The sequence below is a fragment of the Diprion similis genome, chromosome 6 (genome assembly GCF_021155765.1).
Source record: "Diprion similis isolate iyDipSimi1 chromosome 6, iyDipSimi1.1, whole genome shotgun sequence".
NCBI classification, from domain to species: Eukaryota; Metazoa; Arthropoda; class Insecta; order Hymenoptera; family Diprionidae; genus Diprion; species Diprion similis.
This window is the reverse complement of record NC_060110.1, coordinates 7,220,541-7,342,844: the sequence shown is the minus strand read 5'-3', so window position 1 is coordinate 7,342,844 and position 122,304 is coordinate 7,220,541. Positions and strand designations below refer to the sequence as shown.

The following is a 122,304-nucleotide window of genomic DNA, read 5'->3' as shown; positions in this document are numbered from 1 at the left end:
TTTTCGTCGTCATTTCTCTGCTGTTGGTCCTACGCTATTTTGCATGTGTTTTTTGAGTTCCCGGTGGTCGAATTACTCTAGGAAGGGTCATACCAACCGATTCGTAGACGCGAAATTTTCACCCCCAAAAATCGAGAAAAAACTAAGGCTAACCCCTTTGGATTTTTGTTGAAAATTTCGACGATTTCGAAAAAGGCTGCAATTAATTTCTTAAGGCACTATTCCGACGTAATTTTGCGAGAGAAATCGATTGAGCGCAGTCCCAATACCCTGCGAGCAGCGCCTGGAAAGTGACAGCCGAAAAACTGCAGATTTTCGTCGTCATTTCTCTGCTGTTGGTCCTACGCTATTTTGCATGTGTTTTTCGAGTTCCTGGTGGTCGAATTACTCTAGGAAGAGTCATACCAACCGATTCGAAGACGCGAAATTTTCAGCCCCAAAAATCGAGAAAAAACTAAGGCTAACCCCTTTGGATTTTTGACGAAAATTTCGACGATTTCGAAAAAGGCTGCAATTCATTTCTTAAGGCACTATTCCGACGTAATTTTGCGAGAGAAATCGATTGAGCGCAGTCCCAATACCCTGCGAGCAGCGCCTGGAAAGTTACAGCCGAAAAACTGCAGATTTTCGTCGTCATTTCTCTGCTGTTGGTCCTACGCTATTTTGCATGTGTTTTTTGAGTTCCCGGTGGTCGAATTACTCTAGGAAGGGTCATACCAACCGATTCGAAGACGCGAAATTTTCAGCCCCAAAAATCGAGGAAAAACTAAGGCTAACCCCTTTGGATTTTTGACGAAAATTTCGACGATTTCGAAAAAGGCTGCAATTAATTTCTTAAGGCACTATTCCGACGTAATTTTGCGAGAGAAATCGATTGAGCGCAGTCCCAATACCCTGCGAGCAGCGCCTGGAAAGTTACAGCCGAAAAACTGCAGATTTTCGTCGTCATTTCTCTGCTGTTGGTCCTACGCTATTTTGCATGTGTTTTTTGAGTTCCCGGTGGTCGAATTACTCTAGGAAGGGTCATACCAACCGATTCGAAGACGCAAAATTTTCACCCCCAAAAATCGAGAAAAAACTAAGGCTAACCCCTTTGGATTTTTGACGAAAATTTCGACGATTTCGAAAAAGGCTGCAATTAATTTCTTAAGGCACTATTCCGACGTAATTTTGCGAGAGAAATCGATTGAGCGCAGTCCCAATACCCTGCGAGCAGCGCCTGGAAAGTTACAGCCGAAAAACTGCAGATTTTCGTCGTCATTTCTCTGCTGTTGGTCCTACGCTATTTTGCATGTGTTTTTCGAGTTCCTGGTGGTCGAATTACTCTAGGAAGGGTCATACCAACCGATTCGAAGACGCGAAATTTTCAGCCCCAAAAATCGAGAAAAAACTAAGGCTAACCCCTTTGGATTTTTGACGAAAATTTCGACGATTTCGAAAAAGGCTGCAATTAATTTCTTAAGGCACTATTCCGACGTAATTTTGCGAGAGAAATCGATTGAGCGCAGTCCCAATACCCTGCGAGCAGCGCCTGGAAAGTTACAGCCAAAAAACTGCAGATTTTCGTCGTCATTTCTCTGCTGTTGGTCCTACGCTCTTTTGCATGTGTTTTTTGAGTTCCTGGTGGTCGAATTACTCTAGGAAGGGTCATACCGACCGATTCGAAGACGCGAAATTTTCACCCCCAAAAATCGAGAAAAAACTAAGGCTAACCCCTTTGGATTTTTGACGAAAATTTCGACGATTTCGAAAAAGGCTGCAATTAATTTCTTGAGGCACTATTCCGACGTAATTTTGCGAGAGAAATCGATTGAGCGCAGTCCCAATACCCTGCGAGCAGCGCCTGGAAAGTTACAGCCGAAAAACTGCAGATTTTCGTCGTCATTTCTCTGCTGTTGGTCCTACGCTATTTTGCATGTGTTTTTTGAGTTCCCGGTGGTCGAATTACTCTAGGAAGGGTCATACCAACCGATTCGTAGACGCGAAATTTTCACCCCCAAAAATCGAGAAAAAACTAAGGCTAACCCCTTTGGATTTTTGTTGAAAATTTCGACGATTTCGAAAAAGGCTGCAATTAATTTCTTAAGGCACTATTCCGACGTAATTTTGCGAGAGAAATCGATTGAGCGCAGTCCCAATACCCTGCGAGCAGCGCCTGGAAAGTGACAGCCGAAAAACTGCAGATTTTCGTCGTCATTTCTCTGCTGTTGGTCCTACGCTATTTTGCATGTGTTTTTCGAGTTCCTGGTGGTCGAATTACTCTAGGAAGAGTCATACCAACCGATTCGAAGACGCGAAATTTTCAGCCCCAAAAATCGAGAAAAAACTAAGGCTAACCCCTTTGGATTTTTGACGAAAATTTCGACGATTTCGAAAAAGGCTGCAATTCATTTCTTAAGGCACTATTCCGACGTAATTTTGCGAGAGAAATCGATTGAGCGCAGTCCCAATACCCTGCGAGCAGCGCCTGGAAAGTTACAGCCGAAAAACTGCAGATTTTCGTCGTCATTTCTCTGCTGTTGGTCCTACGCTATTTTGCATGTGTTTTTTGAGTTCCCGGTGGTCGAATTACTCTAGGAAGGGTCATACCAACCGATTCGAAGACGCGAAATTTTCAGCCCCAAAAATCGAGGAAAAACTAAGGCTAACCCCTTTGGATTTTTGACGAAAATTTCGACGATTTCGAAAAAGGCTGCAATTAATTTCTTAAGGCACTATTCCGACGTAATTTTGCGAGAGAAATCGATTGAGCGCAGTCCCAATACCCTGCGAGCAGCGCCTGGAAAGTTACAGCCGAAAAACTGCAGATTTTCGTCGTCATTTCTCTGCTGTTGGTCCTACGCTATTTTGCATGTGTTTTTCGAGTTCCTGGTGGTCGAATTACTCTAGGAAGGGTCATACCAACCGATTCGAAGACGCGAATTTTTCAGCCCCAAAAATCGAGAAAAAACTAAGGCTAACCCCTTTGGATTTTTGACGAAAATTTCGACGATTTCGGAAGAGGCTGCAATTCATTTCTTGAGGCACTATTCCGACGTAATTTTGCGAGAGAAATCGATTGAGCGCAGTCCCAATACCCTGCGAGCAGCGCCTGGAAAGTTACAGCCGAAAAACTGCAGATTTTCGTCGTCATTTCTCTGCTGTTGGTCCTACGCTATTTTGCATGTGTTTTTCGAGTTCCTGGTGGTCGAATTACTCTAGGAAGGGTCATACCAACCGATTCGAAGACGCGAAATTTTCACCCCCAAAAATCGAGAAAAAACTAAGGCTAACCCCTTTGGATTTTTGACGAAAATTTCGACGATTAAGAAAAAGGCTGCAAATAATTTCTTAAGGCACCATTCCGACGTAATTTTGCGAGAGAAATCGATTGAGCGCAGTCCCAATACCCTGCGAGCAGCGCCTGGAAAGTTACAGCCGAAAAACTGCAGATTTTCGTCGTCATTTCTCTGCTGTTGGTCCTACGCTATTTTGCATGTGTTTTTTGAGTTCCTGGTGGTCGAATTACTCTAGGAAGGGTCATACCAACCGATTCGAAGACGCGAAATTTTCACCCCCAAAAATCGAGAAAAAACTAAGGCTAACCCCTTTGGATTTTTGACGAAAATTTCGACGATTTCGAAAAAGGCTGCAATTAATTTCTTGAGGCACTATTCCGACGTAATTTTGCGAGAGAAATCGATTGAGCGCAGTCCCAATACCCTGCGAGCAGCGCCTGGAAAGTTACAGCCGAAAAACTGCAGATTTTCGTCGTCATTTCTCTGCTGTTGGTCCTACGCTATTTTGCATGTGTTTTTCGAGTTCCTGGTGGTCGAATTACTCTAGGAAGGGTCATACCAACCGATTCGAAGACGCGAATTTTTCAGCCCCAAAAATCGAGAAAAAACTAAGGCTAACCCCTTTGGATTTTTGACGAAAATTTCGACGATTTCGGAAGAGGCTGCAATTCATTTCTTAAGGCACTATTCCGACGTAATTTTGCGAGAGAAATCGATTGAGCGCAGTCCCAATACCCTGCGAGCAGCGCCTGGAAAGTTACAGCCGAAAAACTGCAGATTTTCGTCGTCATTTCTCTGCTGTTGGTCCTACGCTATTTTGCATGTGTTTTTCGAGTTCCTGGTGGTCGAATTACTCTAGGAAGGGTCATACCAACCGATTCGAAGACGCGAAATTTTCACCCCCAAAAATCGAGAAAAAACTAAGGCTAACCCCTTTGGATTTTTGACGAAAATTTCGACGATTAAGAAAAAGGCTGCAAATAATTTCTTAAGGCACCATTCCGACGTAATTTTGCGAGAGAAATCGATTGAGCGCAGTCCCAATACCCTGCGAGCAGCGCCTGGAAAGTTACAGCCGAAAAACTGCAGATTTTCGTCGTCATTTCTCTGCTGTTGGTCCTACGCTATTTTGCATGTGTTTTTTGAGTTCCTGGTGGTCGAATTACTCTAGGAAGGGTCATACCAACCGATTCGAAGACGCGAAATTTTCACCCCCAAAAATCGAGAAAAAACTAAGGCTAACCCCTTTGGATTTTTGACGAAAATTTCGACGATTTCGAAAAAGGCTGCAATTAATTTCTTAAGGCACTATTTCGACGTAATTTTGCGAGAGAAATCGATTGAGCGCAGTCCCAATACCCTGCGAGCAGCGCCTGGAAAGTTACAGCCGAAAAACTGCAGATTTTCGTCGTCATTTCTCTGCTGTTGGTCCTACGCTATTTTGCATGTGTTTTTCGAGTTCCTGGTGGTCGAATTACTCTAGGAAGGGTCATACCAACCGATTCGAAGACGCGAAATTTTCACCCTCAAAAATCGAGAAAAAACTAAGGCTAACCCCTTTGGATTTTTGACGAAAATTTCGACGATTTCGAAAAAGGCTGCAATTAATTTCTTAAGGCACTATTCCGACGTAATTTTGCGAGAGAAATCGATTGAGCGCAGTCCCAATACCCTGCGAGCAGCGCCTGGAAAGTTACAGCCGAAAAACTGCAGATTTTCGTCGTCATTTCTCTGCTGTTGGTCCTACGCTATTTTGCATGTGTTTTTCGAGTTCCTGGTGGTCGAATTACTCTAGGAAGGGTCATACCAACCGATTGGAAGACGCGAAATTTTCAGCCCCAAAAATCGAGAAAAAACTGAGGCTAACCCCTTTGGATTTTTGACGGAAATTTCGACGATTTCGAAAAAGGCTGCAATTCATTTCTTAAGGCACTATTCCGACGTAATTTTGCGAGAGAAATCGATTGAGCGCAGTCCCAATACCCTGCGAGCAGCGCCTGGAAAGTTACAGCCGAAAAACTGCAGATTTTCGTCGTCATTTCTCTGCTGTTGGTCCTACGCTATTTTGCATGTGTTTTTCGAGTTCCTGGTGGTCGAATTACTCTAGGAAGGGTCATACCAACCGATTCGAAGACGCGAAATTTTCAGCCCCAAAAATCGAGAAAAAACTAAGGCTAACCCCTTTGGATTTTTGACGAAAATTTCGACGATTTCGAAAAAGGCTGCAATTCATTTCTTGAGGCACTATTCCGACGTAATTTTGCGAGAGAAATCGATTGAGCGCAGTCCCAATACCCTGCGAGCAGCGCCTGGAAAGTTACAGCCGAAAAACTGCAGATTTTCGTCGTCATTTCTCTGCTGTTGGTCCTACGCTATTTTGCATGTGTTTTTCGAGTTCCTGGTGGTCGAATTACTCTAGGAAGGGTCATACCAACCGATTCAAAGACGCGAAATTTTCAGCCCCAAAAATCGAGAAAAAACTAAGGCTAACCCCTTTGGATTTTTGACAAAAATTTCGACGATTTCGAAAAAGGCTGCAATTCATTTCTTGAGGCACTATTCCGACGTAATTTTGCGAGAGAAATCGATTGAGCGCAGTCCCAATACCCTGCGAGCAGCGCCTGGAAAGTTACAGCCGAAAAACTGCAGATTTTCGTCGTCATTTCTCTGCTGTTGGTCCTACGCTATTTTGCATGTGTTTTTCGAGTTCCTGGTGGTCGAATTACTCTAGGAAGGGTCATACCAACCGATTCGAAGACGCGAAATTTTCAGCCCCAAAAATCGAGAAAAAACTAAGGCTAACCCCTTTGGATTTTTGACGAAAATTTCGACGATTTCGAAAAAGGCTGCAATTCATTTCTTAAGGCACTATTCCGACGTAATTTTGCGAGAGAAATCGATTGAGCGCAGTCCCAATACCCTGCGAGCAGCGCCTGGAAAGTTACAGCCGAAAAACTGCAGATTTTCGTCGTCATTTCTCTGCTGTTGGTCCTACGCTATTTTGCATGTGTTTTTCGAGTTCCTGGTGGTCGAATTACTCTAGGAAGGGTCATACCAACCGATTCGAAGACGCGAAATTTTCAGCCCCAAAAATCGAGAAAAAACTAAGGCTAACCCCTTTGGATTTTTGACGAAAATTTTGACGATTTCGAAAAAGGCTATAATTCATTTCTTAAGGCACTATTCCGACGTAATTTTGCGAGAGAAATCGATTGAGCGCAGTCCCAATACCCTGCGAGCAGCGCCTGGAAAGTTACAGCCGAAAAACTGCAGATTTTCGTCGTCATTTCTCTGCTGTTGGTCCTACGCTATTTTGCATGTGTTTTTCGAGTTCCTGGTGGTCGAATTACTCTAGGAAGGGTCATAACAACCGATTCGAAGACGCGAAATTTTCAGCCCCAAAAATCGAGGAAAAACTAAGGCTAACCCCTTTGGATTTTTGACGAAAATTTCGACGATTTCGAAAAAGGCTGCAATTCATTTCTTAAGGCACTATTCCGACGTAATTTTGCGAGAGAAATCGATTGAGCGCAGTCCCAATACCCTGCGAGCAGCGCCTGGAAAGTTACAGCCGAAAAACTGCAGATTTTCGTCGTCATTTCTCTGCTGTTGGTCCTACGCTATTTTGCATGTGTTTTTCGAGTTCCTGGTGGTCGAATTACTCTAGGAAGGGTCATACCAACCGATTCGAAGACGCGAAATTTTCAGCCCCAAAAATCGAGAAAAAACTAAGGCTAACCCCTTTGGATTTTTGACGAAAATTTCGACGATTTCGAAAAAGGCTGCAATTCATTTCTTGAGGCACTATTCCGACGTAATTTTGCGAGAGAAATCGATTGAGCGCAGTCCCAATACCCTGCGAGCAGCGCCTGGAAAGTTACAGCCGAAAAACTGCAGATTTTCGTCGTCATTTCTCTGCTGTTGGTCCTACGCTATTTTGCATGTGTTTTTCGAGTTCCTAGTGGTCGAATTACTCTAGGAAGGGTCATACCAACCGATTCGAAGACGCGAAATTTTCAGCCCCAAAAATCGAGAAAAAACTAAGGCTAACCCCTTTGGATTTTTGACGAAAATTTCGACGATTTCGAAAAAGGCTGCAATTCATTTCTTAAGGCACTATTCCGACGTAATTTTGCGAGAGAAATCGATTGAGCGCAGTCCCAATACCCTGCGAGCAGCGCCTGGAAAGTTACAGCCGAAAAACTGCAGATTTTCGTCGTCATTTCTCTGCTGTTGGTCCTACGCTATTTTGCATGTGTTTTTTGAGTTCCCGGTGGTCGAATTACTCTAGGAAGGGTCATACCAACCGATTCGAAGACGCGAAATTTTCAGCCCCAAAAATCGAGAAAAAACTAAGGCTAACCCCTTTGGATTTTTGACGAAAATTTCGACGATTTCGAAAAAGGCTGCAATTAATTTCTTAAGGCACTATTCCGACGTAATTTTGCGAGAGAAATCGATTGAGCGCAGTCCCAATACCCTGCGAGCAGCGCCTGGAAAGTTACAGCCGAAAAACTGCAGATTTTCGTCGTCATTTCTCTGCTGTTGGTCCTACGCTATTTTGCATGTGTTTTTCGAGTTCCTGGTGGTCGAATTACTCTAGGAAGGGTCATACCAACCGATTCGAAGACGCGAAATTTTCAGCCCCAAAAATCGAGAAAAAACTAAGGCTAACCCCTTTGGATTTTTGACGAAAATTTCGACGATTTCGAAAAAGGCTGCAATTCATTTCTTAAGGCACTATTTCGACGTAATTTTGCGAGAGAAATCGATTGAGCGCAGTCCCAATACCCTGCGAGCAGCGCCTGGAAAGTTACAGCCGAAAAACTGCAGATTTTCGTCGTCATTTCTCTGCTGTTGGTCCTACGCTATTTTGCATGTGTTTTTCGAGTTCCTGGTGGTCGAATTACTCTAGGAAGGGTCATACCAACCGATTCGAAGACGCGAAATTTTCAGCCCCAAAAATCGAGAAAAAACTAAGGCTAACCCCTTTGGATTTTTGACGAAAATTTCGACGATTTCGAAAAAGGCTGCAATTCATTTCTTAAGGCACTATTCTGACGTAATTTTGCGAGAGAAATCGATTGAGCGCAGTCCCAATACCCTGCGAGCAGCGCCTGGAAAGTTACAGCCGAAAAACTGCAGATTTTCGTCGTCATTTCTCTGCTGTTGTTCCTACGCTATTTTGCATGTGTTTTTTGAGTTCCTGGTGGTCGAATTACTCTAGGAAGGGTCATACCAGCCGATTCGAAGACGCGAAATTTTCACCCCCAAAAATCGAGAAAAAACTAAGGCTAACCCCTTTGGATTTTTGACAAAAATTTCGACGATTTCGAAAAAGGCTGCAATTAATTTCTTAAGGCACTATTCCGACGTAATTTTGCGAGAGAAATCGATTGAGCGCAGTCCCAATACCCTGCGAGCAGCGCCTGGAAAGTTACAGCCGAAAAACTGCAGATTTTCGTCGTCATTTCTCTGCTGTTGGTCCTACGCTCTTTTGCATGTGTTTTTCGAGTTCCTGGTGGTCGAATTACTCTAGGAAGGGTCATACCGACCGATTCGAAGACGCGAAATTTTCACCCCCAAAAATCGAGAAAAAACTAAGGCTAACCCCTTTGGATTTTTGACGAAAATTTCGACGATTTCGAAAAAGGCTGCAATTAATTTCTTGAGGCACTATTCCGACGTAATTTTGCGAGAGAAATCGATTGAGCGCAGTCCCAATACCCTGCGAGCAGCGCCTGGAAAGTTACAGCCGAAAAACTGCAGATTTTCGTCGTCATTTCTCTGCTGTTGGTCCCACGCTATTTTGCATGTGTTTTTTGAGTTCCCGGTGGTCGAATTACTCTAGGAAGGGTCATACCAACCGATTCGTAGACGCGAAATTTTCACCCCCAAAAATCGAGAAAAAACTAAGGCTAACCCCTTTGGATTTTTGACGAAAATTTCGACGATTTCGAAAAAGGCTGCAATTAATTTCTTAAGGCACTATTCCGACGTAATTTTGCGAGAGAAATCGATTGAGCGCAGTCCCAATACCCTGCGAGCAGCGCCTGGAAAGTGACAGCCGAAAAACTGCAGATTTTCGTCGTCATTTCTCTGCTGTTGGTCCTACGCTATTTTGCATGTGTTTTTCGAGTTCCTGGTGGTCGAATTACTCTAGGAAGGGTCATACCAACCGATTCGAAGACGCGAAATTTTCAGCCCCAAAAATCGAGAAAAAACTAAGGCTAACCCCTTTGGATTTTTGACGAAAATTTCGACGATTTCGAAAAAGGCTGCAATTCATTTCTTAAGGCACTATTCCGACGTAATTTTGCGAGAGAAATCGATTGAGCGCAGTCCCAATACCCTGCGAGCAGCGCCTGGAAAGTTACAGCCGAAAAACTGCAGATTTTCGTCGTCATTTCTCTGCTGTTGGTCCTACGCTATTTTGCATGTGTTTTTTGAGTTCCCGGTGGTCGAATTACTCTAGGAAGGGTCATACCAACCGATTCGAAGACGCGAAATTTTCAGCCCCAAAAATCGAGAAAAAACTAAGGCTAACCCCTTTGGATTTTTGACGAAAATTTCGACGATTTCGAAAAAGGCTGCAATTAATTTCTTAAGGCACTATTCCGACGTAATTTTGCGAGAGAAATCGATTGAGCGCAGTCCCAATACCCTGCGAGCAGCGCCTGGAAAATTACAGCCGAAAAACTGCAGATTTTCGTCGTCATTTCTCTGCTGTTGGTCCTACGCTATTTTGCATGTGTTTTTCGAGTTCCTGGTGGTCGAATTACTCTAGGAAGGGTCATACCAACCGATTCGAAGACGCGAAATTTTCAGCCCCAAAAATCGAGAAAAAACTAAGGCTAACCCCTTTGGATTTTTGACGAAAATTTCGATGATTTCGAAAAAGGCTGCAATTCATTTCTTAAGGCACTATTCCGACGTAATTTTGCGAGAGAAATCGATTGAGCGCAGTCCCAATACCCTGCGAGCAGCGCCTGGAAAGTTACAGCCGAAAAACTGCAGATTTTCGTCGTCATTTCTCTGCTGTTGGTCCTACGCTATTTTGCATGTGTTTTTTGAGTTCCTGGTGGTCGAATTACTCTAGGAAGGGTCATACCAGCCGATTCGAAGACGCGAAATTTTCACCCCCAAAAATCGAGAAAAAACTAAGGCTAACCCCTTTGGATTTTTGACAAAAATTTCGACGATTTCGAAAAAGGCTGCAATTAATTTCTTAAGGCACTATTCCGACGTAATTTTGCGAGAGAAATCGATTGAGCGCAGTCCCAATACCCTGCGAGCAGCGCCTGGAAAGTTACAGCCGAAAAACTGCAGATTTTCGTCGTCATTTCTCTGCTGTTGGTCCTACGCTATTTTGCATGTGTTTTTCGAGTTCCTGGTGGTCGAATTACTCTAGGAAGGGTCATACCAACCGATTCGAAGACGCGAAATTTTCAGCCCCAAAAATCGAGAAAAAACTAAGGCTAACCCCTTTGGATTTTTGACGAAAATTTCGACGATTTCGAAAAAGGCTGCAATTCATTTCTTAAGGCACTATTTCGACGTAATTTTGCGAGAGAAATCGATTGAGCGCAGTCCCAATACCCTGCGAGCAGCGCCTGGAAAGTTACAGCCGAAAAACTGCAGATTTTCGTCGTCATTTCTCTGCTGTTGGTCCTACGCTATTTTGCATGTGTTTTTCAAGTTCCTGGTGGTCGAATTACTCTAGGAAGGGTCATACCAACCGATTCGAAGACGCGAAATTTTCAGCCCCAAAAATCGAGAAAAAACTAAGGCTAACCCCTTTGGATTTTTGACGAAAATTTCGACGATTTCGAAAAAGGCTGCAATTCATTTCTTAAGGCACTATTCCGACGTAATTTTGCGAGAGAAATCGATTGAGCGCAGTCCCAATACCTTGCGAGCAGCGCCTGGAAAGTTACAGCCGAAAAACTGCAGATTTTCGTCGTCATTTCTCTGCTGTTGGTCCTACGCTATTTTGCATGTGTTTTTTGAGTTCCTGGTGGTCGAATTACTCTAGGAAGGGTCATACCAGCCGATTCGAAGACGCGAAATTTTCACCCCCAAAAATCGAGAAAAAACTAAGGCTAACCCCTTTGGATTTTTGACAAAAATTTCGACGATTTCGAAAAAGGCTGCAATTAATTTCTTAAGGCACTATTCCGACGTAATTTTGCGAGAGAAATCGATTGAGCGCAGTCCCAATACCCTGCGAGCAGCGCCTGGAAAGTTACAGCCGAAAAACTGCAGATTTTCGTCGTCATTTCTCTGCTGTTGGTCCTACGCTCTTTTGCATGTGTTTTTTGAGTTCCTGGTGGTCGAATTACTCTAGGAAGGGTCATACCGACCGATTCGAAGACGCGAAATTTTCACCCCCAAAAATCGAGAAAAAACTAAGGCTAACCCCTTTGGATTTTTGACGAAAATTTCGACGATTTCGAAAAAGGCTGCAATTAATTTCTTGAGGCACTATTCCGACGTAATTTTGCGAGAGAAATCGATTGAGCGCAGTCCCAATACCCTGCGAGCAGCGCCTGGAAAGTTACAGCCGAAAAACTGCAGATTTTCGTCGTCATTTCTCTGCTGTTGGTCCTACGCTATTTTGCATGTGTTTTTTGAGTTCCCGGTGGTCGAATTACTCTAGGAAGGGTCATACCAACCGATTCGTAGACGCGAAATTTTCACCCCCAAAAATCGAGAAAAAACTAAGGCTAACCCCTTTGGATTTTTGACGAAAATTTCGACGATTTCGAAAAAGGCTGCAATTAATTTCTTAAGGCACTATTCCGACGTAATTTTGCGAGAGAAATCGATTGAGCGCAGTCCCAATACCCTGCGAGCAGCGCCTGGAAAGTGACAGCCGAAAAACTGCAGATTTTCGTCGTCATTTCTCTGCTGTTGGTCCTACGCTATTTTGCATGTGTTTTTCGAGTTCCTGGTGGTCGAATTACTCTAGGAAGGGTCATACCAACCGATTCGAAGACGCGAAATTTTCAGCCCCAAAAATCGAGAAAAAACTAAGGCTAACCCCTCTGGATTTTTGACGAAAATTTCGACGATTTCGAAAAAGGCTGCAATTCATTTCTTAAGGCACTATTCCGACGTAATTTTGCGAGAGAAATCGATTGAGCGCAGTCCCAATACCCTGCGAGCAGCGCCTGGAAAGTTACAGCCGAAAAACTGCAGATTTTCGTCGTCATTTCTCTGCTGTTGGTCCTACGCTATTTTGCATGTGTTTTTTGAGTTCCCGGTGGTCGAATTACTCTAGGAAGGGTCATACCAACCGATTCGAAGACGCGAAATTTTCAGCCCCAAAAATCGAGAAAAAACTAAGGCTAACCCCTTTGGATTTTTGACGAAAATTTCGACGATTTCGAAAAAGGCTGCAATTAATTTCTTAAGGCACTATTCCGACGTAATTTTGCGAGAGAAATCGATTGAGCGCAGTCCCAATACCCTGCGAGCAGCGCCTGGAAAGTTACAGCCGAAAAACTGCAGATTTTCGTCGTCATTTCTCTGCTGTTGGTCCTACGCTATTTTGCATGTGTTTTTCGAGTTCCTGGTGGTCGAATTACTCTAGAAAGGGTCATACCAACCGATTCGAAGACGCGAAATTTTCAGCCCCAAAAATCGAGAAAAAACTAAGGCTAACCCCTTTGGATTTTTGACGAAAATTTCGACGATTTCGAAAAAGGCTGCAATTCATTTCTTAAGGCACTATTCCGACGTAATTTTGCGAGAGAAATCGATTGAGCGCAGTCCCAATACCCTGCGAGCAGCGCCTGGAAAGTTACAGCCGAAAAACTGCAGATTTTCGTCGTCATTTCTCTGCTGTTGGTCCTACGCTATTTTGCATGTGTTTTTTGAGTTCCCGGTGGTCGAATTACTCTAGGAAGGGTCATACCAACCGATTCGTAGACGCGAAATTTTCACCCCCAAAAATCGAGAAAAAACTAAGGCTAACCCCTTTGGATTTTTGTTGAAAATTTCGACGATTTCGAAAAAGGCTGCAATTAATTTCTTAAGGCACTATTCCGACGTAATTTTGCGAGAGAAATCGATTGAGCGCAGTCCCAATACCCTGCGAGCAGCGCCTGGAAAGTGACAGCCGAAAAACTGCAGATTTTCGTCGTCATTTCTCTGCTGTTGGTCCTACGCTATTTTGCATGTGTTTTTCGAGTTCCTGGTGGTCGGATTACTCTAGGGAGAGTCATACCAACCGATTCGAAGACGCGAAATTTTCAGCCCCAAAAATCGAGAAAAAACTAAGGCTAACCCCTTTGGATTTTTGACGAAAATTTCGACGATTTCGAAAAAGGCTGCAATTCATTTCTTAAGGCACTATTCCGACGTAATTTTGCGAGAGAAATCGATTGAGCGCAGTCCCAATACCCTGCGAGCAGCGCCTGGAAAGTTACAGCCGAAAAACTGCAGATTTTCGTCGTCATTTCTCTGCTGTTGGTCCTACGCTATTTTGCATGTTTTTTTTGAGTTCCCGGTGGTCGAATTACTCTAGGAAGGGTCATACCAACCGATTCGAAGACGCGAAATTTTCAGCCTCAAAAATCGAGAAAAAACTAAGGCTAACCCCTTTGGATTTTTGACGAAAATTTCGACGATTTCGAAAAAGGCTGCAATTAATTTCTTAAGGCACTATTCCGACGTAATTTTGCGAGAGATATCGATTGAGCGCAGTCCCAATACCCTGCGAGCAGCGCCTGGAAAGTTACAGCCGAAAAACTGCAGATTTTCGTCGTCATTTCTCTGCTGTTGGTCCTACGCTATTTTGCATGTGTTTTTCGAGTTCCTGGTGGTCGAATTACTCTAGGAAGGGTCATACCAACCGATTCGAAGACGCGAAATTTTCAGCCCCAAAAATCGAGAAAAAACTAAGGCTAACCCCTTTGGATTTTTGACGAAAATTTCGACGATTTCGAAAGAGGCTGCAATTCATTTCTTAAGGCACTATTCCGACGTAATTTTGCGAGAGAAATCGATTGAGCGCAGTCCCAATACCCTGCGAGCAGCGCCTGGAAAGTTACAGCCGAAAAACTGCAGATTTTCGTCGTCATTTCTCTGCTGTTGGTCCTACGCTATTTTGCATGTGTTTTTCGAGTTCCTGGTGGTCGAATTACTCTAGGAAGGGTCATACCAACCGATTCGAAGACGCGAAATTTTCAGCCCCAAAAATCGAGAAAAAACTAAGGCTAACCCCTTTGGATTTTTGACGAAAATTTCGACGATTAAGAAAAAGGCTGCAAATAATTTCTTAAGGCACCATTCCGACGTAATTTTGCGAGAGAAATCGATTGAGCGCAGTCCCAATACCCTGCGAGCAGCGCCTGGAAAGTTACAGCCGAAAAACTGCAGATTTTCGTCGTCATTTCTCTGCTGTTGGTCCTACGCTATTTTGCATGTGTTTTTCGAGTTCCTGGTGGTCGAATTACTCTAGGAAGGGTCATACCAACCGATTCGAAGACGCGAAATTTTCAGCCCCAAAAATCGAGAAAAAACTAAGGCTAACCCCTTTGGATTTTTGACGAAAATTTCGACGATTTCGAAAAAGGCTGCAATTAATTTCTTAATGCACTATTCCGACGTAATTTTGCGAGAGAAATCGATTGAGCGCAGTCCCAATACCCTGCGAGCAGCGCCTGGAAAGTGACAGCCGAAAAACTGCGGATTTTCGTCGTCATTTCTCTGCTGTTGGTCCTACGCTATTTTGCATGTGTTTTTTGAGTTCCTGGTGGTCGAATTACTCTAGGAAGGGTCATACCAACCGATTCGAAGACGCGAAATTTTCACCCTCAAAAATCGAGAAAAAACTAAGGCTAACCCCTTTGGATTTTTGACGAAAATTTCGACGATTTCGAAAAAGGCTGCAAATAATTTCTTAAGGCACTATTCCGACGTAATTTTGCGAGAGAAATCGATTGAGCGCAGTCCCAATACCCTGCGAGCAGCGCCTGGAAAGTTACAGCCGAAAAACTGCAGATTTTCGTCGTCGTTTCTCTGCTGTTGGTCTCACGCTATTTTGCATGTGTTTTTCGAGTTCCTGGTGGTCGAATTACTCTAGGAAGGGTCATACCAACCGATTCGAAGACGCGAAATTTTCAGCCCCAAAAATCGAGAAAAAACCAAGGCTAACCCCTTTGGATTTTTGACGAAAATTTCGACGATTTCGAAAAAGGCTGCAATTCATTTCTTAAGGCACAATTCCGACGTAATTTTGCGAGAGAAATCGATTGAGCGCAGTCCCAATACCCTGCGAGCAGCGCCTGGAAAGTTACAGCCGAAAAACTGCAGATTTTCGTCGTCATTTCTCTGCTGTTGGTCCTACGCTATTTTGCATGTGTTTTTCGAGTTCCTGGTGGTCGAATTACTCTAGGAAGGGTCATACCAACCGATTCGAAGACGCGAAATTTTCAGCCCCAAAAATCGAGAAAAAACTGAGGCTAACCCCTTTGGATTTTTGACGGAAATTTCGACGATTTCGAAAAAGGCTGCAATTCATTTCTTAAGGCACTATTCCGACGTAATTTTGCGAGAGAAATCGATTGAGCGCAGTCCCAATACCCTGCGAGCAGCGCCTGGAAAGTTACAGCCGAAAAACTGCAGATTTTCGTCGTCATTTCTCTGCTGTTGGTCCTACGCTATTTTGCATGTGTTTTTCGAGTTCCTGGTGGTCGAATTACTCTAGGAAGGGTCATACCAACCGATTCGAAGACGCGAAATTTTCAGCTTCAAAAATCGAGAAAAAACTAAGGCTAACCCCTTTGGATTTTTGACGAAAATTTCGACGATTTCGAAAAAGGCTGCAATTCATTTCTTAAGGCACTATTCCGACATAATTTTGCGAGAGAAATCGATTGAGCGCAGTCCCAATACCCTGCGAGCAGCGCCTGGAAAGTTACAGCCGAAAAACTGCAGATTTTCGTCGTCATTTCTCTGCTGTTGGTCCTACGCTATTTTGCATGTGTTTTTCGAGTTCCTGGTGGTCGAATTACTCTAGGAAGGGTCATACCAACCGATTCGAAGACGCGAAATTTTCACCCCCAAAAATCGAGAAAAAACTAAGGCTGACCCCTTTGGATTTTTGACGAAAATTTCGACGATTTCGAGAAAGGCTGCAATTAATTTCTGAAGGCACTATTCCGACGTAATTTTGCGAGAGAAATCGATTGAGCGCAGTCCCAATACCCTGCGAGCAGCGCCTGGAAAGTTACAGCCGAAAAACTGCAGATTTTCGTCGTCATTTCTCTGCTGTTGGTCCTACGCTATTTTGCATGTGTTTTTCGAGTTCCTGGTGGTCGAATTACTCTAGGAAGGGTCATACCAACCGATTCGAAGACGCGAAATTTTCAGCCCCAAAAATCGAGAAAAAACTAAGGCTAACCCCTTTGGATTTTTGACGAAAATTTCGACGATTTCGAAAAAGGCTATAATTCATTTCTTAAGGCACTATTCCGACGTAATTTTGCGAGAGAAATCGATTGAGCGCAGTCCCAATACCCTGCGAGCAGCGCCTGGAAAGTTACAGCCGAAAAACTGCAGATTTTCGTCGTCATTTCTCTGCTGTTGGTCCTACGCTATTTTGCATGTGTTTTTCGAGTTCCTGGTGGTCGAATTACTCTAGGAAGGGTCATACCAACCGATTCGAAGACGCGAAATTTTCAGCCCCAAAAATCGAGAAAAAACTAAGGCTAACCCCTTTGGATTTTTGACGAAAATTTCGACGATTTCGAAAAAGGCTGCAATTCATTTCTTAAGGCACTATTCCGACGTAATTTTGCGAGAGAAATCGATTGAGCGCAGTCCCAATACCCTGCGAGCAGCGCCTGGAAAGTTACAGCCGAAAAACTGCAGATTTTCGTCGTCATTTCTCTGCTGTTGGTCCTACGCTATTTTGCATGTGTTTTTTGAGTTCCCGGTGGTCGAATTACTCTAGGAAGGGTCATACCAACCGATTCGAAGACGCGAAATTTTCAGCTCCAAAAATCGAGAAAAAACTAAGGCTAACCCCTTTGGATTTTTGACGAAAATTTCGACGATTTCGAAAAAGGCTGCAATTAATTTCTTAAGGCACTATTCCGACGTAATTTTGCGAGAGAAATCGATTGAGCGCAGTCCCAATACCCTGCGAGCAGCGCCTGGAAAGTTACAGCCGAAAAACTGCAGATTTTCGTCGTCATTTCTCTGCTGTTGGTCCTACGCTATTTTGCATGTGTTTTTCGAGTTCCTGGTGGTCGAATTACTCTAGGAAGGGTCATACCAACCGATTCGAAGACGCGAAATTTTCAGCCCCAAAAATCGAGAAAAAACTAAGGCTAACCCCTTTGGATTTTTGACGAAAATTTCGACGATTTCGAAAAAGGCTGCAATTAATTTCTTAAGGCACTATTCCGACGTAATTTTGCGAGAGAAATCGATTGAGCGCCGTCCCAATACCCTGCGAGCAGCGCCTGGAAAGTTACAGCCGAAAAACTGCAGATTTTCGTCGTCATTTCTCTGCTGTTGGTCCTACGCTATTTTGCATGTGTTTTTTGAGTTCCTGGTGGTCGAATTACTCTAGGAAGGGTCATACCAACCGATTCGAAGACGCGAAATTTTCACCCCCAAAAATCGAGAAAAAACTAAGGCTAACCCCTTTGGATTTTTGACGAAAATTTCGACGATTTCGAAAAAGGCTGCAATTAATTTCTTAAGGCACTATTTCGACGTAATTTTGCGAGAGAAATCGATTGAGCGCAGTCCCAATACCCTGCGAGCAGCGCCTGGAAAGTTACAGCCGAAAAACTGCAGATTTTCGTCGTCATTTCTCTGCTGTTGGTCCTACGCTATTTTGCATGTGTTTTTCGAGTTCCTGGTGGTCGAATTACTCTAGGAAGGGTCATACCAACCGATTCGAAGACGCGAAATTTTCAGCCCCAAAAATCGAGAAAAAACTAAGGCTAACCCCTTTGGATTTTTGACGAAAATTTCGACGATTTCGAAAAAGGCTGCAATTAATTTCTTAAGGCACTATTCCGACGTAATTTTGCCAGAGAAATCGATTGAGCGCCGTCCCAATACCCTGCGAGCAGCGCCTGGAAAGTTACAGCCGAAAAACTGCAGATTTTCGTCGTCATTTCTCTGCTGTTGGTCCTACGCTATTTTGCATGTGTTTTTTGAGATCCTAGTGGTCGAATTACTCTAGGAAGGGTCATACCAACCGATTCGAAGACGCGAAATTTTCACCCCCAAAAATCGAGAAAAAACTAAGGCTAACCCCTTTGGATTTTTGACGAAAATTTCGACGATTTCGAAAAAGGCTGCAATTAATTTCTCAAGGCACTATTCCGACGTAATTTTGCGAGAGAAATCGATTGAGCGCAGTCCCAATACCCTGCGAGCAGCGCCTGGAAAGTTACAGCCGAAAAACTGCAGATTTTCGTCGTCATTTCTCTGCTGTTGGTCCTACGCTATTTTGCATGTGTTTTTCGAGTTCCTGGTGGTCGAATTACTCTAGGAAGGGTCATACCAACCGATTCGAAGACGCGAAATTTTCACCCCCAAAAATCGAGAAAAAACTAAGGCTAACCCCTTTGGATTTTTGACGAAAATTTCGACGATTTCGAAAAAGGCTGCAAATAATTTCTCAAGGCACTATTCCGACGTAATTTTGCGAGAGAAATCGATTGAGCGCAGTCCCAATACCCTGCGAGCAGCGCCTGGAAAGTTACAGCCGAAAAACTGCAGATTTTCGTCGTCATTTCTCTGCTGTTGGTCCTACGCTATTTTGCATGTGTTTTTTGAGTTCCTGGTGGTCGAATTACTCTAGGAAGGGTCATACCAACCGATTCGAAGACGCGAAATTTTCACCCTCAAAAATCGAGAAAAAACTAAGGCTAACCCCTTTGGATTTTTGACGAAAATTTCGACGATTTCGAAAAAGGCTGCAATTAATTTCTTAAGGCACTATTCCGACGTAATTTTGCGAGAGAAATCGATTGAGCGCAGTCCCAATACCCTGCGAGCAGCGCCTGGAAAGTTACAGCCGAAAAACTGCAGATTTTCGTCGTCATTTCTCTGCTGTTGGTCCTACGCTATTTTGCATGTGTTTTTCGAGTTCCTGGTGGTCGAATTACTCTAGGAAGGGTCATACCAACCGATTCGAAGACGCGAAATTTTCACCCCCAAAAATCGAGAAAAAACTAAGGCTAACCCCTTTGGATTTTTGACGAAAATTTCGACGATTAAGAAAAAGGCTGCAAATAATTTCTTAAGGCACCATTCCGACGTAATTTTGCGAGAGAAATCGATTGAGCGCAGTCCCAATACCCTGCGAGCAGCGCCTGGAAAGTTACAGCCGAAAAACTGCAGATTTTCGTCGTCATTTCTCTGCTGTTGGTCCTACGCTATTTTGCATGTGTTTTTTGAGTTCCTGGTGGTCGAATTACTCTAGGAAGGGTCATACCAACCGATTTGAAGACGCGAAATTTTCACCCCCAAAAATCAAGAAAAAACTAAGGCTAACCCCTTTGGATTTTTGACGAAAATTTCGACGATTTCGAAAAAGGCTGCAATTAATTTCTTAAGGCTTTATTCCGACGTAATTTTGCGAGAGAAATCGATTGAGCGCAGTCCCAATACCCTGCGAGCAGCGCCTGGAAAGTTACAGCCGAAAAACTGCAGATTTTCGTCGTCATTTCTCTGCTGTTGGTCCTACGCTATTTTGCATGTGTTTTTCGAGTTCCTGGTGGTCGAATTACTCTAGGAAGGGTCATACCAACCGATTCGAAGACGCGAAATTTTCAGCCCCAAAAATCGAGAAAAAACTGAGGCTAACCCCTTTGGATTTTTGACGGAAATTTCGACGATTTCGAAAAAGGCTGCAATTCATTCCTTAAGGCACTATTCCGACGTAATTTTGCGAGAGAAATCGATTGAGCGCAGTCCCAATACCCTGCGAGCAGCGCCTGGAAAGTTACAGCCGAAAAACTGCAGATTTTCGTCGTCATTTCTCTGCTGTTGGTCCTACGCTATTTTGCATGTGTTTTTCGAGTTCCTGGTGGTCGAATTACTCTAGGAAGGGTCATACCAACCGATTCGAAGACGCGAAATTTTCAGCCCCAAAAATCGAGAAAAAACTAAGGCTAACCCCTTTGGATTTTTGACGAAAATTTCGACGATTTCGAAAAAGGCTGCAATTCATTTCTTGAGGCACTATTCCGACGTAATTTTGCGAGAGAAATCGATTGAGCGCAGTCCCAATACCCTGCGAGCAGCGCCTGGAAAGTTACAGCCGAAAAACTGCAGATTTTCGTCGTCATTTCTCTGCTGTTGGTCCTACGCTATTTTGCATGTGTTTTTCGAGTTCCTGGTGGTCGAATTACTCTAGGAAGGGTCATACCAACCGATTCGAAGACGCGAAATTTTCAGCCCCAAAAATCGAGAAAAAACTGAGGCTAACCCCTTTGGATTTTTGACGGAAATTTCGACGATTTCGAAAAAGGCTGCAATTCATTTCTTAAGGCACTATTCCGACGTAATTTTGCGAGAGAAATCGATTGAGCGCAGTCCCAATACCCTGCGAGCAGCGCCTGGAAAGTTACAGCCGAAAAACTGCAGATTTTCGTCGTCATTTCTCTGCTGTTGGTCCTACGCTATTTTGCATGTGTTTTTCGAGTTCCTGGTGGTCGAATTACTCTAGGAAGGGTCATACCAACCGATTCGAAGACGCGAAATTTTCAGCCCCAAAAATCGAGAAAAAACTAAGGCTAACCCCTTCGGATTTTTGACGAAAATTTCGACGATTTCGAAAAAGGCTGCAATTCATTTCTGAAGGCACTATTCCGACGTAATTTTGCGAGAGAAATCGATTGAGCGCAGTCCCAATACCCTGCGAGCAGCGCCTGGAAAGTTACAGCCGAAAAACTGCAGATTTTCGTCGTCATTTCTCTGCTGTTGGTCCTACGCTATTTTGCATGTGTTTTTCGAGTTTCTGGTGGTCGAATTACTCTAGGAAGGGTCATACCAACCGATTCGAAGACGCGAAATTTTCAGCCCCAAAAATCGAGAAAAAACTAAGGCTAACCCCTTTGGATTTTTGACGAAAATTTCGACGATTTCGAAAAAGGCTGCAATTCATTTCTTGAGGCACTATTCCGACGTAATTTTGCGAGAGAAATCGATTGAGCGCAGTCCCAATACCCTGTGAGCAGCGCCTGGAAAGTTACAGCCGAAAAACTGCAGATTTTCGTCGTCATTTCTCTGCTGTTGGTCCTACGCTATTTTGCATGTGTTTTTTGAGTTCCTGGTGGTCGAATTACTCTAGCAAGGGTCATACCAACCGATTCGAAGACGCGAAATTTTCACCCCCAAAAATCGAGAAAAAACTAAGGCTAACCCCTTTGGATTTTTGACGAAAATTTCGACGATTTCGAAAAAGGCTGCAATTAATTTCTCAAGGCACTATTCCGACGTAATTTTGCGAGAGAAATCGATTGAGCGCAGTCCCAATACCCTGCGAGCAGCGCCTGGAAAGTTACAGCCGAAAAACTGCAGATTTTCGTCGTCATTTCTCTGCTGTTGGTCCTACGCTATTTTGCATGTGTTTTTCGAGTTCCTGGTGGTCGAATTACTCTAGGAAGGGTCATACCAACCGATTCGAAGACGCGAAATTTTCAGCCCCAAAAATCGAGAAAAAACTAAGGCTAACCCCTTTGGATTTTTGACGAAAATTTCGACGATTTCGAAAAAGGCTGCATTTACCTTCTTAAGGCACTATTCCGACGTAATTTCGCGAGAGAAATCGATTGAGCGCAGTCCCAATACCCTGCGAGCAGCGCCTGGAAAGTTACAGCCGAAAAACTGCAGATTTTCGTCGTCATTCCTCTGCTGTTGGTCCTACGCTATTTTGCATGTGTTTTTCGAGTTCCTGGTGGTCGAATTACTCTAGAAAGGGTCATACCAACCGATTCGAAGACGCGAAATTTTCACTCCCAAAAATCGAGAAAAAACTAAGGCTAACCCCTTTGGATTTTTGACGAAAATTTCGACGATTTCGAAAAAGGCTGCAATTAATTCCTTAAGGCACTATTCCGACGTAATTTTGCGTGAGAAATCGATTGAGCGCAGTCCCAATACCCTGCGAGCAGCGCCTGGAAAGTTACAGCCGAAAAACTGCAGATTTTCGTCGTCATTTCTCTGCTGTTGGTCCTACGCTATTTTGCATGTGTTTTTTGAGTTCCTGGGGGTCGAATTGCTCTAGAGATGGTCATACAAATCGATTTTGAGTCGAAAAGTTCCCGGCTTCGACAATCGCGAAAAAAGTAAGGCTAACCAATTGGGATTTTTGGTCAAAATCTTACCGTTCTTGAATAGTGCTGCAATTGATTCGTTGAGGCGCTCATCTGACGTAATTTTCCGAGAGAAAACGATCAAGCGCAGTCCTAATACGCTGCGTGCAACGCCAGAAGAGTCACAGCCGAAAAAATCTCGCGACAAAAGATTTTTTCCTCACGGAAAGTCATGCTCAACCCTCTGGATTTTCGGTTAAAATTTTGACGACAACGGAATATGTTCCAAAGATAACGTAAGTCCTCATTTCGAAACCACTATGAAATCCATTTTTTCATGCATTACGCCCACGTGATTTTTGGTTGAAAATTTCTCTCACTGCAGACTGACACTTCGCTAGCAACGGATCTAGAGTTACTGACAAAATTCTAGGAAATGTCCTAACATTCACGCAGCTTCCGGTATTCGACTCCCCTAGATCTCTATTCTGCATTTCTGAAGATTCAAGTAGTTCTACAATAATTTTTCTCAACCGTTCCAGGAGGAAGATATTTTCGCTCCAAAATTGCAAAAAAGCTAGTTTCACTAACTGAACGACGGGTCACACGTACAGTTGATACTCAAGAAATTCGGAAATGGTTTTCAGGAACGAGGGTAAAAAAAATCAGGAATTTCTAGCTTAAAGTATCAGTTTATTTAATATGCCTCTATACTAGTACAAATGTCAGGTTGTCAGTTTGTAGGGATTCAAAAAGTTGACAAATAGAGAAAAAATGGAAGCCCAAGAAGACTGCAACATATTATACAGCAGTAATCCATTACATAAATCCAACATTACTTTAGAAATCTAATTACTACATGAGGAAATACGCACTTTACATCGTCTTAAGCATAATATAAAAAATACTCAAGTTTCGGCCTGGGTGACGGCGCAACACACTTCTGCACAATGCGAATTATGATGTAGGATATTGTACTGTTACCATTTCCTGTAACCTGGAATAAAATAAATAAAAATTTAATTTTATCCGCAACAGTTGGTCGTTTCCTATTCTTGATCTCTTCTCCGCACCCCTGAGGGCCCAATCAGCCCATAAAGGGTTGTTCAAATCGATTCCGCGATGACCATTCATTTGCTCATGAAATTGCGAACGAGTAAGGCTAACTACCCTTGGATTTTTGGTGAAAATTTTGACAATTTTGAAGAATGCTGAAATCAAGTTTGCGATTCACCATGTCGACGTAATTTTTCGAGAGGAATTATTTGCGCGCACTTTGAATACGCCGCGATTGACGGATCAAGAGTTACGCAAGCAGCGTGATAACGAAGCAGCAGCTAATCCCATTCAAAATCTGACGTAGAAAGTTATGTTCCGAAGAAATGAATCCATCTACTTCGAGTGATTCCCGCGGTATATAGCTAATAAATAACTACCTAAATTTATTGGCTGCAGGTAAGAAGCGTCGCGTCGTGGAATACGGAGGGATTGAAAGAGAACGTCGTCCTCACAGCAGTGTACAAGAGCTAATGATTGCTGATAATAATCTCAGCTCGGTCGTGAACTGCGTTTCAATGGTTCGCGGTAGTCAGAAGCTTTATCTATTCCCATTAGCGTATAAGAAGATCGATTAACCGTCAGTGAAGACGCGAGACGTGCAGGACGAAACAATTACACCCATACGACATGCCTCGGTGAAATCCCCGCCTACGATGTACCAGCTCCGAAGAAAACACGAGGGGCTGGCTGGCTGGGAAGCTAATGATCGTCCGCTCCTCGGAAGCACATGACAACTTCATAGAGCTTAACAGGGTTTGTATACCTAGTTACTGTAAGTAGACGTCTGAGAAGGTAGAAAAGATGGGTGAATATCGGCAATTTGTATCTCGAGAACACATAATGCAACTTGATTAGGGGTTGATTCTTTTATTCAAAAGTTTTTTTTTTATCTTATACGTTATAATAAATCAATGGGAAGCATCGTTGTTGACAGTAACGTCAACCGTTCGATCGGTGACGTGTATATTGTAGCCCTCAACATTTCAAGAACGAATCAAATGGCTTACTTCAAATTTGGATACTGTATTTTTGGGTACTTTATACTTTTTTCCACGATTCCGCTTCATCAACCAACATATTCCTTTTGTCAATTAAGTAGAAAACAAACAGCCGGAAAATTTGAAACGACTGTCGAATTCCAACTTAAAGCCGTCTCCATCTTGCAAAACATACAGACAAATAAAAGAAAATGAAAAAACAAAACGTTGGATCGTAGCAAAGGGGATAAACGGTCTGTGCGTTGCTTACATGTAGATACGTTTATTAAATCCAACGAAAAGTGAGTTTCTGAATTTCTTGTTAATGGTCGATTGTAACTTGATTATTATTTTTGGAACCACTATTCATTTGCAGGGGTTTGATAAGTTCTTTTTAATTCATCTATAACGAAAATTAAACTTCCTTACTAAAATTATTACCGACAGTTGGTCTGCGTGCCAAATCAAGTTTCAATTCCGGTAAAACGTACCGTAGCTATTGTAGTTTTTACAGAAAAGTGAGTGGGGATTAGTTCATTTTGCTTAATTTGAAACATAAGAATTTCATCACATTACTATTGCTTTTTTAAGAAACATAATTTTCATGTTTGCTTGGAATAAAATCAATGATGTGCAGGCTGAAGCTTATTAATAGTCCTACTCATTTTCATCTGATAATCGTGTTAGAATTACCAGGTGCGGTCAGCACAGCCTGCTGCGGTAGCGTGCAAGGATGGAATTCGCTAAGTTCAGTCCAATTCGAGGCAGCGAATTCGCGGATCTCCATGAGTGTCCAGGAGGTGTCGACCCTGTCAGCCGCGCCCGCATTCTGCCACGCAGTCTCTCCAATATTCTGCGTTCTCACCGTAGACAAGATTGGCCGAAAAAATAAGCTGGCCCTGTACGTTTTCCGGTGAAAACGAAATGGTTTTCTGCAAATAAGACGCATGAAAATGTCGAAATATGATAAATATTTAAAATATGAAAGACCATTTGAGACGACGATTGGATAATCGTGTGCAGTTGAGACTGACGGTGAATTTTATTGCTTATCGAATTATTTAAGGAGATATAGTCTTAATGTCAAAAATCGATATTCATGAAGATCAAGGTTTTATTTTCCATGAGTTTTCTCTGTCAGCGATCGCACGTCGAAGGCACTTTATCTTCATCTCCAAAACAGAATTTACTTTACCAACAGGTAAAGTAGCGTCTCGTATACGCCAGTAAAGTATCTTCGGCGCGCAGGCTTTACACCATCTCGTGCTATCTTTTTTAAATTCTGGGCAATTGCCTTATACGATTTAAATCTCAAATTTACGGAACAGTTTCTAATCGACGATTAAATTATTCACCCAATGTTTCAAGCTGAAATACAATTTTTATAAAAATCCTGCAAATCTGCCTCTACTTATCCCACCTTGTTCGTTCATCTCGTAGAATTCATGCATACAACATCGTGCTAAGTAAACTACAAAAGAGAATGAACGATGAACTGATTTTAAATAAAGGGCAGTGAATATTCGTCTCTTGATTCGATTCATTCAGTTCACAATCAGATTATCTTACCACCTGCTGACGACACCGTACGGAATATTTTTCAACAATTGAGGCGCCAAACGTGAATATACAAATCTGTGGGTTGAATTCTTAGAGTCGATTTCTATTCAGGGCTGCCCACTGAAATAAAGTGATACTGAAATACAGAAACGCAAGGCGTAACGCAGCGATGCCTGAGAGAGTTTCGCCGAGCAGAATAGAGAATTGTACGGACTCTGCCTTTCTCAGATACTCGTTTTTGATCGGCCGCAAAAGAGATGGAGTCGCTAGTACTCCACCTTTCTCTCACTAATGGGAGATATATCCATCTGTGTTTAACGACTGCACGCGCCTATCCATACCGGAGAGGTTAGCCTGGCGCACATAACCTCTCGGACATTAAAAGAGCATCCTGCTGTGTGCGGGTGTAAATAAACTGAATAAATACTATGTTTATTACCGTCGAAATCGCCAGCATTGCGTTCATTAGCATAATTAGACTGATTCATCATGTACAAATTCATTTTGTCACATTGCCGAGTAAAAATCTTTCGGCAGTTTGAGGTTAAGTTGAACTCAGCTCGCGATCTCAAGAGCAAACAAATTCTAGCAGCATATACACCCTGCATATGGTGCACTATGCCCCAGGTGCAGTTCTACAGTAACTGGGAGAGAGCGAAGAATAAGTCGACCAAAATATTCTTCGACAACGACGAAAGCTACTTCAACACAGAGAAACCGCACGTCCGACTGGAAAAAACGCCAAACAGGCTTACACACCGTATTCTAGAGCAGAGAAAAGCTTACAACACGACCATCGTTTATCCACCCAACCGATGCGAAACCAATATCATATCTGAGGATGAGGTGGACAAGTTAATACAGACTAACTGGAGGCTCGAGCCTATCTCGAAGCTGGTCGAAAGCTTTAGGAAGATATCTCACTACGCCTGTCAGAAGAATGAGAAAATGCACGCGAATAAGTACGTCCCTATCATGCTGACGCTGGCGACAAGCTGCAAAAAATTCAGCGACGAACAGCTCAGCCATGTCCTCTGCTCGCTCATGCTCTGGATCTCAGATGAAAGCGATCAGGATGCCCGCTGCCCAGTTATCATCAGAGTCCTTGATCATGAATGCAAAGCACGAGCCGAAAAATGGTCTTATTCGCAGATCCTTCTGATCTCTGACCACTGGTACAGACTCAAATGGACGAGCAGGTCACCTTTTATAGATCACATTATAATCAAACTAGGCAACGATGTATCTAATCTTTCGCAATCCCACCTAGTGCAGCTTTTTTTCTACATTGCTGCAACATTCTTAAAAGTTGCCAAGTTCACCAGAAACGAAGTCAATCCCAAGTTCAACTACAGCAAAGTTGAACACAAGCTCAACTCTTTGGTACACAATTTGGACATGGAAGAAATAGCCATCATTGCACATGCGTTCTTCAGATCCGGCGCTCCGATCCAGGATCGTACATTGCTCACGATCGTGATTCAGAAAACGGCTGAAAACATTGACGTCATCCACAGTACCAGTTTGATTGCTATGTTCAAAATCATTGGGTAGGTACATTTTCAATGTACCATTCAAATGACAGAGATAAGTTTCTGAGCTTGAAAGCCAGGTAAATTCGAAAAATTTTCTGTCCGACGAAATGATTCTAGACTAATTTCGTGTGTTTTTCAGCTACAGCATCAATTACGATCAATGCAAGCTCCTCTGCAAATTATTGGAGTGTACGATACCACAGTTACCGCGACTCTCAATGATCTGCGTCAGTCACGTTGTGTCTGCTGCTACATATAACAGATTATTTTATCCAGAGTTGTTGAATGCTGCCGCAGTGAGGTGAGTGCAATAATTGTAGGGCAATGACGTCAGTTTATTGCCCAACTACACCTGTAATTTATTTTTTCAGATTATATACAGAAATATTCATAGCCAGGGTGAAGGATATAACTCGGTTACTTGTTGCTCTGTCCGTTTTCTGCTATATTCCTCATGAGCAACCTAACATCCTTAATGCGATCATAGAAGAACTGAACGAATCCAGACGCTACTCTGAAATAAACTGGTGCGTATTCGATTCATGCGCTCTTTGATGAAATCGAAAATTACCAATTCCTGATTGAAAACTTATATACAGTTTCCCGGGATGCCTTGCTAAGTGCTTGCATAGCCTTAGCATATTTAACCTATGGCCAAAAAATTTAATAGCCAAAGTGCTGGATCCCAAGACCATCAAAAAAATGTACCGATCGGACAGGAATGTAGTTCAGGAAGTATTTGCTCTAGATTTGGATATTGAAGCTGAAATGCCAGACTATACAGGCCCGAGACTCAACATGGATTGGCGGCAAAACATCGCCATGGTAAAAGCTCGCAGAAGCTAGAACCAGGAACTCTTTTTTCGGTTCCTGAAGTTGATATACAAAATTTTCTATTTTTCCAGAGAATGACGGTACCTCTGCCTACTTTTAAGGATCAGCCGTTAAAAATTTTCCATTACGTTATATTAGATGTAATAAGGGTCTGCGAGGTACATGCTTTACTTTACTCAGTTTCCAAACCTTTCTTGTTTGCAATATGCCTAAAATAAATCTTGTATTCGTCTGTTTCAAGAAATACCTAGGTTCAAAGAAAATGTTTCACGTCGATCACGTACTGCCGCAATACTGCCACCCCGACATAATCGTTTGCCTGGATGCAAAGAAGCGTCCTATTCCTATCAGCTCCATGCTGTCCCAAATACCTTTTGGAAGCGTTAAACGGGTTCCACGGATTGGCGCAGACGATACCAAATGGCTGGCTCTAGTGGTGACGCCGCCAAATGTGTTTGCGGGAAATACGAACCGTTTACTAAGGGATTTCCACGCTAAGAAGAGGCAGCTCAAACATATTGGCTACGATCCTGTTTGGGTACGTTTCTACTGCAGATCGATATTCTCATAATGGTACTAATTCGTTGGCCCGTTTCTTCGACGTTGCGTTGTTTTATAGATAACTCTGAGGAACTGGCAGCGACTCGAGAATGACAAACAGAAATTCGAATACCTACAATACAAGGTCTTCCGCTGATCTAAACACTCATCGTCATCAGTATCTGTACAAATTTTATGGGTATCATTTGTTCTTTACTTTTTTTATCTTCCATCATCATCGAGACACCTTCCGGCGTTTAGAATTTTTCCCTGGGCCGTGAAGCTGCCATTTATATATAATATATATATTTCACTTGGAACGTCCCACATATATATACATATACATATATATATATATCGAGATCGAGGAGTCATTTGCCTCATATCATCAGATCCTTGCATAACTTTTTTTTCGCATTGATTCCACTTCGGAAGAAGCCTAATTTTTTAAAGAACTTTCTCGCTACTCTGTCAGGTCGCGCGACGATTGTTTTCGTGTAAAAAAGGGGTGACTAAAAATCACCATTTTTTAAATTCTGCAATTTTTTCACAGATTCTGAGTCAAAAATACGCAATATATATCACAATTAGAAGGCGGGCTGCGGCTGCCTCGTATTTTTTTTATACCCTGTTTTAGTTTCCGAAATAAAAAATAAAATAATGAATAAAATCCTAATAGTCCTTACAGAAGCGGGAAAAAAATAAAAAGAAAACATGTCCTGGAAAATTTTCATATCTTGCATATTTTTGAAAATAAATGGGAAAAATATTTTTTTTCAATAAAAAAGATCAAAACATAGAAAGATTTTTCTGATTTATTTTTAACCATATGCATAATATCAAGATTTTCCAGGGTATGTTTTATTTTTCTTTTTTTTTTCCGATTCTGTAAAGACTACTAGGATTTGATTTTTGTATTTTTTTTCATTTTGGCAACTAAAAAAAATGTAATAAAAATATGAGGCAGCCGCAGCCCACTTTCTAATTATAATAAATATTACTTATTTTTTTACCCGAAATCTGTGGAAAACATTGCAGAATTTAAAAAATAGTGTTTTCTTACCTTTCCCTTTTTTTTACACAAAAACGATTGTCGCACCATGAAAGAGTAGCGAGAAAATTCATTGAACAAATTAGGCTTTTGTTGAAGTGGAATCAATGTGAAAAAAGTTATGCAAGGATCTGATGACATGAGGCGAATGCGTATATACATATATATACGCACACACAGACACACACATGCACACGCATGTATAGATATAATGTGATTCAAAGAAGTGTAAAAATCTATCACATACACTTGATAAAGTCCGGTCGTGAGAAATGAAAATAAACAACATAATCGTTATATTACGTCGAAGTAGTTCACTTTCGAACGTTGCATGTTATTCCGTTCCTTTACGATTACGAAGGGCCTGGAAGGTGAACAGACTTTCTTCTTATCCGATGACGCATTCTTTTTATCACCCATGCAGACTTGCGTCTTGCGGTTTTTCGCAGGTGAATTAGCTGGCGATGCGGATGCTCCGCACGTCGATTTCTTGCAAATCCGGGCCTTGATTTGTTTGCACACTTTTCTGTCGCACACCTTTTTCACCAAGTAAACCGGTGACCTGGGCGGCTCTAATGCCGGTGAAAACAGCAAGTCTCCAACCTACAGGAGAACGTCATTGATACCCAAAATCGGTTAATCAAATTCATTGCAAAACATTATCAGCATGCAGGAGGGTTCATGTTTTTTAGAGTAGCCACAGTTGCCGAAAATATGTAATACGTACCTTTCGTTGAAGAAGCTGATCCACGTTAGCGACTTCGGGACACGGCCGTTTTTTCTGTTGGAAGAAGAACAAACGAGCATCAGGTTATAAGAAAATCAAAAAGAAGAGAAAGAAGCTACTCACCTGCTTTTTGCACCCGACTTGTTTAGCGGTTCTTATGCTTCCAGTTCTCATTCTAGAACCAACAGACTTTCGTTTCTTCTGCAGAAGAACAGGGGGTTACTTTCCAGATATTCAGGATACTATGTTCGGCAGGAAACCGAGTCTCAATATAATATCCTCACCCGTGACGACCTGGATTTCAAGTCACCGTGGTCCTTGCTGCTCCTGAGAGCGTCAGCGTAAGAGCGCCAGGCGTCCTCTTCGTCCTCTTGGCCCTCCGGCCATTGCTCAACTTCACCGTAACGCGAGATATCACTGCGGTATAAGTCAAGATCCTTCGCCGAACCCCGATCCCTTATCAGGTTCTCTTCGTCCTGTTCCCAGTAAATTTCTGCCCGTTCTCCGTCGTCCGACGTCCTGAAATAAATCGACATCATTACAAACTTTCGAAAATTCCTACAAATTCACTCCCAACGTGAATTCCGGACAATTTCCCAGTTTTCCTAAAAAAAACTGCTCTCAAGCTCTAACGATTTTCACTAGAATTTCCATTGTGAAATTGAAATTTTCTGAAATTTATAGTTATTCCAGTTTTGTTAAAAATATTCTTCTATAGGTGTATCCGGATTTTTTCACCTTCGGTTCGAAACAATTGATTTGAAGTGTTTTCAAAGATTTTCTAATCTCTTTTACGAAAATCTAGCCCCGTATTTTATGACCCGCGGTACCGTAAGAGAGAAAATACTACGCAGAGATATCAGGTTTCGGAATATTCAAATTTGCGATACTAGGTGAAATTCCGAGAAAAAACATAAATCTTCTCTTGGAATTTGGTCCGATTGCCACCTTTCACTCGACTTGATCAGACAACGTTCGAAAAACGAAAACGCAGATTTGTTCATGTTTTCAAAAGAAAGTAAAAAAAACAACGAAGGAATGTGAGTGTCCTTGGGAAAAACACGCCAGGAATTTTTGAAATTCATTCGACATTATCGAAATAATTCAGACTTTTTCAAAAATTATACGGACGGTTTCTGAAAAGTGGCCGAAACATAGTGTACTTCTGAACAATTAAAAACGAATCATTGGAAATTTTTTAGAAATTTTTTCACCAGTTCGAGGATACCGAATCCAAGCTCTCCAGAGTGCTCGCCGATCGTATCCTCCTTGTAATCGTGTAGGTTCCTTTCGGCCGGACGCAAACCGTCGTCAGCAGGTCGTCGGGATCTTCATCTTCGTACCCGGCCGACGACATTGGTTCACAGATCATTTCCCGACTTGAGGAAGGAGCGAAAAATTATTAGAGTCCGAAATGTGACAATATGGCGTTGACCCGAGTGAACAGCTGGTCATTTTAAGTGACGGCAAAGTGAATTACAAGTATCTCGAGGTGTGGAGAACTTCTGTCTTTTCATATTCGTTGCAAATTGTAGCAAAATCCGTAGCCCAAACTAGTTTTACAATTAAATATTAACCAGTTGAGACATGATCGTAATTTTTTAAATCTAATCGCGCCTTCGAAAACGTCAAATATCGATAGAAAATGGCGGCTCAATGTCGTAAATTCGTCGTGGACTTGAATTCAAGTTTTAAACTTCACCGAATCTTACAAGACTTCCACCTCCGAGTCGCGGTCTCCTCCGCAGACGTCCAGCACACCACACACGGATACCAGATCTTCTGCATCTGACTCTGGTCGAGATCCTAGCTCGGCTTGAGATTCGGAAACGCATATGCAGGAGTATTCCGCCGGATCGGAACTGCGGGATAAAATGTTTTTAGGGTGCGATCCTGATTTTGCATCAACGATATGTCCGTCTGCGCTGTACAGTAAGTTCTTCATGTAGGAGCAAAATGAAATTTTTGCTTAGAAAAAATGAAGGTGAGTGTGAAAAAAAAATTATGACGCGCCGTTTTACAAAATGGATGAGTAAGAGTGACGTTGTTGTAGTTTCAAGAGTGAAGCAACGAATTCGCCGATCATCGACGATGCCTATGATATTCGTGACAGCTGCGGGCTACTCTTTGATTATATAAAATAAATTCGGTTGGTGTATCCTTTGCCAGAATTATTGAAGAATAGATGAAAACTTAGTTCATTTTTCACCGTCATCCAACGACAGACTTCCTTCTCCCTCAATCCGACGGTTACAAAGGTCCGTTGCGGCCCTGCAACGTCCTCCACGTACCGGTTATAATACCTTTACTTGGTTTTCTATTTCGTTATACTTTCTCGCATTCGCAATAAAATTGGTTGGATAAGATTATCGACAGGTACAGAGGAATCTCGTAACAGAGCCAAGCAAACGACGACTTTGTCGGTTCTCGATAATAGTTGTTACGCGTGCATGTATAGGTGTGGAACCCACCTTCCTCCCGATTCCGCCTTGGCGTCTTCACTTTCCTTCGAAGATCGTCGCCTCGCGTCAAGGACGACGCTCGTATCTCTTTCGAAAGTGAAAATTCTGTGGGGTGATGTGAAGGGGAGAACAGAAACAAATTAATGCAGGAATAAATGAATAGAAATTAAATCGAATAAGAAATTCCTATCGGCCGTAGAAAGTTCTTCTTCTCTAAAAGCGATTCCCGGTAATTGGTCCAATCCCGTGAAAATTTCCGTTTTTTATTGGCAAACAAACCGATGGCCTCACCTCTTCCACCAGATCTCCGGCGAATCCGTCGACATTGGCAACCTGTACGGCAGCTCGGGAGGGTGCGACGACCAATTTTCGTTCAGCCAAGGCTGGTACCCTGTCGGCTCCGCTTCCCCCCGTCGACAGTAATTCATTATCCATTTGCTCTCGCCTTCCGTTGGGATCCTGACTATCTATACTAATTTTAATGTTTCTTTATGCATTTTCTTCGTACCTTTGTGAATTTTCTTGTTCACTCGAACTCTCTACCGTTTGGATTTTTCTTTTTGAGAACTTGTCCATTTTTGGCAAAACCATTAAAAATTAATTGGACTAATTTTTTCGAATTACTTCTGCTAGTTTTTTTCTTGTGATAATCTGTGAAAAACTGACGAGATCGATGGACCGTTCACTTCGAAGTCGAATCAATGATTCCAATTCATTAGCATTCATCACGATCAGTAATTTTTATCTCTTACGTCATTTTCGTTGATTTCCAGTGTAGCGTGTAATTATCGATCAAGTCATCGATGATGTCCGAGTGTTTTAGACGATTTTCAATAATTACCGGATTAGATAGAATCGACTAATACTAATTACAATAAATCACAGGGTGTATCTTAGGACGCTGAAAAATCATTAAAAATCAATGAAAATCACTTGGTGAATTGGCAATCAATAAAAACGCGTGATAAGATGGCAATCAATAGAATATTAACGAATTGAAACCATTTGGCTCTTACCGCAAAACGTCCAACGAATTTCATGCTTTCCAACGCTATCATGATATATTGTGTAATTCGTTATGATTTACAATGGTTCCAGTGATTTCGAGTGATTTCTCATTATTACAAAGAACATTTCAGCTATCCGAGTTCGTCTGATTCACGTGACGCATATCATGAATAGAAATTCAGAAATTCAGGAAGAACTTTTTAAAATAGTCTGCATCCGAATAATACAGGGATGTTTGCCAAGAAAAATATCACCTTTGAAGGCCGATCGAAATTCGCTACGTGGAGGGTCGAGGGATCGAAAATTCCATCGCCGGCGTCGTAAGAGCCCGCAGGAATCACTTTGGTCGGTTGATGCTGCGTTCTTCGGGACCTTCCAGCCGGATTAAGGCCGTTTAGTTTCGACTGATTGAATCTGTGCAGAATTTTTACCCGGCGTCAAATGCATGTAAATATGATAACATGGTTTTGCAAATTAGTACAAAAGTCTTCTCGGACAGAAAAAAACTTCTTGATATTGAAACTACTTGAGTATAAACTTTCTAAACGAAAACAGAGTGTAAAAATAACTTCTCACCACTCCTCATGGATTGAAGGAAATCAGGATCATTTACAAACGAAATATCAGTTATAACTATCAAGTTTCAAACTCGACTCGGTTGAATCTAGACGAGACAAAGTTCATTGCAGAAAACAGTTCGGCGTGAGCATTTCAGTAGAACCAATCCCGAGCGATTTAAATTCGTCAGCGATAAATTATGGCTCGCCTGCGCAACTGATCATCCTGAAAAACGTCGTACGCGGATGCAGCTAGAATAATTATCGGCAAATCATATTCAATGCGAAAGTAGAAATGCTTTCGCCTAGATCAAGCAGCGTCAGGGGAAAAATCGGGGGAATTTCTCTGCACGGAGCGTGAAAGTCTCGTAATTCAACTTCTTCTCTCCCCCGCCTGGCCGCATAATTAATCTGTAAGTAGCCAGGCGTTGATTAAACCAAACGGTGATAAACAACGAATTTTCGCGATGCAGTCGCGGAGAATTTGCAGATCCTTCGAAAGGTTCGCGACTGCTCGAGTGTCGCAAAGAACGCAATAAGTAAGAAATTATGTCTCGCGATATTTCGATTTCTCCGAGGGTATTAGTCTGGACCATTTCGTGCTCGATTTTTGGGCTAACTTTGAATATCTGCTACTGATATGAAGATCCATAGGTAACCAACGACTATACGGTTGAATAATCCTGGTTTAATCTTGAACTTGAACTTCGAAATTCGAAAAATTATATACAATCGGTGAACTCTGTATCCACTTATTTTCCTAGAAATTTCGTTCTTCAAGACTTTTATTTTGATCTAATACTAGGTATTAAAATACGATAAAATGATGAGGATTCTGGTGAAAAATAATATTTCCACCTCTGTTAATCAATTGGTTAGGAAAAGGAAAATAAATTCCAATTCACGATATATCGACGATCTAATGGCTTACCGACGGTCCGGAAATTTGCAGTAAGTCCAGTTCTCCTCCTCATATACCAAGCCGTCGCTGAAAGTGTATCGCCACTTCTGAAGTTGACCACGACTCCAAAATCCGTCTATCTTCTGCTTACCCGGATATTCGAGCCTCCCCTGGCCATGTTGCATGCCATCCCACATTCTACCGTCGTAAAGAACGTCTTGAGAAATTAAAATGTGTTTGAAAACGAGTCAGTATCAAAATTCTTTTCACACAAAACCAAAATTGGAAGCATTTTAAAAATGAAATTGGAGAAATTTTATCATTTGGTTTTCATTGACGATTTGAATGAAAAATTTCGAGTCTTACTAGCGAAAGTGGAAGTAGTAACACAGGTCTGCAACAAAAAAACTGCACAGGTTTTCTATAATGTTGCTTATAGATTTTTACTCACGGAAACCGGGAAAAATACTGAAAAAATTCCATAACGTCAGGTTTGTTTTTTTTTTTTTAACTCTTTTTTGTAGTTTCGTTTGAAGTGAAACTCGGAACTCAACTCGAAATCTGGTATCCTAGTCTAGATTCTAACAAACTTATGCAAAAGTAATTCCTTACTTTTATTTAATATGTATTTGAGTGAGACTCAAGAACAAATACAAACAGGCAAACACAAAATAGAAATCGGATGCGCGTTCAAAGAAGTATCAAAAAGAAGAAGAAAAGGTTTCACAGACGAAAAGAATAAACATGGAATGTTAAGTATATTTCGTGAAGAAATAGTTTGTTTAATTTTATAAGAAATATTTTTTTGTTCATCGTAATGAAATGGTGATTTTTTTATTATTGTTATACTTTTTTTTATGCAAACAACTCGTCTTTTGTGATTGACGGAAATGGAAGTCACTTTTGGATCCAGCACACTCGAAACTATAATATTTACCAAAAACATCCCACGTAGCTGAAAGAAAATATTTTTTTGCAGACCTGTGTAACTAACCCTAAAATCGAATGTCAATTGAGTGTTTAAATTATGAACTTGCGACACAGATTTTTATTATTACATGTGAAAATGATTTTATAAAAGAATTTTTTTTCCGATTCTAATCAACAAAGCTTCACATGTGTACCTATTAAATTTTCTAACATTGCAATTGGGTTTAAATTATGTTTCACTACTTATCATATGCCTTCACGGTTAGTAATTCGATTTAGCGTAAGCCCTGATTTTTTTTCGCTTTGAATCGTAGCGGAATCGTTTTCACGAAAATGTTGAAATCGAGTGAAATATTTTTTCCAATCCAATTCACTTACATATAAATTCAAGCTAAGCGTGTTTTTTTCAAGTTTTATCCGCTAATCGCCTAACGGTTACACTCAATTATCTTAAATTTTTCAATTCATTGGACATAAATTTACTCGATTTCCTGAATCAGTGGCACGTTTAGACAATATATGATCGTTATTTGCAAAAATACTATAAGACTAATTCGTGTAACAAAATATGTATACGTAACGTATAAGCATAGCCGAACTAATTGACATCTCGAATTGATACATGCGCAAAGATATGTTTCATAAGCGCTGCGTGTTTGGCATTAGTATAAATTCGTTTTAGCTCTAAGCTAGAAAGAAGAAATTAATTACAGAAATAAAAACTGTACATAAACACGTCTGCGCAGTTTAACTCGCGAAACATGAAGTTTGTACATACATTACACTTCAGGAATAACAAACGATTGAATATATAACCATGAAGTCTCCAAAAAATTTCACTTGTTACTACAGAGTTGATGAAAAAAATTACGCGTTTTGGACAAAATAGTAAAGAATCGAAATCAGCGGATGAAAATTCGGGTGATTGCAAGGAAATTCAATCGGTTTCCAGAAATTGAATTTTCGTTTAATATTTAGACAGAGTTGTTCGTCTCCAGAACTATTTTTTCCTGGTTTTGTAAAGACTGCTTTGAAAATTTCACATTTTTAAATTGTACGTACATATTTTCTGACAAGCTTATAATTAGTCGATTTGCAAAAACATCAAAAAACTGGCATCGATCAGTAGAAAATTGGAAAAAAACTCGACGTCTCGATAGAATGCGCTTCTAATAAAATCTAAGTACGGAGAATTTTTTTTTCTCGCAACGGGTACCAAGCTATTCTAATTTGTGAGCTAAATTTTGTAAAAATAAACGGTCTTTCGAAGAAAATTCCTTTCCTGGCGGAGAGTGAATAAGTTTTTTAAAGAAAAGCTTTTGAAGAATTTCTAGCTTTTTGACTCCGCCAGGAAAAGAATTTTTTTTTCAAAAGACTATTTATTTTCAAAATTTAGCGCGCAAATTAGAACAACTCGGGTTAGCCCGCGTTCAAACGATCCGTGATCGCATAATTGCAAATCATCTTACGTAATTAATCAACCTTAATGTTTTCAAATTTCTTACCGTGCGGCATGCGGTATCGTCCGACTCCTGCCATGCCCAAAGCATCCCAGGTTCCCTTGTATCGAGATCCATCGACAAAAATCACCTCGTCTTCTACCTCCGTCAAATCACCGACGAACTTGTAATTAGTCTCAATCGGTTCCCAGTTGGAGCTCGAACTCTTTTGAAAACGAGGATACAAAATTGAAAATTTAAACATATGCTTAGGAATTTTTGTAAAAAAAAAAATTCTGTACCTTCTGATAATTAAAATGATTATTGTAATTCATATCCACAGATTGGACTTTTTTTCCATGCCACTATTAATGGTTATTTATATTTGTAAAAACTCTGTAGAGAATTCTGCAAAGAATTTTGGGATAGTTTTTCTAAATAAGCGGAGATTTATTCAAGATTATTCTTCTCACTGTTTAGAAAATTGCTTAGTTATTGTTAATTTTTATATGATACTCTGTTAAAATTTTACCATCAATTTTCTGAATTCTTGAAAGCTTCTTGTTCACGCGATAGCTTATTTCTAAAAGAAGTATCAATGTTTGTGAATTTTCGCAGGGAAATTATGCGTGATTCCGCGTACAAATCTCGGACTGACGTTATTTTTGAGAATCCCTAAACTTTTTTCCTTCCTTTACAAAATTGAAACTCGTATAATTTCGCAGAAACGTTAGAAAGAAAGATCGCAATTGCGTTAAAAAAACTGCAAAGAATTCACAGAGCGTTTTGCAAAAATGAATCCTTGTGCAGACTTTAGTGAATATTTGCACGATTTTTTCTGGTAGAATCTCATTGCGTGTAGTTGCGAAAGAACAGTTTTAAGAGAAGAAAATTTTACCGTAAATTTGTAGATATAAGTGTTTAAAATTATCTTCAAGATCGAATAAATCGAAATTATCATCTCAATTTTTATTCTTACTTCGTCAGACGAGTTCCTTTGCGAATTCTCAACATAATCGCATCCATCCGAAATTTCTAGGTCATAACTCAATTCTCCATTTCGCCCACGACTCGATTCCAAACTCGTCTTCGAATCTTGGCTCGGTTTCATTTTCTCCGGCTTTTTGATCTTCTACATCTGTAACTGTAAACTCTGAAAATGATTCACTTGACTGATGGTAAAATATTTCGACAAAAGAAAAATCCCCCAATAAGTTGTAGCGAATATTTTCGCCCCAATTTCATCATAAAATAACTCAATGCTGAAATTGTATCGACAAAAATAACGCCATGATTGATATCGGTTTAAATTCGACTACTTGTCAAGGGAGCGTTAAAAATTAATTTGAAAGAAAAAAATCGATATTCCGATCACCCGAACATTTTGGCTTAAAGGTTATTTCTTTTCACTAAAATCTTTGAAGAAGTAAAAAAGTTCAAATGCTTATTCGAAACAGTATCTTCAGTGGCTTATAGATTAAAAATTCTTTAGAAAGTAAAAACGGCATTATTTTTCGCTGAGAATTTCGGATGATGAGTATTTTTGCGTTTTTTGTGCACATTTTCTTCAAGCCACTACGATAGGGCTTTTTTACTGATGAGTAGATTCAATTCCAATTAATCCAAAATGCGGCTATACGACGAGGAAGAAAAACGAAAGTTCAGAGTATAAAATAAATATTGTCTCACATTCTCCTTTGCGTCAAGATTACTGATTGTGAGATGGAATGCTTGAGTACCTTTGATTGATTCGGCTGATGGATATCTGCAGTGAGGGATTCGTTGTCTAGATGATAAATCTTGGCCTAAGCATGTTTTACTGCGATGGCAAATATACTTCTGCTAATTGTAAGCTGACTTGAATAGCGATTCCTCAGTCCCGATTCATCATCGATGGTCCTAATTTTGATTAAAATAAAATTTGTTAATTTGAGTTAAATCCACTTTATAGTGATCATTGTTTGGAATTCCAAGAGAACAGTAACGAAGCTTTCGCTCTATAAGAAACTATTTGGCGCCCTTTAAGGGATTTTTAGGGAAGAAAGTTAAAAAATTAAACATGTCCAAATTGTCGAAACATGAATGACTTTTCAAGATATCGTTAATTGGAATTCTTGGATTTCAAGAACCACTAAACCTTGCTTGGTAAAAACTCCAAAACGGAAATCGGAAAGATTTGGAAAAAAACAGAGAAGCTACTCTCACGTGGTAGTTGAAATATTAAAGAGACAAAAAATGGAAAGTGTGAAGTATGAAGATCGATCAATCTCGTTGAATAATATACGATGTAGAAATTATCTTAACATGTTACGGACGCATATTAAAAAAAGAATTCTGATTGGGATATCAACGTGGTGGAAAATTTAATTAGCCAATTGAAAATTAAAAATATTTTATCGATTTAATCCATCAGCAGAATCGCTTGCTCTTTGAATCAAAAGTCAAAATCTAATAAAACTTATTTCTTTCAAACACACTGAAGAAACAGAAAATATTTAAGTTAAGAAAGAAGTACAGGAATTGTTTGTAAATTAAAACTCATGCGTATAAACTTGCTTATTATATCTTCGGTCCTCGTAAATCGATATGAAACTACCTAGCCAGAATTAACGTCGTTCAAAAGTTCTTGTCGTTTATTTCCACATCGACTTTCGCACGTTAAATGTCACTTTATTATACTTTTGTCAATAACATTCTTTTATTTCATCGTTACGATTATGTGATATAGATCCCGACGCTCACTCGATGCGCGGTCAGTGTTCTCCAGTAATAGTATATCGTGTAACAAGAAGGTAAGAGACGAATATTGCAAACACGCGGGTCAAAAAACCTCCACCACCACCAAAGAAAAAGTAATTTTTATCACGAAAGCCAAAAAATCGCAACGATGTCGGGATTTTGGAATTACAGCATCCTCTGATTTTTCACTTCTTTTATTACTAAAATTGACATTCAGTGAACGAGAAAAAATTTTATTCATTACATTTTTTAGAGTGTTTTAGATAAATTCTGAACTTTTTTCAATTGGTAAAACCAGTTTCAACTATAGATTTAATCTCATTCCACTCGCATATAATACGCGTGTCTCGTTTATCCCGATGTTAGTTCGACGTCCTATCCTGCTGCTTATCACTCTTCCACGGCGCAGATATATTATACATATATGCGTAGAAAAGTTTAAAAGATGAAACACACAAACTTCCCTAATTGGAATTGAGTGTTCTCCATTAATAGCTGCATAATTAATTGACTGTCTCGGCGCCTGCAGTAGATCTTCGAGTAGGTATGCATGCACTGTCGAAGTGCTCGCTTCATTTTATTATATGTACAGTCTCTGATACTCGAACTGTAAATTATGTACATACATACGTGGAAAAATGGGCTGAGTTAGAAGAAAAAAAATGAATAACATGTATAGCTAGATGAGGAAAAAGCCCTGATTTGATTGGCACTTTGTTCTTTTTTTTCAGGAAAAGAGTTCGCTTCAAACTTTTTTGAAATACGTTAATTTGGACAAAGATGACGTGAGAAACTTACGCTTCCAATTTGAAAACGAATTTTTTCATACAAAGTGACACTTTTCTGGATAGCGAGTGCGTAACGCGCTAATAAATAATACAGTTTAGCCGTACAACGAATTACCACAAACATACAAACAGAGTATCGCTCGAATTCCGAAACTTTTTTCGCTAGATTTTCTCACTCGATAAAAAAAATATTGAATTACGTCAAAATTTCGTTTGTTTAAACTTCAGGCATGCCTGCTATGCATGTATAACACGTGTTTGTTTCGATATCCCATCTGGATTCTTAACTAATTGCACAGAACTCAAGATTTGCGAATGCAAAACGCTGCAATATTGTAAATAAATAAAATGAATAACAAAAAAAAAAACACGTTATAATCGAGAAAGTCCGTCAATGACCGTACACTTTCCGATTCTTTCTTCTTTTTTCTCCTCTTATCATTTTTCTACTTGCTATACGTTTTTTTTCCTATTTTCGTTTACATTCCGGTTTCGATGGACGCATCATATAACGGTTCGATGACTGTGAACACATGCGGTAATATTGTATGAATATGTGTGTTTGAAGATTTAAGAAAGCTGCTGAGATGGCATCGTGAACCGATTTGAATAACCTAGGAGGTATAATAAATAAAATACAACTCTTTTTTCATCTTTTTTTCTTCATTTCACTCACTCCGAAACACCTATTTTATTACCGAATGTGTTTCCGATACGGTTTCAGGATTAGAAAATATTTTTACAAAATGTCACCGCGGAAAGAAATTCGTCAAGATTTCACGGACAATTCCAGTTTGGGAATCATCGCTTTCCTACGCCTCTATTATTCATGTGCGTGTAAAGATAACTACACAAAATACAACTCTTGCAACTGCATTTAACAATAACGAACATCGTGCGATTAACTGTTGAAAAAAATGTTCCTCTCAAGCACGCGAACAATTAAATATTAATGTTAATTGCTAAAGGAGTAGAAAAAAACAAATGAAATAAGAAAGTAAAAATTGAAGAGAGTGGGAAAGAAGTAACGAAATTATCGAACGCCAATTAGCGGTAGAACAAACATATCTTTGAGCTAATCATTTAATTTTTATTTCATGCTATTAGATAGTTTTATAAATTTTTCTTGCGTTAACGAAAATCGGTGTAAAAAAATTATTTTACCGTCGTAATTCTTTTTCTCTTACGTATAGTGCAAATTCTTTTTTTTTTTTTTTTTTAATCTTACTTTTCGGCGAGGACACTTCGATTGAACGGTAAAATACATAATAGCTTTGCACCGAGCTGCGCATGTAACGGACATCTTTACACGCATCTATATTCAAAAAGGCAGGTGAATATGATCAGTAAAAAATTTATAGCGAGGTCGTATATGTACATATAGTAATGGTAGGGGTTATAAAAGACATACAGATACTGAGAGGAGCTCAGTACCACCGCGCAAGCCAAACTGTACGTAGTGACCAGTTGCACAATTTTTTTTCACCCATCATTCAAAACGGGGTGCAGGGATTAATTATAGTCGCAATTTTCATCAATAACACTTAATCAATCAACGACCAAATTTACAATCTAATTCAGATATTGAAACAACCCTACGTAAATATATTGACTTGAAATAATTAATTTCACATAATTATTAAGATAGTGTGAAGTACGGTGTATGTGTGTGAAATTTTTACGGGCATTCGCATCGATCGCACAGAAGAGAATTCAGGTAGGAAAAAGTTTTTTTTTTTTTTTTGTTTTTAAACGAATGCACTTTTCATTGGCAAAAGTTGTTTCCGTGTTTGTGAATTTTGTGCAGAAATTTCTAGAAATCGGGTGACAATAATCGGGCAAAAAAATCATCCACATATCAATAATCAGAGCAGATACTGTTAAGGTTTACTCATGGTATGGTTGTTTTCGAAATTATTTTGGAAATTTGTTCAAATGTATGAGAATCGTAAGACTAAAAATGCTGCTTAATAATTGCTGAAATTTCATTTTTGTTTTTCCAGTTTACAAAATTGCTGAATTGTGATTATTATCAATTTGAGTAATTTTTAGTTAGATTTGAGGTACGTGAAGTTTAAATGACGAAAGTGTGGGTCATTTCAATTTTTGCAATGGTACATAAATAAATTAAATCAATGACGGAACAAAACATGACGATAATCATTCATTACTTACAATTAAACATTCTGTTCGTATGAATTTCACATAATTTACTGTGTAAAAATAGTTTTTCTCATCGGATGTGTGACTCGTTCAACTGTGCATTAGAGAAAAAAAATCTGATCCTCGGGGTTTGCTGCCATTCCAAGATCGCAGCATGAATTATTGACAATTTAATCAAGTTATATATCGAATAAGACTTCGTCAAAGAGGATTGAGACGGGAAATCGCGTAAATCCCACTCTGCGTCTACTGTTTGAACTTCGTTCACAGTGTCATTTCAGATAACAACGATTTGTGAAAAGTTTCAATTCAATCAGTGATTCGAAGGTAAATTTTTCGTTAATCGGTTTTTAACCACCATTTTATAATAATTCGTAGCAACATTACAATAATAATTGCTTGGAGCCAAAAACGCTGAAAACATTTTCTTTCCTTCTTCACGTTAAAAACACTCAATTTATTTGTAAGTCTTCATACAGGATGACCGGAAAAATTATGTGAAATGTATGGAAAACTGTATAACGTGCTAGTTCTTTGTACAATTTCGAAGTAAAAAATGAAACAAGTACAAAATTACGATAAATATGTGTATTCTTACGTGTCATCTGAAGTTTCTCGATTATCTTCTTTTCTCCTTCCGGAATTATGTCTGAACAGTGACACTGAAAAACACAGATAACAAAAAATGAAAACTGATAAATTTAAAAGAAAAACATTTGAACTCAAAATAGCTTATAAGAATTATAAAATTTGAAAATACAAATCACACATAATATTCACAAATCGTATTAAACGTTTTTAAGAAAACAACATTTTGAGGAAAAAAAAAACGACAATACAAGAATTAGAAAAATTGAATAGAAGTGGATAAAAAAAATAAAAAAAATTCTTTGATGCGATAAACGGGAAAGTTACGAATATTCATACACAGACAATGATATCGCACGGCTTACTGTTTACTGAATTTAAATGAAAACACAATGGTAAGAATACACAAAACGAGAGGGAACCGGCGCTGCGAACTGCTGTTAGCGTAATTGAAACTCACGTTATTACTTAAGAGCGGATTCCGGTCGGGGTTGGTATGCGTGTTATTGCTGTGTAGTACCCACTGAGTGCACGGCGCTAACTAGAGTCACGAGCCAGCCAACACCTTATTAAATTTCCAGAGACAACGCGCGGAAATTAATTTCATTAGACAGAACCCCGCGTGATTACGAGCAGATTTTCATCCAGGTTAATTCAAGTCTATTTTAGAAGATTTTCTGCATCGTCTAACCCTCATTCGCACCTCGTATTTCATCAACCGCGCTACGGATACTGAGAGGAAACGGCAGAACTTATCTGGCTGAGTAACAACCGACTGCGCAAGCGCAAAAAATCGAATTCTATTGGTCGGCGTGATCGTGCCGCGACAATATTTTCGTCTGTCAGACAGGGCAGCCAACTTAATTGAAACGGGGCGTGAAATGTGAAAATCTTCCGCGTCACGTGACGAATGAAAATTATCTTGTCACGATGACTCGTAGCACTAAACGAACATAACCTCCATGACGTACAGTCGGATGACCAATCCACTAAGTTTCAATTAATTCGATTTCAAACAATAAAATTTTCCACTTTTTTATCTGCCATCGTAATGTTTCATGCATTTACACCATCTGCACGATTACCTTCCGCCACTTTAAAACTAACCGTTATTTCAGTTTAGAACTTGAATGATACACAGAAGTAAAATACACGGAACGCAATTATATGCATGCATGGTAGAGACAAGTAGCAGACAAACGTTGCTTGCATTTAAAAAATGAATTACAGTTATATTTCCTCGAGGTTTCGAGTTATCCTGGAATCGTTCGAAACGGTCGGAACGTATTTAGGTATTTCTGAAAACATTTCCCTCGTTCAAGCTACATCAGCTTGATTTTATTGAAGGTAAAATTTGTAGCAATTAATCTGATCTTCATACCTAATTATAATAAACATTTATTAATTGACAGTCGTTGAGATCATTTTTAATATATCTTCTTTTTTGTGCATTTCTCAACGTTGTTACGTATACGTGATTCATAAATACATATGAATGTTTATGCATGTTTGACCAATTTCTCCCAGTGAAAGTTTTCAAGCAAAACGAAGAAAAAAATCCCGATAAATTATCAAAGATCAGGAAAGTTAACAGCTTATGGTAAGCCAACTATCTGCCAGATCGCAGTGAATTACTGATTGAATTTCAAATCAAAATTTGGATTTATGGCATCGTCGCAAAAGGTGGAGCCGTTTTTGCTTATAGTCAAAGTTGTGACTCGTACCGTGACATATTTACCACCGAAATTGATGGCAAACATAAATAAAAATTCATGTCAATTTCTCTTGTATTGAGAACTCAAACGAGAAACACCAACCGACTTGGCTTCAGTTTCACTCCGCAGCATTCGCGGAGCTGCTGGTTGTTGTGCAATATTAAGTGTATTCTGGTTTCCTTGCGGGTTTGGGATACCAGGATATTTTTCAAACAATAGCTACACACGTAACCGTGAGACAGACATGCCGCCTTGTTCTCAAGTTCATTAGTTTCGTTACTAATTATTAATTGGACTCTTTGTTGTGTTCTCCTAGACATTTCATCTATAACGCTGTATGTACGATCCGCGTATAACTGTGATGTAGCATTTACGCCCGGAACCAGGAACGCAATCCCCCGGTGAAAGGGTTTCAAAATATGTTGTAACTAAATTTTTTTTTCCTCTACGTCAAGAATTTCAGTGCAGAAGAATTTTTATTACGTTATAAATTGATTTATAATTTGGAAAACTCATCGCATTTGGATAATTACATACTTAATCAGCTATGATTCAACGTATATATATATATATATATATAAGTAAATTAGAATGTAGAAATTCTCAGGCTCTTCTCCCTACGTGACATACTCTTTCGCTTTCTTCGTTACATCATATTTTTATCAACTGTAGGTAGGTAGAAATATTGATTACCTGCAAGTACGGTAATCGCAATCGATTTCATGCGAGGGAATAAAATTGCGTAAAGGTATTGCATATTGTGTCCAGGTTGGGCCTGATTCGGCGATAGGAAAACGAATGTGTGCAATATCTGATGAAATTTCTTGAGAATATAATGACTCCTCAACACGGGATTAATATTAATCGGTGAAAAAAAGTGAATTTCTAATGTCGCAATTGAAGTTTTTGCGCAATCATTAACGATCACCCTTTCGATAATGTAGCCAATAATCAATTGCCGCGTCGCATGTGAGCAATTGTTATTACACGCGAAAGTGTTTATGCTCATTTTTTATTATTCGTTTTGTACATCTATAGTAACGATTGGATGCTCGTTAAAAAGATAAAGCTTAGGCAAACTTTTATTGTCGAACGCACGTGACTATTTTCAAACATCAGAACGGAAGAAAGTTGTATCAATTAATTTTTTACGATCGAGTCCCCAAATTTTGCAACTTTTGCCCATCCCAAATTGCTGCGCGTGACTGTATAAGCGGCGTAAAAGTTTTTATCTTTATTTATTTATTTATATATACGTCCGATTGCCGTTACTGTTACCATTATCCACTATCGTCAAACGTAAGACTACAATATTATAACACAAGCGTCGCGTGACAGCAACATGAAACCTGAGAGCCGATTGTAATCGAATCATCGATAAGTACACACTGGCAAATGCGTCGTCATAATATCCGATTTGCTGTAGGCATAGTCGCGCAGTACAATGCAGCAAAACCCCAGAGGATAAATTTCTTGTAAGTAATTAATTACTCAGAAACCTCGAACAGGCTAAATCAAATTTAGTTTACAATTTTTCCTGAACTTTACTGAATTTTTTATTCACTCATCTTTTTTGGAAATGATGACGAGTTATGGTAAATCGCTGAGACTTTCGAATTAATCCCATTACATGCAATACGGGATCACCGTAAACACAGGGGAGTTTCAAAGAAGACCCTCGGCAGAGGTGTAAAAAAATGAGGATTAAGAATGACAAAAAACGACAAACATTTTTCTTAATCATCAGAGAACAGAGCTGAGAGTAACGGAACCGATCGTTCTGTCTTTAGCTACATCTGCCTATCTCCTTCCATTAAACGATCTCCGATAAAATGATATGTGACACGGGTGAAAAGAGGACAAAATTTCTTAGCATATTATACAGGTGACAGAGAGGTGCTTGAAGGTGTGCGTATAATAAAAGGAGGAGACGGAGCTGAAGCGCGTCGTGAACGATGATCATTTGCATTATGATACGTGTTCGCGATCGGAGCCGTCTGCCCTCGAGGTGTCGATATCACGGGCGCGCCGAGGATCGGTATGCCCATACAGTCTAGACCCACGCCCGTTATGTAGAAACAATTGCACGCAAAGAAAGTTCATTCAAAGTCTCCAGAGCTACCGAAGCTGCCGAAGCTTCTAACTGACTGCAGGTGAAGCGTTCTAGAACTCAGCACGAACCAGCGATAAGAACTGGGGCAGATCATGATCTGGTACTCAAAGATGCTCTTACGAATGCCAATTGTCGAGTGTCAATGATCGTTCGTTTTCTTCCTCTTTTTTCTCTCTACTTCTCCCTCTTTTGAAGCCATTGGGTATGAAATTACGCATGCGTTTCACCGTTGGAAGCTAATTGGACTAAACTCAATTTTACGTTTTTCAACGTCAATTTAACAGAAACTTATGGTTGGTAGGCCCGAATCACCGAAGCAGATTTTCATTCCCACGAGGCTTCAAGGCTCGTTTATTAAAACGGGTTCAATTTTGAGCAGGACTTATGATTTTCAACTATTTCAATATCTGTTTATATTGAGGTTAGGCAATACATATCTGGATTTTTACATCTCTATTTACGAATACATTCCGGATAACTTGTATCTAAGTATTTCTTGCGTGGAGATATAACTTCTGTCCAAATTTGAAGGTATTTGAAAAAAATTTCACAGAGATATAACCGAAAATGCTTCTAAATATGAGATAATCCGAAAACGTTCCGCAAGTCACTAAATTATTTTCAAAACGTGCAAACATAAATTTCGATCGAAATATTTACTTCAATTTGACACCTGTTACATAAAACTGACAGAAAAAAGACCAAGTAGAACAATAGCAGGTAACAAAGGATACGGAAGCATAAGAGCGGTGATGATGAGGTAGACGAATTAATAACGGATGGGAGAAAAGACGAAAAGGAAGGAGCGGGGAAGAAATAAATTGAGAGACAAATGCGAACGTGGAGATACCTATAAGCGAGTAGTGGACGACTTTCGTGGGAACATAGTACCGACATAACGGTCCCTCCCCGCGGTCCCTGCGCAGCAGCAGCAGCAGCAGCAGCAGCCCGAGTTGCCAGGCGAACCCACAGCTTGATTCTCGACTAATTCTTAACTCGACTCTGTCTGCCCTTCGCTGAAGGTATTTTCATCGGTCCCCAACACTAGACAGTCGTACATGCCCCTCAATTCTTCGGGGACTTGGGGCCTTGGGCCCCGCGAGTCCCCGACGTCGACGCGCCGGAGAAAATCCCATTCATACTTATACCGCGAGGAGGAATAACATGCGGGACAAACGAAGGAATGAAAGAACAAAGTTTGTTTAGGTCAGGCCACCGGGCTTCGCGACGCGTCGCTAATCGGCTTGTGTCAGGTCAATCGGCCACCAAGACGCTCTCCAGCATCCGGGGATTTGAGCCGATCTTTGCCGAGGGGACCGACCTTAAAAGGAAAGGTCGCGCGATCGGAATGGCCGATTTCAACGAAAATTTTTCTGCATACTCTGAGGTATAAATAAAGAAGCCCGTGTCTCGGCGTTTTACTCAATGAGTGTTTATTAACGGGAGAAAAAATATTGAAAATCTGTTTTTTGACCCTCCAATACAAAGTGAATTCCCAACGACTGAATGGTCTGTCGCGTGCTAAAACTCAGTGCGTATGAACCGTCACAAATGTAAGTAAAAAAATTTTGACAATTGTCGCCGGCAGTTGTACTCAACATTATTGTACGTATGCCAGACAACGGATCATGCAGCCGTTAGGAATTCACTCTGTATATGTACGGATGTGTAATCTTATAAAAAATTTGAAAACAAGAATGATTGTTAGTCCACTTGAAAGAATAGGAAGAATACGAATTACAATGAGGTATAATTGGGTATGTCGGGTATATCATGTCGTTAACAGTCTCATAGAATCTCATTTTCATCGTTCTACAATTAAAAATCACGTAGGCCAAAAAACTTTTTGCGTAAATTCCAAAAAAGTGGTCAAAAATTGATGTGTCCTCAGTAAGGTGTTCTTTTGCGGCCGAAAATTTAAATTCACGTGAGTTGTTTTTACCCCCCCCCCCCCCCCCCCCCCAGTTCTAGGGTCAAGATCGATGGACAGTCGCTTGCCTGCTTTTTATTTCTTATCTTACTTCGCAGTATAACAATCCACTGAAATTTATAAAATCATGGTGAATAAAATTCGATTCATTCCATCTCTGTATCGCCGTAAAAACATCGACAGTTTACGGCTCGTGAGCGCGAAGTACAAGTTACATTGTTGGCAAATAAGAAAGGATTCTAATTTGCGACAAAAAATGTCGCCTGAAGATCAGTTGAATACCGTTTCATAGATATTAGATAAGTAGGTTGAAAACGTCTACTCTATTCCGTATTAATTTATCGAACCGTTGGACTTGAAATATCAGCAGAAGGATTATAATACGATTAGGCTTCTACACTGACCCGATTTCTGATTCCAGTTTCACATTTTTTCATCAAACTCCAGTCAGTTTATCGAGACAAAAAAGTTGGTTCAGCAAACAAGTTCAAAGCCATTAATTATACCTATCTATACCTAACATTGAAATTTTAAGCTAATCGGATTAACCGTTATCCTAGAATCTCACTCACCACTTTATGGAAAATGGATGATTCTAGGCGATGGGAAACATTTCTTCTTTTGTGTTTCGGCGATAAGTGCAAAGTCAATTTTCGACCAAAAAATGGACCATTTTCACAAGCTCGCGAGAATCAACGCCGCTCAAAAAAATATTCTGCAATTACCGCGATGACATTGAAATTGTAATTTCGCTTTACACACGCGCAATGCATCAGCTGGCCTTCGAGATACCCGTACGAAGCAATCATACGTGCACCAACAATCTGGGTAAGGTAACGAGTATAAACCGCGGCGGTAGTAAGAATATAGGGTGTAATTTATGCCCCGCATATAATGCCAAAGATTCCAGGAACGAATTACGACCTGATGATCCTGATGCAGGGGCTGCCCCGTAGAACTGTGCAGGAGCGGCCATCTTGAGTGACGTGCAGGAAAGAAAAGAAAATGAAAGAGAAAACCACCAAGAAAAACAAAAATCAGATGCGTTCGATACATTTATAACGATCAGCGAAGACTGTCCGCGAAAGAAAAAATTCTACCTATATCCTACCTGCTGCACGCGAGATAAGAGACGATCCCTGCGGGATAGGAGAAACACGTTGCACGACACCGTCACGCATCGGTCGGGACCCTGCCGTGACCAGATTTTGCTTGGTCGTTCTTTTAACAGGGTATAAATAGCCTGGGTTAAAATATAAGCCGCCGATCGAGTCGGTGAAGCTCGCGAGAAAATTTTCAAAAACACTTTATTCGGTTCGTGTGAAAAGTTCGAATGCAGAATGTTTTCTGTATCCCGTTGGAATATTTTTTTTTTCTTTCTCTTTTCTTTATGCACCACACGAGTATGTTACGCGTTTTACCACGAAGTGTAAAATTGAGGTTAGGGTCGCGTAATGGCAGATTTGTTTGCGACAGCGCATGCGCGCAGTACAGAAAAGACAACTATAACATCCTGGTAGTTAAAAGTAGTATTTTCTGTACTCCGCGCATGCGCGCATTAGCAGACTCACTTTACCGTCATAGAAACGGATACTTTGTGTGCGGAAAATACGCATAAAAAAATGCTCGAAACATGCTCGCGTTATGTAAAAACGTTTTCCACAATCACGAAGAGAAATTTACAGATGATAAATTCACCGCAGGAATGCCTTGCGAAATGGTTTAGGTTGGGAATCCATCCCACATCGTCGTTTCCACGTATCCTAAGCACGCCTGGAGCAAGCGGCAGTTATTTTCCTCCAGGTCTCGATAGCTATGCGGGTCGCGTATCCCACCGACCTATTCGATGGAATAAAATTACCTCTTCAGGGTCTGGGTGACCGGGTCAGAAGCTCTTCGCGATTGGCGATACTCGCCGCGTGCTAAGAGGCGTCGAGAAATGCGCTGCAAGGAGAAGGCGTCGGATGCATTTTCGAGCCGATCCACGCCACGGTTTCCACGGACGCTCGTCTAACGGCCGGTTAAGGATGCACGGGATGTACAGTCGGATCGAAAAACTGGTTGAAACAAAACCGTGATAATACAAAGGCTTAGAAGGTTGCTTACTTAATGCTAGTTACATATAACTAATAAGCATGTCTTCGTGACGTAGATGAGAATTTTGAAATTGTGGATTTCAAATATTAACACCTCATTATGTTGACAACTATAGACAGACAAATAACATTGTTCTATCGTTATGTCACCGAAATACAACTACATTGCTTGTTCGATTCTCATGCACAATAGCCTATTTTATTCGTCGATAAATTTTCAGCATGGAAATCTTATGAGTTGGATTTTAAGTAACAATAACGTATTTTCTGATAAATCTCAAGTTTGTCATTTGTAAATTACAATCATTGACTTATTTTACCATCCGACTATTTAGAGGAAATAATTTATATTAGAAAATTTTTAGTGTATTCATTTATGAATGAAGTAAGCTATTGTTCAAACATAATCGGACTAGCTATATGGATTTTCTGGGTGAAAATATAACAAAATGATGTGATTTCTCTGGCGTTCTTAATGACAGGGTATTTGGAGTTGCGATTCAGTGCTTAAACTTTTTTCTACTCATCAAATAATCATATTCGTATGTCAGGAGGAGCTGTTTAAAAATAGAAAAAATAAGAGATGCTAGAATTTTAAACAGACACTTAGAAACCAATGTTTCACTCCAGATCACTTCGAAACAATCAAAATTCTAATTGATTTGTTCGATTTCACTCTCCGATGGCTCATTTTATTCACAATATTATTTTCTACGAAGTCTTTAAAACCAGATTTTTTTCAGCAGGCAATTCGATATTATCATTTGTCTATTTTGCTCAATATCGGCGCAGTAAAGTAAAATTTAATATTACCGATGCCAACATACTAAAAAAAAAAAAAAAACTTCATCATCACTATTCTGAAGTGATTTAAAATGAAACATCGACATCCAGAAGCTTTTCTTTATAATCCCAGAATTTTCGATTCAAGTATTTTTAAACACGTCTTTGTTGACTTCGAATATAACAATTTGACAAACACTCAATGCAGTACTATCGCATAATGAAATTGATAAATAGTGTCGATTTTTATACAGCTAAGCACCTTAATCCTAACAACTGTGTAATATCACCTGAAAAGAACAGTTATACGCGTTATGCTCTCGCCACGATCGAGGGGTACTCAAATATTAGCATAAGCAGGTGAAACGGAGAAATAAATTGGCACGGTACGTCGAAGAGTGTGTTTTCCTCCTCTCCTCTCCGCTCTCCTCACATCTCGCACTTCATCTTTCTGCTTCTGTTTGAATAACAAATTGCCGGGTTCTATCCAACCTCCGCAAAAGCCAGATTAGGATTCACACACACATGGGTTTGCATATCGGCACTGTACGCATTTACGGAACCGCGTTGGCTGTAATCTTGCCTAACTGTATAGATCTATGGTGAATTAAACCTGCGTTCAAACTCTCAGGGTAATCTAATCGTAGGTATATGAATATAATCTGCTCGATAACTAGTTTTTGGAACAAAAATAAAAACTTCTACTGACTATTCCTAATGGTTACTTGTTAATTATAAGAAGTTAACAATAAATTAAATTTGAAACTCAAGGATAAGTTTTTTGTTTCGTTCGAGAAGTTTTTTTTCTTTTTGTTTCTTTAATTTTAACAAATCTCTGCGTTTTTGGGCCTTTGCAATGTTGATCCAAAACACAGGGTTAGCCGAAAGATGTCCCAACAAATTCTCGCAATGAGCTAAAAGTTCACATAACGACGAAAAGTATCGCAAAAAATACTCTTCTTACAGCATGTTTCGAAGCGACTTGATAACACTAATCACACTCGGCGTGATTTCTTCTTCTTTGGAGAATTCCGTGTCGATATTCGAACGATCAATGTTCGTTCTTTGTTGGTCGACATCAGACGGATATGTTTTCTTTCGTAACCGAGTGAATCGCAGACGAGGATTCGTGTGTTTCGCAGGGGCTGAGGAGCTCCTTAACCCGTGATGACGACGCGAGCTCATCGTCGTCACGGATGATCGAGCTGGCATGACATTCCAGATTACGTCTTCGCGGGCGGAGCAAGAGCAATGCCCTAACCGGGTAGTGCCGGCAGACTCTATTCAACCTGCAGACGACTCGGCTTATAACTTTTCCGGTTTTATACCATCAGGTTTCACGGTTGAATCTCATAGTCCCGTCGTTTAATGGTTCATACGCCATAGAAATGTATAATCACGGATACGTGACACCTAGAATAACACCAAATTATCATTTATCGCAAACGATGTAGGATCACACGACGTTACTTCAGAAAGTAATGCACCTTTTTGCAACAAATTGTTTTTACCGATCAATTCGCTCGAAATCAGAAGACTGTTACGTAAATTTAGAAAATATTCATCAATCATTTGTTTCGAGTTTTTGAAGAAGCCTATAGAATGCCAAACTGTAGAATCTCAGAATTCTATACTTTGTCTTTCTGTGTTTGCAATTTTCCATACTTGGACTTTTCACATTTTTAAATTCTACGAATAAGATTTTAGCGTCTATGAAAATTCGATGTTCCGGTGCTTGTATCAATCGGCAATTCTAGTTTTTCACCCGTATCCAATTTGTTTAAAGTAACAATGCAGAAATTGATCGTTTCAAGTAAATTGGAAAACATTCATTTTGATTCAGGATAAAATTATAATCCTGTATCGTAAAATGTTTAATTGACACAAGAGAGTCTGGAAGTGAATTCTACAATTTCGACATCTCCTTTTCCTGCTCCTCTGAGAAACAGGAAACACGTGAATTCGGTTTTCACTGCACGAATCTTCCCAGTAAAAAATCGAAGTGTGAATCAAGGTGAAGGCGATCGGCGACCGCGAAATGGGAATGCCAAGTGCGATCGTTTGCCAGGTTATCGGGACTCGGTGGTTCTCCTCACGGAGTTGGATCAAGCGTGAACTTCGGTATACCTACCTGTGAATAATTCAGAAGTGTGAAGGTGGCGTAAATCATTCGGCCAAAGCGGAGCGGTCGCTTTTTGAATTTCAATTAAATAACGACGTCCTCACCCGCGTCACCAATCGGTCGGATCTCACGTATCTAATCGTCCACGCACCTCAACGAATTCACAGTTAAAACGACGACCTTCGAATAAATTTTGCTCCAAAATCTGCAATTGCTGCAATTAAAGAAAAACGTAATTGGAAATTGTCGAAATAAACATATAATTATCGATCATTTCTTCAAGTGCTTAACAAGCTAGACCAAGAGTTGGTTTATGGCTCTTGCATTAAAATTAAATTGCCTGAAAGAAGAAGACCAGGAAATGTACCTACAATTTTTTTCCACCGACCTTAGTCTGGCGTCAAGAAGAGTGTTCCTCTCTGTGAAACGAGACGAAACGAGGTTGCATCGAGGACTGGAGAATTATGCATGGATGATGACTCCACGGAATTGAGAAGTGTTGAATAAACGGCGAAACCTTTAGAGGAAGCATGCATGTGCAACCGTTACCACCATCATCATCGACATCATCGACATCATCATCATCGTCGTCACAGTGTCCGGTAAAATATGGGTTCTTCCTTCTCTCTCACAAAACGGCGACGCGTGGCATGCAAAACTCGTACAAGTGACGCAACGTGACATTAACTTGGCTGGAAACGATCACGCCTCTCCAACTCCCGAGGTCTACAACCTCGGATTAACTTTTTCGAAAGAAATTCAAGAAGGTTGTTCAAACGCAGCTGTGCTTACCGTCTTCACACACGCATACACCAAAAATTAGACAAAAAGAATGGACCAAGTATATACCTAAATGCCTTGAGTGCCCGATGTTTTTTCTTTTGGCTTTCTTCCTTGTTCCACAGTGTCTCTCCTCCGGATCCCTGCAGCTTCCTATTACACACCGTCTTTTTTTGAAAAGAGAATAATAAGTAAAACACCGGCATGTAACTCTCGGCCGACTGCTCCGACCGCTCCCCACCATCGTCGTATAGAGACTAAGATCTATGACGATAACACCATGTGGATACAAACTAGCTAGATATGCGATTGTTCCGGTACGCGGTGTGGAAAATTGTGTGTAAACTGAGAAAACTGTTCTCTTCATTATGCGCTCGCGGGGGGATAATTTCTTGTTTCAAATGCAACCGGGATTGCAAGATCTTTTTGTTGATTTAACGGAAATATTTCACGAATAATCAATGTCCCGCAGGGTGACGTGAATTAAACCAGTGGTAACCCATATTCGGTCTTGTTTGTCGTATTAAAGAGATAACGGAAATTGGAGATCTTTGAAAAACAGCCATTAACACTTGGATAGCGTTAAAATTGGCGAAATGCTGTTCAATTTACCGTTCAAACATACGCTTCAGGTATAAATGACATAGATGCAAGATTAATGTCAGATCAACTTGACGAAAACGTGTTAATTTAGCAACCGAAACTTTAAGCGTTAACACTTAAAATTTTTTCCAGTACCATGAATGGTAGATTTCAGTTACTACAAATTATTTGAACAGGTTAAAATACACCCGGTAATTTTGACCAAGTTATTTCACTTCTCAGCGTGGATAGACACACAATTTTTGTCTCGCTGTTCTGGCATAACGGGTAATGTGAAGTCAGTTCTCACGACGCTTACAGGATATCGTGACAGTGGGGTGGTCGTAAAAAATAAGATTCAAAATTCCCGGACTTGTCTGTCTGGACCTCCGGAGTCAAGTTTTTGTTTTTCCCCGCGCTATTTGAAAATGGGCGGGCAGGAATCGAAAAGTAAAATGGTCACACAATAAAATAATGATCACATTATCGAATTTTTAAATCACAAAAATATCTGCTTCGTAGAATTTCAAAATAGAGAAAGTCATGAAGTAAGTAAAAGTTAAAGTGTATGAGAAATATTCTAAATAATATTGTTGAAATTACAAGAAAATGTGGTGCTAGTAACTATTTGGTATATGATTATAGTTTTTAACACTATGTTTACTGATCATTGCAAAGTTAAATCTGTTTGTCTAGTGTACTACATGTTTTAATTGAATTACTAAATGTTTTTAGTTAAATAATGCTCAAACATCAATTCATTCTTGTACCAATATCGAATTATCGCAATATTTACCAGAAAATATATTACGAGTGTCCACAATTATAAAAAGAAAAGTTACATATACTGAATTTTTGATTACGGCTAAAAAACTGATTTTCATTTTATACCGAGGAACATATTTTTTTAATTATTCGTAAAAAAATTGAAATAGTCGACGACAGTGTAGTAACCACAACTATAAATGGCTTTCAGTGTAGAAAGATTAACGCAAACATCGGTTTTATAAAATTTTTAAATGTAGATAATCGAAATATCGAAAAGTCAGTCAGGCTTTCAATATTCCTATCCATTCCAACGATTCTATATTCTAGCGTTCTGTACTCAAACCATTCCACATTTGTATTTTTATATACTTCATCTTTCAACAATTCGATCCTCGTATACTTCGACTTTCCATAATTTGAAATTCTCTGAAATAGAATCCTTTAGTCTTTACAAATTTGGCATCCCCAAGATCCTCCCGTCTCGCACCATCAATCCCACTTTCTTACCCCCACTCGAGGATGAGTGTATTTGAAGGCCCATAAATTTCGGAATCGCGATATTCGCCTATTTCCCCCGAAAGACCCAGGACATATCCCAATTCCCCGGAACCCCGAGTGCCACGAAGTCGCCGATACATCACTCGTGCATCGTATGTCCCGTTTCCCAAACACGAAATCGCATAGATCGGAAGAAGCCGGGGATAATAATCGCGTCCTTTCACACGACGGGCCATCGTCATCCTCCGGGGTTTCGGGGGCCGAAGAAGGGGGCAGCGAGATGGCAGTCGGGCGTAGTAGGGGGCGGCAGAGGCGCACCTGTAATGGCCCGAGGACTCCGGGGGATCCGCAGGGAGGTCCGAAGCTCTCTTTGTGGAGGTAAGTGCCCGCCACTCGCCACGGTAAAGCCGGGCAACGTGCAGGTGTGTGATACCAGTCAGCGAGCTGCCGTGATCCAGGACGGCCGCTTCTCCCGTCTTATTAAGAGGACCTCAGGGAGGCCGAGAGCCTCGCGTATCTAGACGGTGAAACGCGTTACCCGGAGCTGGATAAACGTCGGCCGAAGGAGGAGCAGGAAAATAGCCGGCGCCGATCTTCTCTGTCTTTGTACGCCGCAGCGAGGAGCTGCAGGGAGGCAAAAACCATCCGAGGGAAATAAGCAAAAGGAAGAAGAAGGCGAAGAAGAAGGTCACTACCCTTCCGAGAGCGGCAAGGCCAGCGGTGAGATTACACGGATTGCATCGCTACACCGGACACTTAAACCCTGTCATAATTTTGCCCGGACGGAGATTGAGTCGTATACACTGATATATAGACACGCACACACACACACACACACACACACAGTAACAGACACCTGTAATTCTCCTTAGTGCAGGTTCAGACCTTCTGTGATTATTTGTGTCCGTATATCCTAAGCCTGTCTGAAATTTTTATCGCGAGCACAATCCGACAGGATCGGCCGTATCTTTGGCCCTTTACTGCGGCATCGACGAGTCAGCTGTAAGTTTTTCAACCTGTATTTGTTATAGCCTATAAGTCGTTATTTGTGTAGCATCCGTATCGTTCGTGCTTCGATGCGATTCGCTGTTTCGTCCTTTCTCCTTTCTCGTACGCACTTTTTTACTCTCTTCGCCGAATTTCGAAACTTATTTTCGGTTGCGTCATCGCGACTTTAATGCAGTTCATTTCATATTTATTTTTATGCAATTTTAACGATGAGTTCTAAGGATATTTTCTGTTTTCAATACGATTAGTGGTGTGAAGTAATTTTTTTGTTTTGTCGATTTACAAAATTGCAACTCGTGAATCAATCTGGTGCAAAGAATCATCGACAGGTGTCACTGAAATCTCGACGTTCGCGCGACAAAAGAAGTTTGAATATATATAACATAACCTCTAATAACGATTATTTATTACTACGATTTCGCACGATCTTTAAAGTACTAGCCACTGAATGACTTCACTTTAAGGATTACTGCGTTTAGTATACTTTTCAAGTGTCGAAACAACCCGAAAAATATTGCATCGCATTATAAAATCGAAATATCAGGTCACACGTCATATATGCGCTCTTTTTATCACGATGTAATTTATCTTTGATTTTTATCCTCTTCGTATCTCATCTCCGAGTCCACCGACCTTTACTTGAATCTAAAAAAACCTATTTTGCTGGTTTTACCGTATTATTGTTTAAAAAACAGGATAAAAAAGGAGATGACAAAGGTACTTTAAGCGTCGATTATGTAGATCTGAAACTGATCGCGTTCATTGGGTGGTGAAATTAACTCGCCCAGTTCGTTCGACTTGACGTCACAATATCTCCACTGATCAATACGGTATAAAAACACCCGGCAACGTGAAGCAGCTTGTATCTTTTTAACGGGGGTTTCTCGAATGGTGTGAAAACCAAGCTTTTCAACTTCCGTGAATCTCACTTCAACGATGTCAGTTTGACTTGAAATATCTTCGGCCCAAAAGATTTATACAACGTTTCCCAATTGCGTCTGAACCCTAAAGCGTAGCCTTCGTACAGTTTTTCGTTTCTTCGTCCCACCAAGTATATAATGTTATGTATCCCAGAGTCCGAAGTCTGGTGGTGGTCAAGGCCATCGCCTCGAAGAAAAGAGAACCCGCGAGTTCCAGAACTTCTGGTCCAGTGTTTTCCTGCCGCACTACTTCCACTCTGTGTTACATGCAGAAACGAAACCAATATTCCGGCAGCTCTGCCTACTTCCGATGAATTATTCAACCATGTCGACCATTTGCTTCGTCTTGTCGATTCTGAAATATAGAATGTTCAAAACAACCTCATAACTTGTTGAATGTACTCACTTGAATTGTAGTACCAGCTCACTTCGAAAAGCTTTGTTGCTATGCGAAAGAACTGTTTCTAAGTTATGGTTTGAAGGAAGTGAAATAAATAAAAAGCTACTTAAAACTTCGTCGAAACGTAAACTATCATTCGCTTTTTTGTCGTGCCAATTTCTCGTAAAATTTAAACCTGATTGTGCGAAGATGTTGAGCGTAATCTGTGTCAAAAGATTATAAGATACCGACTTAAAATGTAACACAGCCATGTGGGAAACCAGTTCTGAAAACACGTGTGCATTTGCCGCAGATATGTAAGCGATATTCCACATTTCAACAAAAGTTTTTAATGTCTTTGCATATTGTGATTCGTTCGAACAAAGTGTAGACATGTTCTATGAGAAATACGAAACTTTTATTGCGGGAATTGAATTGGCGGGAAATTTGGAACGTTTGAAAATTTTTGAGATAGAAATTTACCGCAAACGCGGCCGCACCTACGAATAATCCGTATAGATTCGGTTTTAGGATCTCGCCTAGAATCTGGAATATGCTGACGAGTGACCAGTGACCGGTGACCAGCGCGGAATATGACTGGACCGTTCATAATACCGTTACACTCTTCCATTCAACGAGTGTCTAGGATTACGCGAGATAGAAAGAGAAAGAGAAGAGTTCGAACAGCAAATGAGTACGTGGTTGGAAACGATGCTGCTGTTTGACTGCATCGCGCGCAATTAATTTACCGCAGTAACAATATGTATAACAATCCGGAAATCGCACGCGAAACCTAATAGGCGTTCAAAAAACTGTGAATTCCACAGCATAACTTCAAATAACGCGATTACAGAGCTGATTTTGTAATTTTCTATTCGATCTAGCGAGAAGTTTCGTGATACAGGAGCGTAAAAAGCGAGAGGAAACTTTCGACGCGGTGTCCGATCAATCAGAGCATAAGATTTTTTATCACAATACGTAGTCGCGTGCTGGTTTTCCGATAGCCTAAGACACGTATTTCAATTCAATTACACCCGGTCATCGGTGAGTTGTCAGGAAGACGCCGCACCGTTGCTCGAGGGTTAAATTGCCCGGCGACTTTCGTTATACCGCTATGTACTTTCGACCGCGATCGTTTACTCCGAAATATTTCAATTCCTAGTGTTTTCGTTGATACCGCCCGGAGCATCGATCAAGCGATTCCACCGCGGCCGCGCGAAAGCGGCCTTGAACAAAAGTACTCGTACTTTTAAGTGCTCGGAAATCGGAGGCGGCCACGGTCATGTGCGTTACTGTCATCCGGAAGGCAGCGAAGAACGAAAATACAAACAAAAATGGGCAAGAGTCACTCGCCTTATGGTCCCTCGACGAACGTTCACCGCTATCGGCCGAACGCAGACCACCGAACTCGCTTTACGGTCCTGCGGTTATTTCTGTCCATTACAGTTACTTCGATCTTGCGAAGAACAGGGCTACGTCTTTGTGACACACTTTCGGCCATCGCCCGACCCGATTATATAGCCACGACCTCGCCCACGTGGAATTTCAAATATTGTGCGAACACTGACCGCCAGTGAGGGCCACGTTTCTTCATCACGGAAATATATCAAGCAGCTTCCGGGATGTGCGGGTCATGATTCAATGAAAATTTATACGCGAAATAGCTGTGCGCGACTAAAGAAAGAGATTGCATTTTTTAATTTGTAACTGAAAACGGTTATCAGCGGTTACAATTGTTTATAACAATTTTCTCATAATCAAGGATCCACATAATCACATTTTTTTTTTTGAATGAAAGGAAAACTTATTTCAATAATGATTGATTTCTATCAGAACTTAGGATGAGGATGAAGTTAATGTTTAGAAATAATCGTTATTTTGCATCTTTAGAATCGTCGGAAATTTGATAAACCAAGATAAACAAAACATACTCATATCTTTAAAAGCCAATCCCTTAAAAGTTATTCAGAAATTGCACAGTGATGATTTTTTATCCTGCTGTCTCGTTATGTTAATGTTACTAACTTCAGCCTATTAGCTTATGCATTTTCTTCTACTCCCGGCCTTGGTTGACTAATCCAAGATTTTAGATCAGTTCGAAAACAGAGGATTTTCGCCTGAGAAGTTTCAGTTAGCTTTCTGAACTCTGTAATCTTCATAAGATGATTCTTTCGATAAGAATCTCAACAAATTTCTGTCGACTGGAATCAGTCATTCTTTATATATTCCAATATGTCGAAAATGAAAATGCATCATTTTCTGAAGATCCATAAAAAAATTAATCCTTATGATTGCTTCTGGTCTATGTAAATATTCGAAAGATGTTTCTTCTCACATTACGATTGCCCAATTATAATTTCTAAACATCGTGAAGTTCTAATCTCGAAGTATGTAAAACATCTGCGAGCATGTGTCGATCGTGAAGATTTTCAACGCCCAACGACAAACCTGCGGTAAAAAGAAGAAAAAAAATAGTAAAAAAAGTTGAATGAGATAACGGTGTAGCGCGAGTATAGTCCAAGGTAACTGTATAACCAGTCGATCGCAAATCATTCATCACCGATCGGACCTGTACCGTTTTCGGTATTTCCCTCGTCCTGGTGTTCACTCTTAACCGAAACCACGAACCCATACATGCATAATGAAGCGTGCTATTTTCCGGCTTGATTATGTGCAACGGCAACGGCAACAGCAGCAGCAGCAGCGTGTGCAATGCTCAACTGGACATTAAAAAGTAACGGGGGTTGACGACGCGTTGTAAATCGACTTCGCGTGGCCCCGTGCCCTCTTATTTGCTCTCTCTCGGTGCAAACATTAGTAACTGCTCGAAAATGAGTCACGAATATTTGCGAAGCCTCTCACAGTCCGCTCTATACCTGGTCATATTATTTACCCACGGGTGTAGACATCCCGAACACGCTTTGTATATCCGTCGATAAAAATGTAATTGTAACCGGTATGATACGTCGTCGCGAACCGCGGGGCAACCGGTCCGCTCTTGTCCAAGCTAGACTTTTTTCTCACCAATTTTTGGGGGCGTCAACCAGCGATCGGTCAACGTCCAGCCCGCGGCCTCACCGCGAGCTTCGGCTTTGGGTCAGTAGTGCCTCACGGAAGCCGCATGCGTTCCAAATCAGACTCTCACATCAGTCGGTAACCACGTCATGTTCTACGAATTGGATCTATTGACTCACGTCATTCCGAGACGTTTTCGATATTTGTGATAAGTTGATGAATTCTGTATTACCCGTTGAGTTAAGCGATCTGACATTTTTTAGGTTTTTAAACCCGATCGTTTCCAAAATGAACTTTGTCTGGAGTTCGGGTGCCATGCAAATCGGAAATTCAACATCAGATAGGGTTAATTTTTTCCAGTGTAGAAGAAAATTTTCGAACCATCCAATTCGTCACCTTGGACAGTTTCGAAGAAACTTGTCGTTCGTTGTGTTTAAAACTATATAACGAACTCGATTATTGAAGAGGATTTCCTTGGACCGGACGAGAGTTATAAAACCGAAGGAGATCACGTGGGGCGAAAAATCAGTGATTAGTTGACTAACGGACGTGACAAGCCGTAAGCCAACGTGAGCAATTAGGATTCTTCCGACAATCGCGTCGATTGGGAAGCCTAACTATTATACGTGTTAAGCTGCCGCCCCTGATCCAAGTTTGCATTTGAAATGACTAGGCAGACGTTGGCACCCACCTACTTTCTTTTCGGCGTAATTGTTAGAGTCGTCGGGTGTATCCCACGCCAGGTGAATAAAAATCACACCTCAAGCCGCGGTTCACCTATCCGTACCTGCCTCCTACGTATGTGCGTCAAATGCACACGACCGGCTCACTGGGTCGCTTTTGAGAAACGTGTTCAGGGTTTATTAGCCTCTCACAAATTTACGAGACGAGAACCAATTCGGAGCGTGTCAGCCACGTACCGACTGCTAATTGCCGGAACGGTTGTCGGCTTGTCAACTATTAACACTCCGGATTAGTTAATTGTAAAGTTCATCAACCCAGAGCTCAAGATTTGAATTAAGATGACATCAACGAAACGTTGAATAATATTTTTAAAATGTTGTGCAAATCGAAAAAACGGGCAAGGGATCCAATCACTCTTTAAGAGTGCGGGTTTTTGTGAACAACTCTTCCGAATCCTGATGGAATCCCTGTGGAATCCTATAAAGGCCAATGTGCGCAATATTTGAAAGTCAAAAATCCTTCGCAAGATAGTAAATAGTTTCTTGAAGTCCGAGTAGCAGACAATGTCAAATAATATTTAACTCGCTTGAAGCAATTTACAGTCGACATGGAAAACCGCAGAATTTGCAAAACCTTGAGGATAATGGGCCTGTTTGCCGATTCATTCGACAATGACTGAAACTGATCTTGAATTAGACATTGTGTCCAATTCAAGCAAACGAGCGCTATCATAGCTCAACAAAAAAAGACATCAAAACACCAAACCTTCTTCAATTTATTGGTAATCTGAAATCTAATGACACTCAATGGATTTCCCAATAACTGTATCTGTACCTTGACAAATTCAAGAGATATCAATGTACTCCTATAAATTATTATACTAGTTAACTAACGACAAAAATGTGTTTTTTTCATCGACTGCCATCATTAAAATCAATTTCCCGTCACAGGTTATTCTTCACATTATTACACAATCAAGGTAAAATTAAACACTAACTTGAACCTTTGCTCTCTTTCCGTTTCAAGGTTAATCGAAACCGCTCAAAATGAGGTGGGTCTGGAGATGGCCGCTGTTATTAGTGGCCCTAGGGGTGATGACGAGTGGACTTCCGGTTCCCGACGAAAACGTGGACACGTCAACGGAAGTTCTGGGTTCCAGGTGAGTGATGGCGGGTTGAAGCGTACGTGAGTGGACGAGTAGGCTGAAATAAATTCTCAAATTCTATCCATTGATCGCAGCGTCGTCACATCCGTATCCGTAGTGATGGGAGATGGAAACAGCAGCGCTGAGAAAGGGTCTGATAAATCAGGCACCAAGAAGGTGACCAACGACCTCCCCGCTTCCACTGTCGACATGCTGAAGCCCGACGGTTTCCAGTTTTACACCGTCGATGAAAAGGGCCAGCTGATCACCCGCCAAATGACCGACTCCGAGATACAGAGCATCATCGCTGCCGGGGGTGGGCCTTTTCCAATTGAGACTCAAGACCCTGAGAAGGCCGAAGAAAACATGACTGGAGAAATGAAGGTAGGCGGTCAATGCCTAGCTTGGGTAGACGATGTTTTTTTTTTACCGTGAAATGCACTCTTCAGACATTATATGAATATACGTAATACGTGACCATCGTTATTTTTCCTGTGTTGAAGGTTGCTGATGTCGTTCAAAACGTGCAGAACGTGCTCAAGGAAGAGCTCAACAAGCCAGCGACGGTCATGGGCACCGTGCCGACAATACCTGGTCACGCGAACGACGAATGGAGCAGCATTCTACCCTCAATATTAGGAGGGGAGGCTGACTCAGCGCCCGTGACGGTAACAGAAGCCGATATGCCTGTGCTTCCCGTCCTTCCTGACCCAGAAACTAAGGTGAATATTAGCATGGTTGTGAAGAAGCCTGAAACCCCGGAAGTCTCTGCGGTTGCCAGTCCTCAGGAAGAGATTGCAAAGCCATCAGATGACAAGAAGCAGTCTCCTACTTCATCTTTGACTTCTGAAGGTGCTACAAAACCTGTCAAGGAGGATTCTACATCGACCAAAAAACCAGAAGAGGAGAAAGAGCGCCACCCAGTCCAGCAGAAACCTTCAGAGAAACCGGAAGAAAACCCAGAAAGGCCCATGATCCCGGTACCCGTGATAACGGCCGATAGTAGCCACTCGACAATGGAGGACCCGTCGACTACTGAGTCGAAGCCAGTGTACCAAATACTGAACACGCTGTCTGCCGATGAAGTGAAAAACGAAGCCGAAAAGACTGAATCCAGTGCGGTTCCCGAGAAGGAATCTGAAATACCGAAAGAGGAACTGAAGAAGCCTGAAGTTCTTGATGGACTACCTGCCGCTGAAACACCGAGCATGACGACGCCGAAAACCATCGAGATGGAAGTCACGTCAAGCTTCGTCTCTGTACCACAAAAAGACTCTGAGAAACCAATGACTGCTTCAGATGTCAAAGTGGTTGAAGAAGTGGCAGATTCTAAGCCGATTATCGCGCCTCAAGCAACACCCTCGATCACTCTGGAAGCTCCGGCACCAGTCCCGGAAGCACCCGTAAAAATTATGGAGTCTGTTGAAAAACCTACGCAAGATACACTTGTCAAGATTACGGAGTTTGTCGAAAAACCTGAACAAAATGTTCCAGTGAAAGTTGTGGAGTCTGTTGAAGAACCTACCCAAAATAGTCCTCCAAAAATTATGGAGACTGTTGAACAGCCTGCTCAAATTGTTCCCGTAAAAGTTATGGACCCCGTTGGAAAACCTACGCAAGATGTTCCCGTAAAAGTTATGGACCCTGTTGAAGAACCTACGCAAGATGTTCCAGTAAAAATTATGGAGCCTGTTGGAGAACCTGCACAAAATGTTCCAGTAAAAATAATGGAGCCTGTTGAAAAACCTACGCAAGATGCTCCTGTAAAAGTTATGGAGTCTGCTGAACAACCTGCACAAGATGTTCCAGTAAAAGTTATGGAGCCTGTTGGAGAACCTGCACAAGATGTTCCAGTAAAAATTATGGAGCCTGTTGAACAACCTACGCAAGATGATTCCGTAAAGGTTATGGAGCCTGCTGAACAACCTGCACAAGATGTTCCAGTAAAAATTATGGAGCCTGTTGAACAACCTACGCAAGATGATTCCGTAAAGGTTATGGAGCCTGCTGAACAACCTGCACAAGATGTTCCAGTAAAAATTATGGAGCCTGTTGAACAACCTACGCAAGATGATTCCGTAAAGGTTATGGAACCTGCTGAACAACCTGCACAACATGTTCCAGTAAAACTTATGGAGCCTGTCGAAAAACCTACGCAAAATGTTCCCGTAAAAATTACAGAGCCCGCCGAGAAACCTGCACAAGATGTTCCGGTAAAAATTATGGAGCCTGTTGAACAACCTGCACAAGATGTTCCAGTAAAAGTTATGGAACCTGCTGAAAAACCTGCACAGGATATTCCTGTTGAAGTTGCCAAGCCCGTTGAAAAGCCATCAATAGAGTCTCATGACAAAGAGCCCTTTTCAACTCCTGAAGCAACAATTTCAACTATGACAGCAATGACTATGGAGCAAGAGATGGTGAATATGCTCCCTCAGTCGATAGACACCATAGTTAAAGAGCTGATTTCAGAGAACGCAAATGATATGACGAAGGAGACAACCGATAACGTCGAACCTGAAAAAGTATCTGATTCTGCAACTGTTCCTGCTCCTGCAAAACCTCTAGCTCCTGAACCAGTTATGATTGAAGATACGAAGATGGACGAAGCTGATATGAAAGACACAGTATCAATACAGAAAGTTGGAGAGACTGCTGAATCAGCTACGAAGAAACCTGAAACTTCTGGAGGGGCAGAAATACCTCTTATGGCAGAATGGGATCCAGAAACACTCTTCCAAATGCTACCCGAAATAACTCCCGAACCTACAACTACGAAAATCGTACCGGAATCTCCGGCACCTACCGAAAAAGTTGAAGACGTTGACCCCGAAAAAACGAAAACTCGTCCGGAAATTTCGGAAACCCCCGAGATGACTGAGAATTTACTTCCTGTTGAGTTACAGGCACCGGCAACTGTCCAACTGGATGCTGGAGCAACTAACAAAGTTGAGACCATAGCTTCTTCCGGTGACGAGAATAATGATTCCGTTACTAAAACACCAATGGAGACTGGTGTGAAAAGTGAGCCAACGGCAGCTACGGAAAAAAAACCAGAAACTATGTTGAACGAATTAGCGGACTCCGTATCAAGCATGATATCCCAAATTTCGGAAACCATGACTTCCATGGTTCCGATTCCTGAGAAATCGGAGAACAAGGACGAACCCGTAAAGCGAGTTGAGGATGGATTGAAGGAGGAAGCCACTATGGTGAAGGTCGAGGTTCCGGAACCGATGACTACAGTGACGAGTGAGGAAACCAAACCTGCAGTTCTGGAAATACCAAACAAAGAAGATATCGTGAAACCCGAGACAACCGCGGTTGAAATTAAAATTGCAACCATTAAGGAGCCTGGACCAGTCCCGAGTGACGCTACTAACCTTGAGAGTAACCCATCGAAAACATCCGAGGTAGCCTCCACCGAACCTGAAGTGAAAATCGATTTCCAAAAACCAGAGATTCCAGTCAAGAACATGGGTTTACCTGTGATTGATGCTGCTACACCTGCTAGCGCTGACGCACCTAAAACGGAAGCCATTTCTGAAGATGGTACCAACCCCAATAAAGCCGAGACTACATCTGTAGTGGACGATAAAACAGATATAGTAAAAGCTTCTGTAGACGATCCTGAATCCATGCCAATTAAACCAGAAGCAGGGGATGTGATGAGTGCGGAGGCATTGTCGAATCCTGTGGAAAAGGCCAAGCCAGAAGTCGTCGTGGGCAAAGTGGAAGTCATGATGAATGATGGAAGTAAAAAAGAAACTGCACCAGAATCCAATGCACCCTCGGACATAGAGACGCCGATAGTAAGGATTGACATTGATGAAGCAAAGCCGACAGACTCATTGATTATGGACAGTCCAAGCCCAACCGAGTCACCATTTGTGAGGATTCAGATGATGAATCCCATCGCTACGATCAATCAGATGATCGACACAGCGCCTGCACAAGATCCCTCAATTGTCAAGGTTCAGCCGATTTCGTTCAACGACAAAGACATACAGACTTCTCCGCCTCAAAACATTGGAAGTGATTTAATTGCGGGTTCTCAACCAACGAAACCAACCGAAGTAACAACGCCTGAAGATTTATACAAACCGAAAGTTGTACCCGTAGTAAATGAGCTACCTGAAAATACGGCGTCTGCCGATCAAGAGGTCACCAAGTCTGAGCTTGAAATGACTTCCTCTATCAATTCGAAACCCACTACGGAAATTAAACCAATAACAACCAGTGACTCTGAAGCTGTGCAAGCAGAAGGTCAGCCTCTAGAGGCAAACAAGAATGAGAAACCTGAAGCGGAAATACTAAAAACAACTGAGGAATTGATGGAAACAAAGCCAGAAATTCAGGATACGGAAGATACTGCAGCTTCCAGCGAAGACGTAACAAAATTGGAAGCTCCCGTACAAACGGTTGTCATGATTGAATCTTCAGAAAAAACTCCTGAAAAGTTGGTCGATGAAGATGTTCCGACTGTTAGCACAGACATTTCTGCTATGGTACCACCGGAAGTGATTATTTCTACGACCGTCGAGGTGGAGCCAGCTAAAGATTTGCCTGAAAAGAAACCTGAGTTAATGAAAGACGATGCTGCAAAGCCACAGGTGCCTGAAGCGAAACCTGAAATGAGTGCTGATTCAATTGAAACTTCAACTGACGCATTTAAAACCACATCTGAAGTTAAAGAAGATTTTCCTTCAGACAAGACTGAAAGTAAACCGGAAACAGTTGCAGCTTCCGAAACGACGACGAAAACCATCGACAGTCCTAGTGACTCGATTCAAGACCCCATGACCGTTGAGGAGGGTATGCCTCTTGCTACACAAGTCAGTGCACAAAAACCTGGCGATAGTTCTGACGTTTCTACGCCGGTAACGAATGGTGATAAGATGCCAGAAAAGACCGAGTCCGATGGTTTGATCGAGGAAATTCAGACGCTGACCACACCAGCAAGCAAAGACGGTAGTCCGTTAGAAGTCGAAGCTTCCGTTGCTGAGACTATTGATGTAAAACCAGACTCTGAAATGTCTGAAGTCAAAGTGACCGAGGATTTACCCGCTGAATCTGAAGGTAATGACGTGGTACAGGATATGAAAGAATTTAGCGAGCCTTTGGCCAACCCTGAGTTGGTTCTAACTCCGGAGCAGAAACCTTCGTCCAATGAAATGCAAAATTCTGAGCCAACTCTGGAGGAAAAACCGTCGTCAAGTGAATTAGAAAAACCTGTGCTTATCGCAGCTATGGAAAAGGAGCCTTCATCAAACAAATTAGACGGTTCTGAACAGGTTTTAATTGTAAAGAAAGAGCCTTCATCGAATGAATCAGATAAGCCTGAACTGATTGCACCTGCGGAAAAAACCTCTGTTGTAAGTGAATCAGGTAAACTTGAGCCAGTATCTACACTGGACAAGAAACCATCGTCAGGTGACAAAGATGTTTCCGATGATACAAGCTCTACGCAAGCGAATATCGAAAAACTTTCAGTTCCGGTAGTATCCCCTGAAAAACCCGATGAGAAACCCGTCGTTACTGAAGCTGCAAATGAACAGGAGTTTACAAAGCCAACGGAACTCTTAGTTAAAGTTGACGTTACTTCTGAAAAAATTAAACCTGAAGACCCAACTGATTCGTCTATGGCTATGCCTGCTACCGAGAAGTTAGAGACGGTATCTGAAAGCGTAAAAATTGATGATATGAAAACTGTAGAGAATCCTGAGAAAATAACTATGGCTGTAGAAACTCCAGTAGCCGCAATGAATTCGCCTGAAAAACCCCAAACCAATTCCCCGATGGAAAATACTGAGATTCAGCCTGCAGAACCAGAAAGTACAATTTTGTCGGATTCGTTGTCCAAGGCTCCAGCAAGCCCTGAAATTCAGATGGATGAGGTTCAGACACCTGCCGCATCGAAACCTCAAATACCGATGGAAGAAGAGGTCAAGAAAACGGCAAACAAAGTTGAAACTAAACTTCCGGAAGTAGCCACAAGTCCAGCAACAAAAGTGAAAACGCCAGAGACAATGAAACCCGTATTGAAAATCGAAACAACTCCTCTAGCTGCACCGGAAAATAGCCTCATGAAAACACAGGAGGTTCGTGTTCAAGTAAATGAGACCGCAGTACGAGTAACAAAACGTCCAGTCCCGCAAGAGGATTCAAAAGTATCTGAAAATGAAAAGGAGAAAGTAAAGCCTACGAGTGCTATGGACTCGGTGATTACAACAGTCGAAGTTTCGAGTCAGCCAATTGAAGCTACAAAGGCACCGAGTGTTGAGAAGCCTGCATCGGTCACAGAATCGCAACAAAAACCGCAAGTGAGTAATGAAAAGAGTCAGGTAACTGACACGGCGACCAGGGAGGACGTGACAGAGATCAAAGAGAAAGTGAAAGATTCCGAGTTAGGATCTGTACAAAAGAAACCAGTAGCAGATCCTTACCTGAAGCTTGGCGAAGCGCAGAAACAAAAACCTGACAATAACGCGAAACCAACAAATTTAGAGAACAAAAAAGCAGAGACCGAGGAGAAATGGAGTCTGATACCACAAAGCACACCCTATCCCATCCTGAAACAAACCGCAAAACCGATTATGGTAGAAGCCACGTCGAACAACAAAAACGACGACGAATCACAGCAAGTTTCTGTGACACTGGAAGCGCATCAGAGTGCCGTGAATCTAGATGAGAGTACTCGGCAATTGGACAAAGACATCGGGATGTTCTCAGCCCTCTGCAATGAGCTTGCTTTCAGCTTCTGGACCGCGACTAACAAAGGTCTCAGTACAGCCAGGTCCCTCGCTCTGTCCCCATTCGGTATGACGAGCATGCTCGCCATGATGTTCCTTGGAGCCAGAGGCCCAACGTCTGGCCAGATGAACGACATCTTGAAACTCGACGACGTGGTGACGTTCAACCCTCATCTTGTATTCCAGAACGTAACCGATAGCGTGAACCTCGCAAGAGGTCAGGGTATCGCAAATGCCGCCTTCGTCAGGGAACTCTTCGCGGACAGAACAAAGGCCGGCAAGCTTCTGCCCTTCTACAAAGAACGAGCCCAACAGTTCTACGACGGACACATCGAAGAAGTGAACTTCGCCGCCATCAGCGACCTCGTTAGGCGCAGGACGAACCTACTGATCAGGCGTCAGACTGGAGGACGAATCCGTGACTTTGTCAAGGGCAACGTCATGCCCCTCAGGTCTCCGCTCGCTGCCCTCTCTGCCAATGTCTTCCAGACCGACTGTACTGGCGCCAGTTCCGAAGGCAGAGACGGCGAAATGTACTTCGCAGTTCTTCCTGCGGTGAGACAGAGGAAGCTCATTCCGGTTCCCGCGACAGTGTGGAGGTCCGGAGTTCTCGCTGGATACGAACCAGGACTTGATGCTACCGTCATCTCCCTCGGGGGTGTCAGCGACTTGGTCTCCACAATCTTCCTCCTGCCTGGACAGCAGGGTCTCGCCGCACCCGGCGATAGTCTCGATCACCTCGAGCGAAGACTTATCGAAGGGGCCTTCACACAGGGGACGTGGAAGAGGCTACTCAAGGTCCTCATACCTAGGATGGGTCTTGAGGTTCAGGTTCCGAAGTTCAGCCATCGCTCGATCGTCAATGCCACGGCTGCCCTCAAACGCATGGGACTCGATGACCTTTTCTCGATACACGCTGACCTTAAGGGGATTAACGGGGTTGGGAATGATCTCCATCTTGCTGATATGGTTCAAGTAAGGGCTTGTTGTTATGTTCGAAGGCTAATTTTAGCTGTTAGGAGTTTGCAGTGTTGATGGAATTCCAGATATTGCCCAGACTCAGAAAATCTTTTACGAGATTCGTAATACGGTCAAAAAAAATTATAGGATACATGCGCCATTCGTGACGACCTTCGTAAAATTCTATGTAACATTCACTTAATTTCTAATTTCTTAATTACTCGATTCATGACTAAAATCCGACTTTCAGAAAGTTTTGACGAGAATCCCGAAATACTGAAGGTACACTTAGTTATTCGAAAACGATTGTTTGCGTAGATCAAATCTCATCTTCTCTGTACCATTAGTGGCTCAACGTCAAATTAGACGTTATAAATACGGCCACAACTGGTACTCAGATGAGCGAACCGGTACACCAACACTCTATCATGAACAATTATTCAATTCTGAAAAAAATTCTGATTCCTTCATAGTAATTCATGAACTGAAATGGATAGGAGATCAAACATTCGTACACATGGCACTTTCATAAAATCAAACTTCTGCAATCCTGAAACTATTGAGATCGTTCATTAAGTAAACTCATTTAATTCCTTCCGCAGATCAATTTGTTCAGCACCTGCGGTGACGAGGCAATAAACGGTGGTCGTCATCACATTGAAATATACCCAGCCGGTCCGTTGAGAGGAGCTCGTGGCGAGAAAAACAACGCTGAAAGCAGGCCAGAGGATGATGAAGTCGAGCTGGAACCAAACGAGGATATACTCGAGCACGAAACGCGATCCAGGAGAAGCGTGAACGTGGCGGAATACGTCGAAGAATTCCACGACACGAAGAAGAGGTCGGTTTCGCAGTCGACGGAGGGAGGATTAGTAGCAGGCAACGAGAACTCCGAGGAAAGGTCGGAGCGCGCATCGAGTAAACTGAGAGAACCACTTGGTACCAAGGCGAAACAGGCCAGCAGACCATTGCTCAAATTGGACAGACCGTTCTTGTACTTTGTGAGACACAATCCAACGGGGATGATCCTTCACATGGGACGTTTCAATCCACGCCTAATGCCCTAGGAATAAGGGAATATTAAGACGATTAAGTATGTTGACGCGGTTTGCAGTGAGGAACGTACAGTTTAAATTGTAGTACGTTCACCGTCGTTATTTTATATTGTGGATATATATAGTATAAACAGGACACGAACGGACAGACGGACGGAATGATCCTAGATTCGAGGTCTGCCTGCATGAAGGTAATAAAGCCGATGCTCACCCTCAGGGCTCGATTTGCACAACTTGAGAACTTGCAGACTGGACGAATAATAATTTGTAAATATATATAAAATTATTATATATTGTATGCAGATAATCGACTCGGTCAAGAGTTTGCAGGTTATGGTACTACTAGTTGTATTTATTCATTGGCGCAGAACTAGGGTGGAATATCGTTTTCTTGTTTTTTTTTGTTTTTTTTTTTATACATAATTATAATTCATAGTAAATTTAACGATAATTGAACGTTTCCCCCAGTTCCGTGTCGATACATACGCACGTCTCAGACAAGATCAAAACTTAAATCTTAATCACGGTCCAAACTACGAAACAATTTTATATGATACGACGATAATTAATTACTCCATCTCTGGTATTTATTTTTATTCTGTTTATTTATAAATAAACAATCTTATCGAATTTATATCGTACTAAACGACAAGCGTGATGGTTGGAAAAAAATTTTTGTACTTCTTTTTGTGCTTGGGCTCTGATTGACATTTTTATATATATATATACGTACATGATATACATATAGTATAAATATAAATATACATCTTATGACTAACAAAGAAGAAGAATAAAATGATAATAAATACCTACAGTAGAAACTTGAGGTATACTTATTATCGATAATTAGTACACGCACATACATTATAGTCTACTTATACATACATGTACTTAACCGCAAAGTATTAACACGAATGCCGATGATCATACACTGTGTATTTGTATATTACAAGTGCTATACGGGTATGCAGTGCACATACAATCAACTATACTCGTACGACTTGAATTTCTAGTACCTACTCAAAACGTACGCGTATTATCTTTTTATTCGAAACGCAGTGTTACTTGGAGAATTGAAAAATGAGAAAATTGCACAAAATTGAGATAGCGCTGCTCGTAACACGTACATACTTTACGCAATAGCGGCGGACTCTGTTTTTCCCCGGTTCCTACTCGCTACTTGTATTATCTTTTTACACCATCGCCGATAAACTCGATAATACGAAATCGCGTGAAACACGGTCAGATAAACGTAATAGGTAAAATTAAATCGTGTACCAAAATATTACCCGTATACGGTTGGTCTATGTGAAGTGGTAATGATAATGAAATTGATAATAATCACAATAAACACTTTCTCAAATCGATCTCATGACGTGAATAAACTTAATATTTATCCCTGTCAACGACGCATCCATTCGGTCATAAAGTACCAACCAACGAATAAGAGTGTGTAACAGCTATAAATAACCAGATGTAGATTTAGCTGCAGTGTAGTGTAATCACAATAATTTGTGTAAAACCTGTGGCAAGTAACAGCCATGAAAATTGGAGGGCAAAAAAGTACGAATATTAATAACGATAACATCGAGTAAGTGCGATTTCATTAAGCAGACCAGCCGCTCATTATCACCTGCAGACATTGTTTTTAAAAATATATTTATTCCGCGCTACCGCATGCAGCAGGTGGATAAAGCGGTTGGGGGGAGGGAGGCGGGGAGGCAAAAATTGATCGACCAAACCGTTTTAATAAACAGGCTTGTATCGACGACTTTGTTAATCATTTCTCCAATTATTATCGTCGTCATTTCACGTGTTTTGCTCGTGCTATCCGCAACGTCGGACTGCCATTAAATTTTGAACGATTCAGACGAAGATTCATAATTATTTTTCTATCTAAAATCGATTACGTAAAAAAAAAAAAAAAAAAAATATACAATACAACTTTGTTTCGAAATCCTGAACTGTGCTGATACCGTGAATTCAACATAATTCAGCGAATTTTAACACACGGTAATCGAAGTGACGTTTAACCATGAAGCAAAAAAATAATCATCTTCAATGCAAGTTTCTAAACCACAAGTTGAAATTTGTCAGTTTATCGCATTGAAAAATGGTTACGTTAAAATTTTTTTCAAGTTTTACGTAAACACATTTAATTATTAAAATTACATAACATTACAATCACTCACACGTTTAAAGAGTTTACTCGAGTAAATTGAACGGTTGAAAAGGCGTTGCAAAAAATTTACAGATTATGCAATTAGTCACAGCATCGAAGAAAAAAGAAAGAAAGAAAAAAAATTAACATACATACATCAACTGTAAAACAACGGATTAGCAAGTGACAAACACGCGCATTGGAAGAGCTGCCAGGAGCTGATAGCGACATTTCTAGTGCGATGGGCAAAGCCAAATGGTCGGGTAGGGGAGGAGGGGGAGGAGGGGGAGGGGGGGGGAGAAGCTTATCGCGTTGAATATCACACTTGCGTTCCGCACGCCGGCTAGTATCGGTTAAACAGGTGACAGAGGTACCTAATAGCCACCCACGTTTGGTGCTATTTCGTTTCATCCCACTTAAGTGTACGTGCGCAGATGCGTGTGTCTACCTGCAGTTTCCACGATTTTCACCCTCTCCCTTCGGATCGTACACTCGCAGTGATAAACGAGATGTGAACCAACGCATGAGCCCGCTCTACTCCAACTGTTAATTTCAGCAGAGACGCGGTGCGGATGCGGTAATTATTCCATATATTTTACCGAGAAATGTGTTGCGAAATAACACCTGGCGAGGTTCACAAATCCAGCTATAACGCCCTAGCCAGGATCAACAGCATTCCGGATTATTGCATCCGAGTCAGGAAGAGAAAAGACGTCCGCGTAAGTGATGCTCACTCGTGTATATTTTCTCATATTTTCACATATTTTATGCACGAAATATGGAGACATTTGTGTATGTGTGTGTGTTTGTGTGTGTGTGTGTGTGTGTGTGCATATCTTCACCTGTATCTTTCACTTGCGCACTTCCAGCGTCGAAGCCAGCCGTCTCATTAAACTCGCATACGTCATATATATACCTAAATAATGCGCGAAGCTTTATATTTTATCTATATAGCTATAATGCCGAATTTAGAGCCGTCTTATATACGACGACGCACAGTGATTATATTTACTGCTACTGATTGTGAGGTGACGAAAAACGTTGTTTGAATTCTCCTTTTTCTCTTTTCTCTTTTTCGCATCTTCTTTTTCTTCTTTCTTTTTTCAATCCCTGATGCAGACTCGATATTGCACCAACTTTACGGCTTGTGATTATACTCGTTCGTTATTCGCGGGCCATGCAATGAAATATATATATATATAAAGATATATATATATAGAGAGCGAAAAATAATTATTAGAGACGCAGAAAGAAACGATTGTGATGAAATTTTTTAAATTCCTCAAGTTTTCACATACGGGTAGAACAGCGATGCTTTAAACAATTGCGTCAATTATTCTCTGCAAATGTAAGTTGGAACTGTGATATCCATAAATTACGCCACCTTCTTTGAACATGTATGATATTCAGTTTGATGCTGATTTGAAAACATTTTCGTGACTTCGTTAAGCCAGGCGGAGCGGCAGAGATAAGATTAATTTTTATCTTCATAAATGGTTATGATAAATAATTTGTACATGGAAACTTCGTGTAGTAATGAAAATAATAATAAAAAGGCAGCGAAGAAGAGGAAGAAAAACAAAAACAACAACAAAAACAGTAATAACGATAACGGTATTAATACAATCAGATCACAGATATAACTCGTTAATGCTGACGGAAAACCCGAGCTTCTTTATAAAAAAACTCGGTGAATTTCTTATACCTGCAAATTTGACGAATCAGATAAATCCAGATGCGATCCAACTTTAATTACTGTCTGGAGAAATTATATTTTTTATACTGATGAAAAGGATTAATCTATGGTGTGTAGAAAAAAATTCGCAAGCGTCATGGAACGCGTTTAAATTTTTTGTCGATAAGCTTTGTAATTAATGACCTATCCAGAAATTAAGGAAATCTAATGTTACGAGAGAGGTTTTTGCTTTCGTTGGACCCCAAATCGATCATTGGTCTGAATGAGTATACATATTGCAATTTTACCAATCTTCGATTATAGAGAGAAAAAAAAGCTGACGTTTACGTAACAATTCCAACGATGATTACAAAATTCAAAAGCCGTTCAACAACAACGTCAAATGTGCAGTAAGGAAAAAAACCGCAACATTGTACCGCCAAATCCAATTAATCGCAAAATTGAAGTCTGTGTTTTAGAAAATGTATCTGTGAGTACCACGTTCAAATTTTGAGTCACTCGCTCCTTTAATTTTTAAGATTTACTATCAGCCAGTTCGACAAAATAGAGATATCTTGTAGGTAAAGACAAAAAAAAGTTTCCACATATATATTTAACTTTATAATTTCTTTCATTATCAAGAAGAGCAGTCAAGATTCTTTAAATCATAATTGCAACGCTAAACTTTATTCGGCGCTTCTTTTCTGACATCGAAATCAAGTTAAGTACCTGTGAGAGCGAATCGGTCTAATCAAATTTAAAAAAAAAAAAAAAAACCGTCACAATCTTTAGCAACGTTTTCTGCGATAGAAGGACGCGCGTCCTCGCTCGCCCGATAATTTGTTCGAAATAAATTACTATATCGTTTTCGTCTCTGAATACAATGTAATTAGCATGCCAAGGTCGCGGTAATCATCGGCTCTTCGACGACTCGAACGACTCCATTGACAACGATTCTCATTCATTGTAATCTCTGATACGGTATCGATGCGAGCGCTTTGTGGGGGGGGAGGGGGCGAGGGGGGGGGGGGGGGGGGGGGTAAAAGCAACGGATACGCGGCGCCGCATGGATTAGAAACGGAGACGAACGGATTCCGCGTGATTATGCACTCGCGAATTGGCAAAGCGGGTTGATTATCGAGCGAAGAAACTTAACTCTAGGCGAAAATTGAAAAGCGGCTCGATCATGCGCGGAGGATAATGTGGATGAGAAAATAGCGTTAATAAATAATGAAAGCAAAATCTGAGGTATACGTGTGCTTGGGTGTGAATGCAGAATAAAGGCGCTGCGTCCTTAATTAGCGTGAATTATATCAGCTGCCAAGACTTAGATCGACCAAGAAGATAACGAGAGATATTATTTGTTTTATTGCCACGGTCCGCAATTGCATGTATTAGATGTGTAAACACAGGTAAACCGTGTATATTAGGGAGAACAAGAGGGCTGAAAAATTCTTGCGAATAATGCTCGAAGAGAGATCAAAAATTACTTGTCATGTACAAACGCGAGTATTCGCGATTTTTCAAAGTACCTCGCAGACAGACCTTCTCGCCCAATCTTAAGACGACAGTCCATTAATTTTCATTTACAGACAAGATAAAATAATCTCGATCAATTATGATTTCTCATTTCATTTCTGTACACCGTTTCAGAGTGAAGAATATTGACCGCTAAAATCAGGCTCTGCAAGAATGCTGCTGTACTGGCTGCTAGTGGTAAGTTTTAGTAGAATAAGTAACAATAGAAGAGACGAGTTACCACAAGTGCAGAATATTTCACAATTCACCTATAAACATTCAATCAATCATTTAATCAACAAGCAAGAATGTAGTCATGCTGACTATTATATATCTACACTCGAGTTACTGATATATTTCAATAATAATGTTAATGATAATGATAATAATAACAATAATAATAATAATAATAACAGTAACAACAACTAACGCTCAGAAGGGAACCATAAAAATAAAACATATCGCTGTTACCATGTTATTTTTCTTAGTAAGGTCTTAATCACTATTCTTTTTCCGTGTATTTATTCTTTTCTCTCTCTGTCTCTCTCTCTCTCTCTCTCTCTCTCTCTCTCTCTCTCTCTCTCTCTCTCTCTCTCTCTCTCTCTTTCTCTCTCTCTCTTTGTGAAGTATACTGCAGGGCGCTCAATTATTATCGCGAAATAAGCTTCGCTAATCTGTACATACGTCGTGGATACATATATTTATACATACAAATACATGTATAGAGGGTCCTGGCTATAGAACAATTCTATGTATTTTATCGTCGGTATTTTTTACTCCAATATAGACAAGTAGGTATCGACAATATTACGAGGCCTCTTGTAGGTTGGCACCTAGTATAATCTATCGTTTGAAACGCGCACGCATGCGGACAAAGGCGGGGTTAATTGACGACGTTGAAATTTCGGTGTTTTTTTAAATTCTGATAATATTATTCGTCCTGATGTGGATGTCCCGATTTTTGTGAAATTGACGGTATGTGCTAGTTGCAATTGGTACATGAATATTTTAATTACGTTAGATACATTGAAAGTACAATAGTTTGTATATCAATTTACGTGAAGTGCGCAATGGTGCTATGAAATTTGGTGCGGAACAATTTCAATTCCAATTCCGATACATGATCTTTCAGAAACGTGCCCTGCAAATAGGAATTCTCAATTCACTACAATCAATATACGGTGTTTGTAGAACAAAAAACATTCTTGCAAATTCTCAATCATTCATTATATCGCATTATATTTGTAAAGTCTGAACAAATAGACTGTAGAAGTAGAAGAAAATTTCTAAACAGAGTTTTAACAGCTGTGCCTCAATTGAGTGAAAAGAAATTTAATAAAAGATTATCTCTTTAGTATGAAAAAAGTGAGAAACCGAGAAACTTCAACTATAATAGCCCAGTGATTAATAACGTCAACAATTATAATAATGCATAATTTTTGCATAGTAAATACGTACAGCATTTGTCAAAGTTTTAAGAATTTATGACCAATTTCTCTGTGAACGAATTCACGAAGAATTAACGGAGATAAATCTTTTTCTCTTGTCCTGATTCGATATCAAGAATTCTCTTTTGCAAAATTGTAATATATTAACGTTGCCAAAAATTCACGGCAAGTGATTTGTGAGGACAGTTCACTCATGCAAAAATAATCCGATATCTTTAAACTTATAATTAATACTTAGAACGGAATTCCTTGGATTTAAACTCTCAGTTTGAAATCTTTATAAGACTCAACGTTGTTTTCGTTTCTGTTAATTTTCCTCGAACATGCCTAAAGGAAAGAAAATCGGGGCAACCATTCAGCATCGGAAAGTGTGCAAACTGAACAAACGTAGTCCATGCAAGACAGAGGGATAAAAAAAAATAACAACGTGGCCGCCTTTCTCCGCTTGTAAGATATCTTTTTTTATACAACCCCAGATTACGTTTCAAAGGTTGGACAGAACTAGCAGAGCATCGAAGATCATATCAGGGTCTCGCGCCAAGTGCAGAGTGAATTCGTACGTGACGGAAAAAGTGAGGGTGAAAAAGACTGAGGGAATAGATAAAAAGAGAGTCAGTTAATTAATAAGAGGGAGAAAGAGAAGTGCGGAGGAGGCTCTAGGCGAGTGACGAAAGCATAAAATCTACAGTGAAAAAATTCTACCCGGTATAAAGAAGCGTGTAAATGCCTGTGCCTGCGTACATTATTCAACACACTTACCTCCGCGCGGAAGCAGCCATGCCACGTCGGAGACCCGTTCCGATGATGAACAGCCGATTGGAAGATGACATGAGAGTACGTCCTCAACCCTATTAACACCCCCACGTTATGATCTGTCTACAATTTCATTTATTGTCTAATGCTTAACATTAATATCGAGCGTGCTGCTCCCTCGTGGGAAAATTTTTCACTTTTATGCGATTATTTGTTAGTCGCGAAAACTATATACCATCGTATTTGCATTTCATACCTTTTATCTTGTGCGCATAATTTTCTTGAGGAAAGGATCTTTTTGCAAAGTTTTTGTCATATGAGGAAGAAAAATTTTCGCGATTTTTTTATTCTGAACCCCTCAAACCCCAAGTTTTTGAGAGGAAATTATCTCCTTAAAGTACGCGATAAAACTTAAGCTTCAGCTTTCAAACGCGTCTTACTAAGATTATGTCTAGTAGTTGACGCGAATTCTTTCAGATTAATCAGATCTCACATAGTTGATGTAGTGGTTTGAGAAGGCTTGGCGAACTTTTCTTGTCAACAGACTGATGACCGATGACTCCTGCGAGTCATCGTAACAATATGGTTAAAGTGATCAATATAGTTCTATTATTATATGCATACGCATTCGGTCACTATGCATCCTGCTAAGTTTCACCGTGTTTCAGAAAATCTAATTTTCACAAAATCGGGAAATTTTTATCCCTTTAATTTGAAACGTTTCGTAACTTGTTAGAATCATTAACTTCAAAAACATTGTGAAAAATTTTTCCACAAAGTATTCGTAGATTGAAAAGCTGAATTAATCGCAAGACTAATTGAACGATGAAGAGATAAAACGGCGATATCTCAGCGTCAACTAAAGATATGTATATAAAAACTGCTACCACTGGGTTATTTGTCGTGATGGTTTGCCGAATACGGACGGGTTTTCGAATGATTCGACTACCGTGTACTTATCGATTCGTCTTATGGGATCCCAAAGTAAAAACAAAGGGGCATACTACGATATTGCAATTTTTACGATAAGGCTAGCAGTTTTTATCTGAGAATCTCAGTACCGATGGAAGTTACATGTTTAGAATAATCACTCTATATTTTTCACTTCGCTTGCCCTAATTTTTTATAGACCTAGCTGTTGTTTGTTGAAAAATTTCGACACTACGAACGTTATGTGCCTGCAGTTAATTCAGCTAGTCAATAAATCATGTCGACAATATCATTAGGTATGATTTCATAATTGGAGCACCGCATACGCGTACGCGATTTCAGCATGCACTAGTCTGTGGTTCGGTAGTTGTTGTAGAACGTACGCCGTGATCTGCTTCGATGTAAATAATATGTAGTTTTGGGTGAACGGTTATACGTTCGATTGGAAATCGGAGTTGAATTGTGGGTGTTCGTGCAGGTAGACCTCATCGCAATTGTCCATGCTTAGTACGCACAGCAATAATTCGATAAAATTATGCATGGTCGATAAAAAGACAAAATTATTATGTGCTCCTGAAAAACTCACAACTCTGTGCAGCCATTTCTTTTTATAATTGCAATTTCAGTGAAGGTGTATTGTTTCAATGAATCATTCCTCTCGATTCATGTCGCGCAGATCTTACACATCATACCTCTTGTTCATCCTATCCTTCACCCTAGAATGCAAGAAGAAGCGAAATAGAAAATCGTGAATTTCGTGTGGAGAATTACACAGTCCTAAATTGCGAGATTCATTATGTGCCCGTAGACGAAAATGACTGATGGTGTAATGATTCTGATCCTTAACAATATCCCATTGTTATCTTGAACAATTCGTCCAGACGATAACTATGTATTGATTGTAATTATGAGTCTCTCCATCGCCTACAGAAGAGATTAAATATTCAACGAGCCGAATCGACTGTGTGTGTATTAAGGTGGTCCTTAATATGGTTGTGATTAATTTGTGTTGCTCCCATCGGCAAAATGTTGGAAAATATTTTTTTTCACTTCAGCCAATTCCCTAGACTCCTATATCAATTCTGAATTCTACCAGAAAAACTTCGAATTTTTTTTTCTTATCTATGTGCTATTTTGAAAAAGTCTGCGAGAAATTTGTGGTAAATTTTTTGGATTAAATTTTGTTTCCAAAAACCTGTAAAATTTTTATCGACTAATGCCTGTAGGTAAGAAATATAACAAGTATCAAATATTTTGACACAGCGCGTCGATAGGAAAGAAATTGTTATCCAAATGGGCCACTTCGAAGGCAGAATCGAATTAGGAGCCTGTAGATTTGAGAACATGTTTCAAAAATTATTTCGAGATATCTTAGCTCACGTGAGTAACGAAATTCGAAAACAACCATATTAAGAACCGCCATAGCGTGTATATTTTTAGAAACATTAAAAATGCCAGGATTAGCTACAACGGTATCTCGAGAAGGATTATACCAGCCAAGACAAACGGACTACAGTATCATCCCGTACGACCTCAGAGTAGGTGAAAAGAACAAAAAGACATGAGGGACGAGCTCGTAGTTGCAGAAGCTAAAATAGCAAAAAGGCAAAAATCTTACCTCTTTGTCTCCACTCGATATTTAAAAAAAAAAAAAAAAACAGAGATGGAGAAAAAGATGGAATCCACGGCTTGTTTTTCTGAACTTACAATTATCATCTGCTTGATAATTATTTTATCAATTGTACGCTCGCATCTGTTGATCAGCTTTTTGCAAGATCAACGTAACACGCTTAATGTATTCTGTAGGAAGCTTAGCAAATATATGTATGTATGTATGTATGTATATGAAAATTAAGTACACAAAAACGAAAGAATCCCGTGTGTGTCTGTGTATAACCGTTCTAATGAAGCGTTTCAATAAATTGTAAGCTGCATAACACTTACAGGCAAATAACCTCGCAAATAACGCTCGCTTATCTAATCAGAACGCTATTCCGAAAAATGTGGAAGGTTGTCGGTACAAAAGATTCACCTCTATTCTGGTTTGTCATTCCTCTCAATTTTTATCCCGTGTATGATACCACCCTGCCTATAGTCTCGCCTGCACTTATTGACGCAATGCAAACATCCATGTGCCACAAACGGTGTGTATATTTATCTGTTTACTCTCCCTGCAATAATTTATTCCCATCAGTTCACCGCTCTCACGGCTTGCTCATTGCAGAGCGACGATATTTCCAATCAGTATCAGCTGGTCTGCCTGCACGTCTACATCTCTGAAATGTGACACCTTCGTCGTCGACATTGGGTGTATTATTGGTGTCAGTTTAATATTCAGTCGTCAACTTTTGTGTCACCGTTGAGATGGAATTCTTTTCCTCTCTTTATTTCTCTCCTTTTCTTTTGCGAAAAACACACGCGAACCGCTGACATTCGGTAACAATAACTTGGCGTAAGTCCCTCGATGATGCGTCTCTGCGCGGTACAATGCATAAAAATTCTTTCGTTCAACGTAATGTATGTATGTATGTACCTATATGACATGTAGCGTGGACAGCAGATTCTGATTTGGCAGTTTCGTACTTTTCTCTACGTATGTACAATGCACTGATTTTTGGAACGTTTTGCGTGAAGCCGATCAGCTGGGATTTTCTTTTTTTTTCCAATTTATGATGCAGGTGAGCCTTGAGAAATTTCATCAAACTCACCGCAATTAGACAACCGAAGATACATTCTGCATTCTCCTGTGTATTCAAAATGTAGTTATGATTGCTTACTTTCTGGTGTTGAGTGTCGATCGAGTTTCGTAGAAGACTCCGAGTATGCCATTGTTTCCAGGTTGAAAATTTATCAACAAATTCTTATATTTCAGAAATATCAACAGCTCAATTGTTAAAAAAAATTTGGTCATCCATGAAATTGAGAATTTCTTAAATAAATCCACCTCGACTTCTACAAAATTCGATCTAACGTTACTGCCACCGCAGGAACTAACAATAAATGATAAATTATTGAAAAGAAAATCTTGTGCAAATTTGTATAACAACTCGCTGAATGTCACTACACTACAATAAAGTTCCTTTTAAACGAGACTTCGACATGCAAAATCAAAACAATATACGAGTAGCTTCACTGATCAGGCTGACGCCAAATGTCCCATGCCCTGTATCAGTAATCGCGCAATATTACATTACATATTTCACAAAGTTCTGCCGCAACCCAAGTTTATGAAAAATCTAAACGTGACATTCACCACACATGCAGTCTATCGCCTGGCGTCGCTTATTCCGTCAATTGACGACTAACGAAAATGAAATTGAAGGAGGCCGACTGCTCGGGTCGAGCTCTGGCTACTCTCGTCGTCGCCTGGGTCGGCGCAGCACTGGTAGCCTCGGTGCTTCTCAAGTGGACACACATGTGGGTGGCCCTGGCTGTTCTGACCCTGCTCTTCCTCGCTGCCTGCGGCTATGCAGCCTGCGACGCCCGCAGGACCCACGAAAGGGCCTTGGCAAGGGAGGAACAGCGGCAACTCGAACGACGTCGCCGGAGGGAACAGCAACTGGAGTCCGTCGCCGGCGGGGGGATCGACAATTATCCAGAGGTTGGTGCACGCGATGCGTCAGAAATTTTTTATCACACGTGTGTGTGAAAATTGCGGCTTTGCGTGGCAGTTCAGCGGGACGAAGGTAGCCAGTTTCATCGTCAGTGTTGTAATAGTATATTACGCACCTATACATATAGGGAGGGATACCATTTTTCAACTTCTCGTTTATGCGACGGGCGAAAAGTTGTACTTTCTGTGTAGGTGTGGTGACAAGTAGGCTCGCGCGTACGCAGTTCATAATTGCTTTACTTTCGCCCTTTGGGAGATCATTTTTGCCCCTAGGGAGAGGAAACTGACTTCTCACGTCCTCGTCACGTTATCGTTTCTTTATCCGATATAACGCAGTAGATACACATTCATTTCAAAGTTAAATTATGTGATATAATCAACTTCGTCAAAAGCAGTTCTATTTATTGAATTATTCGAAATATGAATTTATCGTTTTTTACTAATTTTCATGGACGAATTAAATTTTTTAAACTGAAACATATTAATATGATTTTGTAATAAGGATTCCGAATTGTTATTTGAAAAGACGTGTTTGTGTTTCTATGATTCATTTGTAGTATGGATAATCAAACCGTATCTCATGATTCCACAACATTGTGTTAAAAACGCTTTTATTTATACCAAGTTTTTCCTTCGTAGATTCTACGTAACTATATAGACGCTAAGTTTCCCAGAAGCTATTCGAAAGTAGGCAAAAAAAAGCTCGAATCATCGAGACAAGATATTGTCTTGGAAGGTGACTAGTTAAAGTCTTAATAATTCACAACTTGGCGCAGATTTAAAAATGAAAGTTCAGTCTGTGACATCAGTTTGCTTTTCTTTTTCCCCCTTTTCTTTTCCGCATGAAAATGAGTCAAAGCTCGCACATGCGTAATCAGACGCCTGATCTGCTTACAATTAGATTCAACCCTTTCCTCTCTGTATAATATACCGCATTCCTGACGATGAAATGGCTCAGTCCTAAAATCCCGCGAGCAGGAAGTTACGAAGAGACTATACCGCATACGAGGAACATACACCTCATCAGAGCATCTTTGCCACAATTTAATATCGCTCGATAATTTTTTTCACAGATCATAAACCCCCCAGAGTACCAAACGTACTGGGTATCGGACCTGCCACCCTCGTACAACATGGCAGTGAACACGACGGGCAGCGTCGGCGGAGCGACGTCGGGACCGGAAGTTGATACCGAGGCGCCGATCACGGCACCAAGGCTGTCGAACCCGCCACCATACGCCGTGGCGATACAGTCGGAGCCGCTGCTTTTGCCGATCCAAAACGCACTCCAGAGCGGGCTGTGCGGGGGGGAAATCCAGCCGGCGGTACACGGGGGGTCCCAAAATACGGGCCCGCAAGCGGCACAGGAAGGCGGGCAGACCAGCTCGCACAGCGGGAATTCCGGCCTCCCAAACAACCAAAGCATGAACACGGCCCCCCGATTTCTGACGCCTCCACCCCCCCTCGTCAGGGACGAAGATAAGGTCGGCGAGGGGCCCGATAGTGGGCAGAACACGGGCAGTGTGGCCCAGACGCGAACCCAGTATTTGGCGTCCATCATCAACTCGACCTTCGGCAGGAGCAGGAGGATCAACAACGGGGACCAGAATGTTTCCCTAGGAAACGGGCAGACTGAGAGCCAAAACAATCGCAACAATATTAACAATACCAACAACGTCACCGGGCAACCACCTCAGTACCCTGCACGACTCTCAGGTAGTTTGTCCAGCTGTTGATAGAAAGTAATCTCTGGACGCAGTGTTTTTTAGTATCGAAAGGGGGGAGGAGGGGCAAAAGACTTGAAAGTTTGTTTTTTTTTTTAATGAGAGATTTTTTGCTGGAAAAAATTCCGATGATTTTCCGACACGATCGTAGTTTTAGAATGGAATTTGTCGTAGAATTTTGATTCGTTATTTTAGCTTCGGAAAACCTATTTATTGGGTAATCGCAGGGCATATGATAGTAATATTTTTCAGTAGAAAATCTTTCATTTTTTCACGGAATTGTAGTGTATGTAAGAAAAATTAATCTTTTTCCATCCGCTACTAGCGAGTCAAATTTACGATATTTTAGGCGAAAATATATTGCTATTGGAGAATAAAAGAGTAACACACCTGTTCGAAAAGGACAGTGCTAGCTCATTAAATTTTTTTTTTTTTCCAATTAACAAATTTCAGTTCAATAGTGTATTGTGCATTGACCTTGGCAGGTAGATGCCAAATATAACCCTCAAACAGTCAGTTAGGTAGATCAGTGTACGGTAAAAGTCATCAATAAGTTTGTAATTGCGAGTGGACGAAAGATGGAAAATGATTTTCGGGAGAAAAGGTTAACAAAATAAACATTGAAAAACGGACGGTAAATAACAATTCGAAGAGATTGTTAGGAAAATAGGGTGTTCTGAATTAATAACATGTGCATGTTAGCTAGTCGGTCTGAATATGAAAACAATCAAGTCTGTGTAAACAAACTTCATGCCATTCTATTTACCTCAACCTCTCTCGCTGATAAGCCGCCAAATTTCTCCAACCCTGGCCCTTTTTCTCACTTTTCCGTAACACTTTCCTTATCTTAGTCACAGTGAATGACTTACAAACACTTATCACAGAATTTCAGATACTTTACTAATATTTATTCGCGAAGACACACTGAATAACGCTCACTGCTCGCGGTTTAAATTACGGTTCGAGACGTGTTTGATGCTGACTTCACGCTGCCTGCGGCCGTTAGTTCGTACGACAGGCGGCCTGAGCCAAAGATGGCGCTGCAAGCGATCGCTTTTCGCGGCGAAAATTCGCTGTTTCGTGTTTCAGCTCGTGCAAGTTTTCTCGCAACTCTTGAGTTCGATTTCATTGATCTTAGTCCTGAATTAAAGGTAAAGGATGGATCTGTGTCGTGTATTTCGTAGAATTTTGAAAAAAAAATTCTTCCTCGTTTTATTACGACGGGAACTTTGCTCAATTTCAGTGTCGTTTTTTACGACTCTGAAAAAGAATTTTAAAATTCGGGAAAATACACGACACAGATTGCTCCTTCGCCTTCAAAATGCTTTTAATACAAATTCAATATCTCTGTAAATGATGGAGAAAACTTGCATCGCGTGAACCACTGCAAGTACGCTACGCTCTTAAAACGAATTGCTACCCTGAATCATGCAGGAACAAAGCCTTTTAATGCGTAACGAATACTTTTGTTTTCAGACTGATGAGACGAACAATGCGTCTTGAATGGCCGTGTACCGTCGAATCCCGGAGATTGCCGAGGAATTGAAGCAGGATTGTTTAATTGTCCCTCACGAGTTTTTAAATAATATACATATGTGCTACATACCTGCAACATGGACATCGGAAAGTGGATATTTATAGGCATTTAGTTGCAAGTAAGCTGATAAATGCGACTATATGTAACTGAATTCAAGAGTCACCGAGTTCCTTCATTCACGCAATTTTTAGACGATAATCTGTGTATACGTTATAATATGCGTCAAAGTATTTTTTAAACTTGTTTAAGCCGTAAACCTAAGATATCGTGCGAACGAGACTTATGTGCATAATAACTTTAGATACATATACCTACTATAACAAAGAAGAAAGAAAGAAATTTAATGTCTCGTCAAAAATATATATTCATATATGCAATTTTTCAATAAATCATTTAGACTTTTATACACTTACCTAAATCACCATCGATTTAGAGCTGTGCCTTAAGATAAATCTCATTTACATTAAGGATGCCCCGGCAAGTAAAATTGTATTACGTCTATATTACTAGAAACTTTCAATTTATAAACTTCAAGGGAATAGCTTTATTTCAGAACTGTGGTCATTATTGAACGAGAATACATGTAATGATCTTTGATTCACTTTTCCCTCGTATGCCTACCTTAGCCGTGAAAGCCTTGATGGGGCGATATTTTCCTATGAAACTTCTATTGATTTAACGAAAACAATAATTATATAATTAATTACCTAGAATAATGATATTCAAATTTTTAAAATAGGTACCATTGTGCTTGAAACCAACAGTTCACTTGGTCTTTACCAAATATTGCAGTTTTCAATTACGAAGATTATGGTCGTAAGAATACAAATAAAACGAAACGACTTAGAAATTTTACTACGCTTAAATTTACTCCGTATATTTGTCTAAAATTTAGTTGACCTATAATTGGTGATTGGCTACGTGCAAAATATGAATATACATTTATGAACTTGTTTAGTGAAATCAAGTACTATTTAGATCAATTTATATGAATCCCATTGTTTATGCCCAATTTTTCAAATCAAACAACTAAGCATGAAGTTAAATTTCACTCAAGACTGGTACTGTTGTTATCATTACTGTTATAATCATGATTGTTTAGTTTACTTAAATTTTTATTTTATTTACCAGCAATTCGAAAAAATAACGAAAAGGTGATAATGTTATTTCCACAAAATCGATGATGTGTATTTCATTATCATATCGAAGCTTCCACAATAAACCATTACAGAGTGGCTTAACGAGTATCAAATAATCTTAAATGAACTGTTCATTATAGTAGTTAGGTAAATATTATTATATTTATTTCATCTAAGCAGTATCCCTCATTTCTTCTCCTTGTCTTGTTTATCCTTATTTTGTTGCAAGGAACCGACTGCCTGACGAACTGCCTCGGACTGAGGATCGACTCCGGGTAAATTTTCAAGGACGGATTGCAAAAACGCTGGATCCGACATTACTGCTGCATAATCTTCTTCCACATCCATTGCCTCGTCCTTTCCTGTTTCAGGCTCCTCTGAAAATATCCCCGCATTGAATAATATTTTTTTTTCTGTCATTTATCACCATTAAAAACAAAATTAAACTTTAACAGTGCAAAATAATTTTCGTCGATTTCAGATGAACGAAATAAGAAATAACGTGAAAAAGAACCATGTAATATGCGGCTGAATAATGCACTGCTTACGTTGATCCTGCATCGACATTTGCATGGCAAACGCAATCTGCTCCTCCTCACTCATGTGCGCAAAGTCAGGAACGTTTCCTGTAGTCGTTACAACGGCTTCCGCCGGTGAGCTTGTGTCTTCGGCCCCTTCAAGGGACATGGCCAAGGCGCGTTTGAGCATCGCTTCTTCGTTAGGAGCCTCTTTGATTGTCTCTGGCTGCTTAGCAGGTGTGTCAGTTGCCTGAGCTCGCCGAGCCTCGTCCTCCTGCCTCTGTCGCTGCTCCTCCATAGATACACGAAGTGCCTGATACCAAAAAATAGGATGGATAACGAGTGAACTAAATAAGTAATTTTTCATCGTAGCTTCAAACGCGTACCAACGCCAGTTCGGGATCTTCGTTGGGGTCAACGCCAAATTCGAACGCTGCACCGCCCATTCCAGCTGCCCCCATTCCATCCTCTCCCTGGATTATTGGTGACGATATCAAAGCGTCTGAGAGGTGCGGTCCAGGTGGAACAGTTACTAAGTGACTGCCAGTGCCGTCCTTGCCGTTCAAAGCATTTATGAACGAAGTCAAGACCTCGTTGTTGATGGTTTCTTCACCAAAGCTTATTATGTCTACGTTAACTTTCTCTTTTTTTAAACGCTTGGCAAGCTTTACTAACTCCTTTTCGTCCAGTTGAATCGGACTTCCGACAAATGCGACTATTCGCATCTTGTGGTTTTTTCCTTGACGATGCTTCAGAGCCAGCTAAAAAATGGCACATAAACTTGAGAACAAGAAATTGGGCTGTTTCTTTTTTCTAGGTATAGCAATTCAGTCACAACACTTTTTTTCCACAATGATTTTGTAAGAATTACTTGTCCAAATGCCTAGACTTATGTGTTGGACTGCATTATTGCGATGTGCAAAAAATACACTATTTAGGGTTTCTCAAGTGTTTTGGCATTATCCTAATATTTTTTTTCATTTACATAACATAAGAAAAGGAATCGAATGAATCTGTCTCTTTTGACTGGCGAAAAACACAATCTGAAAGAATAGCTTACATGAGCAATTCTGATGCCAGTGATCAGACTCAAATTTCCATTAGGCTGTACTTGATGAAGTTTGGAGAGAATACGTCCCACATCGCTGGTCAGCGTGGCTAACACTTCGACACTAGACAAAGACGAACCAAGAAATTTATTAGGAAATAGAGATAATCAATTGTTGACGAGTAATAAAACAGCATTAAATATTTTTCTGATTCTTGCACTTTACTTACTTAGCAAGAGTTATAAGTCCTACGTTGTTTTCAGGATTGGATCGAGTCTTGGAATGACATACTAAGTTGACGGCGTCTTGCTGAGCCTGCAAGCGGGTTGGAAGAAAATCTCCATTTCTCATGTAGTCGCTGTTGTCGACACTGGAAAAAATGTATGAACAATATTAAATAATAGAATAAAGAAGTCAAGTATCACAAATTCTCTGCAAACAGCTCAGTGCTTTTGTACGAAAACGGAGAATGACCAAATAGAACTAAACAGCTGACAATGGGTTAGAGATGTATCAAGTTGTGGGTCATGGTTCTTCAGATTTGATTAATTTAATCAACCCTGAAAGTTGTTCAATGGATGCAAACCAAATAAACTGCAGAAAAAGTGTATTTATCCTATTCTGCTATATTTCCATCTTTTTTCATCGTACCGACTGGTTGCTTTCCTCCTCAATCTCACAGTAGTTTGAACGAAGAAAATAAGATCTAATTAACATCTACTTATTGCTGTCTAGTTGAGATAAAAATAACGGATTAAGAAAAGTGTTGAAACAAATACACGTCTATAAATTAGGCCAAAGTCACGCCTGGTCAATTTGTTCGTTAGAGAGAATAAGATAACCTAAAACGGTAGATGGGTGAGGAAAGAAAAAAAGATCAGTGGGATCTACGGATAAATTGTAGCGCGGTTGGTTATGGGGTAAAATTTTGTAAGAATTTGCGTGAAATCGTAGAAGGGTGAATTGCAGAAGCCTTTTGTATACGCCGACACGAAGCCGTTCAACTTTGCATTGTCACTCTGAAAAACACCGAACGAAAAACCCGCCGCTCATCCGACTTATAAGCTCAATTTAAACGTAATGCATATTATCAAGACCGGTGTCCAACTCGTTTTCAAATTCGCTAATCAAACTGTGTTAGATATCTCAGTGGTTATCCTTAATTCGTTAATATTTGGCCGCTCACCATATCATCGTACTTTCAAGCACCATCTTGGATATACTGGTCCGAATTCCAACGTTCCCGCTGTCATACAGACGATCTCTCTCCGTGAACTGCTCACACTAATGTATACATAGGTATATACCTATATACGGTGATAGCTTGACACCCTTGACACTGCATTGGCGACGATGGTCGACTCGAGATGCTCGAGACGTACTCGATTTTTGAACAATATCTCGAACATCGCAGCCCTCGTGACATGTTAGATTTTCTTTTGAACAAAGAAATTTAATTATATGTATATATATACACGCCAACGATACTCAAGAGGAGAACAAAGAAATTATAAGTATCGGTAACGCATGAATTATTCTACGTAATATAGTGAATTTGTGATGAGGATATAAATTCTTTATTATTTTTATTTTATAATCGAGCATAGTTACAACTTTGTGTTTTTTCGAAGAATTTGCACTAGATAGGTACTATTAATATATTCTGTCATTCTCATCCTATTGGATTCCTGTAAAACGAAAGCTGGTATTGCACTATACCTACTCTTTTGAAATTGCAAGTTCGTTACAAGTTGCAATAGTTTGTACTACGTTTTAAATGACATTATTATATGTGCATTAGGGTGATTTTTACGTTGAACTTTTTAGAATTTTGACTTAACCGCCCTCCAGATTAATTACAAGTAAAGAAATAAAAATCTCCTTTAAAGCATAGATCTCTACCTCAATCCTGGAACATTGCACAAGGGCTGTGAAGTTTGCCATTTAAAATAGACACGATTTAACAACAGTTTCAATATACATTTCGTCACAGGACCAATTGTTGGCAAAAAAATCTGTTACTGTAAGAAATCAGTTTTCGTGTCTATTGTTCAATGAAAATATTAGTATCTCCTATACAAAATTTTATGTCGGCTGAAATCGACTTTCATGTGAGTTTGATACTTGTGGACAATTGACATAAAATTCTCTATTGCACATGCTAATATTTTTAGCGAATAGTAGCACAAATGCAGATTGATTTCTTATACTTTGGATTTTTTGCAAATAGCTAATCCCACAATTAAATACGTGATGTATGTACTCAAAGTCGAGTAAAAATGTTGATATTTCAAATGGGAAATTTCACAGACTTTGCGAGAGGGCTTGGGATTAAGATAGAGCTAAGATAGCTGTGCTTCGAGGAGATTTCTACTTATGCATTTCGAACCAATTTGGGGTGCGCCGCGGTCAAATTTCCAAACAGTCCAAAATAAGGTTCACTAAACGTAGCGATCATGAAACCAAGACGTGATGGCTTCTAGCTTATATATTAGTTTTCAATATCAACTGGAGGGTGGAGGGCATAAAAAATATTACAACATATTCTGTGTATTATAAACGTGTTTGTTTAACCGTATATTGCCAACCAGAGCAGCTTGTGCCAATTAGAAGCGACTTCAGCGCCGCAATACAAACTACTTGGAACTAACCAAACACGCTCTGTCCTTGTCTTTTAGTGTTGGAGTTTCTCACGTGTAGTCATGTGATAATTTTAGTTCCAGGTAGGTTATTCTGCGGCGCTGATGTCGCTCCTAATCTGCACAGGCCGAGTTCGTCATAAGCTACCCAGTTAGTATAGAAATTAGTGGTACCGACGCAACAGTAAAATGCCGCGCGTCAGGGCTACGTGTTAAACTCTATTTCAGTGTGTGTGAGTCAGTGGTTCTCAGTTTACGTGTGTATCCTAAGAGTTGAAAAGTTTAGGATCGTTTATCGGAAATGTGACAAAATACAGGAAATGAAGAAGCGAGAAGGATATCATATAAAACGGTCGTAGTTTTTCTAGGTAAGAAAATAACTTAATTTATTCTCATTATTCCAGACTTGTGCACTCGTGCTTATAATTAAGATACCTTCGCATACGATTATTAGCACATAGTCCATAGTGAAAATATTGCGGCGTGTCAAATATAGAAGATATCAACAGTTAATTCTTTTCAATGCATTCTTAGACAGACGAGGCTCCCAGAGTTCTCATGTTTTATTGTTGTTAACGTCTCTACTCTCTGGCGGTGTTCAAATTTGCCAAGTCGCAGACTGTCTTACCGACATGTCACCAACTGATACTACGTACTTGTAACGCTAAGAGGCGCTGTAATCGCTCCGGACAGCGGTCTGATTGCCCGTTGCTGCGAATTAGTCTGAAACGTGCTACTTCCCGCCCGCTCTAAATGCATGAAATCACGAGCTTTTAAAAGGGTCGTAGAAAAAATGTTATAATTGTTATATCGAGCAAGTTTCAAGCACGACAGTTATTTGCCAAAGTGTGTTCATAATCGTGAGATAAAAGTGATTGAAAGTGTCCTGACAACCAAACTTTAGCTGAATATCCTCAAAAGGTAAGAAGTTTCATCTCATCGGTAAATGTACAAAAACTTGTATAATTTTCGGTTTTTCGTGAAAACATAACCTCATCCGTGACGCCTCTTTGGTACGTTCAAAGGTACGTTTTACAATTTCGTATTGATGTAGCTTTCTCAATCGCGGAATCCACCAATTCTGCGGTGATTATGATGAGCGTGATCCAATGGCAGAAAATCGGTAGATTGGAATCGGTTTTTTGTTGCCGGAAAGGATAGAGGTAGTCTCAATGATTGTAAACAAGTTTGACCCCACGCGATCCTCGCCAAGTTAGTCGCCGATGTCTTTCATTTTCCTAGTGTAGTGTAACCTATAAGTAGGTTTTTCAGGTTTATTATTCTACGGAATGAAAATTTTAGAATCAGATTGCCGACGACAAAAATTTGTTTCCCTCAATTACTCAGGCGAAAATTTTGGTAATTTTTTTTCCCTGTAATTGAAAGTTGTTTGATTCAATGGAAGATTTCTAAAAATTACAAATTTCTGCGTCTGTTTCTAAAATATTGTCTGAAAATAGTACCTATGCGAAAACAAAATCTTATTTCCCAAGATCACATTCAAATTCTTAGCTTCCGGGGAGCTCCAAGGAAGTTCGCAATTCGCGACATAGGCTCTACAGTGGGAAACTGCAGGGAGCTTCCTAAACGCTTCTTACTGAGCTTGCAAAAAGTTATTACCGGAAAGCTTTTGGTAATGTCTGATTTACATTTATTACAATTCTACAACAATGAGTTTGAATGAGATTATTTTCTCACTTTTTTATTGTATTCATTCTTTTACACTTGGAATTAACAATTCTAAATTTTTGAATTTATTGAATAAAAGTATAATTGAGGACCACTGAACCAACCAGTTGAGTTGTTACCCATTTCCATGAGCGACTTTTGCGCTCGTGGAAATTCACCTTTAGGATACTGTGTTTATTAGTTTGCCTGAAGTGAGGCGCCACTTGCTAATTGACGCGGGAATTACGAATAGACATGTATGTAGTATTTTTTTTACTTCAAATGTCTTGCATTACGAAACGCTTCCTTTTTCTCAATCTATTGCATAACTGCGCTAGTTGGACCAGGGTTCAATTTTTATTTTTCACTTACGAACCGTAAATGTTGTAACACTTCCCCCCAAATGAAGATGAAAACTTGTAACGTGAAAATCAATTTCCATGAAATTCGATGTATTTCAGAATATCATACTACATAATGTTTTTTTGGCTCCCAACTTATCGTTTAAGTTTCGACCCTCAGTGCAGGTGTATTTGAATTCCAGGAACATTGATCATTACATACATTTAAGAGTTACAGATTGATTACATATATTTCATAAAGCACTGATTAACATTGAACAATGATACAATACTGCACTTACATGTAGCTTATTCAGGAAAATATAAGTATATTTATCTTGTACCTTAATTTATCACGCAAGCGTAAAATAATTTAAAAAAATATGTAACTACGATTCGTCTGCGTCTTACAATTAGGTACGTTTTTGCATTCTCTTAAGCATGTCGAATTCCACTCCTCTCGAGCTATTTACACAGATAGAATGAAAATGTTTCGCATGTAAAGTCAAGTTTTGGCAGGTTTGATTATCACTATACATCTCTATCATGGTGGCCCTTGAAAAGGGTATTTTTGAAATTCGATCGGCTCACCCCCCAAATTCGCTCCAAATAAGTCAAAAATAATTCCCTCATATTTTCAGAATTTTATCTTGACTCTACCCCGTGTGCCCGTAAAAGGGTAGATTTCCCCAGTTAACCCCTTCAGGAGCATATTAAATAAAGTTTTGTATAGGGGGGTTTCTTGGGTCGCTGACCCTGATGTCGCTATGTTGGATCCACCATTAAGAATTTTGTCATTTCAAGTTCAAATTCGTAATCAGTGACCTCAAAAACCTTCAAGCACCGAATTTTACTGAAATCGAATAACTTTTTGAAATTTGAAATTTTGAGATCGAATTCGTAATCTGCGATCCAAGAAACTCCCCTGTACCAAATTTTATCGAAATCCTTCGAATTTAGTGGGTTCCTGAAAAGGCTAAATGGGGAAATCCATCACGAGTTAAAGTTGAGATAAAAATCTGAAAAAATTAGAGAATTATTTTTGAATTATTCGGAACTGATCTGGGGGATGAGCCGGTGGAAATTCAAACATGACTTTTTAGATTCTAGAAGTAGGTATGACTTTTATGGTACAATGACGAAGTGTCATACAAAGATATATTTTGTTTCCCGCTTAATGATATTTTTATTGCTACGCCTCATGAATCCATTAATACTTCGCTGAGCATTTTTGAAAACAAAAATGTAGCTCAAATCAATCCCACGTACGAAACACTTCCATTCCGAAGTCTCAGGAAAAATATAAAACGACACCGCCAAGCGATCGTCCAGACCTCGAGAAAATACAAAAACGTACCTGACGTAGTGTTGACAAGCAAAACGTTATTGTTTACTTATCAAATAAATAACGTTATTCTGTATAATATTAGTACATTCGTCCATCAAGTCCCTGACACCACGGTTTGATATCCAGGAGGCGGAGTTGAATGCGACGAAGCTCTCAGAGAAATCCTACCGAACCAGGAACCGCTGCTCCTTGGAGTCTCGGACGGTGCTGATGCTTGTACCTGTCGAACAATTCGAACGATTTAATTCGCGTGTGCGAAAATGCCAGTGTAGTTATACTGAACAGAATCTATAATCGAACCTGCTGCACTGCTTGCGGTGTTGACACCCACTCGTTTGCCGCCAGTTCTCGACGTCGAACGGCTTTCTTGTGCTGCCACCATAGGAACACATTGGCTAATCCTGCAGATAGCACCAGAATTGGCAATAAAATCGCCAGCATTATTCCAGCATCTCTAACGCCGATAACAAGAGCCACTCCTGTCCCGACGGCAAGAATTATCAGTACAAATGCAGCTGCGCAGCCTATCCGAGAAAATCCATAACGCCGTTCTGGAGAAGGAAGGAGAAACTTTAATTTCAGTGACGATTGTATGTGTATAGGAATTTTCTTCTGTGCGATTCGTCGATTACACTTTACTTTACTAATTGTAAGATAGAGAATCGCGTGAAACCAAAAACGAAACTTGCTGTTGCACTTGCAAACATTCAGATGCCCACTACTTTAAATTACCTAGTAATATGTATGTATAGTTCTAAAAAGTTCGAATTAACACCATTTTGAAACCGTCCATACAAAGAGCCTGAAAAATTAGCGCGTGTAATATAACAATTCTCTTTAAATATCAGCTAAATCACTCATTCGAAATTTTTTACACGGTATTTTCACTATGACTCGACCAAGCGCATACCAAAGTCCCACAAAAAAATCAGTAAAATAAAAATTTTCAATCCCACCACTAAAATAACACTAAAATCGAGAAGATTTCTAGCTCCACTGAAATTACACCAAATTCTAAATTCATATTTATAACCGAAATCACTCTTGAAATCCACTGAAATTAAATGATGTGGAAATATTTTATTAAAAACAAAAAAAAAAAAAAAAAAAAAAAACAACAACTTATTAGTGATATTTTGGTGATATGGATTTTACGAGTGTAATTTTGATAAAACCGCAGTAGAAAAATGTCACAACTACAACGAAGAATTGAGTGAAATTTTGGTGAATATCACTTTAATATCAATGACTTTAGGATCCACTGAAAAACAGTCTGTAACACGGTGGGACTGAATCCACCAGGGTCATCGCAGAATATAACCGCGATCAAAATTCAGATTGTAAGATTATTCACGCACGAATATTTTACGTCCGATCGACGCCAAGCGAACCAATCAATCCTTCCTATTCTTCTTCTTTTTCGCCTGAGTTTTTGCCTCTTCAATTAATTTTTACTCATTCATATTCTTTGTCGTGCATACCATTCCGTGGTAAACAGTTGCTGTTTGATTCGGTATTATATGTATATCTCGGTTGAAATCTAGCTAACAAGTAGTAGCTACTGCCTAAGGCGTAGCTGATCAGCCAAAAACAAGTAGCAAGAGGAGCGTATGGTTTACATTGAGTATAGTGTCAGGCTTATTGTCAGTTTTGTGCACGCGTAGTTTTAAAGAAGAAGAACGAACCAAGGTTGAATTGAATGGCAAAAATATAGCGGGCGTCGTATTACAATGGCGTATGAGAGGCCCAAAATTGTACCAGGACCTTGACATGTAGCCTAGGATTGACCAGGGGCCAACTCACCCATGCATGTCGTACAACAAAATAATTTCCTCGTTTACATCTCCGTTCGGAACTTGCCATTTCACGATCGCTAATTTTTCAGGGTGGTTACACACCTGGAAATATCTCAGAGGATTCAAAAGGGGTCTTGCGAAACGTGGAATTGTCAGGAGATTTTTAATTTGGTCACGGAAAAAACTGGAAATGTTACTTTTCTATGATGGGAATTAGAAATGATTTTTTGAGGTAATAAGTTTATTTTTTTTTTTTTATTGAGAAAACAAATTGGCTCAAACTGACTTTTTTTTTATGTTATATTTTTTCTCAATTTGAATTGAATTTTAACCGAATATAGAGTTAGTGAGCTGAACGATTTAGGTTTTGGTAACTTACTAAAACTGGGAAAAACTTCAGGGAAATCTAGGTTTTTTCAATGTACTTTGCATGAGTTTATCTCACAATCAACTCCAAGGAATTGCATTTCATGATATTCTGATTGCAATGAGAGTGTATTAGGTACGATATTCGAGAAGAAACTAGTGAATATGGATGATCGAATTTGATAGAACAATTATGAACATCTCGCAACACGAGCAATTTCTTTTTCCTATACTTTCGTACGCGCTGATCGCGTTACGCAGTTTCTTCAATCAATGAAAATTTATCAAGAAAGTTCGAAAGCTGCGATTGAAGTCAAGCAAGTTGAATCCACTCCAAACAACACCGATAACTTTCCCCTTTGTGGAAACAAAAGTTTTATCTACGGTATTCAATTAAAAAAGGTCGTTCATTGACTGTAAAGTGGGGCAATTATATTATCTTGCGATATTCTCGAATACCAAGAACGTGCCGTTCGTCCAATTTCAACCAACTATTAGGTCATTTTGTTTATACGTTGAAAAAACTTGCGCAATATCGTGATATTTTTTAAGTCGTAAACAACTGAACTTACTTTACTTGAGTATGTTATTTTAAATGCGTTCTTACACTATGAAATGAAATTTATTCAATCAATCGATTTTGCTTCCAATTTCAAATCCTCTCTCGAAATTGCTTGTTTCGATTTATACGTTTAATACAGCAAAATTCTCACCAAATATCGGTGACTGCTTGCAGAGTGCCAATTTCGAAGTTCCTCCGATACCCTTAATCAGGAATAACGAAACTCTTGTACCAACACAAAATATAATCGACAATCGACGCATTACGTCTATAATGATCGAAGTCCGTGCTCGTCTATGACGCCATCGATAAGATAACGGGAATTGTATAAAAATCGCCTGAATTAAAACGTCGTAATCCAAACTCGTCGAAATACTAAATGTAGGTAAACTAATCTTCTGCCCATCCCGTAAACCTTGAATGCTTCAAGCACAAGTCGAATTTTTCAACACACTCATTGAATCAACCGGTGCAATATACCATACATGACATATATAATTCCTCATCTGACACAGTAGACAGTATTATGCACGCTACGTATAGCTTCACGAAATCGACGAAGAACGAAATATGGGCTCGTGGAAAATGTGCAGCTGTGCTTACATGTAAACTACATTCGCACACACGTTGGAATGTATATTTATTGTCGACGGAACAGCCGTGCGTAAGTTTGCACATTTATTAAAAACATCTCTCACTGCCCCCTTTTTTCTTCTCTTACATTCTCCGGTTTTTCAACTTCTCAAATTATTTTGTCAATAAGATAAGAAGTGTTGTCTAAATGTTGTAGACTTTATTTTTTCTTCATTTTTTCTTGCAATCGTCACGGCTCCGCGTCGCCGAGTGGGTGAATAACATCTTCTAAATGTATAATATTAACGCTTCTCGTATCTCGATGATGACTTACCGGTCGTAAGAGGCGCGGCTTCTGCACTTCTGTCTGGCATCGTGACTCCAAGTTCAGCGGACTGGTCGTTTTCCATATTCCGGGGCCGCAGGCATTCGGTTGAAAAATTGCGACTCCCCTTCTTATTGTCGTTGTAAAAAATTTGTAGAAACAAAAAGGCGCCAAATCACACGAAGCTCCTTCTGTGATCCACTCGGACGCCCCGCTACTCGAGCGACAGCGGTAATCCGATCGTGTTTTAGAAAGTCTTCTCCGCAGGTCTCTACCATATAAGTCTGGTCATCGAGATGATTTCAAGCCCGTTCACCGTCGCTGCTGCAGCATCTCGGTCTTAGTCGCCTTTTTACACGAGTAATTACTCTCGACAAAACTGTGTTATTTTATTACGCACATGTTGCAACGATTTTTTTTTTTTTTTTTTTTTTTTTTTTTTTTTAATTTTTAGTGGAAAATTAGCTCGGACGCTCAAACTTTCACGACTATTTGAAGCACGACCGTTGCCGGCTGTCTCACCTTTTCTCTCTTATCTCGTAATCAGACCGCTTTGCCGTCGGACCCTCTACGTACACGTTGAACCACTGTCAATGGCTACGCCAGTGCGGAGCGATAGTCAATAGCTCTCGTGCACATATCAGACTCCACCTTCGATCGATGTAAGATCGTACTCCTCGTATAATGTACGAGACTCGGTGAATTCAAATGACATTGCTTGCCATGATTGTCGAGGAAAAACGGTGTAATTGGTGCGTTTAAGAAGTTAATTGATTGAACCGTTGCCTATAGGTATCTGAAAATCTTGATTTAATTTGACTCAGAATCGTAATAGCAAGATAATACTTTTTGTTTGTAATTATACGAGGCACTGAAGGAACTTTTGTTTGTCTCAATTGTAATTTATAATTTTTAGAATCGTTGGGTGAGGAAGTGTTGGAGAAATAATTAATATGGATTTGAAAAAATTCGTGAAAGAAATTTACATTCTGTCTTGTAATTTCTCGAATAGATTTTTCAAAAGCATTGAGAAATAATGAGCGGATGAACTGATTATTATTATTTCTCAGGTATGTATCTATTTTTTTTTTTTCGACTTCACATAATTTTCCCCTAAAGCATCATTACCAAAAATACTTTGAAGTGAAGAAAATAAATTCCTGAAATTGATAATATTCACACTCCGGTTATGTTTACGTAATGATACTTCGTGCCGTTCATAGATATTTCGTATAACCACAGTATATTAAATTACTCAGCGTGAAATCAGTCGATATTTTGAAATCAAGGGGAATTTCTTCTGCTGCGAATATATCTCCGAAACCGGGAATTCCACAGACAATCGATCAGTGTACTTCTATTTTCCCAATTTAAGATAATAATTTTCGTTGCGCAAACAAATATGTTATCTAATGTAATAAAAGAAAATTTAACAGTTATCTTCACTACGAATAATACGATCTCCCAAACGAAGAATGTCAAAAAATATCAATAATTGATGTAATAATTCTCATTACAATAATTTACACGGCGTGCATGATCAGTTAATATCTATGGGAAATATCATGTTTATTTCGTATTAAATGATCGATGTACATATTAATAATAATAATGATCTCACAGTCGGTATACAAAGTATTTTAAATATAACATATTATTTATATATTTATTTATATGTGTACATATATATACGTATGTATGTACGAACGTTGTATATACACACCCACGTAATTATCTTTTAATGTTTAAAATAAATCTCTACGTTTATACGCGTCGCGTATAGGTACATGTAAAAATAGTAATAAGAATGACAATACTAAGAAGGTATAAAAAGCGAAGCGTGACGAAGAATCGTGTCGAATGGCAGAAAATTTACGTAAATCATCAACCAGTTTTAGCACTGCACACGCATCGGGCCCCTGTGAATCGTTATTCAGTTCCGGAATAAGTCTACTCTAATTCGGCGGACGGTTGAGTTCAGGCCTCGGGATCAATTAAAGCCAATTGGCTCATTGTGACCTTCTCCGCCTGCAGAGCGAACCTTATAGCTGCCGATATCTCGTATAATCTGTAAGTCTTTTTTTTTTGGCTCGTTATTAACCAAGTTATATCATGTTTGTTTCTAGTCACTCGAATAATTTATGTTAAAGTCAAGCCGATATCGATAACTCGCACGGTAGAAGGGTCTGTGTCTAAAGTCTGAACGAATGGACAGCTGCGCATTATCAAATTTTTCTTTGCAGTAAGTTTCTCTCACGAAAATCTAATCTGATTCGTAGGTAACAATACGGTGAAATACTTTCTTTTTTTTTTTTTTTCTTTTACGTAATATCTTAGGTATCATTCGTCATTAAAACTATTAAAATTATTTGTTTTAAAACAATTATACATTCACTTTTATTCTACTTTCTTGTCTTCTTCTTTAGTTGCGTAATATCGTTTATACTATACAACCAATGTCTCGGCTTCGTGTATTATATATATATATATATATACTTATCTTATTATATTTACAAAACAAATACGCAATTTATACAAAACGCTGATAGTTCATAACCAATTAACACAGCGATATTTGCTGCGGAGGGCTTACAGCTTATACGAACGAAATAATTATTTTTTAAAAGTACTAGTTTTATAATTTAAGGTAGAATTTTTATGCGAAAATTGTCGATAATTGCAATGCCATAATTATAGATATCACATGTTTTCATTTCAGTTAGGTATTACAATCTGTCCCAGCAGATTTGGTGCATCGTATTTTATCATAAAGTGATAATAAATACGTCTTTACATTTAACGATGCTTCGTAACATTCCGCTTCATACGGTGCCGCTCGCCTTGCGAACAAGAATTGACGAATTAACGACGGTTAATATCGTGACGGAAAGTTACGGACAGTTCACTGTAAATACGCGCTTTAAACTTTTTAGCAACAAGATACGATGTTAGGCAGCGCGGCAATCGAGGGCTAACAATTCTACCGCCAATTATTTCTCTCCTTTTCAATTTTCCCGCCCCTTTTTTCTCGTCCAATTATCGGTCTGTATATGAACAGCCGTAATTGTGATGTCAAAAATAGTTTTTTTTTTTCAAAACGGATCAATGAACACGGTGCCACGAAAATGAAACCAATTCGGTAATGAAATTGCACTAATTCCAACACCACGTTGAGTGACTGCTGGATCACCCTATAGATCGTAAACTGTACTCTTGAGATTATTCAATAACCAGACAAGAACGGTGTACTATAATTATTCAGTATTAAGAAAAAAGTTGCATTGTTCTGTGTAATGATTATATTTTTTCATACTGAAATCCACAAATAATTCTGACTCAAGTATTCACGTGGAACTCGAGTGAATTATGTTCAGGCTGGTTATCTGCTCCATTCGCTTTCCTTATCACCTTAAATTCCCTAGAAAGTTCATCTCTCACTGATTGCGCAAAAACAATACGATCTCTTCTTCTGCTTTCGAACGATCATAACAAACAATTCTCTACATAATTATTTCAAGTCTTGAATCACCGATGTTGAACACTTCCGAAGGTACGTTTGAATTTTCCGTTAGGGCGGCACGCGCGTCACTCGCCATGACGAATCATGTCCTAATAAACACGCACTTCCGCTTTCCAAGGTACACGGAGAACCCTCAACTCGCCGAAGCAAACAACAGCAGAAAACAACGACCGACGTTCAAGAAGGAAGAATTTTCGTTTCCATGCTCAGGGACATCTTCGTTTTACTTTTCTCACCGTTTTTCAGAAGGCCATCAACCTGCCTGCTCACACCTCGCAGACTTCCGGTGCGCCTGCAGACGTTCCTCCTGCGCTTGGAGAGCCACTGATGGTGTTGAGGCTCAGGGTCGAGTACCTTGGCGCTTCGTCCATAAGGGTGGCCTGCTCGTAGCTCGGGGGCAAATCGTCCTGCGCCGAAAGCTTGAGGAACCTTCGCTCCTGCCTGCGGTCGTCGAGAGTCCTTAGAAGGATGACGGCCGGTCCCAGGACCAGCATTACCGCCCCCACAGCGATCATCGCAACGGCCGCAGCGGCCGTTCCGCCTCCGGCGATGTTGGACGTCCTCAAGTTCCACCTCGTCTCCGAGGCATTTCCGGATTTATGTCCCGGAGTGAACTCCTTGGAAGCGTCGTTGTTCGTCGGCTTCTTTTTATCCTGCGGCAAAGCGTCTTCTGCTGATCCCTCTTCAATTACTTTTATCTTGCTACCGAGATCGTAGGTTTTACTTTTAACTGATCCCGGGTTCCACTTCTCCTCACTCTCACCCTCTAAACTACTTGACGATGACTCATTCTCGCTACGATCTTCTTCGCTGGCGATTTTTTTCATCATCAGGTTACTCACGGTTACTGTGTTGTTTAGCTGAAAGAGAGCCAGGGAATGAAGTAATTATTAAGTCCGGATATTTCGAGTGTGTGATTCTCATGGGTCAATGGAAACTGATTCGAGATTCTTATGCGGTTTATTTTGTTTTCTCATATTATCACGGTGATGTCAGGCTTTCCAATTTTACCCCAACAAATTCAGCATCTCGTGTAATTTTACCCTACTTTGTTCTCCTGCGCGCTAAAATTATACGTGCTTGAAACTTTCGAAAATCGGAGAGATTATGTAGGAATACAAAAAAAATACGATTCAGCTGGATTTTAGTGTTCCATAACCTCAAAGATAGTGAAAATCCGCTGCAAGTCTATTCAAAACGGTTTCACCAATCTTACGAGTTTAATTTTCTAAATGACCACACGAGCGAGAAAGCACAAAACTCGTAAACAAGTGAGAAAAACCAATCTAAAATTCTCTAAATCTTGATTAAAAATTAAAAATCTCTTCGAGTTTTAGGTTTTCGCTGAGAATTTTCACCCCCAGAGGACATGAGAAAGACTTGAACATTGCTACACCAAGAAGAAAGGGTGAAACTTGAATTCAACGTTCGACCACGCATGCGCGAGCTTTGCTTGATCTCAATGCAAGCCAGCCATCTCAAACTCCAGTAGTGAAACGTGACTCAGGGAGATTATTACATCACGCGATTTTTTCGCAATCTCAAATAGTTGATGCAATGATTCGGAAAGACTCGACAAGCTACTACTGTCAACGAACGATAAGTCACGATTGCCACGAACCATCGTAACAAAATAATTTCAGTTCCCCAGTTGCCACGGGAGAGTTTGACGTCTCATGTTCTGTTTCGAGTAAGTTGGCTGCCCTGCCTTGCAGCCGAAAATATGGCCACGATACCATCTCGCTGGCCAATAGAGTTGAACTATTTCACGCATGCGCAGTCGATCATTCGACCTGCCAAGTTTCATAGTTTCCTTTTGGTACATTACCTGATTGTGAGTCGCGTTTCTGACGTCGGCTGCTTTGTGCATGGAAGAAACGCCTTTCTGTAGAAGAACGATTCCAACGGCACTCCAAGCGGCTAGTTGAAGGATTATTACGACCTTCGATGCCCACCGGTTGGCTCCTGCAGTTAGAGACATTCTCGGGACCTCTGTGGTTGCTGGATTGAACCCCAGCTGATACATCAATTTTGTTTATGGATGTGGTAATTATTTTCCTGCTGTTTCAGCATGCCGATCGATTCCCAAGATGACGAATGCAGCCCGATTACTTCCTTGTCGCAGATCCTGCCGGACATTTTTCTACACCACGTCGATATGTGTTTGAACTACCTGATCTATCCAAAATGACGAACGAGAGCCAATGGTATTGTATTTTTGATACCTAAAACTGAAAAAAATTAAATTCAAATGAATCTTCAGTATTATGTATATAACATTAGAAGTAATAATTTTGCAAAAATTCGAAAGAATCGCGTATCAATTTTCAAGACTACAGTATATTACAACAAATATTTTAATCAAGAAATACAATGATTATCGCGTTTCACCCAATTTACTGTATAGATTTTAACTGATCGATCACGAATATATTAGTTGCGATTTTTATCAATTAGACGTTGATTTGACAAAAAAAATATCGTGTTATGATGTCATGTGACAAATTTTATTTTTCCCTACGTATGCAAGATTAGACGGATTCACTAATTGATTTCATCAATTACTAGGAATTGATTGTTCATTTTTTGTATACAATCTCTGGTGAAAAAATTCATTGTAAAAATGTATAAAAAAAAGTGGACCACCGTTTTTGACTTGCTTTTTTGTGAAAATTCAATACTTTTTTAAATTCTTTACACATCTTCTATAACTTGCAAAGGATTTATCACAAGATTCAATAAAAATACATGTAGAAGTAAAAATTAATTTTAGAACTGTGAAAAAATAATCCATTGTATTGAAATAGTTTGAAAATATTTGTAAAATGCTATGCTATGTACTATACTTGCCGAAGTTTTTAGGAAAAAATAAAAAATTCACCTCTATTTCTATCATCTTAAATAGAATATCAACATAGACTTCAACGGTTTCCACTTTTTTAAATTCATTTCATTCAATGACAGATAAGAATTTTATTTTCCAATAATTGATTAAAATTCTTTCAAAATCCTCCGAAAACAAATCTTCTGAGAATTAACGAAAACATTGAAATTCCGACAAATCAGCTTAAAGTATCGGACAAAGTCCATCTTTCAGATTTTTAAAAGCTTACAACCTACGTTTCTTATCTACATCTAAGCAAATCCACTCGACGAATATAACTAAAAATATCTATAATAATGACAATAACAACAATAATAATTGGTAACTCGCGGCACGTTGTTAATTAAAATTCATATACAGCCGAGCCTGCTCTCGGGAACAATACTGTTCTCCGCCAAATGTACCGAGGATTCGATTCGTCTATAGGATGGTCTCTGCAGTAATCTACACGTCTCGGTTAGCGGTCACCCACGCCGCGTACACGTGTTAAAAACTGCCGCTCGCGGCGCTGCGCTGATACATGAGTATTAAATGCATGTATATGGGTATAATGTAGGTATACCGTATATGTATATCGTGTATTCGTATGGGTGTACATTGTACATGAACTGCATCACGCCCAAATGTTTGTTGAGGTATACTATATTAAGAATTGGAAATATAAACAGGAATACTAAAGTGCTTTATACCTGCTCTGCACACATGTTAAAACCGCGCATTCATATTGCATATATAAGCATAATTTGTTTACCGCTGATAGTTACGATATAGTTATACATACATTATTATGCACCGTGTGCAGCTTGGTTGTCGCTGGTACAGGTGTTCGGTTAACACTGTATAACATTCATGTAATAGCCTGCAAAATCGAAGGACTTATCGAGATATTTGCGAGTCAACTTGTACGCGGTATTCAGAAAGAAAGGAAAAGATAATAATTTATGTTATATCAAATTGTATTTTATCAAAGTTTATTTTAAATTACTTTTTTTTTTTTTTTTTTTTCTCATTCACATTATTACTAAATCGTTATTTCGTTCGATCGCAAAAATAGTTAACAAATTTACGTACAAGCGTGGTATTTCATATCAATAATGTTACAGGTTTCTTTTTTTTTTTTTTTTTCCTTCTTCTTTTTCTTTCTTTCTCTTCTCTCTTTTTCTCAACTTACACACGTCATTTCTTTTTCTTTCACCGAATGTTTTTTAACCCATATTATCATCTCGATTCAACAGCGCTAATTGTGAAGTCTGATCTATCGATAGAAAAAAAAAAAGTACAAAGTTCCTCGACGACTTGAAAATATCGTAATACTAGAAATCTAGTGAAAAATGAATGTGGTGATTTTTATGAGAAATTGAAATTTTTTTTTAATGGATTCCTTTAAGAGACATACATCTGAATATGTTATTTTTCTGCCGCTTGTTTTTACGGGGTGATATTATTTAGATCGGAAGAAAAACGATAAACTTTCGAAGATTTAAGAGACTTGTGGCAGGGACGTGGAATGTTAAAAAACTCAACACGACCGAGTAGAACGACGATTATTAAAGTGACACTCAACTCGGTCAACTCGCTCACTTCGCGCTTTTAACGTGGCACAATAGCGATTACGTATTAATTAATTCGAATGCCGTAATATCGATCGCTTTCGGAACGACTACAGGTGATAACTCTATTTCTGAACACCATGAATTACAGTCTAAGCCGGTTTCCCGTTCGTCGTGTAGATATATTTCTCTGCGCACTGTTACACCTTCATCTTATCTTTAAGGTGCACTGCCTGACGCATGTATCGCACCTACTTTGTCTCATTATTTTGTCATTCATGCACGTAAAACACGAAAATATTATTATCTTCATCTACAAAAAATAAACATGTATTTCCTGTACTTCGATTATGCAGGTTCGGTTCGGTTCGGTTCGGTTCGGTTCGGTTCACACTTGCTGAAAATTTTCTACCCATGTATCGATATATAATTGAATCGGGAAAGTTTACAGTTGCAATGGCAACCATAAAACTCACAACTGCACATTTTTCTACTTTTTATGCAAATTAGATAAATTTTTTATTTCTTCATTAATCGAAGTTTTATAATAAGCGTTATTATACCGTTATAAACAAATTGAATTTCATGCATATTCTGTTTTCTGTTTATAAAAAATTTAGAGTTGGTAAATTCGCCGAAAAGCTTTTTGGGAGCCAAATTCTACGATACAGAATTTTTCGAAAGAATATTAACCCCACGTTAAAATTAATGAGCTGCAATTCTTAATGAGGCTAAAGTTAGTTAGATTAACGTAACGAAACATCAGGGAAAAAATAATTATTGCACAATTTTGAAATGACTTTGAAGAAATTGATTTTTCAAAGTAAGAGTATACTTTGTTCATCGTATCACGCTTTACTAAATTTAGGACATTGCAAACGGTACGAAGTAACGTTTTTTTTTCTAATCAAGCATTGCTACAGTAACGTTATTAACTTCATGCTGATAATGCTGATGTCGCTAATTAAAAGAAAATAAAACGTCGCGTGCGTAAATGTTATACATTACAAACTGCAATAACGCAAACGACCACTTAAACGCGAGTGTATTTTTCCATTTCTCGGTGCACGTCTTTATATTATATGATGCATCACAGAGCAATGCGCCAAGCCACGCGTCATGGCAAATAACTTATTCGTGAAAATAATTCCGTTAATTACAACGTCCTCAGGCTATGCGCCGCTGAAACTTCTAACGACTATTTATGCTTTTTTACCTCATAGGGCATTCCACGTTAACTCTACTGCCTGATTCTTATCGCCTCGCATTTAAAAAGCTTTCTTTTTTTAAATGCATTTTAATGTTTTTACTCTTTAGCCGCCGGTTCTTTTTATTTTTAATTTTCTCTATCGTTTTTTTTTTTTTACTCAAAGACATAAGACTCGACAATAATGTTTTAATTATTTTTTATGCATTTGTTCCATCGAATTCATGGTATCGTCGATTAAATACCACGATAAATAGTATTTTTAAGAAAAATACGTTTTTTCGACGTCGAAATATATACTTTTTTATCTTACATTTCTATGCGCTTTTATCGATTGAGAATTCAATTTAAACTCACTTTCCTATCCGTCTATTAAAAAAGAAACATTCAAGGCCGGTGAATCTAATATTTAAATTTCCTTGAAATCGATTACACAACTGGAAGATAATTAAAGTTTCATTTTTGAAAAGCAATTACACACTGTTTTCGAGGTTTCGGTGATGTCAGAAAAAAAAGAAAAAAACCAATTCGACCCAAGTTCTGAAACTCATTTTCAATACTAATCTCACCTGAATAACCGACCGCGAAAACAAAAATTCATTATTATTTTTTTTTTTTTCTCCGTAACGATTTTTATACAACGCGAGTATGTTTTACACGGTTTTCGATGCGTGTTTTCCCTATACAAAGACCCGTTTCTATGACGGTCCAGTGAGGCTACGAATGCGTATGCGCAGAGTACAGAAAAGGCCACTTTCAAGTCCTAGGAGTTGAAATTGGGCTTTCTAGTACTGCGCGCATGCGCAGTCGCGAACAAATCTGGCATTGCGCAACCCTAACCTCAATTTCATGCTTCGTGAAAAAACGCGCAACATACTCTTGTTATATAAAGAATTCTCGCCTCGTGTATTTGCAATATGCCAACTCACACAATATATAATTGTCAGTCGAAATTCGATACCGTATAGGAAATGCATGAATGTACAAATATTGGAAAATTTTTGTATGAAATTTGCACAGAATAATCTCCACCATAATCCTCGGCGAATGCCCTGTATGTTAATCGATGAGTGCATTATACAGCACAGGACGCAATTAGTATCCGGATACATGTGTATATTTATAAAGTGCTTGCGGGCGCAATAACGTTAGCATACAATAACACAGTGTTTATTATCATTAGATTTTTTTCCTCCTCTCTCTTTGTTTAACACGATCGTAATAATGAGAAAGATTACTGCGACATTCACACAAATGCGTCAGTCTCATTCGTCGGCGAATTGGACTAGAAAACTAAGTTTAATCTTCCACGTTTCGAGTGTCAATTAATCGGCCTCGATCAAAAGCCGCAGCCAATAAAATCCTCTACAACAAATATGGATAGAACTAAATTATTAGCGTCATTTACATCGCTTCGATCTGGAAATACAGCCTTTATCTTATTTGTACTAACAGGTTTTAGATTAATCAAACGAGTCGGATGAGATTATACGAATCGCCATTTTTTATACGCATTGCAGTGTATCTGTAGCAAAGCGAAACAGAAGAAAGGTGAAATATGATCTAAGAGTTGACGACTATGCTTACGTAAAAACAATTTTTGTCAAATTTCACTCTTCCAATGTTTCGCAGAATTGCTTGCAAATCATCCTTATACTTGCCCAAAGTGGGTATCACGTAGCTTGTGCACAAAAAACGAGATCGAAGAAGATTCATAAAAATCCTTCCAATTGATCGAAAAATTTGCTTTATTACCTGTCATAGTCTCTATGTAAAACGAAAACACTCTCACATTATAATTTTTTTTTTTTTTTTTTTTTACCCGTCGTCAATTTCTGCTTTGCAGCTATGCCTTTAAAGAAAGCAAGATCTGCTGTGACATTGATAAAATCATTAAACAGAGTCTCAGTAAAATTGAACCTATTTCTCTTAGTAACCTCTATACTCTTTAAAAACATTACAAACCAAGAAATCTGAATTGAAAATAATTCTTAGTTGCATTTACACTTTCTGTAGGTTGTTCTCAAATCTTTTGGAAAATGAAGAGGTACAAAATCGTTGTAAAATTTTTCACCACTATCAATTAGATCGGATCGGATCGGAACGACTCCACCTAGCTGTGGCATACCATCGCACACCGTCACACATCTTCGTCAGCCGATGCACTTTTAGTATTTAATATTAGTTTTTAAACGTCAAAAACAATTTAAAATTAATTTTTTACCACTATAAGTGCCGCACCGTGCGTCGTCTGGCGAAGCTCTGTGACGATGTGTGACGGTATACCGCAGCCAAACGGAGTCGTTCCGATTCCATGCTGTACCAGAACAGTAGGCGTTGGCCTTTATTCTTACGTTATTAAATTTTTTTACTTACAATATCGAGAGCATAATTTAGTTAGAATCAAAATATATCCGAAAAAAAGGATGTTTTATCGTGGAGGCGTAATGAAACTGTATTTTGTTCAGCTCGTCAAAAAATCTATATTAAAAGAAGAAGAAAAAAATGGTTGACATGTGACTGAACCTAGAGTTTGTCGAAGTTGTAAACTTGCGCTAATCGCTTCAATGACTAATTTCGCGATTAAAATTGTCGGCTAGATAATGACAATGATCGTTCTTCCGCCGTGTAATACACGTACTATCCGAAGTGGATGGGATTTGAATAAGATGGGGATAAAGAGGCTTATCCTAGTGATATAATCTTCACGTCGCTGTTCCTAATTCGCAGATTGTAACGATTACGCGAGTAAACAATTAAATACGAGACGCTGTTCATATCTACATTTCTCTCTCTCTCTCTCTCTTTCTGTATATATATATATAGTTGAGGTCTACGTATCCATCAATTCGGGACATTCGACAAAGCTATCGGGTTAGTAAACACGAGAATAACAAGGCTAAACAAATATTCACGCCCTTGTCTGATGATCGTTAAGTAATTTTCAATTAAGGCCGATTCTCACACCTAAGAGTGACAGCAATATCGCTATATCAGCTCATTACGTCAAACGCCTCATTAAATTCGAGTCACATCTTTGACGCATACTCTCAAACTGTCAAATCAGGTTGCAAGTTTTATGTTTTTACGTATGAAATTGAAATATATCATGCAGTCAACCGAAGTAAGACTGAAGAACTTTGATTCAACACGTCGGGATTTTAGGCGGGAATGCAACTTATCTTTCTCATCATACAGCACCTTATAAATCGCGAGAATTGCAATATAGTGAAATGTTTTTTACAGATTAAATAATTTTATACCTCCTGATTGCGATTTTTTGAACGATTTTACACACTTGCAAAACCCTTTTGTAAAAATTTGTGTTTAGAAACGTATTTCCTATGACTTTGATATGAAAATATAAAATTAATGAGAAAAATTTGAGAAAAGCATAACTAACTCCGTATTGGAAAGTGGAGGTCAAACAATAAAAGTTCGATAATTTTCTTTTTGATTTCAAATTTTTAACACTCTTTAGAGACAAAATTAAGAAAGAAATAAAACGAAGATTTCGTACAACTATTATTATTATTATTATTATTGTACATTTACTCACAGTGAAATCTTACAATTAAATACGGGGTCATTTCGAACTTCTCCTCTCTTTCTCTCGCTAGTTTATTTCACTCCCTTTGCCCTCATTTGAGTGACTACGTCACGCCTGCAGCCGTGCAATGACTATCTTTAAATTGGCGCAGCTCCAGTTCCGCACATTCAAACATACGTCGTATACATCTTTACGTTCCTTCCTTACCTCTTCATTTTTTGTCTTTATTTATCCTTTTGTTACTTTTTGAATGATCCCTTGCATCACACGGCTCAGCAACGATGCAGTCATACATTCTTTCTCAACTGATTTCAGAAGTCGTTATTACTATCGCACAAATAACTGCAAGAGCGAATCGAATTTCATGTATCTTTGCAGTAATAATTTTCAGGCATGATTAAACAATATAATTGTTATGGTCTGTATGCGTAACATAGGTATTCGAAAGTGTGTATTTATGTATATATGTATATAGTATTGGCAGAAATAATCATGTCATCAATCATAATCAATAATCGATAATATATATATAATATATTATTGGGATATACTTTGAAGTGAAGTTTTCCGAAGTAATAAAAATATCGGGTGGCATATTAAATACGTATAAAATATTTCAGAAATATTAAACACCGCATATATGGATCGTTAAAAATTTTGAATATTTTTTTTATTCACGAAACTCTTTTGTTTAAAATAACACATGCCTGAATTTTTTTCGAAATATTCGAATGTTATATTTTAGATGACACTTTTCCGAAACATTTCCATAATTCCGGTGATGTTGTATTTCACTTGAAATGGTTCTGAAATATATTTGTAATATCGAAAATGTTACATTGCAATTGAAATATTTCAGAAATTTTCATGAAATCGTGTAATGAAGCTGAAATGTCACGTGACATTTCTGAAATATTTCTCACATATTTCGTGCCGTATGGATCTCTATGCAATCCAATTAATTATAATATGTGTGAAAAGAACCGCTAATAAATTTTTTCACATCTTTTAAATTGACGGGTTCATCGATTCATTGATTTTTAGATAAACGTAACTCGCATCCCAGATGATGATCTATAAAAAAAGTTCTTGCATGTATAATTATATCAAAAATCTATTTGGTCATTTTTCTGATATAGATGATTTACGTGAATCAAAATTACCGATTCCTCGGGACGACTTTTGCTTCTCGGGAAGTGTACCATTATTATTGTTATTATTGTTAGTATCATCTATCTATTAATTTACATGTACTATTTTCACCGCGATTAGACTGAACGTTAATTATTATCATATTGCGTAACTAGATTAACTCATTATCAGAACTTTCGCTGCATTCATGGCAACGAGTATGTATGTACAATGATGAAATAATGAAATAATGATTTTTCTTCACTGCTGTGTATAATCTAAAAATAATCTCCGCATGCTTGAATACCAAACTTACCGATATTTTTGTGTATTACGTTAGCGGTGTAAACTGCGCGGAGAAACAACAAACGTTGAAAATACCGTAAAATACGTAGCCGTAACAACGTACAGCGTTCTTTCAGCTCCTTTTCAATCCGTCGTCGTCACACTCATCACGCTGCTTGTAATTCACGTCGATCGTCATTCGACGAACGTTATATGCCGCAAATTATACCATCATACGTACAAAGTCACACGTGCGTCTAATCTGCGAATGACTTCCGGTTATCCATGCATTAAACGCGACATTGTACACAATATCCGCACGTCGTATCAGAAATACAGACATTTGTATGCTGTTCGAATTCACTGTCTCGCGGGACCTTCCACTCTTACCTTCTACAATTTACAGTTATTCTCGACGCTTTCGAGACAATCAAATGCAGCAGGAAAAAAAAAAAGCTTCGGCGCCGCTCCTAATTCGACTTTTGTATTCAAAAAAACCGCGCCACGCGAGCTGCGCGTCTCGCTCGGGCTCCCGTCAGTAGCAAAAGACGTCTCGAGTCAGACTGAGTGGCAGCGCAAAGCCGGCGGAGTCTCGACTAGGCGAATCGCTGCGCCGTTTTCCGCCGTCGCGACGCTCGTGACTCACTCCCTCCGGAGTGCTCAAAGACCCGAAGACAAGACCCGAAGACCCGGAGTAAATTTTGACGTGCCCGGCCGTCTCTGAAATCTCCGATTCCGACTCTAGGCACGCGAATAAGCGACCTCGGGTTTCGTTAAGGGTTTCGAATTCGAACCCGAGGACATACAGGCGTCAAATTCAGTCTGAGGAGGGTTGCTTTTGCCCTTTTACCCTACAACTCCAATTTGCAAACGAATTAGCCGGGTTGTACGCAGATCGAACGTCACAACGGCGACCAGCGAGGGTCGTTCTTCGCTCCCTTATTCATCGAACATTCAACCCTTACGCTGCACACCATGGCTAAAATTACCCGACGACATCTTCATCGTAAATTTCATATGAAAGACATCCACAATAATCTCATTTGATCCGAAATAAACGATGGAATGGCGGGAAAATCGTTAATACATTCATTTTCCCAAAATTCAACTTAAATATATGTATTTTTTTTTATTTCTGAAATATCTCTGTCTTGAAAGTTATTCAGTCAATTTTTAGCTCAAGATATTGAAAATTTAGTTGGTTATGATTTTATGAGTAGAATGATACATTTTCCGGTATTTTGATATTTTATGAATTTTTTTTTCCATACTCGAAATTTTATTCTGCTACAGATAACTAATTAACCTTGAAATATAAATGTGGGGTCTCCAGCAACCCCATGGCACCAGTGTCATACACAGGAGGTGTACATATGAGGGTTAACTGATAAATATCCGAAAATTTTTCTGCTCCTTTGTGAGGTTCTTTCAAATTCATAACAATTCAGTAAGATCCTTAGACAGACAGTTTTGTACAAAATTTTGAAACGTTTGGAAAATCAATTTCGAAATGTATGGGAATATCGTGCAAAACGGTCTGGGTGTTTAAAATTATTCCTGTTCTTGAAAACAATTTATCACACTTTTTCACATAAAATTGGTTAAAATTGCTCATTAAAAGAAAACTCCATGAAATTGGATTTTCGTAGAGGAAAGAGAAGGGAAAATCTGTGCGATTCTTATCAGAATTATTGATTGTTGATATACGATCCAAGTTCATGAAACATTCGGATCCAATGAAAAATAAATTTCCGCAAAATTATCATTTTCAGCTAATGTGTTGGTTTTGCCGTCAATCAAATGAATTTACAATCTTCACGCCAATTTTTTTTTCCAAAACCTACGAAAATATCTGTTAATATCTAAGGTCCAAATCTGAATTTTGGGTTTCAGAGTGTTGAAAAATTTCGACGACAATAAATTTACAGACAATTTTTAAGAATTCCAGAACGAGTTAAGATGAATTTTTCATGCTGCACTGATGGTGATGAGAAATATTATTTATTTTGGATTATCGTATTACCTTGCACAAAATATTGTTGTATTTTCCAGCTTCAAGAGAAACCTAGAAATTGACACTTTTTCTATTCCAAGTACTGTAATCGATCAATTCAATACATCGAATATCCATGTTGACAACTTGGTCGTGCCTCCAAGCCAATCGGTCTTCGGAGGGTGGAAATCGTTTAAACCTCCCTCGACAATCAGCCACCCTCGAATTGCTCGCCTTGTGTACAATAAAATGCTGATTGTAATAACAGCGATGACTCCTTAGGGGTGTGCGAATCACGCTATTCTTCACTGCGTGACTCAATCCGCCCTATAGATGCGACACAAATGAAGTTTCACTTACTCATGACACGTGTGTAAGATTCTTCAACGCGTGATAGTGCATCGTTGGCTCACAAGTTGGGAAATAATGGTCGTTTATTTTTTGGGCTAATCACTATCGCGATTTATTCGCAGTTCACAAGATTGCTGATGCCGAGTAATCTTAACGAGTTTAATATTTCAAAATTCTACTGATTTCATCTGTTTTAATTGCGATTTCGCCGATTCTACGATTTCCTGTCTTCAAGATCTCGGCTTTTCATTCACTCTATTGGAATTTCGAATCATTCTCATATGTTACTTTAAGATTTCATGACTTCGAACTTTCTTTGATTCAAATGATTTCGCATGTTTCCTATGACTTTAAAAATTCATTGTTTGAAAAATTTCACATTTTCATTTGAAACTATTTAAATCATGCCAATTTTAAGTTAAAAATTCAAGAACAATTCACTTTTACATTCGAGCAACCAGAAGTGCTCTGCCTATATCATGCCAGAAAGTTGGCGCATGTTATTTAGTCAATTGTGCTCACTCAGTATTCCGACATGGTATGTGAATTCGTGAATCGAAAATGACAAACATTGCTGTTTATTCCCTGGGAGAGTTGCCCTCTGTAGCCTGGTGAACTTTAGGTCACGTCTTAATTTGGTTTGGCGATAAGACATGTAATGCGATGATCCACGAAGTCTTGAATATGTGTATTGAATCGGGCATGCATAGACGAAAAAAGAGGAATACAAAAATTAAAAAATTAAACAGATTGATGAAAATAGAACGAAAAAAAAACATAGCTCGTTGAACATGAACGTGACTCATTTATTTGATCAGTGCTGTCCGGTGTCTCACGTGATCTTTATAATATACGCGTCTGTTAATTGGCGACTGCAGAATTTCAGGCTCTTTGTCGAGCTGGTTTCTTACACTGGCAATTGTATGTTTTAAGTTTTATGTTACGCACCAGCCTATCGAACGTATTGAATTTCTCTCCCTCTTAATTTTAATAATACATGCCACGCATGATTGTTATTATCGTATCGTGTTGAGTAACTTGTACAATTTATATTATGATACTTCTTCACCGTATTTCAATATGCTACACTTTAAAACAAGACCTCGTATAATGCTGACAACTTTAATTACTACGTGTCAAGTTTTCATTTTGTCAATCTAAAATTGACGCCTTTTACAACGAATCGTATATTTATGGTAATAATGCAGAAATTTCTACGCAATCAGACTCTTAAATCAACAGAAAAGCAGGATGAGCTTATAAACTGGAATTACGACTATTGGATTATCGAATCACTATTATCTAGAATTGTGTTCCCTTAAGATCCTCGGTTAAAAAACGAATCGACGTGGAAAGTGCCGGAGAGGAAATATAAACATAAACTGAGAACTCTTGAGACGATATGGTTATCTGCTTTCTTTCAAGTTTCACGCTGCTTTTGCGACCCAGGCGTCGAAACCTGAAGCCCTTGGTCTCTTAGCGACATTAAAAAAGTAAAGAAGGTCCAGCCTCGTACATTGAAAAGAAACAAATGTCAAAGACTAGATTCAATCACTGCTTTTTTTTATTTATTAATCTGCTCATTTCCAATAGCGACAAATTTTAACTTTGGTTAGTCAAATTTAGCGAAAAGTACATCTCTCAGATGTGACACTTGTTGAAATGTTTACTATCGTTTGACTAATTAAAGGGTGAAGAATATAACTTAATTGTAAGAGTTTGCAGAAAATCGGCGAGGCGGTGATTCTTTATCTGATTGTGAGATATGAAAATGACTGTCAATAATATTAATATTCCTAAAACGAAAATTTGCTATCGTAAAAAACTCGCCATAGCGAATGTGATGAGGTAAAAAAAAATTTGCGGGTAATTATCAAAATTTCAAAGTATCCTCTAACTATTTTTTTTTTTTTTTACAACAACGAGTTAATTTACGTTATTGATTGCTAATTGAATATTATGAATTTTTATAAACTATTGAGTTGTGTGAGATACAAAACTGCAAGATCAAATTATATATAATACATACAATTTCGGTATTATTTCCAAATTCTGAAATATCGATCAACCCAATTATGTCATACATTTTGCAATTTCTTACGGCGATAAAATTCTCGAAATAAAAATTTGAATGTATTCTCTGAACAATTTGATTATTGAAAAATATATATTTCAGATTTAATTGTGAATTTTATAATTCCCTGGTAAGAAAACTTTATCCTATTCGTAAGACCGGTGACAATTCTTGTGTCTTGGATTTTTTCTTTCATTTCCGCATCTTACTCCACGAGATGTTTATGCCTACAGTAATATCCTTTGTTCAGCGATCGTGATCGTGATCACGACAACGTGATTGACAGTGAAAAGAAACGTTCTAACACTCTGTTGACTAGCAGCGTTCGTGCGTTAAAGGACACGTTTCGATATACGCAACCATTTGCATACATACGTTTCATTAAGCGTAAAGAATATATTTTTATTAAAAAAATGGAATTTGTAAATAAAAAGTGAAAAATTTCTTTATGATCCATCGCCTATGGTATTAATTGACATTACAGTGCAATTCGCCGACAATTATACCCAAGATCGTTGTGAAATAATAAAGACAGCGGAAATTTTTTTGTTAAAACGTTTTTATATTTTCTAAAGAAGTTTATGTATCACAAAATCATATCACGATGTTTTGTTTCTATACAGCTAATGATACCAGATATTTATTCAACAAATGCTGCCTACAACTGATAGATTCACTCTAGTTTCTAAGTATTCATGAAATATTAATTTGAAAATCTGTATTCAAGAATTAAAAAACACACACACAGGTTCTTGGAGGAATTCTGAATCTTTACGAAGTCGTCGAAAGTTTTCGTATTCAACAAATTTTCCCCAATCCAAATAAGTCCATTTTTCAAATACCCGATAGTTATCGTCGATGACAACACTCGAGTTTAATTATATTCCTACCCGTCTGTATCCACATAACATGCAGGAAATTATTTCAAGAGGAAATAGTGCTGTCGGCTCATATTCTTTGAGATAGGCGCACCTACATCATTTCAATAAGCTTATACGATCTAGTTTCGCAACCGTATGGAAACCTAATACTTTCTTTATAATTACGCCTATAACCTACTGAAGAAATAGGTACGTCATCTGCACAGATCGCTAATCCTTCTGCTGCAGCTGCGACTGTTACTTTATACCGGGATTAACATGTAGTACACTGTTATGTTCATTCGAGTGAAACTTAATTCCACTACATGTGGAGACTAGGTTTTGCCGATTGTAACAGAATCGCCGCGATTCATATATTCATTCATTGACCTCGTGTACTAGCGCAGCTACGACTCGACGAGACAGATTCAATTACTATTCGAAATCCGTCTCCTCTCGTCAAAAGTGATAAAAACAAACGAAAAAAAAAGAAAGAAAAATTGTTGGACAGAAGTGGTTAGAATTCGTAGCCAAGAAATAAATACTTGTCTTAAAGTTAGTATGATTTTTCACTCCTATTTTTGAATATATGCTTATTGTTAGATCTGAGTCATCCCCTTCACGTCGTTACTTTAATTGTGAAACTTCATTGGTCCAACATCTTTTATCGAACTAATACTAGATATACTGTCGTATTCGAAGTTTTCATTTATTCTTAATTTGCATTACGAGCTGGTGATAATTTTACATTCGAAGAGCAAAGATGAGTCACGAAGTTCCAGAATATCATTGGACTTGAAAGATTTTTTCTCTTACGAATTATAAGCTTTAAATTATGCGTATGTCGATTCAGGAAAATTTGCTCGTGAAAAATTCTCAGTTTTTCATCCCAGGTGGGAAAATTTTTTTTAATTTAAAAAAGTTTCTATGAACTATTCGTGAATGTTGGTATTATGATGAGAAAAAAAATCAACAAATCCACGGGACGCGGCGTAAAACGTCTCATATTCACAATTTTTTATCTACATCTCATCGCATTACGTGAAAACTCGTCTTGTGTAATTTTTAACACGTTGAAGAAACGCCGAACGAAGTATTTGAAAAATCTTAAAATAATTGCAATGGAATCTTTTGCAATAAATAATTAATTTTGAGTTCTCAGTCTTTTCATCAAATTTTTGTTCATCAAACTTCGAAACCACTTAACTATACGAAGTTGAAAATTCTCTAAAGCACGAACTGATTGGTAACTCCTGATGAAGTGAAAAATTGTCTGTCCTAAAGAGAAGAGTAGCGCAATAATCGGTGTCTTAGTTTCGTATTCAAACCTCGCAACGAGTCAAAGGATTTCACCCGAAGCCCCGTAATAAGAACCAGGTGCGGGCGTTGTTACTGCAGGTGTGAAAATTGCGCCAAGTGACATCGGGGCCTCACCTGTACAGGTTCCTCAATTCAAGTCATACCCACGAATTATCATTAAT

The 122,304-nt window shown here is 39.5% G+C and overlaps 8 protein-coding genes and 1 long non-coding RNA gene across 26 annotated transcripts; 3 read left to right on the top strand and 6 right to left on the bottom strand.

Annotated features, from left to right (window-relative positions):
- Positions 1 to 26,516: 26,516 nt before the first annotated feature.
- Positions 26,517 to 29,688, top strand: LOC124406915 (FAST kinase domain-containing protein 5, mitochondrial-like). The gene is made up of 7 exons (XM_046882594.1): positions 26,517 to 27,719; positions 27,844 to 28,005; positions 28,076 to 28,231; positions 28,304 to 28,529; positions 28,610 to 28,696; positions 28,780 to 29,076; positions 29,158 to 29,688. The coding sequence occupies exons 1-7, from the start codon at positions 26,659 to 26,661 to the stop codon at positions 29,233 to 29,235; spliced, it is 2,067 nt and encodes a 688-aa protein (XP_046738550.1). The 5' UTR covers positions 26,517 to 26,658; the 3' UTR covers positions 29,236 to 29,688.
- Positions 29,689 to 30,356: 668 nt separating this feature from the next.
- LOC124406918 lies at positions 30,357 to 32,229 on the bottom strand. The gene is made up of 5 exons (XM_046882597.1): positions 32,071 to 32,229; positions 31,141 to 31,375; positions 30,980 to 31,057; positions 30,857 to 30,910; positions 30,357 to 30,732 (listed from the first exon to the last, which is right to left on the bottom strand). Exons 1-5 carry the CDS (start codon positions 32,226 to 32,228, stop codon positions 30,424 to 30,426), a joined length of 834 nt encoding a protein of 277 aa, XP_046738553.1. The 5' UTR covers position 32,229; the 3' UTR covers positions 30,357 to 30,423.
- Positions 32,230 to 34,526: 2,297 nt separating this feature from the next.
- On the bottom strand, positions 34,527 to 39,264 carry LOC124406480. Its single transcript, XM_046881906.1, has 5 exons — positions 39,133 to 39,264; positions 38,932 to 39,084; positions 38,220 to 38,379; positions 35,815 to 36,001; positions 34,527 to 34,740 (listed from the first exon to the last, which is right to left on the bottom strand). Exons 1-5 carry the CDS (start codon positions 39,262 to 39,264, stop codon positions 34,527 to 34,529), a joined length of 846 nt encoding a protein of 281 aa, XP_046737862.1.
- Positions 39,265 to 43,284: 4,020 nt separating this feature from the next.
- LOC124407649 (titin) lies at positions 43,285 to 74,122 on the top strand. Of its 3 annotated transcripts, none has more exons than XM_046883981.1 (5): positions 43,285 to 43,397; positions 64,851 to 64,983; positions 65,064 to 65,352; positions 65,472 to 72,695; positions 73,283 to 74,122. In XM_046883981.1, the coding sequence occupies exons 2-5, from the start codon at positions 64,871 to 64,873 to the stop codon at positions 73,745 to 73,747; spliced, it is 8,091 nt and encodes a 2,696-aa protein (XP_046739937.1). In that variant the 5' UTR covers positions 43,285 to 43,397; positions 64,851 to 64,870; the 3' UTR covers positions 73,748 to 74,122. The 3 variants fall into 3 exon arrangements, with proteins under 3 accessions (XP_046739937.1, XP_046739936.1, XP_046739935.1); XM_046883980.1 differs by lacking the exon at positions 43,285 to 43,397 and adding an exon at positions 58,176 to 58,538; XM_046883979.1 differs by lacking the exon at positions 43,285 to 43,397 and adding an exon at positions 58,677 to 58,820.
- A 2,111-nt stretch (positions 74,123 to 76,233) lies between these two features.
- On the top strand, positions 76,234 to 89,773 carry LOC124407651. Of its 15 annotated transcripts, XM_046883990.1 has the most exons (7): positions 76,234 to 76,615; positions 79,225 to 79,287; positions 81,028 to 81,371; positions 83,646 to 83,758; positions 85,543 to 85,821; positions 86,907 to 87,549; positions 89,034 to 89,773. In XM_046883990.1, the coding sequence occupies exons 4-7, from the start codon at positions 83,672 to 83,674 to the stop codon at positions 89,036 to 89,038; spliced, it is 1,014 nt and encodes a 337-aa protein (XP_046739946.1). In that variant the 5' UTR covers positions 76,234 to 76,615; positions 79,225 to 79,287; positions 81,028 to 81,371; positions 83,646 to 83,671; the 3' UTR covers positions 89,039 to 89,773. The 15 variants fall into 15 exon arrangements, with proteins under 15 accessions (XP_046739946.1, XP_046739943.1, XP_046739948.1 ...); XM_046883987.1 differs by lacking the exon at positions 83,646 to 83,758 and having other exon boundaries at positions 79,225 to 79,286; positions 81,242 to 81,371; XM_046883992.1 differs by lacking the exon at positions 81,028 to 81,371 and having other exon boundaries at positions 83,661 to 83,758.
- Positions 89,774 to 90,257: 484 nt separating this feature from the next.
- On the bottom strand, positions 90,258 to 93,084 carry LOC124407650 (26S proteasome non-ATPase regulatory subunit 4). The gene is made up of 6 exons (XM_046883982.1): positions 92,987 to 93,084; positions 92,030 to 92,170; positions 91,812 to 91,923; positions 91,138 to 91,512; positions 90,782 to 91,064; positions 90,258 to 90,610 (listed from the first exon to the last, which is right to left on the bottom strand). The coding sequence occupies exons 1-6, from the start codon at positions 93,010 to 93,012 to the stop codon at positions 90,420 to 90,422; spliced, it is 1,128 nt and encodes a 375-aa protein (XP_046739938.1). The 5' UTR covers positions 93,013 to 93,084; the 3' UTR covers positions 90,258 to 90,419.
- A 3,436-nt stretch (positions 93,085 to 96,520) lies between these two features.
- Positions 96,521 to 96,978, bottom strand: LOC124407655. Its single transcript, XR_006929332.1, has 2 exons — positions 96,793 to 96,978; positions 96,521 to 96,745 (listed from the first exon to the last, which is right to left on the bottom strand). It is a non-coding gene; the product is annotated as an uncharacterized LOC124407655 (long non-coding RNA).
- A 657-nt stretch (positions 96,979 to 97,635) lies between these two features.
- LOC124407654 lies at positions 97,636 to 101,798 on the bottom strand. The gene is made up of 3 exons (XM_046883998.1): positions 101,428 to 101,798; positions 98,097 to 98,347; positions 97,636 to 98,016 (listed from the first exon to the last, which is right to left on the bottom strand). Exons 1-3 carry the CDS (start codon positions 101,501 to 101,503, stop codon positions 97,891 to 97,893), a joined length of 453 nt encoding a protein of 150 aa, XP_046739954.1. The 5' UTR covers positions 101,504 to 101,798; the 3' UTR covers positions 97,636 to 97,890.
- A 3,363-nt stretch (positions 101,799 to 105,161) lies between these two features.
- On the bottom strand, positions 105,162 to 115,904 carry LOC124407408. Of its 2 annotated transcripts, none has more exons than XM_046883515.1 (3): positions 115,577 to 115,904; positions 106,774 to 107,169; positions 105,162 to 105,799 (listed from the first exon to the last, which is right to left on the bottom strand). In XM_046883515.1, exons 2-3 carry the CDS (start codon positions 106,962 to 106,964, stop codon positions 105,205 to 105,207), a joined length of 786 nt encoding a protein of 261 aa, XP_046739471.1. In that variant the 5' UTR covers positions 106,965 to 107,169; positions 115,577 to 115,904; the 3' UTR covers positions 105,162 to 105,204. The 2 variants fall into 2 exon arrangements, with proteins under 2 accessions (XP_046739471.1, XP_046739470.1); XM_046883514.1 differs by having other exon boundaries at positions 105,162 to 105,802; positions 106,777 to 107,169; positions 115,577 to 115,902.
- Positions 115,905 to 122,304: the final 6,400 nt, after the last annotated feature.

Excerpts from the sequence above, each read along its gene's own strand:
- LOC124406480 (XM_046881906.1), bottom strand. The coding sequence starts at position 39,264 with ATGAAACCGAGCCAAGATTCGAAGACGAGTTTGGAATCGAGTCGTGGG. Across the intron at positions 38,380-38,931 it reads TCATTTTTGCAAAACGCTCT|AGTTCGAGCTCCAACTGGGA; the intron begins GTGAATTCTTTG and ends CGTTTTCAAAAG. Across the intron at positions 36,002-38,219 it reads ACGATACCGCATGCCGCACG|ACGTTCTTTACGACGGTAGA; the intron begins GTAAGAAATTTG and ends TAATTTCTCAAG.
- LOC124406918 (XM_046882597.1), bottom strand. The coding sequence starts at position 32,228 with ATGATCTGTGAACCAATGTCGTCGGCCGGGTACGAAGATGAAGATCCC. Across the intron at positions 31,058-31,140 it reads TGAAATCCAGGTCGTCACGG|AAGAAACGAAAGTCTGTTGG; the intron begins GTGAGGATATTA and ends GTTCTTCTGCAG. Across the intron at positions 30,911-30,979 it reads AAGTCGGGTGCAAAAAGCAG|AAAAAACGGCCGTGTCCCGA; the intron begins GTGAGTAGCTTC and ends TTCTTCCAACAG.
- LOC124407650 (XM_046883982.1), bottom strand. The coding sequence starts at position 93,012 with ATGGTGCTTGAAAGTACGATGATATG. Across the intron at positions 91,924-92,029 it reads GGACTTATAACTCTTGCTAA|TGTCGAAGTGTTAGCCACGC; the intron begins GTAAGTAAAGTG and ends GTCTTTGTCTAG. Across the intron at positions 90,611-90,781 it reads AATGTCGATGCAGGATCAAC|AGGAGCCTGAAACAGGAAAG; the intron begins GTAAGCAGTGCA and ends GGATATTTTCAG.
- LOC124407408 (XM_046883515.1), bottom strand. The coding sequence starts at position 106,964 with ATGTATCAGCTGGGGTTCAATCCAGCAACCACAGAGGTCCCGAGAATG. Across the intron at positions 105,800-106,773 it reads GACGTCAGAAACGCGACTCA|GCTAAACAACACAGTAACCG; the intron begins CAATCAGGTAAT and ends GGCTCTCTTTCA.
- LOC124407651 (XM_046883987.1), top strand. The coding sequence starts at position 81,261 with ATGCCTGTGCCTGCGTACATTATTCAACACACTTACCTCCGCGCGGAA. Across the intron at positions 81,372-85,542 it reads GATTGGAAGATGACATGAGA|GAGGCCGACTGCTCGGGTCG; the intron begins GTACGTCCTCAA and ends ATGAAATTGAAG. Across the intron at positions 85,822-86,906 it reads GGATCGACAATTATCCAGAG|ATCATAAACCCCCCAGAGTA; the intron begins GTTGGTGCACGC and ends TTTTTTTCACAG.
- LOC124406915 (XM_046882594.1), top strand. The coding sequence starts at position 26,659 with ATGTACAAATTCATTTTGTCACATTGCCGAGTAAAAATCTTTCGGCAG. Across the intron at positions 27,720-27,843 it reads GCTATGTTCAAAATCATTGG|CTACAGCATCAATTACGATC; the intron begins GTAGGTACATTT and ends TGTGTTTTTCAG. Across the intron at positions 28,006-28,075 it reads TTGAATGCTGCCGCAGTGAG|ATTATATACAGAAATATTCA; the intron begins GTGAGTGCAATA and ends TTATTTTTTCAG.
- LOC124407654 (XM_046883998.1), bottom strand. The coding sequence starts at position 101,503 with ATGGAAAACGACCAGTCCGCTGAACTTGGAGTCACGATGCCAGACAGA. Across the intron at positions 98,348-101,427 it reads AGCCGCGCCTCTTACGACCG|AACGGCGTTATGGATTTTCT; the intron begins GTAAGTCATCAT and ends TTCCTTCTCCAG. Across the intron at positions 98,017-98,096 it reads CACCGCAAGCAGTGCAGCAG|GTACAAGCATCAGCACCGTC; the intron begins GTTCGATTATAG and ends ATTGTTCGACAG.
- LOC124407649 (XM_046883981.1), top strand. The coding sequence starts at position 64,871 with ATGAGGTGGGTCTGGAGATGGCCGCTGTTATTAGTGGCCCTAGGGGTG. Across the intron at positions 65,353-65,471 it reads ACATGACTGGAGAAATGAAG|GTTGCTGATGTCGTTCAAAA; the intron begins GTAGGCGGTCAA and ends CCTGTGTTGAAG. Across the intron at positions 72,696-73,282 it reads ATCTTGCTGATATGGTTCAA|ATCAATTTGTTCAGCACCTG; the intron begins GTAAGGGCTTGT and ends TTCCTTCCGCAG.